The 144,179-nt window shown below is 49.9% G+C and overlaps 1 protein-coding gene across 1 annotated transcript; it reads left to right on the top strand.

Moving 5' to 3' along the window:
• The first annotated feature begins 36,557 nt into the window (after positions 1-36,557).
• LOC133359846 (deleted in malignant brain tumors 1 protein-like) lies at positions 36,558-109,344 on the top strand. Its single transcript, XM_061578400.1, has 8 exons — positions 36,558-36,636; positions 75,307-75,340; positions 90,637-90,882; positions 91,373-91,687; positions 92,493-92,753; positions 93,831-94,097; positions 103,608-103,871; positions 109,147-109,344. The coding sequence occupies exons 1-8, from the start codon at positions 36,598-36,600 to the stop codon at positions 109,203-109,205; spliced, it is 1,485 nt and encodes a 494-aa protein (XP_061434384.1). The 5' UTR covers positions 36,558-36,597; the 3' UTR covers positions 109,206-109,344.
• The last annotated feature ends 34,835 nt before the right edge of the window (positions 109,345-144,179 follow it).

Below are 144,179 nucleotides of genomic sequence, written 5' to 3'. Positions count from 1 at the left end.
CACGGCTGTAGTGATAGCAGGTAACACCACAGTCGTTATACACTGATGTCATCATAGCAGGTACCACCACAGTCGGTATGCACTGCTGTGATCATAGCAGGTACCACCACCACAGTATGCACTGATGTGATCATAGCAGGTACCACCACCACAGTATGCACTGCTGTCATCATAGCAGGTACCACCACACTCGGTATGTTCTGCTGTCATCATAGCAGGTACCACCACAGTTAGTATGTACTGCTGTCATCATAGCAGGTACCACCACACTCGGTGTGTCCTGCTGCCATCATAGCAGGTACCACCACAGTCAGTATGTCCTGCTGTCATCATAGTAGGTACCACCACAGACAGTATCTACTGCGATCATCATAGCAGGTACCACCACACTCGGTATGTACTGCTGTCATCATAGCACGTACCACCACACTCAGTATGTCCTGCTGTCATCATAGCAGGTACCACCACAGTCATTATTTACTGCTGTCATCATAGCACGTACCACCACACTCGGTATGTACTGCTGTCATCATAGCAGGTACCACCACACTCGGTATGTACTGCTGTCATCATAGCAGGTACCACCACAGTATGTACTGCTGTCATTAGAGCAGGTACCACCACAGTCAGTATACACGGCTGTAGTGATAGCAGGTAACACCACAGTCGTTATACACTGATGTCATCATAGCAGGTACCACCACAGTCAGTATACACTGCTGTGATCATAGCAGTTACCACCACCACAGTATGCATTGATGTGATCATAGCAGGTACCACCACCACAGTATGCACTGCTGTCATCATATCAGGTACCACCACCACAGTATGCACTGCTGTCATCATAGCAGGTACCACCACACTCGGTATGTCCTGCTGTCATCATAGCAGGTACCACCATAGTCAGTATGTACTGCTGTCATCATAGCAGGTACCACCACACTCGGTATGTCCTGCTGTCATCATAGCAGGTACCACCACAGTCAGTATGTCCTGCTGTCATCATAGCAGGTACCACCACAGTCATTATGTATTGCTGTCATCATAGCACGTACCACCACACTCGGTATGTACTGCTGTCATCATACCAGGTTCCACCACACTCGGTATGTACTGCTGTCATCATAGCAGGTACCACCACACTCGGTATGTACTGCTGTCATCATAGCAGGTACCACCACACTCGGTATTTACTGCTGTCATCATAGCAGGTACCACCACAGTATGTACTGCTGTCATCAGAGCAGGTACCACCACAGTCAGTATGCACTGCTGTAGTTATAGCAGGTAACACCACAGTGGTTAAGGGCTTTTGCCGTTTATTAACCGTTGCACAACCCACGGGGGGAGGGGGGGGTGAACCACTTCTCAGGGGTTAGGGGTCCCGGGCTAAGTCCCACTCAGTCCCGACACAGCCGGCTGCCCCGTGCTGTCTCCTCTGCGCCGGCTGTGGGATCAGCCAACACGGCCGACCGGGGAGCACAGCCACGTCCAGCCCTGGCGCTGTGCTATATCCCGTATCCCTACCATCTTGCCCCTGGCTCCCAGTTTCACCCTCTCTCGACCCTTGACTCCAGCTACGACCCCGCTTATGTCACGGGGTCCCCCCTTTATCCTCGAGAAGCTGTGTCATCATGTGCACTGTCCAGCATGCATGACCCCACGTCCCGTGACATCATTGCACCGGACAGCGCACATGACGCCACTACTTTCTTCTACTCCTCTACATCACCCCCCCCGTGAAAAAAAAACAGTCTACCCGGCTGCAATCACCCCGCAAGTGGGGCCCCACACCGGACCGAAGACTGAACAACCAAAAGTGCGTGTGCCTAAAGGTAAAACCTCAACCTTAGGGCAGCACGGCCCCTCAGGCACAACAGCAACAACAACCACAACAAAACAAAACAAATAGAGCCCGAAGGCCTCATCCGCCATATAGCGCCGAACGGGCGCCAGGGGCTGGGCCCACTGAACGGCCACCAGGGCCGTCACCGGAGCCGCATCCCCCTCGAGCGGGTATGCGCTGCTGGCCCGCTCCCTCGTGCGGCGTCCGCCGCCCGTGCAGGTGGCCCGTCAGCGGGCAACAGGCCCACCGCTGTGGCCTCCGGTGACAGGGGGGTCTCTGTCGGCCTCACTCGGGAGGGGCCTGGGGGCACACACACAGGCCGGACGTCACCTCCGTCAATGAGACCCGGCTGGTCAGGCATGCCGGACGCATCATCAGCCGGCCGCTCCGTAGTTGGGGGTGGATCCCCCAGGGTAGATGGAACATAACGTTTGAGCCGGGACGGGTGCACTATCCACCGCCGGCGACCGAACCGAATCCGGACGCATTGTGGCCGGCGGACCTCCACAACCTCCATGGGGCCCTGCCAAGGGCGATGCAATTTGGCCGATGTGCCAACGGGGACCTGGGGACAATGCAGCCACGCTTTATGGCCCGCTACCCACGGGAGACCAGCTGCCTGGTGTTTGGGCAGCCGCTCATTAGCCGCCTGCCGGCTGGCAGATTTCTCGGCAGCGGCCTCGCGCAGCCGGTCAAGCGCGACCTTCAAAGGGGCCGGCACCGCCGACCCCTTCCTGGAGGAGCCAACGTCCATCTGGACGTGCACCGGTGACTCCGGTTCCCTACCGTACATCAAATAAAAGGGCGAAAATCCCGTGGAGGCATGAGGGGTCAACTGATACGCCACCAAGACCCCCGGGACGAACAGGTCCCAGTCTGACTGGGACGTGTTCACCTGGTGGCACAGCATGGACGTAAGGGTGCGGTTCAAGCGCTCTACCATCCCGTCTGACTGGGGGTGGTAGGGCGAGGTGCGGATTTTTTTTGGTGCCAAGGAGGTCACACACCTCCTTGAGCAACCTAGACAAGACATTCCGCCCCTGGTCAGTCAACAATTGTTCCGGCGCGCCCTTGTCAAACACGTACCCCTGGACGAAGGCCTCGGTGATAGAAGAGGCCGACTGATCGACCAAAGGCCATGCCATGGGCCAACGTGTGAGGTACTCAACGCCCACCAAGAGGTATTTGTGGCACCGTTGGGATGCAGGGAATGGCCCCAAAATGTCGAGCGCCACGAGCTCATTAATGCGAGAAACCCGGATGGACTGCAGCGGGGCCCGGTCCCGGACAACTGGGGCCTTCCTTCGCACGGTAGTCGTGGCAACCCTTCAAAATCAGTGCCACGTCACCCTCAACACCCGGCCAGTAATAGTCCCGCTTAAGGGTCAATAAGGTCTTGTGGTAGCCAAGGTGTATAACCTTCTCGTGAATGGCTCGGGTTAATTTACCACGCAGGCTAGTGGGTACAACCACACAATAGCATTCCAATTGGGCATCCCAACGCATGAGGAGACCATCATGCACGGTGATCGCTGGAGCAGCCAGCGAAGCTGCGCTCCGGGCCTTACGCCCGACGCGGCGCCGTAGTTTCAGCAGAGAGGAATCCTCCATCTGCAAGCTGGACCATACCTCCCGGGGGAGTCCAAGGCCGAAATCCGCGGGCGCCGCCACACCTGGAGGGGTGGCCGCTTTGGCCGACGTGACCAACTGGGCCGCGACGTCCCCTGGGGCCTTGCAATTGCTAGAGCCCAGGGCGCAAGCACACCCGCCGCCTGCCGGCAATCGGGATAAACCGTCCACATTTCCATGCTGTGCCCCCTCCCTGTGGATTACGTCAAAGGGGTAATCCTGGAGCACCTCGAGCCAGCGGGACAGCTGACCCGAGGGCTGACTAATCCTCAGCGAATATTGCAGGGCCACGTGGTCGGTTCGGACCGTAAACCGCCTACCGTACAAATAGGGCCTATACAACTGAACAAAAAAAACTATGGCCAAACGCTCCCTCCGGGTCACACAATATCGCTGTTCCGTCGGGGACAGAACGCGACTGCCATAGGCTACCACCCTCTCAACCCCATTGACTACCTGGGCCAGGACTGCCCCACTGCCCGTGTTGCTGGCATCGGTGTCGAGCAGGAAGGGTTCCGAAAAATCCGGGTACCCCAAGGGCGGCGCATCCGCCAAGACCGTGCGAAGCGCCGCAAAAGCCGCCTCCTCCTCCGCGCCCCAGTGAAACCTTTGGCCTTTAGTGGAAATGGCGTGCAGTGGCTTCGCAATTGTCGCAAAATTGCGGACAAACCGGCGATAGTACGATGCGAAGCCGACGAAGCTACGCACCTCCGCGACAGATGTGGGAGTCGGCCACGTCCGGACACAAGCCGTTTTATCCGGGTCCGTGGCGACACCTGATATGCTAACAATGTGTCCCAAATACTTTACCGATGGTTGTAGCAAGTGGCATTTCTGGGGTTTAAGTTTCAAGCCAGCAGCACGCACTTTGACGAACACTGCCTCAAGGCATTGCAAGTGCTCGCCAAACGTACGGCCAAAAACAATATCGTCATCCAAGTAGATTAGACAAGACTCCCACTGCAGCCGGGGCCGAATGGAGACCCATAGGAAGCCGATTGAACTCAAACAACCCCTGGGGCGTGCGGAACGCTGTCTTGGGTCTAGAGGCCTCATCCAGTGGCAATTGCCAGAAGCCGGTGAAAAGAACCGCGAGCTCGAGAGGGCGTCCAGGGATTCATCAATGCGAGGCAATGGATATGCATCAGCCACCGAGATCTTGTTCAATCTACGGAAATCGACGCAGAACCGGAGACTCCCATCCCGTTTCTTGACTAGCACAATGGGGGCACCCCAAGGGCTTGGAAAGGGGGAGATGATGTCCGCCGCCAACATTTCGTCGACAGCCGAGCAGATATGATCTTTTTCCGCTGGGCTAAATCGGTGGGAATTAAGTCGAATATGGGCCGCGTCACCCATGTCTATGTGGTGGTCCAAAATAGTAGTGCGACCCAGATCAAACTTACTTTGGCTGAACACATCAGTGAACCACTCAATGAGGTCGCGGAGTTGCCAACGTTTCCCGGAGGACAACGAGGCATTCTCGTCGCACAACGTGGTGATCTACGATGCATCGGGTTCCCCCGTGCGCATCACGCCCGCCACGACCCCTCCATCTGGGGAAGCGCTCTCGGGTGGAGGAGCCGGGGTTGCCTGCGCCAGGACGGCGCCGGCCGGGACTACAACCGGCGCGGGCCCCGAATTGAGGACCTGCAAAAAAAGTTCCTGGCCCCCCAACACGACTGTCAAGGCGCCCACCAACCCCTTCGTCCTTAAAAAGTAGCTCGACGGAGACAGGATGATACACGTCTCCGTGGAGCCCATTTCGAGTGGTCTGCACAACCTAAGGGGTAGCAGGATTTGTGACGCCGGAGGTACGGTCACTGCCGCTTTATTCAAGGACCGTACACTGGCGACCAAGGGAGACAGGACGGTAGGCAATTGTAGGAATTGCAGCCGCCTCCCTGATGGCATTTCCACACAGCCCTGGTCAACGAGAATTCGGATGGGCATCCTAGACAAAAAGTCGGTCCCCAAGAGGCATGGCACTGCCAAGGTCCTGGAGACCAAAATAGGCCCGGCCAACTCAATCTCGTCAACCCGAACCGACGCCACAACGTGGCGCAAGATACCCAAACTGCCGCCGTTCGCGGCGACACAAGCCCCACGAACCGGCCTTAACGGAGCAATGTTGCGGAGTAGCAGCCCGAAAGTGGCCTCAGAAATAATGGTGGCCGACGCCCCTGTATCTACCAGGAGGCGAACGTGCACCCCTTGCATGTATCCCGCCACCGCTGAGGAGCCGGCAGCTGCCGCCACCATCCAATGCGCAAGCGCATCCCAGTGGCGGGTCTGTCTGGGCCATTGAGCGGGTGATGACGATGGTGCACCCGACCCTTCGAGGACGACCCCATGACGATGGGCCCTAGCCCTGCTAGATGCATGAGGTGATGCGTCGCGACTCGCCTGGGGCCCTGGACCTGATGCCGACGAGGGTCCGGGAGGAGGTGGAGCCCCTTTTCCGAAGGCCCCCGGGGCATTCCGGCAGCCCCGCTCAATGTGGCCCCACTGAACACAGCGAAAGCAGGCCACCGTGGCCGCCTCCTGCGGACGGGAAGGTCCCGGCCACCCCCCCGCTGCTCCTCGACGATCGGGCATCGCCAGGGCCGCGAGGGTGTCCACCCCCTGAGAGGCGGCCCCCCCGTCCGGCGCCGGGACCCCCGCGCATGCCGCCATCTGAGGCTGTTGGCGGAGGGAGAGGTGCGCCTGAATGTTTTTGGCGACTGCCAAGGATGTGATCTGCCAATCATTGTTGATCGACAGAGCAATTCCTAGCTCCCTTGCCAGGTCAAGCAGCTTCCCCAAGGCCATAGAATCAAGCGCCCTGCCGTACAGGTCAGGGAATGCAGCCTGCGCCAGGGCCAGGAGCGAGCCGCGGAAGGCTATTGGCAGTTCACCCTCCTCCCGCCGACGCGGCGAGGTGTGGAGCAGTGGCCGCAGCCGCGGCAACCTCCCGCGGACGCGGCGAGGTGCGGGGATGCAACACCCGCTACCCACCTTGTAGATGCGTCGGCGTGGCCACGGCGGCCCCCGCGGGCCATGCCCCGGGCGCGGCAAAGTGCGGTAGAGTTGCGGCCCCAATGGGCCACGCCGTAGACGCAGCAAGGTGTGGAGGCGCCACCGCTTTCACGACCTACCTGTCAGCGGCGGCGTATGAAGCCGCGGCGTCGTCCGCGGCCCACCCCGCAGGCACGGTGAGGTACGTGGCCACGGCAACCTCCCGCGACGTGGCGAGGGACCACGGTATTGCGGCTTCCACGGGCCACGCCGAAGATGCGGCGGTATAATGAGGGTCTGCGGCGATCCCCGCGGCCCACCCCGCCGGCGCGGCGAGGTGTGGAGCAGTGGCCGCAGCCGCGGCAACCTCCCGCGACGCGGCGAGGGATGGCGGCATTGCGGCCTCCACAGCAGGGTTGCGATTTCCGCACCAATTTCCGCAAACATGCTGTTTTCGACCGCATTTTGCGGTAGTTTCTGTGACCCTCTTCCGCACAAATTTACGCAATTTGCGATGATTCCTGTGAAGACTTCCGCAAATCGTGACTTCGATTCCCGCCTTTCTCGGTGCCGTACTCGCGCGGTTGGCGCACATATCTTGCGTATGCCCATTTGGCTCTGCTGACTTCTGGAAAAAACGATATGTATATATGAACTATGGATTCCTGCATTCAGACAGCGTTGTTGGTGCGCACGAACTGTGAAAAAATTAATGAGAGCCGCGAGCTCTTGTGCGTCGAAGTACTTGTCGATGCCGTCGATGAAGCACACTTGCCACAAGTACACGACGCCACCGTTGACATGTTTGTCGCCGATAGGAATCCCTATGGTTGCATTATTCCGGATCGACGCAACCCCCAGCGCTGTGCTCAGGCCCTTTTGCCCAGCCCCATGATGTCTCCTAGCGTCTGCCATTCGGAGCCCTCGCAGTACTCGTAGCGACAAAGGAAAAACAAAAAACTGTAGCATTTTCTTTATTCATATTCTGTCGATATGCAAAACTATTCATCGTCGCTCAGATTGCAGCGCGTTGGGAAATCCACTGGTAATTTTGGCCAAGCGCTCAGATACCCACGCTGTTTTCGATACGCTCAGATACACACGCGTTTCCGCTCAGGTAATATCCTCGTCCAGCGTACGCTCATTTGCCTCTGTCGTAGCTACTTTATACCTCCTGCGAATATATACACTTTACTGCTAACGATTAAAACTTTGGCGCACAGGTCGGTCGGCTGTGAGAGGGCTTTCTCTCTGCAAAACAACATCAAGCCCGAGGAGTGGTTGCTCCTCTCGTGCAAGCAGTTGAACGCGCTTATAGTTTGCGCCCGCGACAAGCCAAAACTCAGCATCTTTCACGCCGAAGACGACATGAAGCGCTGGAAGAATGCGAAGAAGTGAAAGTACATGTGCTCGTAATCACGGCTCCGCATTTGAATAAAGTATGTGGTTCTTGTGCGGAAATGCGGAAATCATATATTCATTCCAATCAGTAACTCAAAGCCCTACGTGATGCTGGGCCTTGCATGTATCCTTTCCAATAGAACGCATTAACGTGTTGTTAAAAGCGCGCGGTCATAGGAGTAGTCTTTCCACCGTTTGCGGTTGACTTTAGCAAAAATGCGGGAAAATTTGAACCCTCCTTCCGCATTTTCCATGCGGAAATCGCAACCCTGCTCCACAGGCCACACCGAAGTTGCGGCCGTGGGATCAGCCAACACGGTTGAACGAGGAGCACAGCCACGTCCAGCCCTGGTGCTGTGCTATATCCCCTATCCTTACCGTCTTGCCCCTGGCTCCCTGTTTCACCCTCTCTCGACCCTTGACTCCAGCTACAACCCCGCTTACGTCACGGGGTCCAGCACGCATGATCCCATGTCCCGTGACGCCATCGCACCGGACAGCGCACATGACGCCACTACTCTCTTCTACTCCTCTACACAGGTACCACCACCACAGTATGCACTGCTGTCATCATAGCAGGTACCACCACCACAGTATCCACTGCTGTAATCATAGTAGGTACCACCAAAAAATGCACTGCTGTAGTGAAAGCAGGTACCACCAAAGTCGGTATGCACTGCTGTAGTCATAGCATGTGCCACCACTGTCAGTATGCACTGCTGTAGTGATAGTAGATACTGCTATCGAGTTGGTAGTTACTACTATAGTCAGTGTCATCATAGCAGGTACCACCACCACAGTATCCACTGCTGTAATCATAGTAGGTACCACCAAAAAATGCACTGCTGTAGTGAAAGCAGGTACCACCAAAGTCGGTATGCACTGCTGTAGTGATAGTAGATACTGCTATCGAGTTGGTAGTTACTACTATAGTCAGTGGATACTCTTATAGAGTCGGTAGATACTACTGTAGGCCCAGTAGATACTACTATGGTCAGTAGTTACTACAGTCACTAAATACTACTACACAGTCAGTAGCTACTACTGGCTCAGTAGATACTACTGTACAGTCAGTAGATACAACTACAGAGTCAATAGATACTCCTTCCTCGGTCTCTCTGTCTCACTCTCGCCGCTACACTATACTTCTTCCTGTACTCTACTGCTACTCTATACTTCTTCCGTTACTCCACTGCAACTCTATACTTGTTCCGTTACTCCACTGCTACTCTATACTTCTTCCATTACTCCACTGCTACTCTATACTTCTTCCCTTACTCCGTGTCTTCAGCTCCGACCGTCTGCATCCGCTCCCAGGCCCGACTCCACTCCAACTCCCCGCAACTCCAAAACCCCCTTCTATTTATCCCGGCCCTTTTTAATTCCCAATTAATTAGTTGGCTTCCCCCCGACGTCTCTCGCCTCCAGCCCCCGCTGCCACCTGTCTTCTTTCCCAGACTTTTAGGTGCCACTCAAACCCAACAACAACAACCAGCCAATCACAGCCCTGCATCCCTAATTGCTCGACGCGCCGTCTCCGACTCACCCTTCAGCCCCTGGTAACAGCCGCATGTCCCGATATGCTCCCACTGTACCCCACACGTACGTGTGTGCAATTTCCCCCCTTGGTGCGTGTTAAACCTCTATATATGTAAGGTTTTTAAGATAACTTTTAAAATAGATTTTTCACTTGGGCAACGCCGGGTACTTACCGCTAGTGGCTTATAAACCTTGACGAAATCAGCGAGCAATCACTTTGTGTGTGTTGGGTCGGTATGCAGTCAATATTGCCTCATCACACATCGTCACAAATGTCTGACCGCCCCCCCTCCCAGGTGCGTGACGTCCTTTATGGACGGCCCCTTGGCATGAACCGGTCGTCCTAAAAACCCCAAAAATGTCACTAGACGAGTTAGACTCAAGTTTAGACAAATCCTTCCGCCGTTTTGTCATGTGGACTAATTTGCTTATATTGTGTATGTACGTATGTGTGTGTGCGGTGACGATTATCTGAACCGGTCCTGGACCTCACCTCGGTCGATTTAGCCTCAAATAAGGACCTGGTGTGTTGTTTAAACATCGTTACTGGGGAGACAAAGGCGGCCGGGCATTGTGCTAGCCACCCACCCCCTCGTGTACCGTGCCGACCTTCATAGGTGTTATTCGCTAACAGCACTTGCCCCCTATAGTATGTTAAGACTATACAGGGGATCTTTGTCTTGTGTATGGGGTGTGGGGAGGGGTAGTGTAGCGGTTAGTGCGCTGTCCTACAAACCCAACCACAAGAGTTCGATTCTCACTCACGGCCAACACCAGTGACGATTATCTTAACCGATCCTGAGCCTCTTCTAGGTCGACTCAGCCATAAATGAGTGCCTGGTGTGATCTTCGGGAAAGTTCCAGAGGCTTCCCGGGTGGCTCCGCCCTTTCACATTTGCTATAGATGTAAACCCTACTCCAAATAAACCATAACTGCATAGCAAACAATGCCCCACATAATACAGGAGATGGTGCTCTCATTACACATTGATGTAGAGACGGAAATTACATTTTCAGATGTTGAAATATTTTGGTATTATATTTTATTAGTCTCGAGTCCATGTTCCTTTTATCATTTTCTAGTTTAATCTAGAGTAGACTCACATTGCTGGAACAACGAAGCGAAACCAGACCAGGTCCGATAATATCTCAGAAGGAAACAAAATAACTCACCACCCTCATCATTGCTCACATTTTCTCGCGCAACTCTCAAGGTTAATAAATGGCGCTTGTAAATATATATATTTTTAAAAGTGATATTTGTATGCATAAATATGTTTTTTAGAGAATGAATCTGAGTTTTTTGGAAAGGGAGCTGAGAGAAAATAACTGAATCCATTCCACCAACATTGTTACCATCCACTATCCAGGTCCACTGAATGGAAGAACGATTGACCTTTGTGGCTGAGTCGCGATATGAACACCATAGCCACATTTTAGATAACAGGGATTTCGTTTTTTTTACACCCAAAAACAGCAGGATGTGGCATGCATGGTGTGCATGCACATTCTATGTGCATCGCAAATGTGCGTTCTGCATGCACATTATGTATGGTGATTACACTATGAATAACCCAACCGGTAATGGATAGCCACCGTCACTTATATGAATACACTAGCGGAAAGTACCCGGCGTTGCCCGGGTGAAAAATATATTTTAAAACTTATCTTAAAAACCTTACAAATACATACACAAATACTAAGGTATTGTGAAAGCCCGGTGGGCTGTTTGTACATTTCTCCACCAACAAAATTATAAGAAGCTTGCAAAAGTTCAAAAAGTTATATAAAGTGTGGGGTAAATAGTTGATGTAAAAGGTTTCCGAAAATTGTGGACCCCCCCCTCAAAAAATATATTTACCCCTGCGTAGGTATATATACCTACACACCCTACAGACAACAGAGGAAGGAGTATCTATTGACTTTGTAGTTGTATCTACTGACTGTACAGTAGTATCTACTGAGCCAGTAGTAGCTACTGACTGTGTAGTAGTATTTAGTGACTGTAGTAACTACTGACCATAGTAGTATCTACTGGGCCTCCAGTAGTATCTACCGACTCTATAGTAGTGTAATGCGAGCATAAATGGGGTTGTTGCTGGGCTCGGGTCCAATCACACGGCCCGGGGTATTGGGGGGCAGAGCCTGCTCTGCGGGGCGTGTGGGAGGGGCCACCGTTCACCTCGGCTCCAATGGGAGGTGAGGTGAATGGGGGCGGAGCCAGCGGGGTAATAGGGGAAGGCCGGATCTGAGGATCCTGAAGGGGAGGAGTCAGGGTCACGTGGGAGGAATGTATATAAGTGGGAGCCCGGAAGAGATCGGGGCAGTCGGGGAAGTTAAGAGGCTGAGCCACGTTGGGTGGTGAGGAGGAGCCGTGCCATCGGCCACGTGGCCGAAGGACCTCTGCACGCCATCGGCCAGCGGTGTGCGGAGTGCGGGAGTAAAGGGAGCTAAGAGAGAGAGTGTGCGGTGCACGAGAGAGAGAGAGCGTGCGCGGAGCGCACGCGAGACAGCACTGGTTCGGGAGAGAGGCCAGTGGGGGGTGCGGAGAAGAACCAAAATAAAAGACGAACGGAGACCAGCATCGCCTGACAGAGTCCTTTATTACATTGGAGTCAGAAGTGGAACGAGATGTCAAAACACCTCAAGAAAAAGAATATACCTGCACCATCTTCAGAAGACGAAGAGGATCTTCCTCCAGTGGTGGCGGTCCCGACGTCGGCGAAGTGGCGACGGGCGACGCGCCAGGAGTGCAAGATGTCGTCGGGGCGGCCGAGCCGTCTGCGTCGACGGGTGCCGAGAACGGCTGGCGACACGTGGCAGCCCAACTTGATTCGCTGCGGGCCGTTCTGCTGCAGTTAGTCACCTTGGTGGCGCCAGCGACGATGCCGGATCGGCCACGCGGCGAGCCTGCAAGCGGGGAGCCTTCGAGTGGGGCCGAGCCGTCTGTCATTGGGGCCTGTGCGACACTTCCCGCCCTCTCCGACATGCGGCAGGACGCCGCATCTTGGGTGTGGTCGCGGACGAACGGCGGGAAGCCGCCATCTTGTCGCCGCCGCGGCGGGAAGCCGCCATCTTGTCGCCGCCACGGCGGGAAGACGCCATCTTGTCGCCGCTGGAGGGAACGCCTGCATCGGAAGACAGCAGCTCGGGGACTCGCAGCCATCGCCTGACGACAATTAAAGAATTCTCAATTGGAGGAGATTGGAGCGCATTTGCGTGGCGTTTTGAGTCGGCCGTCCGATCCGCCAAGTGGACGGATGCGGAGGCCTTGGAAGTTCTGCTGACGCTCCTGGACGACAAGTCTTTGAAATTCTTCCGCTCAATCAAGGCCGCGAAGAAAGCGACGCTGAAAGGGGTGTTCGAAGAGATGGCGGAAGCGTACGAGCCTCCGGACGACGCACACCGCAGATTCGTCCAGAGGAAACGGTCACCCGAGGAGTCGCCTGTGGCTTTCCGGGGCGCGGTGCTTGAGCTGGCCATGGCCGCGTATCCAGAGACGGAGCCCGACTTGCTGGAGCCCTTGATACTGGGTAAGATGTTGGAGCTGTCCAAGGACTTGGGCATTCCGATTCCGATTTGCGGCCATGAGCAGCTGACCTCCCGGATGGCAGCCAAGTGCCTCGATGCGCAGTTCAACTTGCGCCGTTGGGCACAGGTGACCGACTGGACGGAGAGCCCGACCGTGGAGGGAGGTGCCACCGGGTGGTCTCCGTCAAAGGCCCTCTTCGTGCCGGACGAGAAGGGGCCTGGCGATCTCTCTACAGCAGCGGCCCAGTGGGTTCCTCGAGGGGGAGCGGAGTCGCGCTCCGGCCCACCACTGAGGGATTGTTGGGACTTGTCGTGTTACTGCTGCGGGCATCTTGGACACTTCGCGCGGGACTGTCGGAGTCGCCCTCGCCCGCCTCTTCAGCCAGAGTCCCTGGCCAGGGACGCCACGTCAACGCCGGAGAGTCAACCGTGTCAGGCAAGTCGGTACGCATCAGACACCCGGCAAGGCCTGTCATCTTATGCATCACCGTCGGTATGCGTTCCGGGGGCCTGTTCTAACGGGGGGACTCTAAGGGATCCGCATCGCTCGCTGACACAATGGCGGAAATTGGCACGGAGAGTGGTCGCAGCCGCTACTGGGTCGTCGACCGTGCCGGGTTCGATACAGGGGGTCGACGTGCGGATTTTGGTAGATTCGGGCACGTCCGCAACTATCATTTCGGACGTGATATTCCATCTCCTGTCCATTCTGCCGTCGCGGGTACGACCGGTTTACGATTCATGTATTGCGGCAAACAGAGGGAGTATGGGCATCGTTGGTCAAGTGGAGGCACGTATTTCGGTTGGGGGTGTGTCGGCTGCGGGGACGGTGTTAATCTCCAGGTCCCTCGCTGTGCCGTGTTGTTGGGGACCGATTTCCTGGCAAAGATGCCCATTCAGATAAGGGTTGATAAGAATTGTATCGAGTTACCGGCGGGCCAGAAGATTTTCTTTTTGCCGTCGCCGTGGGGACAGTCCGCTCCGGACCGTCAGGTGCAGGCGCTATCCGATGTTTCGATCAATATTCCACCTGGCTCGCAGATGCTTATCCCACTGCCTTATCAGAAGCCCGTGCCTGGGGTCTAGGGAGCGGCGGGGGTGTTGTTGTTGCCGTCCAACGCGGTTGTGGATGGCCTGGCACTGGTCGCGGCATGAACGATTGTTCGGCCGTTTTTGCAAGTGTTGAATGGAGACGCGGACAATGTCGTCGTGCCGGCCGGGACGGTTTTGGCACATGGTACGACCGCCTTCACGGCCCATGATGATCCGGGCCACAGGGCCTCGTAGGGGGGTTTGGGCCTCGACGGCGCAGGACGATCGATGGATCGCCAGGTTGTGCCAAGAAAATGCGTCCTTGACTACGGACCAGCGGTCCGCGCTTCGTGCGCTGTTGGAGAAATGTTCTGATGTCTTTAGTAAAGATGATTTCGATCTGGGACGCACCTCGTTGCTCTCCCACCATATTAATACCGGGGATGCTGCTCCCATTCGGATGAATCCACATCGGTTGAGCCCGGCGGAGAGGGATCATGTACGCGGCGCGGTGGACGATATGTTAGCCGCTGACATTATCTCTCCGTCTAACAGCCCGTGGGGCGCTCCGGTGGTCCTGGTAAAGAAAAAGGATGGTAATTTATGGTTTTGTGTCGATTTTCGGAGGTTTAACAAGGTGTCGGTTGCGGACGCTTACCCCCTGCCGCGTATGGATGATTCCCTTGATGCCTTGTCTGGGGCATAATTTTTTTCCACTCTTGACCTCTCTTCGGGGTTCTGGCAGCTCCCCCTGGACGAGTCCTTGCCTTGCTGGTGTCTGTCGCGTCCGATGCGCCACTGACTTTGCCTGTTCAACCTGCAAGCACGCCTGTCGTGCCTCCTGTAGACGGGCCGGCTGTGATCCTGCCGGACACAGGGATTCCTGCACCGGGTGGGCCTACCACGGCGACGGGAACATTTGGCCCCGCTGCCCCTCCAACCCCGCCGCGGTTGCAGATGCAGGGGGCCCCGACTACGGACCTCTCTGGGGAACGGGGTGCTGGGACGGACAGGCCTCCACCAGCGGCGGATGGTTCCAGTTCCGCCGCTCCTAAAACCCTGTCGAGACTGCGACCTTTGAGGGCGCCGCCTCTCGTGAAGGACGGGCCGGCGACCCGCACTCGTTCCAAATCCTTTCCCTTTCGTTAATTATGTTGTTATACTCTCCGTTGTGTCTGGTGATTCCTGATTGTAATGCTGTCGCTCGCATTATTTGGTCCTATTGCAGCCGGGACGGCTGGCTTTTTCATCAGGGGGGGGTCATGTAATGCGAGCATAAATGGGGTTGTTGCTGGGCTCGGGTCCAATCACACGGCCCGGGGTATTGGGGAGCAGAGCCTGGTCTGCGGGGCATGTGGGAGGGGCCACCGTTCACCTCGGCTCCAATGGGAGGTGAGGTGAATGGGGGCGGAGCCAGCGGGGTAATAGGGGAAGGCCGGATCTAAGGATCCAGAAGGGGAGGAGTCAAGGTCACGTGGGGGGAATGTATATAAGTGGGAGCCCGGAAGAGATCGGGGCAGTTGGGGAAGTTAAGAGGCTGAGCCACGTTGGGTGGTGAGGAGGAGCCGCGCCATCGGCCACGTGGCCGAAGGACCTCTGCACGCCATCGGCCAGCGGTGTGCGGAGTGCGGGAGTAAAGGAAGCTAAGAGAGAAAGTGTGCGGGGCACGAGAGAGAGAGAGAGAGCGTGCGCGGGGCGCACGCGAGACAGCACTGGTCCGGGAGGAGAGCGTGCGCGGGGCGCATGCGAGACAGCACTGGTCCGGGAGAGAGGCCAGTAGGGGGTGCGGAGAAGAACCAAAATAAAAGACGAACGGAAACCAGCATCGCCTGACAGTTTCCTTTCACTACAGCAGTGCATATTGTGGTGTTACCAGCTATGATTACAGCAGTGGATACTGCGGTAGTGGTGGTACCTGCTATGATCTCAGCAGTGCATACTGTGGTGGTACCTGCAATGACAACAGCAGTGCATACTGACTGATGGTACCTGCTATGATGACAGAAGTGCATACCGACTGTGGTGGTACCTGCTATCACTACAGCAGTGCATACCGACTGTGGTGGTACCTGCTCTGATGACAGCAGTACATACTGTGGTGGTACCTGCTATGATGACAGCAGTACATACCGAGTGTGGTGGTACCTGGTATGATGACAGCAGTACATACTAACTGTGGCGGAACCTGCTATGATGACAGCAGTACATACTAACTGTGGCGGAACCTGCTATGATGACAGCAGTACATACTTAGTGTAGTGGTACCTGCTATGGTGACAGCAGTACATACCGAGTATGGTGATACCTGGTATGATGACAGCAGTACATACTGTGGTGGTGGTACCTGCTATGATCACAGCAGTGCATACTGTGGTGGTGGTTCCTGCTATGATCACAGCAGTGCATACTGTGGTGGTGGTACCTGCTATGATCACAGCAGTGCATACTGTGGTGGAACCTGCTATGATCACAGCAGTGCATACTGTGGTGGTTCCTGCAATGATAACAGCAGTGCATACTGACTGATGGTACCTGCTATGATGACATAAGTGCATACCAAAGGTGGTGGTACCTGCTATCACTACAGCAGTGCATACCGACTGTGGTGGTACCTGCTATGATGAGAGCATTACATACCGAGTGTGGTGGTACCTAGTATGATGACAGTAATACATACTGTGGTGGTACCTGCTATGATGACAGCAGTACATACTGTGGTGGTGGTACCTGCTATGATCACAGCAGTACATACCGAGCGTGGTGGTACGTGCTATGATGACAGCAGTACATACTGACTGTGGCGGGACCTGCTATGATGACAGCAGTACATACCGAGTGTGGTGTTACCTACTATGATGACAGCAGTACATACCGAGCGAGGTGGTACCTGCTATGATGACAGCAGTACATACTGAGTGTGGTGGTACCTGCTATGATGACAGCAGTACATACTGACTGTGGTGGTACCTGCTATGATGACAGCAGTACATACCGAGTGTGGTGGTACCTGGTACAATGACAGCAGTACATACTGTGGTGGTGGTAGCTGCTATGATGACAGCAGTACATACCGAGTGTGGTGGTACCTACTTTGATGACTGCAGTACATACCGAGCATGGTGGTAACTGCTATGATGACAGCAGTACATACTGAGTGTGGTGGTACCTGCTATGATGACAGCAGTACATACTGACTGTGTTGGTACCTGCTATGATAACAGCAGTACATACCGAGTGTGGTGGTACCTGCTATGATGACAGCAGTACATACTGTGGTGGTAGTGGTACCTGCTATGATGACAGCAGTACGTACTGACTGTGGTTGTACTTGCTATGATAATAGCAGTGCATATTGTGGTGGTACCTGCTATGATCACAGCAGTGCATACCGACTGTGGTGCTACCTGCTATGATGACATCAGTGCATATTGTGATGGTACCTGCTATGATTACAGCAGTGCATACTGTGGTGGAACCTGCTATGATCACAGCAGTGCATACTGTGGTGGTACCTGCAATGATAACAGCAGTGCGTACTGACTGATGGTACCTGCTATGACATAAGTGCATACCGAAGGTGGTGGTACCTGCTATCACTACAGAAGTGCATACCGACTGTGGTGATACCTGCTATGATGACAGCATTACATACCGAGTGTGGTGGTACCTGGTATGATGACAGTAATACATACTGTGGTGGTACCTGCTATGATGACAGCAGTACACACTGTGGTGGTGGTACCTGCTATGATTACAGCAGTACATACCGAGTGTGGTGGTACGTGCTATGATGACAGCAGTACATACTGACTGTGGCGGTACCTGCTATGATGACAGCAGTACATACTGAGTGTGGTGGTACCTACTATGATGACAGCAGGACATACTGAGTGTGGTGGTACCTGCTATGATGACAGCAGTACATACTTACTGTGGTGGTACCTGCTATGATAACAGCAGTACATACCGAGTGTGGTGGTACCTGCTATGATGACAGCAGTACATACCGAGTGTGGTGGTACCTGGTACGATGACAGCAGTACATACTGTGGTGGTGGTGATACCTGCTATGATGACAGCAGTACATACCGAGTGTGGTGGTACGTGCTATGATGACAGCAGTACATACTGACTGTGACGGTACCTGCTTGATGACAGCAGTATATACCGACTGTGGTGGTACCTACTTTGATGACAGCAGTACATGAGGACCTGGTGTGTTGTGTAAACATCGTTACTTGGGAGACAATGGCGGCCGGGCATTGTGCTAGCCACCCACCTCCTCGTGTACAGTGCCAACCTTCATAAGTGTTATTCGCTAACAGTACTTGCCCCCTATAGTATGTTAAGGCTATACAGGGGATCTTTGTCTTGTGTATGGTGTGTGGGGAGCAGTGGTGTAGCGGTTAGCGTGCTGTCCTACAAACCCAACTACCAGAGTTCGATTCACACTCGCAGCCAACACCAGTGACGATTATCTTAACCGATCCTGAGCCTCTTCTAGGTCGACTCAGCCATACATGAGTGCCTGGTGTGATCTTCTGGAACGTTCCAGAGGCTTCCCAGGTGGCTCCGCCCTTTCACCTTTGCTCTAGATGTAAACCCTACACCAAATAAACCATAACTGCATAGCAAACAACACCACATATAATACAGGAGATGGTGCTCTCATTACACATTGATCTAGAGACAGAAATTAAATTTTCAGATGTTGACATTTTTCGTATTATATTATATTAGTCTCGATTCCATGTTCCTTTTATCATTTTCTAGTTTAAACTAGAGTAGACACATTGCTGGAACAACGGAGCTAAACCAGACCAGGTCCGATAATATCTCAGGAAACAAAATAACTCACCACCCTCATCATTGCTCACATTTTCTCACGCAACTCTCAAGGTTAATAAATGGCGCTTGTAAATATATATTTTCATAAGTGATATTTGTATGCATAAATGTTTTTTTAGAGAATGAATCTCTGTTTTTTGGAAAGGGAGCTGAGGGAAAATAATTGAATCCATTCCACCAACATTGTTACCGTCCACTATCCAGGTCCACTGGATGGAAGAACGATTGACCTTCGTGGCTGAGTCGCGATATGAACACCATAGCCACATTTTAGATAACAGGGATTTCGTCTTTTTTACACCCAGAAACAGCAGGATGTGGCATGCATGGTGTGCATGTGTGTAATAAAGGACTCTTTCAGGCGATGTTGGTCTCCGCTTGTCCTTTATTGGGTTCTTGTCTCGCACCCTGCGGGTCCTTGGCCGGACGCGCGCCCCTTCTGCCGTGCACCCCGCGCACGCTCCCTGTGCCCCGCACACTCTGCAGCCACACCGCTGCTCCGTGTGCCACGCACACTCTACCAGCCACTCACTAGCTACGTATGCCCCGCACACTCTACCAGCCACTCACTCCGCTAGCTCCTCAAACTCCGCTAGCTTCTCACACTCCGCTAGCTCCTAACACTCCGCTAGCTCCGGCTGCCCCACGCACACCGCTGGCCGACGGTGCCGTGGCCTCCGACCATGTGGCAAATGGCGCCACTCCTCCGCCACTGCCCAGCGTGGCTTCCCCCTATTTCCACTCTCTTCCAACTCCCAGATCTCTTCCGGCTCTCTCCCTATATCCTCCCCATCACGTGACCCTGACTCCTCCTTCCCATACTGCCCCCGTCTCTGCCCCCCGTACACCCCGTCTCCCATTGGAGCCGAGGTGAGCAGTGGCTCCTCCCACACGCCCCGCTGACCAGGCTCCGCCCCCCAATACTCCGGGCCGTGTGAGTGGCGCGGAGGCCAGCAACTAACCTGTTCTTGCTCGCATTACATGTGCATCGCAAATGCGCGTTCTACATGCACATTATGTATGGTGATTACACTATGAATAACCCAACCGGTAATGGATAGCAGTACATACTTAGTGTGGTGGTGTCTGTTATGATGACGGCAGTACATACCGAGTCTGGTGGTACCTGGTATGATAACAGCAGTACATACTGAGTGTGGTGGTACGTGCTATGATGACACCAGTACATACTGACTGTGGTGGTACCTGCTATGATCACAGCAGTGCATACTGTGGTGGTGATACCTGCTATGATCACAGCAGTGCATACTGTGGTGGAACCTGCTATGATTACAGCAGTGCATACGTTGGTGGTGGTACCTGCTATGATCACAGCAGTGCATACTGTGGTGGTACCTGCAATGATAACAGCAGTGCATACTGACTGATGGTACCTGCATTGATGAAAGAAGTGCATACCGACTGTGGTGGTACCCGCTATCAATACAGCAGTGCATACCGACTGTGGTGGTACCTTGTATGATGACAGCAGTACATACTATGGTGGTACCTGCTATGATGACAGCAGGACATACAGAGTGTGGTGGTACCTGCTATTGACAGCAGTACATACCGAGTGTGGTGGTACCTGCCATCACTACAGCAGTGCATACCGAATGTGGTGGTACCTGCTATGACATCAGTATATACCGAGTGTGGTGAGTACCTGCTATGATGACAGCAGTAGATACTGAGTGTGGTGGGACCCGCTATAATGACAGCAGTACATACTGACTATGATGGTACCTGCTATGATGACAGCAGTAAATATTGTGGTGGTATCTGCTATGATGATAGCAGTATATACTGTGGTGGTGGTACCTGCTATGATGACAGCTATACATACTGCGGTGGTACCTGCTATGATGATTGCAGTACATACTGTTGTGGTGGTACCTGCTATGATGACAGCAGTACATAATGTGGTGGTGCTACCTGCTATGATGACAGAAGTACATACTGTGGTGGTACTTGCTATGATTGCAGCAGTACATACTGTGGTGGTACCTGCTATGATGACAGCAATACATACTGTGGTGGTGGTACCTGCTATGATGACAGCAGTACATACTGTGGTGGTACCTGCTATGATGACAGCAGTACATATTGTGGTGGTGCTTCCTGCTATGATGACAGCAGTAAATACTGTGGTGGTACCTGCTATGATAACAGCATTACATACTGTGGATGTGCTTCCTGCTATGATGACAGCAGTACATACTGTGGTGGTGCTACCTGCTATGATGACAGCAGTACATATGTAGGGGTGTTATGGGAGGAAAACAGACGTTTACACAGGTGTGGCCACATCCACGTCCGCAAACGGTTACCACGCTGGGGAGGCTGTGGGGGGATGCTGTGATCCCACACAGCCCCGCCCCTCGGTGCGGTGGCAAGTTGGTAAAAAAGGCGGAGAGCCAGAGAGCTCGAGGCAGACGTTGGAACGAGTCAAGATGAAGAACCAGTTTAGATCGAAGGCCAGCTAGCTAGTCGCTGGAACTCCTCTGGTCACTGTCCTTCTAAAGGTCGGCCAGAGCAAGCCAGGGATGCGACTCCAAAGCCACGAGAGTCGACGTCCTTCTAAGGGCCGACTTCGTGTGGCTGGTTGTCGGGATCTGTGCCTAGCCAGGGCCAGATCAGGTCGTCTCCTTGAGAAGATGTGTGTGAGAATAAGTGGGAGCTAGCTTGGGATTACTTACCCTTAATAAACGGGTGAAGGGGCCGCTACCTCTTCTGTTATACGCTGTACCTGCGTAAGAGTTAATAAACGGGTTTTGCCTCAAGCTCGACCGTCCCTGTTGTCACTACACATACTGTGGTGGTACCTGCTATGATGACAGTAGTACATGCTGACGTTATGTATTTAAAATGTAAAAGGTTAATTTGTGAATATGTGTGTCTGTTCGAAATGTTAAGCATACTTGGCGACATGCAACCAAGTTTTTAAAACTTGAATAAGCCGATTCTAAAGGAATCTACAACCTTCGATTCAATTTCGATTTAAAGCTTTCGTGACTGCAGGGATTCATCTTCTTGGTTCTTTCGGTAAAGTCACGTAGAAGGGAAATAATAAAATAATAAAAATAAAACATAATAAATAATTCTCACGACGTTTCGGCCACAATGCAAGCAGCCGTCCTCAGGTGAAGAACAGGTCTGTCGGAAAGACAGCGTCTGAATGAAACACCACCAGGCTTGGAGCGTATATTTAAGCTGGGTTGGAGGGGGAAGAGCGCCTTGACAATAATTTGCATATCAAGAGGAATTTAGCATATTTATAGGAAATGCAGATATGGGATTAGTCATTACTTGTGGAATGCGTAAGAGGTGGGCGGGGGGTTTCAAAGTCATAATATGCCCGTGCATTATGCAGGATTAGCAGCATCAAAGGGAGGGAGTAAGGTTAGCATTAATAAAGGGAAGGAATGTAAATAGAGTGAGGGACGGTGACTTTCAGACCGCAGTCCACTCACTGGCATTGACTAAATTTATTTTATTCTCCACAGGGAATGGATTCTTTGCTCCGCTGCAAGTCTCCTACCACCACTATCCCATTGACATATTTCGTTGCTTCCTCTTAGTACCTTTCACGCGACGGTCAAAGGTATAGTGTATAGCAGATTGTATAAGAATAAATAGTATAAAAGTGTAATGTTTAATACAATGTATAAGGTAATATATAGTATCGTAATTGATTTGTGAATATACAGCAGTGTGGTATACAATAGGGTGGGTAGAATAATACATAGTGTAATATTACAATGTATAGTCTATAAGCATATTAGTTGCTGCAGCTCCATACTATTAACATTCCTTCCCTTTATTAATGCTAACTTTACTCCCTCCCTTTGATGCTGCTAATCCTGCATAATGCACGGGCATATTATGACTTTGAAACCCCCCGCCCACCTCCTACGCATTCCACAAGTAATGACTAATCCCATATCTGCATTTCCCATAAATATGCTAAATTCCTCTTGATATGCAAATTATTTTGTCAAGGCGCTCTTCCCCCTCCAACCCAGCTTAAATATACGCTCCAAGCCTGGTGGTGTTTCATTCAGACGCTGTCTTTCCGACAGACCTGTTCTTCACCTGAGGACGGCTGCTTGCGTTGTGGCCGAAACGTCGTGAGAATTATTTTATTATATTTTATTTTTTATTATTTTATTATTTCCCTTCTACGTGACTTTACCGAAAGAACCAAGAAGATGAACTTTCGATTCTTTTGCGCTATTTAAAGAATCGATTCTTGGCGCGCTCAGGTTTCATTTTTATTACTGAGTTTTATATTCATTGGTATGTTATGTTTTTAAGTTTTCAGAAGTTTTAAAATATATTTTTCTCCCGGGAAACGCTGGGTATATCGACTCTAAAGCACAAAGTCCTCGCCTGACAAGAGTGGCCTGTTGAGGCCTAGTCCCGTGCTGAGCCCCCGGCCTCGCCTAGATTGCCCAGCCAGCTGAGGCTGGGGGCTGGGCCGCTACCACCCCCCCCCCCCCCCGCCGCGCTAGAATAATCCTGTATCGGCACTATAATATTAGTATCTACCGACCCTATAATAGTAATTGCACACATTGGGTTGGGGGGGGAGGGAAGAGGACGTGACACTTTGATGAATTTACCTCAGCGTCGCGTGTACATTTTTTTGCATTTGGGTTAGATGGGTCAATGAGGATGGGCCAATGAGCGTCACGCAGCAAAATCAAGCTAATGCCGTACGTCACATTGCACCATCTTTCTCCTGGTACTACGCAGTTTGTCGCACAACCCATTAAAATATATATATAATAAATAATTGCCGGTACGTTTACAAATGCCTGGGCTTTTCTTTGTCCCAGTCCGTCACCGGAGACAAACAACCCTTCGCTACTCGCCGTTGCGCAATATCCTTCCCTCGCTAGCCGCATTGACTATACATCTGCCACCACTGTGACCAGACCCACGAGACGGATTCTTCCTCCAGTACAGTATGAATAAATATTATGATTCTCACGGACAGGGCCAGTGAAGTGTTCCGCCTCGATTGTCAAGCAGCAAATTCCAATAGCCCATTATCTCACTTCCCTATTGGCCAAATTCCATAATGCGTGATGGGTCCTGGGCCAAACAAAAATACTAAACAATTTTTTTTAACCACACTATTTTTTTTCCAAAAAAAGGTCCCCACTGAGCTATGCAACTCTTTTTCAGAAGCAACGTGGCTGTCACAAATGATAGCTCAACGAAGTGGATTACCATCATGTGGACATTTATAGCAGCCAAATAATCTAAACGCGTGATGTTGATTATAAATGTGTAGGAAAAAAACCGGAGGACCCGGAGAAAAATCCACGCAACCACCACGGGGAGAGACAGAGACACGTATGTAAACTACAAATATACAGCAGCATGTGTCAGGGTCGGGGGTCGAACAATGTATAATTGTGCACTCCTTACAGCCAATTAGTAAAGTTTGTCACTTAAAAAACGTGCCAATTAGTTTTTACTTCAGCACTAACCGGTTGTGTGTTGGTGAGTAAACTCACTACAACATTTACAATTCGAGTACCGTGAGGTTTCGCCGGTATTCATTAACGGTTGGGTTATTCATAGTGTGTTAAACATATATAATGTGCATGCTGTCAAATGGCATAAATAAGTGGCAAGGGAAACTACAATGGAGGGTGGTATCCACCTGTAATAGAGAAAGCGGGTGATTTAAAATTAGAAACACCTGCAGCAAACAAGGTGTCAATCAATCTTAATTTGGAGCTTTCGTGACTGCAGGAATTACTTTTTGGTTTTATCGGTAAAGTCACGTATAAAGTAAAAATAATTAATTAAATAATAGCATACGACGTTTCGATTGCAACACAAGCAATCATCATCAGGTATAAATGAAATAGCAACAAAAATCTAACCAGAAAACTATAGGCAGACATATAAGCAGACAGATATCACCAAGATACATAGAGAGAGAACAACACATAGGCACATAGAGAGAGAATGTCTCTGTGACGAGGCCTTAAATAGAGAGAGGAGGCGGGGGCGGAGAGAGGGAGGGGTTAGATAAAAAATTAGCATGTCAATGAGTAGGACGACAGGTGGTAAAGTATGCAAGCTTGAAAATTAGGAGAACGGGAGAGAGACACACTAAATTAAATAACCTAGCAAAATATCGAAATGTAATGTAATGCAACACAGAGAGTCGGTCAACACACATTAACGCATAGCCTGGTTGATTACGTATTTCAAAGATTGCTAAGTTAGAATGTGTGAAAATTCCAAAAAGAGACAAAACACAAAACACGAGAAACGGAGACACACAGACAGAGTAGAACATAAGAACGACAAAAACCGAGTGGAGACAGAAAAAAGTACACTAAATACACGGGCAGAGAGAGGAAACAAAAAACCCAGAGTGAGAGAAAAAGATAAACTTAAAACTTCCCCGTAGAAGTGGACCAATCTTAATTTGGAGCTTTCGTGACTGCAGGAATTACTCTTTGGTTCTTTCGGTAAAGTCACGTATAAAGATAAAATAATAAATTAAATAATAGCATACGACGTTTCGATTGCAACACAAGCAATCATCATCAGGTATAAATGAAATAGCAACAAAAATCTAACCAGAAAACTATAGACAGACATATAAATAACTTAGAAAAATATCGGAATAAAAAACCTAGCAAAATATCGAAATGTAATGTAATGCAACACAGAGAGACCGACTCTCTGTGTTGCATTATATTTCGATATTTTTCTAGGTTATTTAATTTAGTGTGTCTCTCTCCCGTTCTCCTAATTTTCAAGCTTGCGTACTTTACCACCCGTCGTCCTACTCATTGACATGCTAATTTTTTATCTAACCACTCCCTCTCTCCGCCCCCGCCTCCTCTCTCTATTTAAGGCCTCGTCACAGAGACGTTCTCTCTCTGTGTGCCTATGTGTTGTTCTCTCTCTATGTATCTTGGTGATATCTGTCTGCTTATATGTCTGTCTATAGTTTTCTGGTTAGATTTTTGTTGCTATTTCATTTATACCTGATGATGATTGCTTGTGTTGCAATCGAAACGTCGTATGCAATTATTTAATTTATTATTTTATCTTTATACGTGACTTTACCGAAAGAACCAAAGAGTAAGGTTCAATCACCATTAGTGTGGGGGGTAGGGAGTCAGACATTTGTGACGAGGGGGGTTGAGAAATGTGACGTCACATCAAAATGCGCAACTTTAAATAAATACAGACAACACGTTCTATTTAATTAAATAGACTTTTTAATACATGTTTTCTCCTACAAAATCAGAGTGCAAAGCCACATTAAATACGCACTACAATGACAATAGTTTAAAGCGATTTGAAGCATGTTTTATTTATTTTTTGGGGGGGGGAGGGCAGAGCTTTGTGACGTCATATTTGAGGGGGGGGTCTGACTTTTTGTGACGCCGTGTAACGAAGAGGGGGGGGGGGGTCAAAATCGTCCAAAATCGCGTGACGTCATTTATTGACTGCTCCTTATGACACCACTCTCTGGTGGAAAGGGGCCAGCAGGCGCCAGCTCGCTTTCTCTCGAACGACGGTGGCAGGGCGGTGGTGGCCCACAATGTGCTGGCTCGAGCTTCACCTTGAAGTCTGGTTTCTTATGAAATAAAGCTCAAAAGTTGGTGGTAAACGCCATCTAAGGCTAAACTTGCCATAAGGGGTGTGCGTTTTCGGGAATGCGTAGGCTCAGGTGTGAGTGTCGGGATGAAGGGGTCATCCTGTGGCCTATTGTGAGCAGAGTGTTGTCCCAGATATATGTTACAGTGGGAAAGCTGGCAGGGGGAGCTTATCTACAAATTAAAGACAAACCAACTCTCTTGAATCACCTCATTTTCGTATAGATTGCTGTCTCACTCGACACGAAGCACTCTAGACACGGGCGTGACTTGGCTGACCAAAAATATAAGTGGCTGCGATAAAGGTGAGACAGGAGAAGTAGACAATAACTAAAAGTGCTATACATGCATAACGCGCATGTGAGATGCACATACAATGTTCATGCACACCATGCATACCACATCCTGTCGGTTTTAGGCACAAAATATTATAAATACAGTAACACCTTGGTTGCGAGTAACTTGGTCTGCGAGTGTTTTGAAAGACGAGCAAATTTTTTAAATAAATATTAATTTGATAAACGAGCGAGGTCTTGCAATACGAGTACTGTAGTACGTACATTATACGCTTTGTCTGCCGAGCGTCACGTGATCACAACTGAGCCGATGGTTCTCTCTCTCGCTGCGGGATTGTGGGTAATCGTCTCCCATGCTCGGTCTCAGTCGGCGTGCCTCACTCGTATAGTCAACATTCGTGCGAGCGTATACTGTTTACTATAGTGTTGTGACCACGAGTGTGTGCATAAAGCATTTTTTAAATTTTGTGTCCAAGTGTAGTGCCTGTTCTTTAGTAACTGTACTGCAACAATGGGCCCCCTCCTCTCCTCTCTCTCGTCTCCCTCACACCAGCCACGATTAAATGTAATTAATAAATTTGATTACTTTATATTAAATTAAAATAATAAAAGGTATTTTGTATTCATAATTTTTACATGACTATTTTTGGGTTGTGGAACGAATCATCTGAGTTTCCATTTATGCGGAAATTCTCTTTGAAATACGAGTGCTTTGGATTACAAGCACGTTTCTGGAACGAATTATGCTCGAAATCCAAGGTTTTACTGTACCTGTTATCTGAAATGTGACGGTGTTTGTGTCGCGACTTGGCCACGAAGGTCAATCGCCCTTGGTGAGTTTTTTTTTTTTAAATTTCGTCTGAGATATTATCGGACCTGGTCTGATTTAGCTCCGTTGTTCCGGCAGCGTGAGTTTACTCGAGTTTAAACGAGAAAACGAGAAGAGGAGCATGGACTCGAGATTAATTAAATATATTACCAAGAAACGTCAACATCTCATTGCAGTTTCTGCCTCTACAGGTCCATGTTTTTATTGGATACAAATGGTTGCATGGTGGTGCTATTTGCCTCACGGTTCACGTTCAAGTTCATGTGACGTTAATGAAAAAAAATAGGAGTGCTCGGTTTCAAGTTCCAAATTTAAAAAAATTCCAACAAAATTGCTCGCAATTACTAATCTTAATTTATCTTCTTGGTTCTTTCGGTAAAGTCACGTAGAAGGGAAATAATAAAATAAAATAAATTTAATATAATAAAATACAATTCTCACCACGTTTTGGCCACAACGCAAGCAGCCGTCCTCAGGTGAAGAACAGGTCTGTCGGAGAGACAGCGTTTGAAGGAACACCACCAAACTTGGCAGCATATATTTAAGCTGGGTTAGGGGAGGAAGGGCGCCTTGACAAAGAATTGGCATATCTACAGAGGAATTTAGCATATTTATGCAGATATGGGATTAGTCACTACTTGTGGAATGCGTAGGAGGTGGGGGGTCTCAAAGTAATATTATGCCCGTGCATTATGTAGGATTAGCAGCAACATAGGGAGGAGGTAGGGTTAGCAGTAATAAAGGGAAGGAATTTTAATAGTAAGGAGCTGCAGCAGCCAAACCACCACGTAAAAAACTAAAATATAAACTACATCAATATGTAATAAAAGACTCGGACGCTTCTCTCTGACTCCGTGTCCTTTATTTGGGTTCTTGTCTTTTCTCTCACGGCACTCTCTTAGAGACCCTCTGCTTGCAGCCCCTGGCTGCTGTCACTATTGTAGCCTCCTTCTTCTCCTTGCAGACTCGCTGCTAACTCCGTGCGCAGACCCCCGCTGCCAACTCCGTGTGCAGACCCCCCGCTGCCAACTCCGTGTGCAGACCCCCGCTGCCAACTCCGTGTGCAGACCCCCGCTGCCACCTGCAGCCTCCTCGCTGCTCCTGCTGCTCCGGGGTCGGTCACCGTTGGTCGACGGTGCCGAACCTCGTTCCCCGTGTACGTGGCGATCTCGCCACTCTCCCACTCTCGCCCTACGTGGCCTCACTCGTTCCTAGTCTCCAATCACTCCCCCTCCTCTTCCGGTTTCTCTCCCTATAGACCTGACCCCTCTCCCCCACGTGACTTAACTACTCCCCTCATGACGTCACATCCGGAAGGTCGTTTACGCCCGCATTACACCACCCTCCCCCGTAGAGAAAATCCAGCCGACCTCGGCTGAACAACAACTTAACAAGTAATGCGAGTGTAAAAGACCAATACGTTAAAGGACACGAAGCATACAACAACAATAAAAACAAGAACACAACACAAAGTTAACGAAATGTGAGGGATTTCGAGCGAGTGCGGGTAGCCGGGCCGTCCCGGACGGTCGGCGGCCCACCCGCCGAGCGGGAACGTGGCAGGGTTTTAAGGGCGACAGGATCAAGTTCGTCCGTCGCCATTGGAGGCCTGCCACCGTCCTGGTCCCGTTCAGAGGCGTCCCGTAATCGCGTCCGTGGCGGGGTAGGAAGGGCTGCAGGTCCCGGAGATTCCGCAGCCCTGGTCGGCACCCCGCGAGCGGAGCGTCCTCCCTCCTGCGGCGTCACGGCCGGCTTGTCTGTGCTGTAGAATCTTTCTTGGGAGCGTCCGCTGTCGAGGCCTCCTGCTGGGGCGGACCCGGAACGCGGGCCCAGCAGTCCCTGGCATAATGGCCCCGACGCCCGCAGCGGAAGCACTCGATGTCGTTGCGGCGCGTAGCGGGCACCCCGTCCCGACGCGGCCGTATCGGCGGCGCAGCCCGCGGCCCCGGCCCACCCCGGGCCGGCCACGGAGCGGAGGCAGCTGACAGCTCCTGCTGGCTGCTCCCATCCGGCACGTACACGGCCTTTTTAGGGTCCCACCCTACGGCACTCCCCTCGACGACAGGACCACCTGTCCACGCCGTAACTTGTTTCCAGCGGCGAAGGTTAAACTGGGTGTCCAGACCCTTCGCCGCGGCCCGGGACGTGAGCTTTTCATGACCGCACACCGGCATAGGAATGCCGAGATCCCGGGACAACTCCAACATTTTCCCCAGGATGAGAGGTTCCAGCAGGTCAGGCTCCGTCTCCGGGTAAGCGGCCATAGCTAGCTCCAACACCGCGCCCCTATACGCCACCGGTGACTCCTCGGGTGCGCGTTGTCGTTGCACAAACCGGCGATGGGCATCATCCGGCGGCTCGTACGCGTCCGCCATTTCGTCGAACACACCTCGCAGAGTCTTCTTCTTTGCGGCTTTTATAGAGCGAAAAAATCGAACGGACTCATCATCGAGAAGAGTCGGAAGAACCTCTAGAGCCTCGGCGTCCGTCCACCTCGCTGAGCGTACCGCTGCCAGAAATCTACAGGCGAACGCACTCCAATCGCCCCCGATGGAGAATTCCTTGACAGTTGTTAGGTGACGACTGCGACTCCTTGGCCTGCTCTCTCCAGCCGCTGGCTCCTCTGGTGGCAAATTCAACATGGCGTCGCAACGCGGTGTCGACAAGATGGCGGCTGACCGTCGCGGAGGTCCCAAAATGGCGGCTTCCCGCTTTTTGTCGTGCGCCACGCCCAAGATGGCGTCTTCGTGCCGCGTGGCCGATGGCGGCGACAGCGAAGACAACCTGGACTTCTGCGGACCACCAACATCTCCTTCCGACGCCGCCCTCGGCGTGACAAGCTCACACAACTGTGTAATGACGTTCTTGAGAGTTACAAGTTGCTCCGCCATCTGGCTCCATCTTGAATCCGCGTCCTTTGGAGCAGACGGGTCCGCCGACACGGCGACCTCTTGGACCCCCGGACCCGCACTCGTCCCAGCACGGATCTCTTCCTCTGCCAGAGTCAGGCCGACTTCAGGAGGAAGATCATTGTCGTCGGAAGATGAAGCCGATGCCGGAGACGGAATATTATTTTTTCTCAGTTGTTTCGCCATGCCGTTACACTTCTGACTCCAGTGTAATAAAAGACTCGGACGCTTCTCTCTGACTCCGTGTCCTTTATTTGGGTTCTTGTCTTTTCCCTCACGGCACTCTCTTAGAGACCCTCTGCTTGCAGCCCCTGGCTGCTGTCACTATTGTAGCCTCCTTCCTCTCCTTGCAGACTCGCTGCTAACTCCGTGCGCAGACCCCCGCTGCCAACTCCGTGTGCAGACCCCCCGCTGCCAACTCCGTGTGCAGACCCCCGCTGCTAACTCCGTGTGCAGACCCCCGCTGCCACCTGCAGCCTCCTCGCTGCTCCTGCTGCTCCGGGGTCGGTCACCGTTGGCCGACGGTGCCGAACCTCGTTCCCCGTGTACGTGGCGATCTCGCCACTCTCCCACTCTCGCCCTACGTGGCCTCACTCGTTCCTAGTCTCCAATCACTCCCCCTCCTCTTCCGGTTTTTCTCCCTATAGACCTGACCCCTCTCCCCCACGTGACTTAACTCCTCCCCTCATGACGTCACATCCGGAAGGTCGTTTACGCCCGCATTACAAATATACTAAATATACTCTCCAATAAGCTGAGCTACTAACAGTAAGTCATACTTAAGTCATGCTTACTGTTAGTCATACTTACTGTTACTAGAAAAAACTAAAATATTAACTACAGTAAGTATGACAAACTAAAATATAAACTAACAGTAAGTATGACTTACTGTTAGTTTAGCTTATTGGAGAGTATATTTAGTATATTGATGATATTGATGAAGTTTATATTTATTTTTTTACGTGGTGGTTTGGCTGCTGCAGCTCCTTACTATTAAAATTCCTTCCCTTTATTACTGCTAACCCTACCTCCTCCCTTTGTTGCTGCTAATCCTACATAATGCACCGGCATAATATTACTTTGAGACCTCCCCACCTCCTTAGCATTCCACAAGTAGTGACTAATCCCATATCTGCATTTTCCATAAATATGCTAAATTCCTTTGTTCATATGCAAATTTCTTTGGCAAGGCGCCCTTCCTCCTCTAACCCAGCTTAAATATACGCTGCCAAGCTTGGTGGTGTTCATTCAGACACTGTCTTTCCGATAGACCTGTTCTTCACCTGAGGACGGCTGCTTGCGTTGTGGCTGAAACGTCGTGAGAATTGTATTTTATTGTTTTATTTTTATTATTTTATTTATTTCCTTTTATGTGACTTTACTGAAAGAACCAAGAAGATGAATCCCTGCAGTCACGAAAGCTTTAAATCGAAATTTAATCTTAATTTAATATTATATGTGAGCACAGTTAGCCATATTACGGTGCAGAAGCAGTTCCAGATAATTGTACTGCATTTAAACTCTGCAGGATGCCTTAAGCCTCAGCTTTAAGCATTTGTTTAAGGCACTGCACCAAAGTCGAGTGATAATGATGGCAATCGGCAGTATGCAAGAGCCGATCAATGGGTCATCGTAACAGGATGGCACACGGGGTCACGAAAGGGCGACAGTGGTGGGAAGAAGTGGAGCGGCGAGGGGAGGGTAGAGGAAGGGAATGATGGGCAAGTGGGTAAATCCACTCGCTGTCGCAACGGCACCCTTATTGAAGACTACATTCGTCTGTGAAATGTAAAACGTAACGCCTTTGCGAGAGTAATTAGCTATGATAATTAAACAATAATTTAGTTATAACTTCTTTTGGTTCGCCAAAAGGAGCACAACACAAGCAATTCAAGTATAAAAATATTTCTCAGCTTTGGCGTTCTCTGGTCTGACACTGGTGAGACTAGGACATAAAAAAACTGTCTGGTGTAGGCCAATCAGTTTCAAAGACAATGCACATTATCCGAGTTTGTCTGCATGTGTAGAGGAGAGAAATACGCGGTGCGCATAGTTAAACGGGTGCAACGAAGGGCAAACAGGTGTGAATTTTGCAACATTAGGTTTGCACCGACAAACTGACGGTAGTTAAGGGGAGAAGCGGGTGCACCTGAGGTCAGACAGGTGGGTTCGCTGTGACCGGAGGTTGCTGTCAAAGGGACGGAAGATGGGGGTGATTTAATGGGCCAAAAGGCGCCGGCCTGGTGGCAGCTTGAGGGAAAGCACGTGAGGAATTGGAATGAGGGGGGATATATAAGGAGAGCATGCATAAGCGGGGCGGGGGGGGGAGTTGTTCATGGGGAATGAAGAGTGAAGAGACATCAACGCTGCTGCTCCAGCCGTCAACCCGACCGAAAAAGCCTAAGAGTATAGGGATCTCAACCCTCACGTCATCGCCGGGCGGGTGTTTGCTGAACCCCCCGCCCGGGACAGATGGGTGAGCAGGTCTGAGGGAGCGTAGGTGAGGGCAGCGGTGGAGGTGCGGAGTCGTTGAGTGCGAAGTTGCTGTGTGCAGAATCGCTGAGAGCAGAGCTGCTGAGTGCAGGATTATTGAAGGGCAGAATAGATAGGAGCGGGGAGAAGTCAAGTATATGTGACCATACAGATAGTTATAGGAGTGCCTATAACTGGCACAAGAACAGTTAAATAAAGTGTAAGCATGTGACTTGTTACAACGTGTCGGTGAGTAATTATTGAAGACACTACACATGTTCAACACAATTACGTGTGGTTAATGCAGACATTATTCTTTGCTAAAGGTATCTATTTGGTGTTTGAACATCTTAACACCTTGTTTTATTGTTAGAAATAGTAAAGCCGAGTCTAATTTTTCATACTTTTGTAGGGTACTGTACATGGCAAGGGTTATAGTGGGGTCTGTGGAGATGGGTAGAAACAGGTGCAGCGAACTGTACGAGGGAAGGTTCGAGAAGGGAGTAGAAGACAGTAGAGTCTGCCAGAAGAATCTACTGAGGGGAAAGTGCTGGAAGTTACCAGGGCGTAGCTGAGCAGGTATATAAGTTGTAGTGAGGCCCGTGATCGGGGCGTTGGCTTGCGGACTGAAGGACGACTGTAGGTGGACAACCTTTGGGCTAATTGGTGGAGATCGACATCGTGGAAACCATCAAGAAAGACTGTTCGAGATGAATCTAGTAGAAACCACCGGGACTGCAGATAGATAGTCATAGCCTTGTGAAACGTGAGTCATACTCTTGCCTTGTAAATGCGATACTGTAAAATAAATCGTCTAGAAAATCGAACCTGCGAAGGAGCTTTTTTACACTTTGATACTGCAAAAAAAAAAACATAGCCAACCGTGGTAATCGGAAGTGCAGGGGAAAAACAACAAACTAAACACTCAAAAACTGTTTTTTTTAATACAGATGTAGTGGCATAGCACTGATTGTTGGACAGCAGCAGCAACTGCAGGTGGGCACTTAGTGCACACCCCGCTGAGCATATACGCAGATGTACTGGCAGGGCGGAGGAACAGGGGCAAGGGTCATGATATACCTCGTGTGGAAGCCCCTGGAACCTTCTCGAGGTTCAAAGGGAGGCGCTGCTAGGGCGGAGCCAAGCCACACCAAAGGGAATATAAGCAGCAGACAGCAAGAGTTCTGGGGCTGCGGGTTCTGGGATTGGACTCGTCTCGTCATCTCTGTTGTCGTCGTCACCCTCGTCGCTGCCGCCTTCGCCCGATCATTGCGCAGCCGGACAATAGTTGGCTGTCCCGGTCGACGCCGTCAGTGCAACGCGAACAGGGTCGTGTTTGGAATGGGGCGCGCGGCAGAGCGGTCGTGTGTTAAAGAGAGAGGGGGCCCAAGTGGTGGCATGAGCTTGGCAATAACAGCAAAAAAAGAGGGCAGAGCAGTGCCTCCTGCGACGACCTCGTCTCCGGCTGACTGTCGGTCGCACGCCACCTGCACACACAGATGACACTACACAATGAAGGCAATCACAAGGTTGTCATTTCATTTAGAGGAACAATAACATTAATATTACCTAGTTGGAAATCAGCACTTTTTCTTCTATGACAAAAATCATCAACTTATCTCTCAGTCTTGAGTTCTAACAATCCATTTAACATCTGCACATGAGCTCATTCAATTGCTCAGCCTCTAAGGTGGATGTTAGTTTGGAGAACTGGCCACAGTGCATTATAACCATGATGTACCCTGCCCATGTGAATGTTAAAACTTCCTCAATGCTCTCCATTTCAGTGCAAGTCTCAACCCCTACGTCAATACTTCAACAACTGTAATGACTCTGACGACAATAATATAAGAAGAGCCACTTTTATTAGTTTACACCAAAAGGAACCCTACTATAAAATTACATAAGGGACCCTAGGCTTCTTGATTGTCTTCCAGCTTGTGTCTTCGAACGTCCCCACTCCTTGTGCTCTCCGCTTATATATCCCTCAGTCCCCTTTCTCGAATGTTCCCTCGCCTTATTTCCCTTGGCCAATCCCTGTCCTTTCCCTCTAACGGATCTAAACTGTCGCCTCTGGGTTCCACTCTGTTTTCTGCATATTCTCCTTGAAAACTTTCCCTCCAATCACTTGAAAAGCCTGCCTCCTGACAAATCCCTGTGGAGGCCTCTTTCCTCCAATCGGAGACCTTGGTTTATTTTTGAATAGCTGATAGGCTGCACATTGGCTTGGTCATTTTCGATCATTACACAACAATTCCATAGAGGTGCTTTGACAGCTGTGGTAACTGACCGAATACTGGTTTACCCCAGTTGTGTCTTTTTGTCTGAAGGCACTCTTTTACACATTCTTCTTTCTTTAAAGAGGACAAAGCTACCTCGTGATCAACTTCAGACCCGCTTATAGCCAAGTTCTCAATTTGGTCTCCAACACAAGTGATGAGGCCGGAGAGGTGAGCATGCACTGCTGCAGTATTACAATTGAATGTTTAGTTCAAAATGCAGTGTGCTAACGTAGATATTCGTAGTTATGCAGTTTATGTACAGTTATTCATAGTTATAAATAGCGCTGTGTAGCTTTAACTAAACATTTTGTGCCGTGTCTACCACTTCTAACTCATCTATAAGAGCACCATCATGGAACTGATCAAGAATCGCTGCCATATACAGCTCGGTGTAATTCTGTTTCGTGGAGTGTCAAGTATATTTTTTATTTAGCTTGTTAAAGATTAGATATACTCCCAAAGTCATTAACAGGACACCCACACAACAACAATCAACATTTACACCAACAGGTTAAGCCAGAACCTGACACATTTTGCAAAATATCTTAACATTACAAATAGGTTTAAACACGCTTTTTTAAAGTTGTACGTTTTAATAAATATTTTATAAGTATATAACATAAATATTATAAGTTAATCACTTTTATTAAAAAAAATACCAAATCAGTCTTTTGATCTAAGTTCCATATATCAACCATACCAATCCACGTGTATCATTGTTTTCCTAAGTTAATTGTGTCCCCACTTTATATGGTTGCTGGTGACGGCTTAAATTCAGGACTTTTCTTGGATTGTAGACTATCAAAACACCACGAAGGCAATATCAAGTATTTTCGTTCATTTAAAAAAACTAGTAGTTAAACAAATTTTTAGCAAGCTCATAAGTGCACTCGCGCTGTTTAGTTGAAACATGTTCATGTGTTTCCTCGCCTTATTGAAGTCTTGTGTTGAACTGACCTAACCTGGATCGAGCTATAAAGGTCTGAGCACTCCACAGCCAATCGTCATTGTGTTCTCCAATTATCACGGCTACTTACGGTATACACTTTACTACTATACACTACACATTACTAAACACTACACTACTATACTCTACACTATTATGCACTACTCTACTATACATTACAGCACTATACTACAATGATAGCTAATTTATTTAGAACTGCTGGTTGTTGTGTTTAGTTTGTCCTCCCCCCGCACCTCCGATTAGCACGGTTGGTTATTGTACGGTGCGAAAGAACATGCATACTTACGTATCTTTTCTCACTTCCAGCAAAAGTTTTATCCAAAAGCGTTTGGACATGGGCCGCGTGGTGCCAACTTCCCGGCTTCTGTCCGGATCAATGCAGCTGCTACTGACAGTGCTGATGATGCTGGCCACGGTAAGCTGAACAAGGGTCACAGCGTCCCAAGGCAGGAATAATCGGAGTCTAAATTGTTTGGGGTTTGGTCTAGTGAGTGATGGGGATGCTACCGCTATGTAAATGGTTAGCCTACTGGGCTTGCAATACACGGCTCGACGGTTTGAGCTCCTGGCGCCGGCAATTTTAACACTTAACGTTGCTTGCACGATGGTGGCCCACATGAGCACTCATTCAGGCTCAATTCTGCTTAGCTGCTGAGATACACTACTCTGTCCCATCCGGTCATCTATGCTCCCAGTCTCTACCGTCCCTCCGTGTATCGCCCTCTTCTTCTTCCTTCTCTCTTCCCTCCACTGAAACCAACTCCTACTGCAGTACACAGAGCATCGTCTTCACAACCGGCTCGTATTCCTCTCTTAAAACAACCCTTATCTATTCTCTTCTATTCCATCCTGCTACTGCTACTCTATGCCCCAACTACAACCAAGCCTATCCCAACCATTATCACTACCCCTACCCCAACCCATACCACTACCACGACCCCTATGACTACTACTACCCCTAATCACTACCCCTTCCCCTATCACTACCCCTTCCCCTATCACTACCCCTTACCTTATCGCTACCCCTATACGATCCCTTCTGTTGTATGTGGAGGGTCTTACAATATTAATTATTTTATTTTATTGATTCTCGCAAGCTCGTGTCTAGGGGTTTTCTTACATCAATTATAAGACATTCTCCGCAATGGTTAGCAGGTTCATAGATCTGTCCATCAGTACAGGCTTTTTCAAGTAATATGACTCGTGAAATAGAAACAAGCCACTCGGACACTCAGTACACTACAAATCTGAGTATTTAATAGATCAAAGCATCAACTAGTCTCATAATCACGTCAACTCTGCATCATTCTTCTTCTACAATATACATGAAAAACACGTGACCAACCGATGCAACCTTATGCACCAATACATGACGAAGAAAAATACTAATGTCTAGGTATATAATTGGCCAAAGTGCGAACCTTCAACTCATGTACGAGGTTTGGGTCGGGTTTTGCGTCCCTCTGGCGATCTGGTTTTACCCCCTGCTGTTTGTACTCATCCACTGTCAGGTCACTCATCAATGAAGGAGCTTGTTGGTGCTCCTCAAAATTATGAATTTTTTAGCACTGGCAATGTTTTTAGACTCGTCATTTAAATGGTTGGTCAATTCTGACAGAGTTATGGTGTCAGTACCCCCCTTAATCACTTCATCTTTGGGAGGCAGTACACCATTGTTTTAAATAATTTTCTCTGAGTGAATATCTTTTTGGAGACATGCATTCTGTTCTAAGGCGCTAGTGTCAACACCCCCACAAACTCCCTCACTACGGATCGCAAATTCCGCATGCAGCTCGCAATTCATAAGTACAAGCTCGCTCCCTGCCACTCCAGCTTCCAAGCATCTCAATAGATTTGCCTCTTTTCTCATTCTGCATTTCTTTATAGGTTTCTGGCTCTGATTGGGCCCAGATTTGATTGGTACCGTAATGCACACTGTTTAAGATGATTCTGCAGTTCTATCCCAATTATTATCTCTCGGCATGTTGCACAATGTACAATGGGTGAGTCTGTTTAAGGCAAATAATTGCCAATTCCACTAATACCTTACCCAGGGGTCATATGCAGGTGTTCTCACATCCAGAAAACGTAATATTAATTGGGAACAACGGGAAATGTTTTACCTCGAACTATCAGAGCACTCTGAAAATCGTCACAATCCCTCCGAGATCACTGAATTTTCAGCTCCTGTATCACAGAGAGCATTGCCGGTCATGGTTCCTTGAAATGTCACTGATAATTATGACCCGCTGGTCCGAGAGGAATCGGCTCCCCAAGCTGTAACATTTACTTAACACCTCTAGAGTAATATCATTCTCATCTGTCACATCGATCTTCCATTGACTTATTTTCATGTCATCAACGTCTGCTATCTGGGTTAGTTGCTCGGGTATCTCAAAGTCACCCCTTGTCATGGTGACTATCTCTTGATCAGGAAGAGTGTCCTCTCGGTTAATCCTCAGAACACGCCTTGTCTCATGATTGGGTGGTGGTTATCCACCTTTTCTTGCTGGTGGTGGCATTAATAGTGCAGGGCCAGGTTGAGCTGGACCCTGAATAGACTGGAATCAGGGATCATTGTATGGTTGAGCTGCATTTCCCCGAAATCTGGGATTGTCATATGGAACCGTAACATTTTCCCGAGACCTGGGGTTATTCTCAAACCTGACCCCCTTTTTCATTGACCTTGTAGTCCCATAGAATTTTACCCCCCCCCCCTATCCTTTGAGTAATTTCGCAGATCATTTTCCACCACTTGGTTACTTGTATTTTTAAACCTGACCATTGGTATCCAATTTAGTTGTCTCCCAACACTGCCATAGCCTTCAGGAACTATTTCCCCTTCTAGATACAACTGAGCCAGATGGTGGACTGCGGCATTATATTAAGCCAGATGCCCTTTTCTCCGATTGCCTATGTGCACTTTCCTTTTTCAATTTAGTGTAGGCAAGCTGTTTCTGGTTTTAACATCATCCTGACAACCCGAATAATTTCCGGTCTCAAGGAATTAAAGAACATCACCTTGAATACCTGGTCATCCACTGGGGTGCTGCTAACTCGGTTTGCATAGTAAACATGCTTGAAATGTATTATATACTCCCGTGTGTCCTCATCGACTCGTTAAGACATAGCTTTAGCTGCATTGATACCATCTGAAATATCTATATCTTCGCCATATATCTGAATGAACGTCTGCCCAAGACAATCAAAGTTAGCCCTGGTCTTATGTGATAATGACTACCTATTTACCGGCACCTTCATGCAAACTCCAGCAGAACAGAAGTGCTTTCTCCTTTGACTTGTTTAAGTTTCATCTCCCTGTTACGACTTTAACATGATACAAATGGTTCTGTATACTTCTAAACTTATCTTCTGGATCGAAACGTATGACCCCTCTTGATAGCCTCATTCAACCATGAAATTTGTACCACTTAGAGCCCACTTTCTAGATAGCTGGTCCTCATCGAACGTCTCAGTATAAAAACTTTCACATGATGTAGACAGACCATCATCCTCACTGGTAGTTTCCCTATCACTTGACTTCCCCCTACCCCGGAATCTGTGTTTGTCTCTATTTACTTTTATCACATGACTTCTGACTTTTGCATGAGTCTTGCCCATATCGTGATAACATTCTGTTGTGCAATTTACCCTGATCTTGTGATTTGTGTTTATCATGTGATTTACCTTTGTCATGTGGTTTTAGTTTGTTACCTTGGAATGATGATTTTGTTTGTTCAGCCGCCTGACAGACAACCTTTGTCATCCTCTGTCATTTTATGCATATTTGAGAGAACTTCCATCATTTGTTGCATATTTTAGAACTTCCTTCATCTCTGTCTTAAGGTCATCTAGCTCTGATCTACGTATCTGAGTGTATTATGTATGATCGCTTGCTGAGTCACTCTGTTTGGGTGCATCTACAGTATCCCCTGCCAGATCTCGTTGGTCTAAAGTTCTAATAGCATGCAATCATTATCGCTTGTATCATAGCCTGCCTTGCATTCATCATAGCCTTCCTTTCCTCCATCAGGACCTCTTTTTCCATCCTCGTGGCCTCTTCTTGCAGCCTGAGGTTACGATCCTCAGCCATTATTTTTACGTATAATTTCGCTCATATACCATGTAATTCACTTTGGTAATCTGACCTAGAGCTCTGTACTAACAACCACACATAGTTGAACCTAACGCTAATCCAAGGTTTTATCACGGAGAAAGACAAGGTCCTGATATGCCATGGATTAATTTATATTTCATGGGCATCTGTCTGTGGACAGATTCCAGACCTTGAACCACCATTTATTGTATGTATAGGGTCTTACAATATATATGATTTAATTTAATAGATTTTCGCAAGCTAGTGTCTAGAGGTTTTCTTACATTAATAACTATTACAGTAAGACATCAGAACAATTACCAGTGGGCCCTCTTCGTAGGTTAGCACCTGGGAGCCATGCCTTTCACATAGACTGGCAAAAAAATAGGTGTTAAAATGTTCAAACACCAAATATAAACTTTTTGCAAGGATTCAAGTCTGCATTAACCACACGTACTTGTGGTGAACATGCAAACAAACACGCTCTGATAAAATAACATGTAAATTATCTTTGAAAATTAATGGCCCACACCAGAGACGGCCTTCTTTAGGGCCTTGTCACACCAGTGTCAGACAATAGAATGCCAAAAGGCGAATGGTGCACAGACAATGCACTATCAGCACATTTATAGCTCGGTGAGCAGCTACAAAATGGGAACTTTTTGCCAGTAGTATAAAAAGATTATAGGTTTTACCCTTTCTGGCAATAAAATAGGTGGTATTTTGTTTGTTTCCATGTTCACTACAAGTACATGTAGTTAATGCAGTCTTGAATCCTTGCAAAAATGTAAATATATACAGGGTGTTAAAAAAAGATGGACCCAATTTCAAAGCAGTATATTTCACAATGGCAACATGTTACAATTACACGAAAAGTTACAAACGGTTTAATGAGTTATCAAGTTTTACTAACCATTTTATAAATGCTCTTTGTGCCCTCCACCTGCTGTACGGACAACATCGAGATTATAGTTTAATATGTACCAAACGCCTCTTAAAACGTCTTCTTCCACTGAAGTCACCGCTGCCGTGATTATGTTTTTGAGGTCATCCAGATAGTCACTAAGGGTAGCAGAAAAACACGGTCTTTGTGCCACCATGCACTTTGACATTGGCAGATCAATGCCAAAACGCCGTTTAAACGCACGCTGCATCGCAATTAAGGATTCGGTCTTGCTGAACTGCAGAACGCAAACGCCTTGTGTTGTGGGGTCGCCATCTTGCGAATGACTGAGGCTAGGGGCTGTTTGTGCGCTGGCAGAGGCATCTAGCGGTAATCCTTTGAAACTGTATGCCCCGCCCTTTCAAGTGGTAAGAGTTTCATTCATGGGCGTGGTTGCAGAGATATAGCAATTTCAAATCGGGTTCATTTGTTTGAAACACCCTGTATATTTGGTGTTTGAACATCTTAACATCTGTTTTATTGCCAGAAAGGGTAACGCTATTCTTATTATGTCATACTTTGAGAACTTTGAGTTCAAAATGTACATTTCCACGATTGAAATCATGCCCGTTCTCATAAATATTAATTACCGTTAATGCAACCAGACCATGGGACGAGTCTTTCGACTGGGAGGCTGGATATTATATATTTGTATGGTGTTTTCTACCTCCTACAACATTCCAACCAATAATCTCGGAAAAAGGGACCCTGACCCGTGAGGGTCACAGGTGCGATATCACATTTATATATTTCTAGGCATGAGAGTGAAAGCCTCCCTGTTCAGACCATAACTCTGCTACTAGGAATGAAGGCCCTGTTATAATGGGCTCAACATATATGTGGTATAAAAGAGAGCAACTTAAAGAAACCTTGTGATGAACAATTATAAATCTAATATAAATTATGTATTAATAATCATAAAGGAGGACACACCCAAAACTACCCCTAGCACTATCCCAACTAACTCATATTACAACCCCAACCCCATATTACTACCTCTACATAACTAACCCAACCCCTATTACTACCCCTATCCCTATCACTCCCATATCTGTTACCCCAACCCCTATCACTACCCCTACCTGTATCACGACCCCAATCACTTACCCCTACACCTATCACTACCCAAACCCCTAAAACTACCCCATCACTACCCCAACCCCTATTAGTCCTCATTCTCACTACCCATATTACTACCTCAACCCCTGTCACTACCCCTGTTACTATCCTTACCCCTATTACTACCTCTACCCCTATCACTACCTCTACCTGTATCATTACCCCAACCCCTATTAGTCCTCATTATCACTACCTCAACCCCTATCACTACCCCAACCATAACCTCTGCCGCCTATGCTCCCAACTATCACCATAACTACACCACCACTTTTAATGACCACTCTTTATCTCAAACACTTCCATCATGTGTACCAATTTTAGATTCATGTAACATGCTTTGGATTAAGGCGCTGTATACATCTACATAAAATAAGATCCTGGGTGATTTTATCACAAATTGCATCCATTGTGACTGCCACTGTGGCTCCATTGCACCATTTTCTCCTGGTTTCCAACCTTCCCTCTTTATGACGAGTCATATTCCCCAAGGCTCAAACCAACCGTGTCCATCCAGTGCTTTGCCGAGCAGCATTGGCATCTAGTTACCAAACGGATATGTTATAAGATCGCACTCATGACACACTGAGTGGTTTCCACAATTGAACCACAATACTTACTGATCTTGGCAAGGAGCATAAACCATCACGTGAACTCCGGTCGTTCTCGCCCCGGCTTTTGGACAACCATCGAACAGAGACGGTCACTGCATCATGTGCTTTCAGACGCGCTTCTGTGGCAGTCTGGAATGCTCTTCCTTCCGATATCAGGAAGCCACTGGAGCCATGCATTTTAAAATATAGATTGAAAAATCAATTCTTTAAAACTGTGTTGCTGAGTTTGTTGTCCTTCCCCCTCAACCTACGATCAATGCAAATTGGCTATGTACAGTGCAAAAGAAGTCCAACGTATATACAACATCACACATCGAACCATCTTGTGGGTCTGGTGGGCTTGGCAGTGGGGAGGCCAGGCTAGAAGCGGCTTTCAAGAAAGGCCATCATATTGTAATAAAGGACTCTCAGGCGATGTTGTTCTCCGTCTGTCCTTTATTTGGGTTCTTGCTTGCACCCCGCGATGTCTCTGGTCGGACCCGCACCTTCTCCATCTCGTGCCTCCGCACGTCGTTCGAGTCCTCCGCTCTTTCTCTCTGCAGCCACACCGCTGCCCGTGTGCTCCGCACACTCTGCAGCCACCCTGCTGCTCCGTGTAACTCCGCACACTCAGCAGCCACTCTGCTGCTCCACGTACACCGCTGGCCGACGGTGCCGTGACTCAACCTCGTGGCAATCGTGCCACTCCTCGCCAGCACTCCGCGTGGCCTCTCCCTTCTCTATTCTCTCTCGACTCCCGATCCCCTTCCGGTTCTCCCCCATATCCTCCCCCTCACGTGACCCTGACTCCTCCTGCTCACGTGACCCTGACTCCGCCCCCACTCACGTGACCCTGTCCTTGCTCGCATTACATGACCCCCCCCCCCCCCTGTAGAAAAACCCAGCCGTCCCCGGCTGCAACAGAACAAAATAATGCGAGCAACAGTCCAGCAATCAGGCATCACAAGACAAACGGAGATTATAACAACAACAACAACAATAAATAGAATAATTGACGAAAGGAAAGGGACTTGGAACGCGTGCGGGTCGCCGGCCCGTCCCGAACGGGGGGCGGCCCCCGCACAGACCGTGACCGCGACAGGGTTTTAGGAGTAGTGGGATCGGAACCGCCCCCCGCTGTTGGAGTCCTGTCAATTTCAGAGTCCCGTTCCCCAGAGAGACCCGTCGCCGGGGTAGGCCCACCCGGAGTAGAAATCACTGTCTCCATCCGTGTCACGGCCGGTCCGTCTGTAGAAGGCATGACAGGCGCGCTTGCAGGTTGAACAGGCAAAGTCAGTGGCACGTCGGATACAACAGACACCGGCAAGGCAACATTAGGAGATGACGCATCCGAACGTGGCTGCCACGTAGGGTTTCAATCGAGACGTATGCATGTACCAGCGCCGCGATCCAAAACGAACACGCGCGGACTGCGGACTAGGCACCTCAATAAGCACAACCGGCCCCTGCCATGGTTGGTGCAACTTAGGGGAGGTCCCCACCCGCACCTGCGGGCATTGCAGCCAGGCCATGTCCCCCACTCGCCAGGGGGATTCCCCATCCGAGCGCCGAGCGCAACGTTCATTCCGGGCCTGGGTCTTGGCCGTAGCCAATCTGGCCCCCTCCCGTGCCTCCGCCACGCGACAATCGGCGTCCTGAATGTACTCCGGAAGAGGCTTAACAGGACCCTTCGCCTCCGTACCCAGCTGCACGTCCATCGGCGGCACATTCTCGTGGCCGTACATTAAAAAAAAGGTGAGTACCCCGTCGATGCATGAGGCGTCATCCTGTATGCAGAGAGCACCCCAGGGATATGCAAATCCCAATCAGCCTGCTTTTTGCTAACCGTGTGACAGAGCATGGCCGACAGGGTCCGATTAAGCCATTCCACCATGCCATCCGTTTGCGGGTGGTAGGGAAACGTTTGAACTTTCTTGGTCCCCAGTGCAGCACACACCTCGGCCAATAATTTAGAAGAAAAATTTCGCCCTTGGTCTGTGAGCAACCTTTCCGGCGCCCCTTTGTCCATTACATATCCGAACAGGAACGCGTCTGTGGTAGACGCCGCCGACTGGTCGGGCAAGGGCCAAGCCATCGCCCAGCGGGAAAGATATTCCACCCCGACCAGCAAAAATGTATTCCCCCGAGCGGACGGCGGGAAAGGCCCCAAAATATCCAACGCCACCAACTCGTTAATCCGAGACACCTGTATGAACTGCACTGGTGGAACATATGGGTGTTTAGGCGGCTTCCGCCGGGCACAGTCGGGACACGCCCGAATGTGCCCGACGATATCGGTCGTCATGCCGTGCCAGAAGTAGTCCCGCTGCAACGTCAACAAGGTTTTCTGCACCCCGAGATGTAACAACGTCTCGGAGTGCAGAGTCCGAAGCAACTCGTACCGTAACGAGGACGGCACCACCAGACGCCAGCGATCATGCAACCCTTCCCTCCACATCAGCAACCCATCCCGGAGAGCGGCTCAAGGCGTCCCACCGGACAGCGGGCCCCCCATCCCCTTCGCAGCCCGACCCCGCATGGCTCCCAGCGGCTCATCGAGCAATTGCTCACGAACCCATACCGAATGCGGCAGGTTCAAAACGCCATCAGCCGGTCCCGGACACATGGGAGCCTCGGGCACCTCAGCCGGTCCCGGGCATATGGGAGCCTCGGGCACCTCGACAGGTCCCGGGCATACGGGAGCCTCGGGCACCTCGACAGCGGACACAACAGGCCGAGGGGATTGCGGAACCCGCGTACACCTATTCGTGCCCGAAGCGCAAGCGCAAGGGGACCCCGGTGGCAATCTGGAGAGTGCGTCCGCGTTCGCGTGACGCGACCCCTTCCGATACTGAATATCGAATGAAAATTCCTGCAGCGTTCCAACCATCGTGCCAATTGGCCAGACGGTTGGTCAACTCGCAGGCCATATTGCAAAGCCGCATGGTCCGTGCGCATAATAAACGTACGGCCGTACAAATACGGCCAATATTGTCGAAGAAAATGTACAATGGCCAAAAGTTTGAGGCGAGTAACGCAGTAACGGGTCTCCACAGCAGACAACACACGGCTACCGTAAGCCACCACACATTCAACGCCATTCCTAGATTGGGAGAGAACAGCCCCAATTCCGGTGTCACTAGCGTCAGTATCCAGAATAAAAGGTCGAGTGAAATCTGGATAGTCTAACGTCGGTGGCGACGCCAAACGATCGCGCAGGCCCTGAAACGCCGCCTCTTCCGTCGGTCCCCAGCTGAATCTCCGGCCTTTAGCCATAAGGAGGTGCGACGGCCTAGCGATCGTGGCAAAGTTTGGAATGAACCGGCGGTAGTATGAAGCGAACCCAACGAACCGACGCACCTCGCCCACTGAGGCCAGAGTCGGCCAGTTACGGACGCACGCCGTCTTCTCCGGGTCCGTGGCGACCCCGTCGGAACTGACAATGTGGCCCAAATAGCGCACGGATCGTTGTAAGAGGTGACACTTTTTGGGCTAAAATTTCAAATTGGCAGAAAGCATTCTGGCAAACACCATGTCCAACCTCCGCAAATGTTCCTCAAACGTGCGGCTGAAAACGATAACATCGTCTAAGTATATCAAGCACGTCTCCCACTGCAGACCCGTTAACACGAGCTCCATCAGCCGCTGGAATGTCGCGGGGGCGGCGTTCAAGCCCATGGGAAAACAATTAAACTGAAACAATCCCTGCGGCGTCCGGAAAACCGTCTTTTCCCTCGAGGACTTGTCCAGGGGAAGTTGCCAGAATCCCAATGAGAGATCAAGAGTAGAAAAAAAATTTGCCCCAGACAAGGCATCGAGGGAATCGTCCATACGCGGCAGGGGGTACGCAGCCGCAACCGACACCTTATTTAATTTGCGAAAATCAACACAAAACCGCAGCTTCCCATCCTTTTTCTTCACAAGGACCACCGGCACGCCCCACGGACTGTTGGATGGGGAAATAATGTCAGCGGCCAGCATCTCCTCCACTGCGCCGCGAATGTGATCCCGCTCCGGCGGACTCAACCGATGCGGGTTCATCCGAATCGGAGCGGCATCCCCCGTATCAATGTGGTGGGAAAGCAAGGAGGTGCGACCCAAATCGAAATCGTCCGCACTAAAGACGTCGGAATACCTCCCCAACAGCGCATGGAGCGCGGACCGCTGGTCCGCAGTCAAAGACATATTTTCCCGGCACAACTCGGCAATCCATCGATCGTCCTGTGACGTGGAGACCGATACCCCCCCTACAAGGCCTCGGCGGTCCTGATCGCCATGGCTCGTGAAAGCAGTCATAGCGTGAGCCAAAACCGTTCCGGTCGGTACAACAACATTATCCGCGCTCCCATTCAACACCTGTAAAAACGGAGGTTGACCCGGCCGGACAATCGTCTGTGCCCCCACCAGCGTCAAGCCACCTGTTATAACAGTAGACGGTGATAACAAAACACCCGCCGCACCCTCGATTCCAGGCACCGGTTTCCGATACCGCAGCGGAATAAGCATCTGCGAGCCAGGCGGAAAATCAACCGATACCTCGGACAGCGCCTGCACCTGACGGTCAGGAGCTGCCTGGGCCCAGGATGACGGCAAGAATGAAATACACCGACCCCCCGGTAATTTGATACAATTGTGATCCACCCTTATTTGAATGGGCATCTTGGCTAGGAAATCGGTCCCCAACAAATAGGGCACCGCGAGGGACCTGGAAATCAATACTGTCCCAGAAGCGGAAACCCCCCCAACCGATATACTGGCGTCCACCTGACCCACAATGCCCATACTACCCCCATTCGCCGCTATGCAAGAGTCGTAAACCGGCCTCACCCGCCCCGGCGGAATGGACAAGAGGTGAAATATCACATCGGAGATAATAGTCGCGGACGCTCCCGAGTCAACCAAAATGCGCACGTCGATCCCTTGGATCGACCCCGGCATGGTCGACGAGCCAGTAGCGGCCGCAACTACCCTTCGTGCCAATTTGCGCCACTGCGTAAGCGAGCGACACGGACCACTGAATGCCCCCCCGTCAGTAATGGCACCCGGCCCGCGTAGCGATGGTGATGCATGAGATGACAGGCCTTGCCAGGTGTCTGATGCGTACCGACTTGCCTGTCGTGGGTGGTCCTGCCCCGTCGCGTCCATGACCGAAGCCTCCTGCTGGGGCGGCTGTTGAACGCGAGCTCAACATTCTCTGGCGAAGTGGCCTCTACGGCCGGAGCGGAAACACGCCAGATCGGCTCGCCGTGCAGCACCCCCTCTGTCTTGTCGCTCCTGCGCCGGCGGCCCTGGTCGCAACCCCGCTCCTCCCCAAGCCGGCCACTGGGTCGATGCCGCCATCAGCTCCTCAGGACCCCTCTCATCCTGAACGTAGATGGGCTTCTTCGGGTCCCCCCCTGTTGCACCGCCGTCGATGGTGGGGCTCCTTGTCCACGCTGTCACCTGTTTCCACCGGCGAAGGTTGAATTGGGCATCCAGGCACTTAGCCGCCGTCCGGGACGTTAACTTTTCGTGGCCGCACACGGGCATGGGAATGCCCAAATCCCTGGATAACTCCAACATTTTGCCCAGCATCAAGGGTTCCAACAAATCGGGCTCCGTCTCCGGATACGCGGCCATAGCTAGCTCGATCACAGCGCTCCGGAATGCCACCGGCGATTCTTCAGGTGCCCGTTGCCGCTGCATGAACCTGCGATGTGCATCGTCCGGGGGCTCATACGCCTCCGCCATTTCCTCAAAGACCCCCTGTAGCGTCGTCTTCTTAGCGGCTTTGATGGAACGGAAGAACCGGACGGACTCGTCGTCAAGAAGCATTGGCAAGACCTCCAAGGCTTCCGCATCCGTCCATTTAGCGGATCGTACCGCCGCTTGAAAACGGCAATCTCTGCCAATGGAGAACTCTTTGACAGTCGTTAGACGATGGCTGCGGGTCCCCACGCCGCCGTCATTCGCCGATGGTGATCCATACGGCAGCGACAAGATGGCATCACTCTGCAATGTGTTCAAAATAGCGGCTCCCCGTCGGTCGTCTCCGACCCCGCCCAAGATGGCGGCTTCCCGCGTTGGAGGCGGCAAGATGGCGGCTTCCCGCCATTCCTCCCCGACCACGGCCAAGATGGCGGCCTCGTGCCGCGTGGTGGAGAGGGCTGGAAGCGACGGCAAGGCCCCACTCGGCTGCTCCCTGCTCGGGCTCCCCGGACTCGTCGTGGGCGTCACCAGGGTGCATAACTGCGTTAAAACAGCCTTCAGCGACTCAAGTTGGGCCGCCACATGTCGCCATCCCTCCTCGGCGCCCACCGTCGTAGACGGTCCTGCTGAGCTGGCAACATCCTGCACTCCCGGCGCGTTGCCCGTCCCTGCGTCGCCTCTGCCTTCCATCGTTGGTAGCGCCACCGCCGGAGAAAGGTCGTCGTCGTCTTCAAAAATGGTGCAGAAGATGGTGCAGGTGTGGTTTTTCTTCTGAGCTGTTTCGACATGTCTCACTTCTCACCCCAGTGTAATAAAGGACTCTCAGGCGATGTTGTTTATTTGGGTTCTTGCTCGCACCCCGCGATGTCTCCGGTCGGACCCGCACCTTCTCCGTCTCGTGCCTCCGCACGTCGTTCGAGTCCTCCGCTCTTTCTCTCTGCAGCCACACCGCTGCCCGTGTGCTCCGCACACTCTGCAGCCACCCTGCTGCTCCGTGTGACTCCGCACACTCAGCAGCCACTCTGCTGCTCCGTGTGCTCCCGCACACTCTGCAGACACCCCGCTGCTCCACGTACACCGCTGGCCGACGGTGCCGTGACTCCAAACTCGTGGCAATCGTGCCACTCCTCGCCAGCACTCCGCGTGGCCTCTCCCTTCTCTATTCTCTCTCGACTCCCGATCCCCTTCCGGTTCTCCCCCATATCCTTCCCCTCACGTGACCCTGACTCCTCCTCCTCACGTGACCCTGACTCCGCCCCCACTCACGTGACCCTGTCCTTGCTCGCATTACAATATTGTGCTAAGTAGGTGGATGAAGAGTCGTTTGTCCCATTCATTGCTCAGATAACCCGGGGCCAACCCCTCCCCTCCATCAGTGATTTTATTTCACTTCAACAGTTTTTTTTGCATGTTTAGTTTGTCCCCCCCCCACCTCCAATTAGCATGGTTATATACATACTGTGGGAAATAATTTCAACATGCAACTCCATTTCTTTACTTTTTTTATTACGACGCATGCTGTCTGCTATTATCTGCAAAGGAGTGGATCATATTGTGAGCAGAAGATGTTAGTCCATTAATAAACTGAATAAATATTGTTGGAGACAGAGATTTCCAGAACACCAGAGTTGATGGTGAAGGTATCCGATTGCCTACTAACAACTGAACATATTGACCTATATGGAAGAACGTTAGAATCCAAACTTGGAAATAGCAGTTGATCCCAAATGATGGTAGCTTGGAAATTAAGATTCCAGACACGGTCAAAACCTTTATAAATGAAAAGGGCTACGATCTTAGACTCTTCAAAATGTTCAATGGTAAGCCCCATGCATGAATTACTTAAACTAATACCTGTAGATCATGCTTGATGTAACACATCCTAGCAATCACCGAGGAAATTATAATCTTCATTCTAATGGCAGTTGATGTAGATACAGATCAATAATTACAATTTCACATTAGGAGCAGTGGAGTGTATCGCTGTGATGTCTCGTTCGTATTTGTGAATCGGACATTGCATCGCGTTATACGTTGTGCTGTCTGTTCTGGGTGACCACAGTCGTACACTATTACTGCAGAGTTTTTTTATTTTACATTTGTACATTAGGTATCCGCATCTGCCATGGTTTGTGCAGTGGATGTGGTTTAGGCTAGACTATGCGTTTCGTGGAAGATCAAACCCAGGGATTTTCTGCTTTGGATTTTTCACAAGGTGTTTGTTTGTGAGTTATTTTGAACCCCATTCAGCTCTCCAGGCTTAATCAGGGTTGAATTCGCATTGTTGAATGTTAAGCGCATGGGTCCAAAAGAGCTTGCGTGACTTAACGTGATGAAAAGGGATACTATTGAGGTCCTGATGAAGGGGAAGGCAACTGTATTCCTCAATTCGCAGGACTTCTCGGAGTGTTGCAGCATTGTGATAGACGGGTGGAGGAGAGATTTGTACAGCACGGGTAGCCAGGGTGTTGGGGTCCACTTGAGGGTTCCAGTGATGCACCGCATTGTAGTGTTCAGTTGGACATCAACAAGTCGAGTGTGACAACTTCTGGTCCATCCTGGTGCAAAATACACGGTTACAGAGTAGACAAGGGTACTCATTGATGTCTGTAGCACTGGTGGTGATGCTCACAAGCTTGTGCTTGTCAGTTTCTGGACCAGGTTGACCCTTGTAATGGTCTTTGTAGCTACCTTTTTAGGAGGTCATGAAAAGTTGGCGTACAGTCCACTCCGATATAGGTTGGAGTGGGGTCGTGTCACACTGTTTAGGCAGAAGGTCAGAGTGTGCATTGCGCTCCTATTATCAAGATGAAATGCAGTGACTTGTTTTCTGGGAAATTGGATTGAGCCTCCATTTCCGGAAATATTCCCCCATGGTGTTTCGGTCTTGGTTTAGAGTGGATTTGATGTCATAGAATGTGGCTGCCTGCGTTGCAAGGGCAAGGTTATCTGCATATACACATTTGCATGACCAGGTTGGTGGCATTTCACTGGTGTAGACATTGAAGAGTGTTGGCACGTACTGAAACTTGTGGCAATCAATTGTTGAGGAACCGGTTGAGCTGGATTTCTTTTGCCCATATACAGTGAGGGAAAAAAGTATTTGATCCCCTGCTGATTTTGTACGTTTGCCCACTGACAAAGAAATGATCAGTCTATAATTTTAATGGTAGGTTTATTTGAACAATGAGAGACAGAATAACAACAACAAAAATCCATAAAAACGCGTGTCAAAAATGTTATAAATTGATTTGCATTTTAATGAGGGAAATAAGTATTTGACCCCCTCTCAATCAGAAAGATTTCTAGCTCCCAGGTGTCTTTTATATAGGTAACGAGCTGAGATTAGGAGCACACTCTTAAAGGGAGTGCTCCTAATCTCAGCTTGTTACCTATATAAAAGACACCTGTTTACAGAAGAAATCAATCAATCATATTCCAAACTCTCCACCATGGCCAAGATCAAAGAGCTCTCCAAGGATGTCATGGACAAGATTGTAGACCTACACAAGGCTGGAATGGGCTACAAAACCATCGCCAAGCAGCTTGGTGAGAAAGTGACAGCAGTTGGTGCGATTATTCGCAAATGGAAGAAACACAAAAGAACTGTCAATCTCCCTCGGCCTGGGGCTCCATGCAAGATCTCACCTCGTGGAGTTGCAATGATCATGAGAACGGTGAGGAATCAGCCCACAACTACACGGGAGGATCTTGTCAATGATCTCAAGGCAGCTGGGACCATAGTCACCAAGAAAACAGTTGGTAACACACTATGCCGTGAAGGACTGAAATCCTGCAGCGTCCGCAAGGTCCCCCTGCTCAAGAAAGCACATATACATGACCGTCTGAAATTTGCCAATGAACATCTGAATGATTCAGAGGACAACTGAGTGAAAGTGTTGTGGTCAGATGAGACCAAAATGGAGCTCTTTGACATCAACTCAACTCGCCGTGTTTGGAGGAGGAGGAATGCTGCCTATGACCCCAAGATCACCATCCCCACCGTCAAACATGGAGGTGGAAACATTATGCTTTGGGGGTGTTTTTCTGCTAAGGGGACAGGACAACTTCACCGCATCAAAGGAACGATGGACGGGGCCATGTACCGTCAAATCTTGGGTGAGAACCTCCTTCCCTCAGCCAGGGCATTGAAAATGGGTCGTGGATGGGTATTCCAGCAGGAAAATGACCCAAAACACACGGCCAAGGCAACAAAGGAGTGGCTCAAGAAGAAGCACTTTAAGGCCCTGGAGTGGCCTAGCCAATCTCCAGACCTTAATCCCATAGAAAATCTGTGGAGGGAGCTGAAGGTTCGAGTTACCAAACGTCAGCCTCAAAATCTTAATGACTTGGAGAAGATCTGCAAAGAGGAGTGGGACAAAATCCCTCCTGACATGTGTGAAAACCTGGTGGCCAACTACAAGAAACGTCTGACCTCTGTGATTGTCAACAAGGGTTTTGCCACCAAGTACTAAGACATGTTTTGCAGAGGGGTCAAATGCTTATTTCCCTCATTAAAATGCAAATCAATTCATAATTTATTTTATATGCGTTTTTCTGGATTTTGTTGTTGTTATTCTGTCTCTCACTGTTCAAATAAACCTACCATTAAAATTATAGACTGATCATTTCTTTGTCAGTGGGCAAACGTACAAAATCAGCAGGGGATCAAATACTTTTTTCCCTCACTGTATCATCAGTGGAAACGCTGACTATGGAAGAAAACTACTGGATCAGTTACTGGCTTGCAATTCAACCAAATGTAAAAAAGGCAGAGCCATTTTAGAATACGTATGGCATGAGGCAGTAGTACTCTGGGCAGTGTGTTAAGACGCCAGTGTTTTAGATACACAATGTTTCACTCCTGACCTTGCTTTTCACATTTCTCCTGCCTGATTGCCATCCAATATTGCTTGGCTGCCCTAGCAATCTCTCCGTATCAATCCTTACAAACCAAAATTATTTTCTTTCCTGCTTCCCGTTTCCCACCTCCCTGCCCTCCTACTTCATTTCCTTTCCCCTGTTCTTTCTTATCCTTGTATTGTCTGCCCGTAATCTTGGTATCATCTTTGACTCCTCTCTCGTTCTCTATCCAACCACATTTCCGCCACTACCTGTTCCTGCCGCTTTCACCTGCAAGTAAAACATCTGACTTGTACTCTGCTTCGATCACAGATAGTGCTGTGGATGGGCGGGTGTGAAAGTGCTGCCTCCTACTATGTGAACGAGAGATCGTTTGAAGGGACCTCGGAAATAACTAATTGGACCTTTTTGCCAGAATCAAAGTAAGAAAAAATTAAATAGGTGTTACCCTTGCTGGCAATAAAACAGGTATTAAGATGTTAAAACACCAAATAGATACCTTTTTAAAGGAATAAAGTCTGCATTTAACACAGCAATTGTGGTGAACATGCAAACAAACATGCTCTGATAACACTGGTCTACAGCTAAAATGCGTACGAAGTAAATGTAGTTTAACTTTACTAATTCTGCGTCACTGAGAATGAAAATGCTTAAAATTGTTGATTGGCTCTAGTTTTCAAGATGTGCTACTGGGTCAGAATATACGACCCTTGACTTGGGAATGGCGGAGGAGAAGGGATCTCAATTTAAACCAGAAATGACTAAAATACATATTTGACTGTATCTATAAATAAATGTATGACTGGGTTTCGGCAGTACTTGCTTTTTGAGCAAAACAATGAATGATGCAATCTGAACCTGGTATTGCATGATACATGATATGAATTGCATGATGTTATCCCTAGAAGCCATGGAAGATGCAATCATAACTAGGCAGGCATCCTGCTGCTGAACAAATTGTGCTATATCAGCTCTAGAAATCCATAGTGCCGTGCTCTCTTATTTGTCAGTGTTTGATTTTGCAAAGGGACACATTTCTGTATAGCCAAAGTGAGCAGAGATGCCTCGTACTTGTGCGAACAAAGCAGATAACTTCTGCTATGTTTGTGGTGAAGTGACTTTTACATCACAAAAGCACAGTATAACCACTAAGGTTAAGAAATCCTATCTCCTTTATTTTGGCTGCAAAATTGGAGATCATGACAATATGTGGGCCCCACACACGCTGAGACACTAGTGCAACAAATGTTTGCCAGTGGTTGAACAGGAAATGGAAATATATGCCTTTTTGCAGTGCAAATGATTTGGAGAGAGCCAACAGATCATATCAGCAATTTAACACGTAGGCTTTCGCGACCAATGTTATTCATAATCAACGATTTTTGGGTTTAGATCGCGTTTATTTATAAATGTGTCGTAACCCTCCACCACCCGACACGGCCAATCAGTAAAAAATGTGTCACGTTGACAAAGACAAATAGTTCACTGCTTTAGCCCACCGGTGTGTTGAAGCAACAACATTCACAATTTGAGTACGACGTTTCGCTGGTAATTACAACCAGCATCATCGGGCAATTCGCCAGAATGGTGAGGCTCTCCTGTGTCTCCCGTTCTTATATAGAGCAGCAGCAGGATGACGTCATCATTAACTCATTAACTCATCAGGTGCAAAGATTCAAGGGGGGAGTGATTGTAATTATATACTAGATTAGTAATCAGGCTATTGTTACGATGCGAGTTGTAGATTAGTAATCATTTGGAATGTGTTTTATTGTGATTATGCTACATTAGTAATCAGTTAGTGGTTGTTTCCCTTATAAGTAATTGTAATGTATCTTATTTAATAATACGCTTCCAGGCCGCACTAAGCCTGTAGCTGTCTGAGCGATTAAAGTTATTTCTGTTTCTCTCAATTTCAATCGATTCTCTAATTAGTCTTTGCCAGTAGTAACTAGTTTTACACAACACTTCCACGTTGTCAAAATCAATTGAGTGTCCCTGTTGGTATGCATGTTCTGCTACTGCCGACAGTTGTGTTTGTGATAGTTTAATATTTCTCTGGTGTTCTTTTAGTCTTACACTAACGTTACGCCCTGTCTGTCCAATATAGCATCTGCCACATACACAATTAATCCGATATACACCTTCTGTTGATAATTTAGGTAATTCGTCTTTAGTGCACGTTACTAGTTGTTGAATTTTGTGTACTGTACCAAATCTTACTGTAATGTTTTGCTTTTGCAAAACACGGGCTAATTTATCAGTTACTCCTGAGATAAATGGTATTTTTATTGTTTTAATAATCTGATCGCTTTCAGCAGTGTTGCTTTGCGATCGTGATTTGGCTTTTAGTGCTCTGTTGATTTGAGCATTATTGTAGCCATTCTGTCTTAGTGCTTCTTTAACATGTTTAATCTCTCTCACTAGACTTTCACCATCTGACACTACATTTCTGAATCGCTAAAGCATTTACATTTAAATATAAGCAATAGTGTGTCCATGCATGATTGGAATATAATCGATACTATAACACAACAATCGGCTGATAATGCGTTTAATCTAACAAATGCTAACCAAATTAACAAATTTTCTAGACTTTACAATAAACAAATCCCTATTAAAAACGAACAATTTGAAAACAAAACCGTAATGAACTTGACTAACATTGATTTAACCACTGACATGATTTCTGTCCTTTCTAAAGGCCTTAACTTTGCCGTTACCCCACGCACAATTCCAGTGGATGAGATAATTGCTGAGGTAGAATCCGCAGTAAGACTCCTTCCACATAATGAGGCAGAGATGACTAGACACGAGGTTGCCAAAATTATTCAGAATAGTAAAGTACCTAAAGTAAATATTAGCTCGAACGAGGCAAAAGCCTTAAGAGAGCTTCGTCTAAACAAAGATATTCAAATCCTAGCAGCTGACAAGGGCCGCACTACAGTAGTGATGTCACGAGCCGATTATGATAATAAAATTAAAGATTTATTAGAGGAAAGTACCTACATTAAAATTAAACGAGATCCAACTAATACTTTGGAACGTAAGACTACTGCAATCATTGCAAATTCATTAATCCCAAAAAATGAGCAATTCCTAATGAAGCCAAGGGCTTCAAAACCACCTAGACTGTATGGGCTACCAAAGATCCATAAAGTCGGCATCCCTTTACGACCTATAGTCAGTACAATTGGCTCTGCCACCTATAAATTAGCAAAATATGTAACTAAACAAATTCAGCCTTACATCGGTAGGACATCATCATTCATAAGAAATTCAGAACATCTTGTGAATATGATCAAAGATATTAAACTTAACCCTAATGATATTTTGGTGAGTTCTGATGTGATTTCGCTATTCACTAAGGTTCCAGTGAGCGAGTCGCTTAAATTACTTGATACACTGGTAAAGAATACAGGTTTACCAAAAGATATTCCGAAACTCGCAGACCATTGTTTAAATAACACTTACTTCTTATGGAGAGGCGAATTCTTTAAACAAAGGGAGGGAGCAGCAATGGGCTCTCCTTTATCTCCTGCTATAGCAAATTTGTACATGGAAAACTTTGAAACCAGAGCACTTGCCTCGAGCACATTAAAACCATCCTTTTGGTTTAGATATGTGGATGACACTTTGGTTGTCTGGCCACATGGTAAAGATACACTTAACGATTTTCTAAATCATCTCAATGCACAAAACCCGGCCATTCAGTTCACCATGGAAATGGAGGTGAATAACACACTCCCGTTCCTGGATATTTTACTTGGGCATGGCCCAAACGGTAAAATAACACACAGCATTTACAGAAAGCCAACGCACACTGATGCCTATCTGAATGCAGATTCGCATCATCACCCAGCTCAGAAATCCTCTCTTATCAAGACGCTCATACATCGGGCTAAAACAGTGTCAGATGGTGAAAGTCTAGTGAGAGAGATTAAACATGTTAAAGAAGCACTAAGACAGAATGGCTACAATAATGCTCAAATCAACAGAGCACTAAAAGCCAAATCACGATCGCAAAGCAACACTGCTGAAAGCGATCAGATTATTAAAACAATAAAAATACCATTTATCTCAGGAGTAACTGATAAATTAGCCCGTGTTTTGCAAAAGCAAAACATTACAGTAAGATTTGGTACAGTACACAAAATTCAACAACTAGTAACGTGCACTAAAGACGAATTACCTAAATTATCAACAGAAGGTGTATATCGGATTAATTGTGTATGTGGCAGATGCTATATTGGACAGACAGGGCGTAACGTTAGTGTAAGACTAAAAGAACACCAGAGAAATATTAAACTATCACAAACACAACTGTCGGCAGTAGCAGAACATGCATGCCAACAGGGACACTCAATTGATTTTGACAACGTGGAAGTGTTGTGTAAAACTAGTTACTACTGGCAAAGACTAATTAGAGAATCGATTGAAATTGAGAGAAACAGAAATAACTTTAATCGCTCAGACAGCTACAGGCTTAGTGCGGCCTGGAAGCGTATTATTAAATAAGATACATTACAATTACTTATAAGGGAAACAACCACTAACTGATTACTAATGTAGCATAATCACAATAAAACACATTCCAAATGATTACTAATCTACAACTCGCATCGTAACAATAGCCTTATTACTAATCTAGTATATAATTACAATCACTCCCCCCTTGAATCTTTGCACCTGATGAGTTAATGAGTTAATGATGACGTCATCCTGCTGCTGCTCTATATAAGAACGGGAGACACAGGAGAGCCTCACCATTCTGGCGAATTGCCCGATGATGCTGGTTGTAATTACCAGCGAAACGTCGTACTCAAATTGTGAATGTTGTTGCTTCAACACACCGGTGGGCTAAAGCAGTGAACTATTTGTCTTTGTCAACGTGACACATTTTTTACTGATTGGCCGTGTCGGGTGGTGGAGGGTTACGACACATTTATAAATAAACGCGATCTAAACCCAAAAATCGTTGATTATGAATATCAGCAATTGTTACTGCTGCATGGCGCCTCCAGTTGGGAAAGGTGTGTCAAAGAAGAAAGTGGGCTGTGCACCAGAATCATTGTCACTTGAGTCAGACGAGGAAGTGGATGAAACTTCTGGTCCTGAACCATCAAGGTCACATCAACCAGATTTTCTACCATCCTTCTCCTCTGAACCACACCTCATAACACAAAGTGAACTGAAAGACCTTGTCAGGGATTTGGAACTACCCATGAGTAAGGCAAAGCTGTTGGGCTCCAGACTGCAGCAGTGGAATCTCTTGCCAGGTGATGTTTGGGTTTTCCATGTTCCATGACCATCAAAAGGATCGTGTCCCATTCTTCTTCATGTAAGGTGATCTTGTAGCCTGTAACAAATCGATGGTGTGATGGCAGCCCTCAACATCGTTCATGATCCAGATGAGTGGAGACTGTTCATTGATTCATCAAAGTTGAGTCTTAAAGCTGTTTTGCTGCATAATGGCAATGTTTAGCCATCAACTCCAGTTGGTCATGCAGTCCATATGAAGGAAACCTATGACAACATGAAACAACTTTTGAGGTGCATAAACCATGACCAACATCAGTGGCAGCTTTGTGGCGATTTGAAGGTTGTTGCTCTCTTGCTTGGTCTGCAGACTGGATACACAAAATGCTGCTATTTTCACTGCGAAATGGGATAGTCGTGCGAGCGTTTCCCACTACATCAAGATCGATTGGCCACTCCGACAGTCATTGGAGCCTGAGAGGAAAAGTGTTCAGCATCCACCAATTGTTGAATCAAGGAAGATGTTGTTACCACCCTCACACATCAAGCTGGGTATGATAGAGAACTTTGTCAAAACCATGGACAGAACACAAGTAGCTTTCAAGTACCTCCGTGGAAAATTGCCAAGGTTAAGTGACGCTAAGATAAAGGAAAGGTGTCTTTGTTGGTCATCATATTCGTGAACTTCTTCGAGATGATGCATTGACAGTGCACTGCGTGGCAAGGAAAACACGGCATGGAAAGCCTTCCAGTTAGTGGCAACACGTTTTCTCGGAAACAACAAGGCAGACAACTACAGGGAGTTAGTGGAAAACCTCCTCGAGGCATACAAAAGCCTTGGTTGCAACATGTCACTAAAGATACATTTTTTTGCACTCTCATCGCGATTTTTTTCCACTAAACTGCAGAGCAGTGAGCGACGAGCATGGCGAGCGATTTCCCCAGGACATTGCAACAATGGAGAAACGCTATCATGGCAAATGGAGCCCATCAATGCTTGCAGACTATTGATGGACAGTGACAAGAAATGCTCCATGTTATTAATACAAGAGACAAGCCAAGAATTGCCAAGTAGGCACTGAATACGGACTAAACTCCATACTCATGAAACAAAAGGCAAAAAATGATGTATATGTAATGCGAGCGTAAACGGGCTCGCGGGATGTGACGTAACAGGTGGGAGGAGTTAGGGTCACGTGGAGAGAGAGAGAGAGCTTTTAAGGACAGGAACCGGAAGGGCTGGGGAGAGAGTGTGAGAATAGAGACAGAAGAAGGCCACGCAGGGCAGGAGAAGGAAAGTGGCGTGATCGCCACAGGGTTGGGACTCGGCACCGTCGGCCAGCGGTGTCCGGGCACGGAGGCGACAGAGCGCCAGCAGCGGGGCTGCATAGTGAGCAGCCGTGGGGTTGCAGGTCGGGAAGCGGAGAGGCTGTGTAACGAGCCAGCAGCGGGGCTGCATAGTGAGTCAGCAACAGGGCTGCAAGAGCGACGGCAGCAGTGGGGCTGCCGAGCGGGAGACGGAGGAGACTCTGAGCGAGACGCCGTGCGGGCAAGTTGTACGAACCAATAAAGGACAACGGAGACAGAGCCAGTGCAAGAGTCCTTTATTACACTGGTGTCAGAAGTGAAACGGCATGTCAAAAGAATATCCCCGCATCATCGTCTGCTACATCTTCCGACGACGACGACCTTCCTCAGGCAGTGGCGCTGCCAACGATGGAGGGAGAAATCAACACGGGAACGAGTGACGGCCCGGGGGTGCAGGAGGTCGCCGCTTCGGTGGATCCGCTCGCGCTGGGGGATGCTGACCAGCGATGGCGACAGATGGCGGCCCAGCTGGAGACTTTAAAGACTGTCTTGACACAACTGTGCAACCTCGTCACGCCGGCGACGGGTTCGGGGAGGCCCGGGGGTGAACAACAGACCAGGGCCTTGCCTGCGCCGCCAGCGCCCTCTACCACGCGGCATGTGGACGCCATTTTGGGTGTGGCGGGAGAAGAACCGCGGGAACACGCTATCTTGAGTCTTCCGCGACGGGAAGCCGCCATCTTTGACACGTTGCGGTGCGACGCCATCTTGAACATGCCACGCGACGCGCCGTCTGCGGAGGACAGCGGAGCGAGGACCCGCAGCCGTCACTTGACGACAGTTAAAGAATTCTCAATTGGCGGCGACTGGAGTGCGTTCGGCTGCCGATTTTTGGCGGCGGTACGCTCCACCAGATGGACTGACGCAGAGGCCCTGGAAGTCCTGCCAACTCTTCTCGACGATGAGTCGGTCAGATTTTTCCGTTCCATCAAGGCCGAGAAGAAGAAGACACAGAGAGGGGTTTTTGATGAGATGGCGGATGCGTACGAGCCTCCGGATTACTCTCACCGACGATTCGTTCAGCGCCAGCGGGCACCCGAAGAGTCGCCGGTGGCATACAGGGGTGCTGTCCTGGAATTGGCCATGGCCGCATACCCTGAGATGGAGCCTGACCTATTGGAACCCCTTATTTTGGGCAAAATCATAGAGCTGTCGAGAGATTTGGGGATCCCTATGCCGGTGTGCGGCCATGAGAAGTTGACGTCACAGGCTGCTGCGAAGTGTTTGGATGCCCAGTTTAATCTGCGCCGTTGGAAGCAGGTGACAGCGTGGACGGGGGGACCCATCGTGGAAGGGGGTGCCGTGGGTTGGGATCCCAAGAAGGCAGTCTACGTTCCTGACGGGGGGGGGGCCCGCATGAATTGACGGCCGCCTCTGCGCAGTGGCCTGCCCGCGGAGGGCCGGGGCCGCGGTCTGCACCGCCGACGCGGGAGCGTCGGGACGGAGGGAGTGCTGTGCGTCGCAACGACGTCGAGTGTTTTCGCTGCGGTCGCAAGGGCCACTTCGCCAGGGATTGTTGGGCCCAAATCCCGGGGCCGCCCCAGCAGGAGGCCTCGACCACAGACGTGCCACGGAAGGACCCTCCAGGACAGGCAAGTCGGTGCGCACCAGACACCCGGCAAGGCTTGGCACCTCATTCATCACCATTGCCGCGCGATCCGGGTGTCGTTAACAACGGGAGGCCGCCGACTGGCCTATGTCGCTCGGTAACGTAGTGGCACAAATTGGCACGGAGGGTTGTTGCGGCCGCTACTGGTTCGTCCACTGTGCCGGGTTCTATACAAGGGGTCGACGTGCGCATTTTAGTAGACTCCGGTGCGTCCGCGACGATTATCTCGGATGTCATTTTCCATCTGTTGGGCATCCCGCCGGACGCAGTGCACCCGGTTTATGATTCCTGTGTAGCAGCGAACGGGGGAAGTATGGGCATTGTGGGCCAGGTGGACGCCAAGATATCTGTAGTAAGTATCAGGAGGCTTGACGACAGGATCGGAGGCACACTTATTTATTGACACCAACTTGTAATGGGTACACACAATACTTAAGGGGGTATCGTCCCCTTCACTCGGCTACAGGGATACACGACTTCTAACCCCTCTAACCTACGCCCAAGTCCCCCACTACGGAGCTAGGGGAGGCTAACTATCCCAGCCCTGGTCAAGCTGGGATCCCGGCACCCTGAGTCTCCAGACTGGCTTGTCAGTCCGGGCTCTCGGGGCCACGCCACCGGCTTGCCCTGGTCGGCCCTGATAAGGACAGCGAGCCAGGGGAGCTCCGGGGCCTATGCTAGCTGGTCTTCCGTCTTCGCTGGTTAAAGCTGATACCTCCACACCGAGCCCTCCGGCTCACCACCTTTTATAGGACTCGGCCCCCGGGAGGGGCCCGTGGGGGATGCAGGTGCGGACGTCGGTGCGAGCACCTCCCCTGTGTACGGCCCTAACCCCGCCCCTTGTGTTTGCTAGCCATCCGTGGCCATGCACAATTACACCTCTACCTCCGTGGCCATGCACAGTTACACCTCTACATCACCCCCCCCCCTGTACAGCTCGCAGCTGTCCCCGGCTGCAAAAAAAAATCTGAATAAAGGTGCATCCCTCCCGAAAAGCGTGTGTGTGCCTCGCGTAATTTTAACATGAACAATGAGAACCATAACAAGAACAACAACAACAACAGGAAACAGGTAGAAGAAGAAAGAGAAAAAAAATAACCCGGCGCACCCTCCCGAATAAATACCCCATTCCGCAACCCCAACATATATACACGCACTCCGGACGCCTCCCCCCACTGTCCGCAAGGGCCCCCCAACGGCCGACCTCACAATAGTCTGCGCATTTTGGCGCGCGTTCTCGCGGCGGGCCCGTCACAAGGGCCCGTCCCGGCACGCTCAGTGGCGGTTGTTGACGGTCCGGGTGCAAGAGAGTCTGGCGTCGCTGCCGAGTGACCCCCGACCCCTCCGGGAGGGGTTGGCGGGCGTGGACTCGTCACTCCTGTTGCACCTGGAGATGGAACAGTTGATGTCAGGTTAGGCGAGAGCAGCAACGTCGGGGAGTCGGCGGACCCCTCACACGTTTGGCCATGCGTGTGTGTGTGTGAACCACGGGCCGGCGCAATGAACGGTTTCAACTTTGAGGGGTGCACGTACCACCGACGCCTCCCCCATTTGACGCGAACACATTGCGGCCGCAAGACCTGTACGACCTCCACTGGCCCCCGTCACGGCCGTACCAACTTTGACGAGGTTGCCAGCGGCACCTGTGGACAGTGCAACCATGCCCTGTCCCCTGGTTTCCATTTGAACACATGTACCCGCCCCAGCCGAAGCCTCTCGTTCGCCTTCTGGCGGAGTTCAGAATTTTGCACGGCCGCTTCTCGCGCCTCAGATAATTTGCTGATGTTAAATTTAACGTGTTCGGACAAGGTAGACTTTGCCTGAGGCGCCGAGAGCTTCAGCTGGGTCGTCACAGGGGGGTTAGCCTCGCGGCCATACATTAAAAAGAAAGGGGAAAATCCGGTGGCCGCATGGGGAGCCATCCTGTAGGCCTGCAACACACCGGCAATGCGAAGGTCCCAATCTGTCTGGGATTCCGATACCTGCTGGGACAGCATAGCCGTGATGGTCCGATGCAGCCGTTCCACCATCCCGTCAGTTTGTGGGTGATACGGGGAGGTCCGAATTTTCTCCGTACCCAAGAGGTCGCACACCTCGCGGAGGAGTTTTCCCGAAAAATTCTTACCCTGGTCAGTAAGCAGCCGTTCCGGAGCACCCTTGTCGAGGACATAGCCCTGGACAAAGGCCTCCGCGATGGCTGCTGCCGACTGGTTGGCCAGGGGCCAGGCCATAGGCCATCTCGTGAAGTATTCGACCCCTGTCAATAAATACCTATTCCCCCTGGGTGTAGCGGGAAATGGCCCGAGTATGTCTAGAGCAACGAGCTCGTTAACCCGGGAAACCTTTATGGACTGCAGCGGAGGGTTGGACGCCCTAGCTGGTGGCTTCCGCTGCGCACATTGCGTGCACGACCCCAGGAGATCCCCCACGTCCTTTGCCATGCCCGGCCAGAAGAAATCGAGCTGGAGCGTGGCAAAGGTCTTGTGAACCCCCAAGTGCAGAAGTCGCTCATGAACAGCCCATACCACCTTACCCCTTAATGCTGCAGGCACCACGAGCCGCTGGCGGCGGGATTTTCCATCCCAGTGCATTAAAAGACCCTGGAACAACCCCCACGAGTCAACGTTCGCCACCCCCTGACCAACCCCCCCAGCGCGACGGCGCAGAGCGAGGAGGGAGGTGTCCTCCATTTGGAGGCGTCCCCATTCCGCGACCGACAACCCCAGCAACGAATCCCTCCCTTCTTGCTCGATAGGACCCGAAGCCGAAGGCGCATCGGCGGCGGCCACAAGGACCGAATCGATGCCCGTGTTACTTGCATCTGTATCGAGCAAGAAGGGTTGTGAGAAATCGGGGTAATTCAACGGCGGAGCCCCCACCAGGGCATTCCGGAGGGCGCGAAAAGCAGCCTCCTCCTCCGGCCCCCAATGAAACCTGACTCCCTTGGACGTCAAGGCATGCAATGGTTTCGCGATCGTAGCGAAGTCAGCCACAAACCGTCGATAGTACGACGCGAACCCAATGAAACTCCTGACCTCTCCCACCGAGGTGGGAGTCGGCCAGGAGCTGACGCATTCCGTTTTGGCGGGATCAGTGGATATCCCCGAGCGCCCAACAATGTGACCCAAATACCGCACCGATTCGCGGAGCAAATGGCACTTCTGCGGTTTAAATTTTAAATTGGCAGCCCGCATTTTGAGAAAAACAGCACGCAACCTCTGGAGGTGTTCCTCGAAGGATTTGCTAAAGACGATGACATCGTCCAAGTAAATTAAACACGAATCCCATTGCAAGCCTGCCAAGACCAGTTCCATTAACCGCTGGAAAGTAGCCGGCGCAGAATGTAAGCCCATCGGCAAGCGGTTAAATTGGAAGAGACCTTGCGGTGTCCGAAAAGCAGTCTTAGGTTTTGATTCGTCATCCAGAGGAAGCTGCCAGAATCCAGATAGTAAATCGAGGGTGGAAAAGAATCGCTCCCCCGCCAAGGCATCGAGCGACTCATCCATTCGAGGAAGCGGGTACGCATCTGCCACAGAAATTTAGTTCAATCGCCGAAAGTCGACACAAAACCGCAGTGAGCCGTCGTGTTTTTTCACCTAAACGATCGGCGCGCCCCACGGGCTGTTGAAAGGGGAAATGATATCGGCGGCTAGCATGTCATCAACAGCTGATTTGACATGATCCTTTTCGGCGGGACTCAACCGAAAGGGATTTTGGCGGATTGGCGCGCTGTCACCCGTGTCAATATGGTGTCGCAGCAATTTAGTACAACCAATATCAAATTTGTGTTGACTAAAAACGTCGGCAAATTCGTTCAGGAGAACTCGCAGCTGCGCACGCTGCGAGTCGGACAGGTCCACTGATCCCGTGCAAAGCGCATCCAGCCATCCGTCATCACAGTCCAAATGCGGTCGCGACGGAGGATCGGTGGTTACCTGACCCACAAGTGGTTCCTCATAGGGTACCGGCGTTGCGTGTGCAAGCACGGTCCCTTGAGGAACCACGGCCGTTCGCGATCCTACATTAAGGACTGCAATGAAGGGGTCCCCATCCCCTTTCACCATGGTCTGAGCCGCTAGCAAATCGGGTCCATTGACCCCGGCTCGAGATGGTCCCAACAAGACCCCCCGATCCGCAACCCCTTCAGCAAACGGCCGACGCAACCTAAGAGGGACGAGCATCTGAGCCCCCGGGGGTACGCGCACAGTTTTTGTCACAAGCGCCTGCACGGTGGCAAACGCCCGACGCTCCGTGGTGGGGGAAGACAAAAATGTAACACGTCGGCCCGATGGGAGCTCGATGCACCCCTGGTCAATCAAGATACGAATGGGCATTTTGGCCAAGAAATCCGTCCCCAACAGGCACGGAACCGCGAGTGAGGAGGAAACCAAAACAGGCCCGGATAATTTAATGTCTCCAATGCAAATTTTGGCGCGGATTTGCCCAATAATGCCCAGCGAGCCCCCGTTAGCAGCATAGCATGGCACGTCAACGGGGAGCAAGGGACGACTTTGAACGGGAAGGATGTTATAAATCAAATCAGATATAATGGTCGCCGATGCCCCTGTGTCAATTAAAATCCGCACCTCTACCCCATCAATATGACCGACCACAACCGACGATCCCGCCGACGCTGCAACGACACGATGGGCGAGCTCCGACCACTGACCCGGTTGGAGCGCTCGCCGCATTTCAGAACAATCGTGCGCAACGGCCGGCAATTTTCGAGCCCTGTTCAGTTGAGCGTGTGAGTGTGTGTTGGATGTGTGCATGGGCCAAACGTGTGAGGTGCCACGACTCGCCGTATTTCTCTGCTGGAGCTTGGGTGGAGACGGCGTGGCGTCCTGACGAGGTGTCGCCCCGCGCTGACGGGGAGCCCGGCATCCTGACGCAACGTGGCCTTGCAGGCCACAGTTGTAGCAGCGTGTGAGCGCCCCAGATGGCCTGGGCTGCTCCTGGTGGCTCGGTCCATTCCGAGCCTGTGGTGCCGCTGATCTCCATTCCCCCCGCCGCTCCACCCCGCAGACCTCCTCCGATGGGAGGGCAGTGGCCGCCATGGCATGGCCGGCCACCCCCTTGGCAGCCTTGCGACGCAGGGACCGCAAGCCCCCGTGGATGTGGCGCGCGACCAGCAGGGACGACATCTCTGCGTCGTCTTGAGCCAAGACGGCGACGTCCAGCTCATCAGCGAGTAGCAGCAGCTTTTCAGCCACCATGGCGTCCACTCCCTCCTCGTCCATCCGCGGAAAAGCTGCCTTTGCCAGGGCCAGGAGAGCCGTCCGGAAGGCCAGGGGCGATTCGTTGGCGCCCCGATGCCGATTGTGGAACAGCTGCCTGCAGTCCGAAGGCGGCCCATAGACGGCTGACAGCAGCTGCAGCGCCAGGTGCAGCGTGGCGCGCTTTTCCTTAGGTGCCGAGGTGAGGGTAGCCAGGGCGTCGTTGTCCAGCATCGCCGGCAGCGCGCTTAGTGCTTCGGCGTCCGTCCAGTTCGCCATCTCTTGATGAGCGATGAACCGCCTTTTGAAGCCGCCCCAGTCTCCGTCCGCACCCACGAATTCTTTGAGAGGCGGCAGTCGCTGCTGTAACGCGACGTCCGTGGCTGCAGATCGCTCTCCGTCGCTCCCAGCAGATGTTACAGTGTGGGCGGGCTGCGAGCATGGCATCGCCGGTCGCTCTGATGTTGACGCGCTGGCCGGTGCTGATGACGTCACGGCTTGTGCTTGGCCCTCAGCAGTCACCTGACGCGGGCCGGCCCCGCCCTCTCCTCGCACTGTAGTGATGGCGGGACATTTAACCGCGAGCCGCGTCGGGGTGGCGGGAAATGTTGCCACGCGTCGGCTGCTGTCGTTGTCCCGCGCAGCCCCTCCAGCCCCCAGCCGCGTGATGTCTTCCAACGCGGCGGCCGCAGCGTAGAGCAGCTCCGCCAGGCGGGAGTGAGCCAGCCGAAGTCTCTCGGCCGACGCATCCCCCCCTTCCTGTCGTAGCAGCGCCGGTGTATTCGGCCCCGGCTGCTCCGATCCGCCCCCGGCCATCTCTGGTGGCGATTCGGCCGCGGTGTCCTCCATCTCCGACTCCCTGGTACGTGTCGTCCCTCGTGTGTCCATCGTTGAACGTTTTACTTCTGACCCCAGATTTAGTAAGTATCAGGAGGCTTGACGACAGGATCGGAGGCACACTTATTTATTGACACCAACTTGTAATGGGTACACACAATACTTAAGGGGGTATCGTCCCCTTCACTCGGCTACAGGGATACACGACTTCTAACCCCTCTAACCTACGCCCAAGTCCTCCACTACGGAGCTAGGGGAGGCTAACTATCCCAGCCCTGGTCAAGCTGGGATCCGGGCACCCTGAGTCTCCAGACTGGCTTGTCAGTCCGGGCTCTCGGGGCCACGCCACCGGCTTGCCCTGGTCGGCCCTGATAAGGACAGCGAGCCAGGGGAGCTCCGGGGCCTATGCTAGCTGGTCTTCCGTCTTCGCTGGTTAAAGCTGATACCTCCACACCGAGCCCTCCGGCTCACCACCTTTTATAGGACTCGGCCCCCGGGAGGGGCCCGTGGGGGATGCAGGTGCGGACGTCGGTGCGAGCACCTCCCCTGTGTACGGCCCTAACCCCGCCCCTTGTGTTTGTTAGCCATCCGTGACCATGCACAATTACACCTCTACCTCCGTGGCCATGCACAGTTACACCTCTACATATCCATCGGGGGGGTGTCGGCCTCAGGAACTGTATGGATTTCGAGGTCCCTTGCAGTTCCGTGTTTGTTGGGGACTGATTTTCTGGCCAAAATGCCCATTCTAATAAAAGTTAATCAAAATTGCATTGAACTACCGGGGGGTCGGAAAATTACATTTTGCCGTCGCCCTGGGGGTGACCCGCTCTGGTCTGCCAGGTGCAGGTGCTGTCCGAGGTATCTGTTGACATTCCACCTGGTTCACAGATGCTTATCCCTTTGCGATATCGGAAACCGGTGCCTGGTCGGGAAGGAGCGCCTGGGGTTTTGTTATCACCGTCCGCAACCATAACGGGCGGGTCGGCGCTGGTCGGGGTGCAAACTATTATCCGGCCGGACCAGCAGCCGTTTTTGCAGGTGCTCAATGGGAGTACGGAGAATGTTTGCGTGCCGGCCGGAACAGTCGTGGCCCATGCCACGACAGCGTTCACGGCCCATGACGATCTGGGCTGCCGGGACGTGGTTGGTGGAGTTTCGGGCCCTACGGGCCAAGATGATCGCTGGGTTGCCGAATTGTGCGGGGAGAATTCATCCCTGACCGGGGAACAGCGATCCGCACTTCGCGCGCTATTGTTTAGTTATTCCGATGTGTTTAGCTCGGATGATTTTGACTTGGGACGCACCTCCCTGCTTTCCCATCATATTGACATGGGGGACGCTGCTCCGATTCGGTTGAACTCGCATCGGATGAGCCCGGCGGAGCGAGACCATGTTCGTGGAGCAGTGGATGACATGCTGGCTGCGGACATAATATCTCCGTCTAACAGCCCATGGGGCGTGCCTGTAGTCTTGGTCAAAAAGAAAGACGGCAAATTGCAATTTTGCGTCGATTTTCGCAAATTAAACAAAGTGTCCGTGGCGGATGCGTACCCCCTGCCGCATATGGATGATTCCCTCGATGCCTTGTCGGGGGCGAAGTTCTTTTTGACGCTAGATCTCTCTTCGGGATTCTGGCAGCTTCCCCTCGATGAGCCCTCGAGGGAAAAGACTGCTTTCCGTACGCCGCAGGGCCTATTCCAATTTAATTGTCTTCCGATGGGGTTGAATGCTGCCCCCGCCACATTTCAGAGGTTGATGGAGCTGGTATTAACGGGGTTGCAGTGGGAGACATGTCTCATATATTTAGACGACATCATCGTCTTTAGCCGCACATGTGATGAACATCTACAGAGACTGGAGGCGGTGTTCGCCAGGATGCGCTCCACCAATCTAAAATTTAAACCTAAGAAATGTCACCTATTGCAACGATCCGTGCGCTATTTGGGACACATAGTCAGTGCCGACGGTGTTGCCACGGATCCGGAGAAGACGGCGTGCGTCCGCAACTGGCCAACCCCGGCCAACGGTGAGGGGATGTGCGTCGCTTCTTGGGGTTTGCCTCATTACCGTAGGTTCGTTCCCAATTTTGCAACGATCGCTAGGCCTCTGCACCTCCTTACGAGTAAAGGACGGAAATTCAGTTGGGGACCGCCAGAGGAAGCGGCGTTTAAGGGCCTGCGCGATCGTTTGGCGACGGCGCCAACATTGGACTATCCCGATTTCAATCACCCTTTTATTCTGGACATGGACACGAGTGACACGGGCATTGGGGCCGTTCTGTCACAGTCCAAAGGCGGTGTGGAACGCGTGGTAGCATACGGTAGCCGCGTCTTGTCCCCCGCAGAAACCCGCTACTGCGTCACTCGCCGCAAACTTTTGGCCATTGTCTATTTTCTCCGCCAATTTCGGCCGTATCTCTACGGCCGTTCGTTTATTGTGCGCACGGATCATGCGGCCTTACAATATGCTCTGAGGGTAGACCAACCATCTGGCCAGCTGGCACGATGGTTGGACACTCTGCAGGAGTTTTCCTTCCAAATTCAGCATCGGAAGGGGTCGCGTCACGCGAATGCGGACGCGCTCTCCAGGTTACCGCAAGGATCCCCTTGCGCTTGCGCGTCAGGTACGCATAGGTGTACGCCGACTCAACAGCCCCCTCAGCCTATTTCGTTAGCGGTCGAGGTGCCTGAGGCTCCAGTGTGCCTGGGACCGGCCGATGGGGTTCTGAACCTTCCACGAGCAGTGTGGATTCGTGAACAAATGCTTGACGACTCGTTGGGGACTCTGCGGAGTCGGGCTGCAAAGGGAGGGGGGGGACTGGTTTCCGGAGGGACACCGGGGGCCGCGACAGACTGCTGATGTGGAGGGAGGGGTTACATGATCGATGGCGTCTTGTTGTACCGTCGTCGTTACGGTACGAATTGATTAGGACTCTGCATTGCGACACGCTATTACACCTGGGGGTGCAGAAAACCTTGTTGACGTTGCAGCGAGACTACTTCTGGCACGGCTTGACGACGGATGTCGTCGGGCACGTTCGCGCGTGTCCCGAGTGTGCCCAGCGGAAGCCGCCTAAACACCCATATGTGCCGCCGGTACATTCTATACAGGTGTCTCGAGTTAACGAGTTGGTGGCGTTGGATATTTTGGGACCCTTCCCGCCATCCGCTAGGGGTAATAAATACTTGCTAGTTGGGGTGGGTTATCTCTCCCGCTGGCCGATGGCCTGGCCCCTGCCCGACCTGTCGGCGGCGTCCATTACGGACGCCTTTCTATTTGGATATGTCACGGACAAAGGGGCGCCGGAGAGGCTGCTCACGGATCAGGGTCGGAATTTTTCTTCTAAATTGTTGGGTGAGGTGTGCGCTGCTCTGGGGACCAAAAAGATCCGGACATCTCCCTACCACCCGCAGACGGATGGCATGGTGAAACGGCTAAATCGGACGCTGTCAGCCATGCTATGTCACACGGTTAATGAGAAGCAAGCTGACTGAGATTTGCACATCGCTGGGGTACTCTCGGCATACCGGATGACGCCTCACGCGTCCACAGGATATTCTCCGTTTTTTCTCATGTACGGTCGCGAAAACGTGCCGCTAATGGATGTGCAGTTGGGAACGGGAGTGAGAGGCCCTACTAAGCCTCTCCCCGACTACATTCAGGACGCCGTTCGCCGCGTCGCTGAGGCGCGGGAGGGGGCCCGATTGGCTACTGCCAAAACCCAGGCCCGAAACGAACGTTGCGCTCGACGCTCGAAGGGGAAGTGCCCCTGGAAGGTGGGGGACATGGCTTGGCTGCATTGCCCGCAGGTGCGAGCAGGAACCTCCCCTAAATTGCATAAACCATGGCAGGGGCCTGTTAGGCTCATTGAGGTTCCTAACCCGCAGTCCACGCACGTTCGGTTCGGATCTCGGCGCTGGTATGTCCATACATCTCGGTTGAAACCATACGTGGCCCCACGGACGGATGCGTCATCTCCTGATGTTGCCTTGCCGGTGTCTGTTGCTGCCGACGCACCTTTGCCTGTGCCTGTTGACCCTGCAAGAGCGCCTGTCGTGCCTTCTACAGACGAACCGGCCGTGACACTGCCGGAGGCAGTGGACTCTGCTCTGGGTGCGCCTACCACAGCTGCGGGGACACCTGACCCCGCCGCCCCTCCAAACCCACCACAGACACGGTTGCGGGACACCCCGGACTTGGGTCCTTTGGGGGAACGGGACCTTGGCGTTGGCGGGCCTCCAATAGCGACAGGCGGTTTTGATCCTGTCGCTCTTAAAACCCCGTCGCGTTCTCAGTCTGCAGGGGGGCCACCGCTCGTCCGGGACGGGCCGGCAACCCGCACACGTTCCAAATCTCTTTATTTTCGTTGATTGTTGTTCTTGTTCTTGTTGTTATTGTTATTATCGTTGTATTCTCTGTTGTCCGGTCATGGCTGATGGTTGGTGGTCGCTCGCATTACTTGTTATGTTTCAGCCGAGGACAGCTGGAATTTTCTCTACGGGGGAGGGTGGTGTAATGCGAGCGTAAACGGGCTCGCGGGATGTGACGTAACAGGTGGGAGGAGTTAGGGTCACGTGGAGAGAGAGAGAGCTTTTAAGGACAGGAACCGGAAGGGTTGGGGAGAGAGTGTGAGAATAGAGACAGAAGGAGGCCACGCGGGGCAGGAGAAGGAAAGTGGCGTGATCGCCACAGGGTTGGGACTCGGCACCGTCGGCCAGCGGTGTCCGGGCACGGAGGCGACAGAGCGCCAGCAGCGGGGCTGCATAGTGAGCAGCCGTGGGGTTGCAGGTCGGGAAGCGGAGAGGCTGTGTAACGAGCCAGCAGCGGGGCTGCATAGTGAGCCAGCAACAGGGCTGCAAGAGCGACGGCAGCAGTGGGGCTGCCGAGCGGGAGACGGAGGAGACTCTGAGCGAGACGCCGTGCGGGCAAGTTGTACGAACCAATAAAGGACAACGGAGACAGACCCAGTGCAAGAGTCCTTTATTACATATATATAATACATTTTATTTATATAACCATATTGCTGATTTTTTAAGTGTTGCATGAACACGACAGGTGACATTTTATCACGTAAAACAACCATAAACACATGAAAAGAACTAGGTTTACAATTTATGAGCAAAACTCGACACACTATACATACACATACAATGTAAAAACTTAAATATCTTCAGAACAGTAGCCAATCGGTGGTTTTAATTTACATATTTGAAATCCATAATAAACAGCACATTTCATCTCTGAAGCAGACGTTTAGAAATTGAAGACCAGTGTAACATATGCATTGTCTTTGAAACTGATTGATCTATACCAGACAGCCTTCTTCATACTTTATTTGGAGCTTTCGTGACTGCAGGAATTACTCTTTGGTTCTTTCGGTAAAGTCACGTATAAAGAGAAAATAATAAATTAAATACTAGCATACGACGTTTCGATTGCAACACAAGCAATCATCATCAGGTATAAATGAAATAGAAACACAAATCTAGTATACTTAGAAATGTAATGTAATACAACAGAGAGTCGGATAACACAACAGTTAACACCCTACCTGGTTGATTACGTTCTTCCTGAGAATGCCAAATTTGAGAGAGAGATAAAACACAGAACCAGAGACATATAGACAGACATATAAGTAGAGACAGATATCACAGAGATACATAGAGAGAGACGTACATCGGCACATGCTGTGATATCTGTCTCTACTTATATGTCTGTCTATATGTCTCTGGTTCTGTGTTTTATCTCTATCTCAAATTTAGTATTTTCAGGAAGAACGTAATCAACCAGGTAGGGTGTTAACTGTTATGTTATCCGACTCTCTGTTGTATTACATTACATTTCTAAGTATACTAGATTTGTGTTTCTATTTCATTTATACCTGATGATGATTGCTTGTGTTGCAATCGAAACGTCGTATGCTAGTATTTAATTTATTATTTTCTCTTTATACGTGACTTTACCGAAAGAACCAAAGAGTAATTCCTGCAGTCACGAAAGCTCAAAATTAAGTATGAACCACTTCTACGGGGAAGTTTTAAGTTTGTTTTTTCTCTCTCTATCTGGATTTTTGTTGTCTCTCTCTGCTTGTGTATCGGTCTTCGTGTCTGTGTCTTACACATTTCACACTTAACTTCTAATTTAGTAATCTTTGGAAGAACGTAATCAACCAGGCTATGCGTTAATTGTGTGTTGTCCGACTCTCTGTGTTGCATTGCATTACATTTCGAAATTTTGCTTGGTTTATTTGATTAAGTGTACTTTCTCTGTTTCCACTCGTTTTGTCGTTCTTATGTTCTGTTCTCTCTGTGTGTCTCGGCTGTTGTTCCTCTCTCTCTCTGCTTGGGTCTGTTCTTCGTGTTTGCATCTTGTCTCTCTTAAAAATTTCACACTTAACTTCTAACTTAGCCATCTTTGAAAAACGTAATCAACCAGTCTATGCGTTAAGTGTGTGTTGTCCGACTCTCTGTGTTGCATTACGTTACATTTCGAAATTTTGCTAGGTTATTTAATTCAGTGTGTCTCTCTCCCTGTCCCCTCATTTTTCCAAGCTTCTGCAGCGTGCCACTCATTGACATGCTAATTTCTCTAACCCCTCCCTCTCTCTCCGCCCCCACCCCCTCTCTCTATTTAAGGCATCGACACAGAGGCGTGGTTTCTCTGTGTGCCGATGTACGTCTCTCTATGTATCTCTGTGATATCTGTCTCTACTTATATGTCTGTCTATATGTCTCTGGTTCTGTGTTTTATCTCTCTCTCAAATTTAGCATTCTCAGGAAGAACGTAATCAACCAGGTAGGGTGTTGACTGTTGTATTACATTACATTTCTAAGTATACTAGATTTGTGTTTCTATTTCATTCATACCTGATGATGATTGCTTGTGTTGCAATCGAAACGTCGTATGCTAGTATTTAATTTATTATTTCCTCTTTATACGTGACTTTACCGATAGAACCAAAGAGCCTTCTTCATGACCTATTATCACCAGTGTCAGACTAGAGAACGCCAAAAGGCGAAAAGTACAAAAACAATGCACATATCAGAGCAGCTATATCATGGGGTACCTTTTTGCCAGTAAGAAAGTGTATAAACTGAGAATAGATTTTACCTTTTCTGGCAATAAAACAAGTCTTAAGATGTTGAACATGTTTGTTTTGGATGTTCACCACAAGTACGCGTGGTTAATGCAGACTTGATTCCTCGAAAAAGTTATCTATTTGGTGTTTGAATATCTTAACACCTCCTGTTTTATTACCAGAAAGGCGAAAACCTATTCTGTGGTATCTGCTTCTGTGAGCTGTTCTTTGAAACGAAGGGTTAAGCTGCTCTCTTAAAGTTCTGAAAGGATACATTGGCTCCAGAGACGATACCGTTAACACAATCGGGATTCACTTGCGAAAAATATGGAGAGATAATATTCGTGAATTCAACGAGGTACAATGTTGCTGTGATGTAAGATACATTTCATTTTGTGATTCTTTTTTTTTCCTAGGTCACAAGAGTTGCGAATGGCTGTTCAATATCAGGTATGCTCTAAAATAGTTGCACTAAAAATCTTGATTCAAACGTTTCCTCTGCACTATTTTTGTGCAGAGGAAACGGCAACAAGAAGAGAGAGACATAGAGTTATAGAGACAAACATAAAGAGACCCATACATAGATGTATGTACAGTAAGAGCTCAGAGTACGCTGCAGGGGTTGGGTTCCATGTGCCCCCACGTAAGTGCGAATTCACATAAGTGGAGGTTCGCCTATACGAGTATAGATATGAAATCTAAGAGGGTATATACAATGCATATAAATGTAAATACATGTGTAGTGACATATAATCGGTCACTTAGCAGCATAGTGCTGGTTGCGGGCAGGGAAGGGAATCTGCAGCTTACAGCAGCCCTGGCTGACAGCAGGCCAAGTGATAGATGAGAGGGATCTAGGGGAAGGGTCACGGAAGGGGCACATCGAGAACCCGCTAGTAGGTTCCAGGGGGGGCGTGGCCAGGGGCAGAGCAAGGCCATGCTGACAGTATCATAGGGTCCCCGGGAGGAGACCTCGTGGCTGTCGTTTGGAGTGGGATCCCGTCGTGCTGCTGGAGTCTTCGACGTCGTCTCCATCTTCACCATCTTGGCGTCGTCAGTCGGGCAGTCTACAAGCTGTCCTGACTGGGAAACGTAGTTACTAAGTGTTAACTGTCAGGCCGTGTTAATAAACAAAGTGCCTTCTACTCTTAGTGTCTCTGGGTCGGTCACTAAATTTGGTGTCAGAAATGTTAAAGATAATCAAGAAAATAAATATTTTCATTATGTTATAGTAGGCCAAGAGGAAGATTTTGCCGATAGTGTCCTCGTGACGAGGACGATGGGGATGTGATCCCCCTGACAACCCCAGAATCGGGGACTCCAGTGACAGGTCCTGAGGCGGAGTTCCCGGCAGAGCAACAATGGAGAGATGTTGAACCCTTGCTGCCAGTGGTAAGAGGGGTGGGGCAAGCTCACCGCGCGGCTCACAGGCTTGCTCTCCAATGCAGTGGAGCTGGTTGTCCAGCTTGGACTTGCAACGCCTGCCGGGGATGCTGCAATACGGGGGCAGCAGGCAGGCAGCTCGAGCCTCGCCACCATTCCAGCGTAGGAAATGGCGGAGCTCCCACCCGCGTGGGCGGATGCCATTTTGCCCACCGTGAGAGGGGTGCTGCAATCACCTGCCATTTTGCCACCCGGGTGGGAAATGCATTCCACCAAATTTTAGTGGCCATCGGCAGCCTTGGGCAGTGGTGCCTTCTCGACAAAAGCGGCTGCCTTTTGTTAAGGAGTCTGTGGCTGCAGGGGGCAACTGGACGGCTTTCTAGCGCCGTTTCAGCACAGCTTGCAACCTGGCTGGGTGGTCCAATGAAGAGGCGCTGCGAGCTCTGCCCACGGTGCTGGACGATGACTCCTTGGCTGCATTCGAGGCCATCTCCACAGCGGACCGAGCGATGCTGCTTCAGGCATGCGCCCATATGGCAGCTATTTTCGACCCGCCATCCAACGTGTGTGGAAGATTCATGCTGCGAGGGGGGAGACCAAGACGCCTCTTGCCTTCTACAGTGCGCTACTGTCCTTGGTCCATGCAGCATATCCGTGGATGGAGCACACAGTGCTGGACTCTCTGATGCTGGAGAGACTGCTGTCGCTGGGCCAGGAGCTGGGTGTCTCTCTTCCTGCCATGGAAGAGGACGACTTATCATCTCTGAAGGTGGCCCGCTGCATCCAGGCCCACATTAGTTTGCAGCGGTGGCCCGTGGTGGCCGCCTGTGTAGGATTTCCGGAGGACCAGGACGAGCTGGAGCGGCAGGAGCCAGAGCGAGATTGCACATTGTTCATCCGGAGCCCATGTGGGAGGAAAAGTGAGGGACAACAACGGGAGTGGGGACGGTGAGGTGGGACCCCCTTCCAGCGTGGAGGTCTCCAATCACTTGTTTTAAGTGCGGCCAGCTGAGCCACATTGCCAAGGGGATGCCATGCCAGCCCTGGATCGTTTTCCTCACCTTAGTCTTCCTCTGCCCCGCTGATCTCCACTTCCCTGGGCCTGCAGGCAAGTCGCGATGCATCAGACACCCGACCACCAGTCACTTCAGATGTTGGTGCTCTTGCGGTTGCTGAATCCACTTGATCACGCGGACATCATTGGAGGGGTCCTTTTAACCTCTTTGAACAGGGCTATTCAGGGTCTCGCGTTGGTGGGGGCCCAAACAATAGTAAGGGGGGATCAGGTGCCTTTTTGCAATTTTTGAACGTCAAGCTGGGAGCCGCGGTTGTCCAAGCGGGTACAGTTTTGGCCCACACGATGGCTGCGTGTTGTGAGGAGGCTGGCAAGAAGGCCGCAGAGGTCGTTGCCATGGTGGAGCGGGGAGGCAAGTCGGATGAGGCTTAGATGGATGCAAAGTTGTCCGGAGAGCAGTGAGGCGAATTGCATGCCTTGCTCCAAGAATTTGCTGATATTTTTAGTCAAGGGAAATATAATATTGGTCGCATGTCACTGTTGCAGCACCGTATCGTTACGGGTAATGCCACTTCAATATGTCAAAATTTGTCAGTCCCAAGCAAGAAACTATGTTTGCCAGGCAGTCGACTAAATGTTGGCTGCCGACATTATCTCCCCTTCCACCGGTCCGTGGGGGTAGTTAAAAAGTGGGATGGGAGTTTGCTTTTTTGTGTCGATTTTCATAAATTAAATAAAGTCTCCATGGCAGATGCATACCTGCTCCCACGGATTGATGACTCCTTGCACACCTTGCTGGGTGCGCGATTTTTCTCTACCCTCGACTTGTTGTCAGGATTTTGAAAATTGCCCTTGGATGAAGGATTCAAACCTAAAACCGCGTTCCGAACACCTCAGGGGTTGTTCCAATTTAACTGTCTCCCAATGGGTCTTCACTCCACTCCAGCCACATTTCAGCGGCTTATGAAACTAGTCTTGGCAGGTCTTCAATGGGACTCATGCCTCATTTATTTGAATGATGTGATTGTGTTCGGGCACACATTCCAGGAGCACCTGCACCTTTGCAGTCAGTGTTTGTCAGGGTGCAGGCGGCCAATCTTAAATTTAAGCCGCAAAAGTGTCATCTTTTGAAGATGTCGGTTTGCTATTTGGCCCATATTGTTAGCGAGTCTGGGATAGCGACTAATCCCAACAAAACTGCATACGTGCGCACGTGGCCGACCCCCACATCGGTGGGTGATGTGCGCAATTTTGTCGAGTTCACGTCATACTATCGCCGGTTCGTACCCAAGTTTGTGATGATTGCTAAACCACTCCACGTGCTCACTGCTAAGGGCCAGAGATTTCAATGAGGAGAGGAGGAAGAGGCCGCATTTGTCTCGCTGCGTGACGGCATTGCCAATGCGCCTCCTCTTGAGTACCCTGATTTCTCTCTACCCTTTTGTATTAGATACGGACGTCAGCGACACCAGAATCGGTGCTGTACTGTCCCAGGTCATGAACAGTGTTGAGAAGGTTGTGGCTTACAGAGCCGTGCGCTGTCCCCCACAAGAGCAGCGTTATTGTGTGACACGCCGAGAGTAGTTGGCCATAGTGCACTTTGTACAGCAGTACAGGCCATATCTTTACAAAGGTAATTTGTTGTGCGCATGGACCACGCGGCCCTTCAATATGCTTTGCGAGTTCACCAGCCTTCCGGCCAACTTTCCCATTGGTTAGAAATTTTGCAGGACTACTCCTTCGCGGTCACCTACAGGAAGGGTATACGTCACTGCAACGCGGACGGGTTATCGCGGTTACCACCGAGGGACCGCTGCGCATGCTTGATGGGTGCCAGCCGATGTAAACCATCGGCTGCGGAATTGCCGTGCACTGTTGTGGCATCGGTCGATATTTCACCACCCGCGGCAACTGCTCCCTGTGACAACACAATTGGTCTCACACACGCTGAATGGGGATGCCTCCAAGTAGAGGATGCCTCCTTGTTAAAATTGCAGCATCGCATTGAAACGAGGGGTAGCAAAAAGGTACCGGTGGGAATGTCTCTCAAAGCCCTTCCTGATGGGCTGCTGATCAGGTGGGATGAGGAATTGCATTGTTATTGCATCATTGTGCCGTCCGCTCTGCGGGGTAAAGTTACACGGGCTGTCCACGTAAAGTTAATGTACCTTGGGGTGCGGAAAACTTTGACTTTGAAGCGTGACTTCTTTTGACCCAGGATGTCAGAGGATGTGTACCACATGGTCAAGGGTTGTGTTGAGTGTCCTCGTCGCAGGCCTCTGCCGAGGCAGGCCCAGCATCCATTACAATCCGTTGTGGTGTCTCGTAATAATTAGCTCGTTGGCTTCAACATCCTCGGCCCGTTTCCTGCAACTCAGAGGGGAAACAAATTCGTTCTTGTCGGGGTGGTTGGTAGCATGGCCACGCCAGATCAGTCGGCCGCATCCATCATAGATGCATTTCTACATGGGTACGTTTTGGACAAGGGGGCCCTGGGACATCTCATTACGGACCAGGGTCCAGATTATTCATTGAAATTGATGAAGGAGGTCTGCGACTCCCTGGGCACAAAAACCATCCGGATGTCGCCCTACCATCCCCAGACAGATGGGATGGTAGAGTGTTTGCACAGGACTCTTACGTCCATGCTGTGCCAACAGGTCAACGAGGCACAGTCCAACTGGGATTTGCACATTCCAGGTGTTCTGGCCGCGTATAGGATGGCCCCTCACGCCTCAACAGGATTCTCCCCCTTTTTCCTCATGTATGGGAGGGAATGTGACCCCCCCCCCCCATGGAGGCTCAGTTAGGCATGGACCTGGGCAAGAGGAAGGTCGTTGTGCCCATGCCAATGCAGCTTACGATCAGGCTGCTGACAGAAGCACGAGAGGCGTCTCAGAAATTCTGCTAAACGGCAGGCCACCAATCAGAAGCTTGTGAGGCAAAGTTAATCCGCAACCTCATGGACCACTGTGGACAAGGCGTGGTTACATTGTCCCCAGGTGCCCCTGGGCATGTCCTCAAATTGCACCGGCCACGGGAGGGCCCTGTTGAGGTGATTGAGGTCAGGAGGCCGCAGTGCGGGCATATCCAAGTGGGTCACAGGGGCAGGTTTGTGCACCTGTCACAGTTGAAACCCTATTTTCCACCTTGTGGTGACAGTTCATCTCCACTGCCTGAGTGCCCGGTGTCTGATGTATCTAGCGAGCCAGGGCGAGCAGACACGGAGGTTGCGGCTCAGCAGGATTGTTGTTTCGCCTGCAGGATCCCAGCGACTGACACCCACAGACACACCGGCAGCACGTCCATTAGGCCATTTACACATCGTCCTGGGGGTCACCAGGAAGTCAATCCTCGTCCCACCTGGGGGCCAAACGAGGAGAACCTGCTCCAAAAGTGTTAGGTTTCGATAACCTGCTTTTTTAAATCCCTGAGGTATGGGTTCATTATTGTGGGTTCTCCCCGAAAATTGTTCATTCTCCCTGTCAGTTTAATAATATTCTTAAAGCTCCTTGCTACGAGGGTGAGTGATGTCAGCTAGGAAGCTGATTTTTTCTTACGGGGGGTGGGGGGGTGATGCAGTGGCATCGAATCAGTCACGTAGCAGCATAGCACTTGCTGCTGGCAGGGAAGTGGGATCTATAGCTTACAGCAGCCCTGACTGACAGTAGGTCAGGTGATAGATGAGAGAGGGATCTAGGGGAACGGTCATGGAAGAGGCACATCGAGAACCCACTAATAGGTTCCAAAAAGGGACGTGTCCGGGGGTGGAGCCAGGCCATGCTGACAGTATAAGAAGGGCCTCTGGAGGGGACCTCGTGGCTGTCGTTTGGAGTGGGATCCCGTCGTGCTGCTGGACTCTTCACTATTGTCTCCATCTTCACCATCTCTGTGTCGCCAGTCAGGCAGTCTACCAGCTGTCCTAACTGAGAACCATAGTTACTAGGTGTTAACTATCAGGCCGTGTTAATAAATAAAGTGCCTCCTACTCTTAGTGTATCCGAGTCGGTCACTAAACATGTTTGATAAAGTACAGTACTGTACAGTAATATATTAGCTAATCATCGGTAGCATCCAGGTTAGATAGAACATAATTTTTTTGGACTCGTTTTTTGAGTGGGTGATACAGTTACAGGCCCTCAAATACATGTTCGCGTGATGGAGGGGTGATTTGACTCCCACCCCATGCTTGTCGGGGAAAGTATGAGTCACAAGCGTCAGTATGAATAGGAGTCGGTTGTGTATGAAGGGGTCTGCATACTCTAAGCCTGCGTAGTCTGCGACCTTTATGTTGAACTCATTTCGCACCGTACATAGCCAACCGTGCTAATCAGAAGTGCAGGTGAAGGAGTGAGTCAACATAGAGACAGAGAAGAATATAGTGGGGCAGGCGAGAGAGACTTAACATTTAGGCACAGAGACAAATAAATAACCACAGAGAGAAACAGACAAGAAGATACAGAGACACACGCGAAAGAGACAAAGCAAGACAAAGACGAACGACGACAGAGGCAAACGTACACCTAGAAATACAACAAGAGAGGCACAGACAGATGCCTTCAGAGACAAGAAAAAATGTTAAACTATGACAGGTAAAGAGAGAAATTTACACAGTGGGACAGGCATCACCACAGCATATGTACCAGGCTAGATACACATTGATGTCACAAGAAGTGTTGAGGTTTCACTGGCAGAAGGCCAGGGGACAGACCCAGCAATTATGGGGGGTTTTATCTTGATTGGAAGCTTTCGTGACTGCAGGAATCAACACTCTTTGGTTCTTTCAGTAAAGTCATGTAGGTAGAAAAATAAAATAAAATATATCATGACGTACCGATCACAACACAAGCGATCGTCATCAGGCGAAACAGAACCCAGCAGTAGAACTGCTGAACTAGGAAGAGCACAGCGAGAGAGCTGCTACAACAAGGGGTTATATATTTTTGAGGGTGGTGTAGCCCAAGGGCAAGCAAGCGGGCTCTGAGCTGGATCGGAGACCCATCCCCGCACGCAAGCACATCAGTTGTGTTAATGGGGGAGATTAGGGAGAGAAATAAGCATGTCAAAGTAAATGAGCTTCCTTCGCTGCATGAGAGCACTGTCGCCGCACATGCGCACAGCAGTAGTATTAATGGGAAATTAGCACTATGTTAACGGGAGAGATTAGGGAGAGAGATTGGGGAGATTAGCAAGTTAATGTCAAGTTTATGTGTGGCACAAACTGTGGCCAGGCCTGCACTGTGAGAGGCAAGCGCGTCAACGCAAGAGAACCACGGCAATAGTGGCCATGCCATTGAGACACACAGCCCATAGAACAGTAAGAACCATCGATACATCGAGGCTATGGGAGCCATGTTAGTGAGACCCCAGCCTGTTAATGCAAAGGCATCCCATAGGGCAATGCAACTCGGCGAGTCGGAGAGTGCAGCCAAACGGCAGGAAAAATGGAAGCATCACAGCGAGTTATGACTTTACCTGGTTAATGTCATCCTCATAATGATTGCTCAGCGTATACCCATCTTTTCGAAATTGTTTTTGTGTTTATATATCTGGATGGCTTCATGGACAAACCTTTAATGGGAGCCCAAGGTTTGCAGAGTACCTTGGTCTCGGAAAAACAATATCGTGCGAGCCCACTGCGTTATAAGAGTGATCAGACACGGCAGAAGTATTGTTTCAGCCTTGTTTCAAATCTGCCTTGTGTTCGAGAACACGGTCCGAGACATGTCGTTTCGTTTCCCTAATGTAACTGCTGCCGAAGACACAACTTAGTTTATAGCAGTGGCGGCTCCTGCAAAATCTCTCAAGGGGGGCAAATGTCTGGATGATTGATAAGGATAAGGTCCACCCATGCAATGGATAAATTAACAGCTTAAGCATGTAAAGGCAACTTCACTTCTTTAATATTAATGAAAAATAAAGTGACTCTTACAATACATCTTGTTTGTTTATATACTCACTATTAAAACAAACCACTCAAGTTTATTTTATTAAAGATTCCACTAGGTGGCAATAAATTATATTGTTGGATGGAACGTGCTTACGTATGATGACGTTAGCACGTATGATGACGTAAGCACGTTAGTGCATGCCCTCCCGGAAGCCATAGAGAATGCATTGGAGCGCCCGCCGTTCGAAAAAAAACATCTTTGAATGTAAGTCTATGGGGCCACTCGGGGCGATTCTCAGCCGGAGTGAAATCGCCCAAAAAGAGGCGGTACTCCACAGAACGTGACATGACACTGATTGGACTATATCCAGAGGCACAGTGACGGCTAGCGTGACTCTGTGGTTGAATGACATTGGTGGTGCGTCGCCCAATCGCCCTAATGAAGATACCGCCCCTGGTTTATAGACACCAGCGTATTGCATGTCAGGAATATCATCCTTCACAGATGGGATCAAATCACATATTTTGTGTACTGTATTGAATCGGACTTGGATCTTGTGTTTGTTTAAGATTTTGGAAATATTTTTGGTAATACCTGCTATGTATGGCAAGGTGATGGTTTTGCTTGGGTCCTCAGATGGCTGTCTCCCAATGGTTGGGGATACAGCTTTGCGGATTGTGCGGTCTGAATATACATTCATCTTGAGGGCTTGGTGTACGTGCTGTAGTTCACTGGTTAGGTGGCGATGGTCAGAAAAGCAGCGGGCCCTATGGTGTAGTGCTTTTGTAGCGGCATTTTTGCGCGCAACATGTGTACTTACCTGCGTAGCAGTATTGTATGGGTCACGTACACTCACCTCTAGTGGCGCCCTCAGTGTTTAGGGGGCGCAGAACAGCCAAGGGGGCTGTTGAGTGACAGGTGTACGACCCACGACTACAATAACTATTGACCAGGGGTGAGGGGGCCAGAGCCCACTGAGGGAGGGGGCTGGGGAGGCCAACGGTCAGACCCAGACCTTCTCGAGAGAAGGCGGTTGGGAGAAAGGAGTATAAAAAGGGCAGCAGCTCTCCCAGCGTGAGTCAGTCCGCACTCATCTCAGCACCTGAAGACGTCGAGATAGCGCCCTGTGACTTCCGGCCCTTGTCAGGGCCAGGTCCGAGCGGCCCAGTGGCGGCACCCGTTACCATGGCAAGGTCCGGTGAGCATAGCCTCCCCTAGGTCCCTTTAGCGGAAGAATTCCCGATAGCAGAGTATAGTGTGATTAGAGAAACCATGTGAGCTGAGTTAAGTACTGCTGAGGTGGTCTTGCCCGTGAATGGAAGCAGGTCTCAGACAGAAATCGGGCTAGTTTGTAGGTAAGTGAGTTGGTGGATACGAAATGAAGGAGTGGAGTACCTTCTTTACGGATTTTTTAAAGGCCATAAATTCAGGGTGATCTAGCAGCCGAAGGTTTTAGGGAGAGCTGCTTGGTCGGTTCGATTAGAGAAGTCGAATTAGTGATGATATTGTTGTTTTTGTGGCCAGGCAGTTTGTAGGATCTTTGTTGATTTTTCAATAACTGCCATCATTAAGGTCCTGGATTTAGTTGTTGTAAGTGGTTTCATCCATGATGACAGTGGCATTGCCCTTGTCGGCTGAGAGGATGACATTGTCATCTCTCTTTTTCAATTGAGCAAGTTCAGAGCGCTCGTCCTGCTGATGTTACTAATGGGTTTCTTAGCGTTTTTGAGGATGGCGGCGATTTTGGATATTGCCACGTCTGGTGGGATGAGTCCCAAATCTTTGAGGGCTACGTCAACTTGGGCAATGATATCATCTACTGGGATGTGTATGGGGGTGAAAGCAAATTTCAGCCCTCTACCTAGTATCGATTTTAGGCTATCAGAGGTTGGGCTGTTACTCTGATAACAATCTTGTTCACATCTAACTTTTTTAATGTGTGGATCTAGTATCTTTTTTTGACAGGATGTTGAATTTAGCAATCAGATTAACTTTACATGTGGTTGACACTGTCGCGGCAGTCATGTTATCTACAATATCCCAATCAGATGCGGACATTTTATCTGTTAATGCTAAGTGTGATTGTAAGAGACATTTGTCTAAATTATCAAGTTCAAAACGTAGAAGTCTTATCCTCTCTGAGATTAGCTATAGGCTAGCTCTGAACCAGATCCGTTTAGCGTTAGGAGAAGTGACAGCAGCAGATGTGAGTGCAAATGCGATCGGTATTACCTTGTTGTCGCGGCATCTCTTGAGAAAGGTGAGCGACTCGATCAGGTGAGCCTTCTTGTCTCGCAGTCTGTTGAATGATCTAACAGATAAGTGGAAACCCTCCCCGTAGAGGTGGTTCGTGACTACAGGAATCTATACTCTTTGGTTATTTAGGTGAAGTCAGGCAGGTAGAAAAATTTAATAATAAAACATCCGATTTAAAGCTTTCGTGACTGCAGGGATTCATCTTCTTGGTTCTTTCGGTAAAGTCACGTAGAAAGGAAGTAATAAAATAATAAAAATAAAACATAATAAAATAAAATATTTTAATAATAAAAATAAAACATAATAAAATAAAATATTATTTTATTATGTTTTATTTTTATTATTTAAAATAAAACAATAAAATAAAATATTATTTTATTATGTTTTATTTTTATTATTTTATTACTTCCCTTCTACGTGACTTTACCGAAAGAACCAAGAAGATAAAAATAAAAAATCCATAAAGAAAGTACTCCACTCTGTCCTATCGTATCCCCCATCAACTCATCTACCTACACACTGGCCCAATTTTCTGTCTAAGACCCTGCTTCCATTCACGGGCAAGACCACCTCAGCAGTACTTAACTCAGCTCACTTGGTTTCTCTAATCAAGGACATTTCACTGTCCCCAGATGAGTTACTTGTCAGTCTCGATGTAGCCTCTCTGTTCACCAAGGTACCTGTACCTGACACCATAGCAATCATTGAAGACTTGGTCCAACATGGACTGAATCCTGATGTACCGACTTTGGTGAGTCAGTGCCTTACCGACACTTACTTCACCTGGAATGGTACATTCTACAAACTAAATGAAGGTACCCCTATGGGTTCTCCCTTATCACCAGTGGTAGCGAATATTTTCATAGAGAAATTTGAAACAGATGTCATCCTGACCTCCACCATACGTCCTTCCCTGTGGAAGAGATACGGAGATGACACGTTCGTCATCTGTCCATAGGGCCAGTCGGCACTGAATAAATGTTTTAACCACATTAATTCCATCCATCCATCCATCAAATTCACTATGGAAGTGGAAAATCATGGCAAGCTACCATTTTTGGATGTTTTGATCGAGAAGAGGCCTGATGGCTCGTTGGGACATTCTGGCTACAGGAAAGCCACTCACACGGATTCCTATCTAAAGCCTGATTCCCACCATCATCCGGCCCAGAAGAATCCCCTCCTCAAAACACTACACCATCTCCGACCAGCGCCACCTAGTCAGTTAACTGGAGCACGTACACCAAGCCCTCAAGATGAATGGATACTCAGACCGCACAATCCGCAAAGCTGTATCCCCAACCATGGGGAGACAACCATCATAAGACCCAATCAAAACCATCACCTTGCCATACATAGCAGGTGTTTCCAAATAGATTTCCAAATCTTAAAGAAACACAACATCCACGTCCAATTCAATACAGTACACAACATCCGTGATTTGATCCCATCTGTAAAGGATGTAATTCCTTACATGCAATATCCTGGTCTCTACAAACTAAGTTGCGTCTGCGCCAGCAGTTACATTGGGGTAATGAAACGACATGTCTCGGACCGTGTTCGCGAATACAAAGCAAATTTGAAACACAGCAAAACCAATACCTCTGCCGTGGCTGATCACTGTTATAACGTGGTGGGCTCGCACAATATTGTTTTTTTCCGAGACCAAGGTACTCTGCAAAACCTTCGGGCTACCATCAAAGATTTGTCCATAAAGCCATCCAGATTTACAGGGTGTTTTAAAATGATGGACCCAATTTCAAAGCATTATATTTCACGATGGCAACATGTTACAATTACAAAGTTACCAACGTTTTAATGAGTCATCAAGTTTTACGAACCATTTTATAAATGCTCTTTGTGCCCTCCACCTGCTGTACGGACAACATCGAGACAATAGTTGAATTCGTCTCAAACGCCTCTCAAAGTGTCTTCTTCCATTGAAGTCACGTCTGCCGTGATTCTGTTTTTGAGGTCATTCAGATTGGTCGCTAATGGTGGCACGAAAACAAGTTTTTTGTGCCACCATGCTCTTTGATAGTGGTGGATCAATGACAAAACGCCGTTGAAACGCACCCTGCACCACAATTACGGATTCAGTCTTGCTGAACTGCAGAACGCAAAACGCCTTGTGTTGCGGAGTCGCCATCGTGCAAATGACTGAGGCTAGGGGCTGTTTGTGCACTGGTACAGGCATTCTAGCGGTAATCATTTGAAACTCTATGCCCTGCCCTTTCGTGGGCGGGTTGTGGTTGCAGAGATATAGCGATTTCAAATTAGATCCATTCTTTTGAAACACCACGTATAAACACAGAAACAATTTCAACCGAGAATATTGGTATAAGCTGAGCAATCATTGGAATGACGACATTTACCAGGTAAAGTCATAACTCGATGTGATGCTTCCATCCTTCCCGCCTTTTGGCTGTTATCTCCGACTCTCTGAGTTGCATTGCCCTGTGGGATGCCTTTGCATTAAAGGGCTGGCGTCTCACTAACATGACCACCTCTGCTCCCTTAGCCTCGAAGTATCGATGGTTCTTACTGTTCTATGGGCTATGTGTCTCACTAGCATGGCCACTATTGCTGTGGTTCTCTTGCGTTGACACGCTTGCCTCTCACAGCGCAGTTCTGACCACAGCAAGTGCCACACAAAGACTTGACATTAACTTGCTAATCTCTCCAATCTCTCTCCCTAATCTCTCCCATTAACATAGTGCTAATTTCCAATTAATACTACTGCTGTGCGCATGTGCGGCAACAGTGCTCTCATGCAGTGATGGAAGCTCATTTACTTTAATATGCTAATCTCTCGCCCTAATCTCCCGCATTAACCCAACTGATGTGCTGGCGTGCGGGGATGGGGCTCTCTTCCAGCTCGGACCCCGCTTGCTTGCCTTTGGGCTACACCCCTCTCAAACATATATAACCCCTTATTGTAGCAGCTCTCTTGCTGTGTTCTTCCAAGTTCAGCAGTTCTACTGCTGGGTTCTGTTCGACTGATGACGATCGCTTGTGTTGCAATCGAAACGTCGTGATATATTATTTTTATTAAACATTTATACCTACGTGACATTACCGAAAGAACCAAAGAGTATGGGAGGTTTTGCTTGAGGATGTATGCATGTTGAACTTCTTTGCAGATGCACAACCTGTGACCCCCCCCCCCCCCCCACTGCCAACTTGCTGTTATTTAACCATCTGGTGCTTCACTCATTGTGAGTATTGCTCCTCTGCCTTCCGTTGTTTTTGGAGAGCGACTGTCTACAATTCCCCAGGAGTATTCTTTATGAGATTCTTCCACAGAGGCCGATTTTGACAACCCTCCACTCCCTGCACAACTGCCCCTTCACTCATGGAGAGAGTTCAGGGGTAGAGTACAGTCTGTTCTCCTATAACGTGTGCTGTTTTCATAACGCGAATTGTAAATAACTTGGATATAAATTGGATATGCAGTGAGGGAAAAAACTATTTGATCCCCTGCTGATTTTGTACGTTTGCCCACTGACAAAGAAATGATCAGTCTATAATTTTAATGGTAGGTTTATTTGAACAGTGAGAGACAGAATAACAACAAAAAAGTAAAAAAAACGCATGTCAAAATGTTATGAATTGATTTGCATTTTAATGAGGGAAATAAGTATTTGACCCCCTCTCAATCAGAAAGATTTCTGGCTCCCAGGTGTCTTTTATACAGGTAACGAGCTGAGATTAGGAGCACACTCTTAAAGGGAGTGCTCCTAATCTCAGCTTGTTACCTGTATAAAAGACACCTGTAAATAAAAACAATCAATCAATTAGATTCCAAACTCTCCACCATGGCCAAGACGAAAGAGCTCTCCAAGGATGTCAGGGACAAGATTGTAGACCTACACAAGGCTGGAATGGGCTACAAGACCATCGCCAAGCAGCTTGGTGAGAAGGTGACAACAGTTAGTGCGAAATGGAAGAAACACAAAAGAACTGTCAATCTCCCTCGGCCTGGGGCTCCATGCAAGATCTCACCTCGTGGAGTTGCAATGATCATGAGAACGGTGAGGAATCAGCCCAGAACTACACGGGAGGATCTTGTCAATGATCTCAAGGCAGCTGGGACCATAGTCACCAAGAAAACAGTTGGTACCACACTACGCCGTGAAAGATTGAAATCCTGCAGCGCCCGCAAGGTCCACATGCTCAAGAAAGCACATATACATGCCCGTCTGAAATTTGCCAATGAACATCTGAATGATTCAGAGGACAACTGAGTGAAAGTGTTTTTTTCTCAGATGAGACCAAAATGGAGCTCTTTGGCATCAACTCAACTCGCCGTATTTGGAGAAGGAGGAATGCTGCCTATGACCCCAAGAACACCATCCCCACCGTCAAACATGGAGGTGGAAACATTATGCTTTGGGGGTGTTTTTCTGCTAAGGGGACAGGACAACTTCACCGCATCAGAGGGACGATGGACGGGGCCATGTACCATCAAATGTTGGGTGAGAACCTCCTTCCCTCAGCCAGGGCATTGAAAATGGGTCGTGGATGGGTATTCCAGCATGACAATGACCCAAAACACACGGCCAAGGCAACAAAGGAGTGGCTCAAGAAGAAGCACATTAAGGTCCTGGAGTGGCCTAGCCAGTCTCCAGACCTTAATCCCATGGAAAATCTGTGGAGGGAGCTGAAAGTTCGAGTTGCCAAACGTCAGCCTCGAAACCTTAATGACTTGGAGAAGATCTGCAAAGAGGAGTGGGACAAAATCCCTCCTGAGATGTGTGCAAACCTGGTGGCCAACTACAAGAAACGTCTGACCTCTGTGATTGCCAACAAGGGTTTTGCCACCAAGTACTAAGTCATGGTTTGCAGAGGGGTCAAATACTTATTTCCCTCATTAAAATGCAAATAAATTCATAACATTTTTGACATGCGTTTTTCTGGATTTTTTTGTTGTTATTCTGTCTCTCACTATTCAAATAAACATACCATTGAAATTATAGACTGATCATTTCTTTGTCAGTGGGCAAACGTACAAAATCAGCAGGGGATCAAATACTTGTTTCCCTCACTGTAACTCGATCAAGTGGCGAGGTATAGTAAAACCCTCAAGTCCTGTACAGCGTGCAAAGGATTTCATGCAGCAGAGGGTTGACAAAGGGATGCACGTTATACGAACGTTGTACATTAAAGACACGTGTACATTGATTACATTTTACTTGAAGGATTGCAGGTCAGCGAGACGAGTGACTCAAGCATTACAATCACATGGACGAACATCAGCTACGTTGACAACTACACCTTCGAATTGTACGACAACTTTCAAAACGCATCCTCAAACTTCAGCACAGATGGGAGTGCCTACAACTTCACATTCACGGAGCTGGTTGCGGGCAGGTCGTACACAATCCACGTCACACTTGGGTGCGTCGGCTTCAGCAACTATTATGGCGAAGTGAACGCCTTTACAAGTGAGTGAACTGCGGCTTGATGGAAACACGATTCAGAGTTTGTAATTATTTTTGTTATTACCCCCATCCCGCCCCCCCCCAATTTTGAGTACGTTGCACTGATAATTACAACCAGAATGCAATTTGTACTCGAATTGTAAATGTTGTAGGTTTATTCTCCACCACACAACCGGTATGCTGAACAAAGTAAGTTATTGGCATATTTTATTTACGTCACAAACCCTTACTAATTTGCTGACGGATAGTGGTGGGTAAACGACACATTTATTTTTTGCGCGATCTAACCCAAAAAACGGTGTTATGAGTAACAATAGTCCCACAAAACTACTATTACTTCGTGTTAGAAGTGCTTTATTCACTACATTCACTAAAAACATTGTAAAAAAAAAACAATCAATTATTGAACAGAATTGTGACCATTTATAACATTGCATGGTAGGCGAATAGTTACATGTAGGTCTCCATTTGTGTGTGTGTGTGTTTAAATTAGATATGTCAATTCGGCTGGCTGGGAATGCCACCGCATGTCAGGGCCGGGTGGAGGTGTTCTACAATGGCGAGTGGGGCACGGTGTGTGACTACTACTGGAGCCCACAGAATGCCAAGGTCGTGTGTCGTCAGCTGGGTTGTGGGCTCACTGCCTTTGCCGTGTCATATGCTTACTTTGGATTGGGCAGTGGCCCTAACTGGCTTGACCCTTTTCAGTGCTCTGGTTACGAGACTCAGCTTTCCAACTGTTGGATTTTTTTCTGGGCGAGTGATTACTGCAGCCACGATGAAGATGCCTCAGTCATCTGCTTGCAAGGTTACTTAAACGAGTGTGTGTTGGTCAATATGTCTCTGTGCCCGGTTGTCTTGTTATTGCATACCCAATAAAATTTTGTTCATTGCTAGCAATAAATGTATTATTTATCCACTTAAGATCAATAACATGTGTTTCATGTATTATTTCAAAAGTTTATCCTCAAACTGATATTTGAAGGTTTTACATTGGATTCAACAACAAATTTCCATTTAATAATCAACTTCATTGAGCTTCTGAAAAAGATCTACAGTACATAGCTCAGTGGGTCTTACCTGCTAAAAATAATAAATGTTAAAATAATTAAGTATTAATAGAATAGATGAAACGAACTTCAATAGGCAGAAAATGTATGCAGGCCAGAATAAAATAATAACTTACAAGCGAAATGCGTCTAACAGCAACACGTAACTGGAATCTCAGCATCATATGCGTGTTCCGATGACATTCCCAATGATATTTGTGAAATGTTAATTCTTCTTCCTAAAAAATACAATATAAACATCAAATATTCCTTAAATACAATATTCTCAAGTTTTTTTTTTATTTACAGGTGAATAGTATATCCATTAAACAATTAATATTTAACTCCAGGTACTCATAAGAATTGTTAATTTAATATTACAAATGAAACAATTTAATGACACATTCCTTTCAAAATTATTAGATTGACATACTTTCATAAAGGGTGGTCACTACATCCACATTTAGAAATGTTTTCAATTCGTCTGTCTATTAATAATTTGAACATTTTCTCCCAAAGTAAGTGAAATACTATCTTGATAAATGTTACCCATGCTTGATGCAGTGCCAAGTTTCAACGTTTTAACCATCACCAACAAGACTACCACGACCATGACAGTCTCAGGGACGAATTATCTCCCGGACTCGTTCTCCTTCTGGGTCTACTTGCGAGAGACTGCGAGTGGAAAGTTTGTTACAACATTGCCGATTAACTCAACCACGGGAACATTTACTGGCCTGGTTCCTGGAAGGAACTACTCCGTGTCTGTGGAGGCTTCCAATACAACCTTTTCATATGAGTCAGATGTGGTCACGGACAGAACTTGTAAGTACCAATATGGTCAATTGTTCGTACTATATTAAAATAGACAGAAATGTGTGTATGCTACTATATTTCACTATATATAAAAACGCATTTGTATCTTACATATTGTATTATTTAATTTGGTATTGGAACGTTTTACCAGCATGTGATGCTGCCATTGTCCTGCATGTAAAATAGACACATGCACGATTCACATGTTTATCATGGTTGGCTACGTACTGTGCCAACGAAGTTCTACATACATACACACATGCAATAGTGATGGGCTCGAGACTCGTCACCCGACCTCCGTTACTCGGATACAACAAACCTCCTTATCAATGTCTGCGGTATAAAGCCCAGCCCATCAATTGAAACAGCGCTGTGGGGCCTGAAACTATACGGCGATTTTAAGTTTTAGTCCGTATTACTGTAAATCCTTGACATTATGGCTGGGTAGGCCACTGGCAAACTGCAGGGCTCATGGGCCTTCTTCATGAAAACTCTGGCACAGTTATCTTTTAGCCCTCGTGTGATCAGAACACAAGCACGAGGATAAGGAGTGAGTTCGGAGTCGGGCGGATCCCACTCACGTGAAGCTTGTTGTGGGGTGTGCATGCAGGGAGGTTGGTATTGCCCTCCTACCCCCCTCTGGGGATTCAGTCACCGCCCTGCGGGACTTTTGTTATGACAACTCCACTTGGTATGTGGAGGCTCCCCCAACTTTTATCCCGGATCCTTGTTCTCCCCTTAACCATATAATAATAACCGACGCTACCTCTCGTAGTCCGCATGTGTGTGGGCTAGTGAAACCTATCTACTCCCCATCTATTGACCCAGGGGTATTGAGGGTCTCAGTCCACGTAATTTTTGTACCTCCCCCCCCTTGTTATGGTCCGTGCCTTATACTGGACTCTTGTTTTGTTGCAAATAAAACATTTTTCTCATCAATACATAGTTAGACTAAAAAAAGAGGGCATATACAAAATATGTGGTGATTGTGGTAACTTATGTGTTATATGCCACTTTAGTGGCTTAAGTTAATGACATAATTATCCCCTTCACTTCGACTTTTTATCATTTTATTTAACATTGCAGTGCCTCCACGAGTCAATGTCTACGTCATCGTCAACAACTCTACAGCCATGACGGTCTCATGGGTGGCTCCTATTTCAGATGTTGACTACTACATAGTCTACTTAAATGAAACTAACAACGCATCAGTAGCATATGACTTAAATGTTTCCTCCAATGTTACAATGCAGCGCTTTATTGGTTTGGTTCCTGGTAGAAGTTACCAGACATCTGTAACAGCGTACAGTGGCATCAACTCCCAATCATCAGCCATCGTTACTAAAAGGAGCTGTGAGTATTTCCATGATTATACATTTATTGTTATTTGCGTTATAAAAATGTGTGCAGCCATGTTGAGAGAATTGTAATTTCGATTGTAGGTTTAAATTTCATAAGAATTTTGTCCAAATATTTACTTATTTAATCACTTGTTCACGAACAACATAGGATATATTTACTCAGTGTTTATACAGAAATGAATACCTCAATCATTGAATGATCCATTTGTTGAGGCTTCCAATGCGTCCTTCCAAACTTGGTCAGATATGGTTATGGACAGTTCTTCTAAGTAGCGATGTATTCAACTGTTCAAACTATATTAATATATTCTAGATTTGAAGCTTTCGTGACTGCAAGTATTCATATTCTTAGGTTTTTTCGGTAAAGTTACGTAGGTAAAACATTAAAATTAATAAAAGTAAAATAAAATAAAAATCACGACGTTTCGGAGGCAACACAAGCTTCCGTCTTCAGGTGGAACCGTCACAACCACGACAGCTGTATCAAGTAAATGAGAGATTAAAAGAGCTACCACTCCGTATATATAATGGTTGGAGAGGGGAAGGGCCAATTAAGGCACACTTTTTATTAATATGGTAAGGTGAGGCTTAAGACTAAGAATAGACTGTATAACAAAGGCTGAGCCTTTACATAACAAAGGCTGAGCCTTTGTTATGGAGAGGTACGGTTTGTGACTAAGCCTGGCCTACATGTTTAGTTGTTTTATTTTTTCACACTATTGTTATGTAGGCCAGGCTTAGTCACAAACCGTACCTCTCCATAACAAAGGCTCAGCCTTTGTTATGCAGTCTATTCTTAGTCTTAAGCCTCACCTTACCATATTAATAAAAAGTGTGCCTTGGCCCTTCCCCTCTCCAACCATTATATATACGGAGTGGTAGCTCTTGTAATCTCTCATTTACTTGATACAGCTGTCGTGGCTGTGACGGTTCCACCTGAAGACGGAAGCTTGTGTTGCCTCCGAAACGTCGTGATTTTTATTTTTATTTTATTTTACTTTTATTAATTTTAATGTTTTACCTACGTGACTTTACCGAAAAAACCCAAGAATATATTAATATAGACATTAATCTGTGTATGCTACTATATATAACTGCATTGTGTATCTTACATATTATATTACTTAATTTGGTATTGAAAGCGTTTCACCATGCAATGCTACCATTTTTCCTGTATTTAAAATAGACAAATGCACGATTCACACGTTGGTTACGTTCACGTGGGCTCTTGTTTTGTTGCAAATAAAACACGGATTTTTCTCATCAATATATATTTGGACAAAAAAAAGGGCATATAGAAACTATATGGTGATCGTTCGATCTAATGTGTTACATGCCAATTTTGTGGCTTAATTTGATGACATAACAATTTATTTTGGGTTAGATTGTGTAAAAATAATTGTCCCGTTAAACCCGCCACCACCCGACACAGCCAGTTAGTAAGGTTTGGCACGTAAACAGAAAATGCCAATTCGTTACTAGTGTAGTGGGTTCCACGGAGGCACAGACTTTAACTTGGAGGCAACACGTTTATTGTAACACCCCAACAGGGTACCTGCATAAACATACAGGATAACGATGTAGGTGGTGACAACCACGAAAAACGTAGACCACAACGGGGTAACTAGACTACAACGGGGTAACTACATAACTGGGTCAGTCAGTACAACACTGCCTGACCCACGAAGATGAGCGTGAAGAGAGAAGACTGAAGAGACATAGCACGGCAGGTTGATTCCAGAAGACAGCCCCCATCGACTCTTGGGACCTACCTTTTATGGGTCTAAGCATGGCCTGGCTCCGCCCACGGCCATGCCACCTTCTGGATCCTACCAGAAGGTTCTAGGCCATATATCACGTGTCCCGCTCGCCCCCCTCGGGCCCCCCTCGCTACCCTGTCTTGGTCACGTGCCCTCTCTGTTTCACCCAGACTGTCCTGTCCTGATGTGCCCTCTCTCTGCCCGTTACCAGAACTATGCCCCCTACTGTCTCCTTCCATGCCATATACACTCTAGTGCCAGAGAGAGGCTCTAACATGCACAGTTCCCCTCTTCTCAGTAGCTGGCGCTAAATGCCGTAGTGACTCAATATACATCACTACATCACCCACCCCCCCCTTCTTAATGCAATGCTGTCCTGGCTGATAACTATCCCAGATTGAACAAAATATGCCTCCACAAAAATGTTTTTTTACATTTAACAACAAAACCGACAAAACCTGTCAACCGAACAATATATTTAATTACGGAGAAAGGGGAAAAAAAACGCAATGTACAAGGACCGACCCAACCTCCAGGCAGAAAGTACAAACCCACCCCTGCATGTGTCACCAGCCACGAGCACAAGAAGGGCCAGGATCAGCTAATGACCCATCTGGCTCACGTGTGTGACAACCAACTGACTGTGCAGAAATAAATAGCGCACTGGAGAATAGTCATTTGAAATGGACGGTCCTTGAATAGATCCTCATCGCCGGACCCCCGGTGGGGTGAGTGTGGGTTCCCTGGGGGTTCCAGGGACAGGTAGAAGATGGCCTAATGGGCACGGCTCCTCCCGAGAAGAACACGGAAGTCCATCAAGAGGAGAAGTGTATGATGTCCACTCCACTCTCATCAATCCCCCTCCGATTGGAAAAACCAGCGGCTCCAACGGCGCTATGTGCTGGGATCCTGTCGGCGCAAAACCAAAAATCCCATGAGGCACAACCTCCGTGGACGCAGGCCCCAGCTCGCCGGATATACCAGACACATGGCCCTTAGGTAGTGGATATGAAGGGATCCCGCCGGGCGGAAAAAAAGGTTTCGGTCATGACGGATGCACAAACCACCGCCGGCAACCGAATTGAATCCGCACACATTGTGGCCGTTTCACCTCAGTCACTTCGACTGGGCCTGTCCATGGTTTGAACAATTTGGGTGAGATACCCACTGGAACCTGGGGGCAGTGTAACCAATCCTTGTCCCCCAGTTCCCATTTAGTCACCGAATCTTGTAGCCCCATTAGCCATTCATTTGATGACTGGCACAAGGCCGAATTCCCCCTGGAAGCCTCCCGTGCCTCCGACAATTTCTTAACGGTAAGGGGCATAATGCTAGGTATGTCAACCTTCGCCTTCTTAGGCTCCACATCCTGCAAGTTCCAGAACACCTGGAACTTGCAGGTCCCAATCGGACTGGGCTACATTTACCTGCTGACACAACATAGTATTCAGGGTCCTGTGTAATCGTTCCACCATTCTATCAGTTTGGAGGTGATAGGGCGAAGTTCGTACATTTTTGGTGCCCAACAAATCGCAAACTTCCTTCAATAATTTAGATGGTACATTTTTGCCTTGGTCAGTAAGGAGGCGCTCCCTTATCTAGGACATAAACATGAAGGAATTATTTAGTGATCGTTGCAGCCAATGGGTGTGGCAACGGCGAGGCCATTGGCCAGCACGAGAGGTACTCCACCCCACCAACACATATTTATTACCTTGCAGGAACGTGGGAAATGGCCCGAGAACGTCGAGAGCAACGAGTTCATTGACACGGGATTCCCGAATCGATTGCAAAGGTGGACGGCCCATCCTCGGAGGGGGTTTTCGGCAATTACATTCTGTGCACCTATTCAAAACATTGTAAACATCTCCTGCCATTCCGGCCAAGAGAAATCAAGTCAGAGAGTTGACAATGTTTTTTGTACTCCAAGGTGCATCAACCGTTCGTGTGCAGCCCATTTAACCTTGCCCCGCAGAATGGTGGGCACGACAATGTTATAGCAATGCACTTCACCATCCCATAGCATCAACAAACTACCCTAAAGGATGACAGGAGACAACTCCTGTCGGCTCTTCCCACACTCTACATTCCTAACGCTGCACCTCATTTTCAATAATGAGGCATCCTCCACTTGGAGTCGCCCCCATTCAGCATGGGTGAGACCGATCGTGTTATCACATGCGTCGGTAGTATCGGGAATTGTAACATCTACTGATGCCATGACAGTGGGAAATGGTCCTGTGGCAATGGGCTTACAACGCCCTGAACCCGTGAGACAAGCACACGGATCACTTGGTGACAGTCGCGACAGTGCATCAGCATTCACATGGCAAACACCTTTTCTTTATGTAACTTTAAATGAATAGTCCTGAAGGACTACCAGCCATCGGGAGAGCTGGTCCGGATGGCTGTTTGGCCCGCAACGCATACTATAGAGCTGCATGATCCGTTCGTACCTCAAACCTTCTGCCATAGAGGTACGGACGGTATTGTTGGGTGAAATAAACAATAGCCAACAGCTCTCGGCGCATCACACAGTAGTGCTGCTCAGCCGGGGAAAGCACTCTGCTCCCATACGCTACCACGCTTTCCACTCCATCTACAACCTGGGATACGTCAATTCTGGTGTTACTGGCATCAGTATCCAGGACGAAAGGCAAAGCCAAATCATGGTATCGAATGGGAGGTGCGTTGACCAGGCCATCGCGTAGTGCAACAAACGCAGCCTCCTCCTTCCCCCATCGACATTTATGGCCCTTGGCAGTGAGGACGTGGAGAGGTTTTGCGATCATGGTTAACACAAAACCGCAATAATAGGAAGCGAACCCGACAAAGCTACGCACCTCACCTGCCGACTTGGGAGTTAGCATGTGCGCACGCACGCAGTCTGATTCGGGTTCGTCGCATGCCCGACTCGCTGACAATGTGCCCCAAGTACCGAACAGACCTTTTTAAGAAAAATAGCATGCAACCAATGCAGATGTTCTTCAAGCGTATGCCTGAAAACGATCACGTCATCGAGGTAGATCAAACAAAGCGTCCCATTGGAGACTTGCCAACACCAGTTCCATGAGCCTCTGGAACGTGGCAGGAGATGAATGGAGTCCCATCGTGAGCCGGTAAAATTAAAATAACCCTTGGGGTATACGGAATGCAGTCTTAGGTTTTGAACTGTCGTCCAAAGGCAACTGCCAGAACCCAGATAACAAATCAAGAATGGAGAAAAACCTCGCCCCCGACAAAGCGTCCAAGGAGTTAAAACCTTAAAGTCCCATCCTGCTTTTTCACCAGAACAATGGTAGCCCCCCACGGACTGTTAGACAAATAAATTACGTCAGCGGCTAACTTCTCATCGACTGCCTGACACACGTGGTCCTTCATTTTGGGGCTCAGTCTATAGGTGTTTTGGTGAATGGGGGCGGCACTCCCTGTATCAATGTGGTGATGCAACAGAAACGTGCGGACTATCATATTTACCTATGCTGAAAACATCAGAAAATTATTCCAAAAGTGCAAGCAACTCGGCCCTCTGTGCATCAGACAACTCTGAGCTCTCGGAGCAGAGTGCATCCAGCCATGACTCGTCACACCTCTCTCCCTGCTCCAACTCGCACATCCCCGCCATTTTTAAATCCTTTATATTAAGTTCGCTTGCTTGCTTGCTTGCGTGCTTGCGTGCTTGCTTGCTTACGACCGTGCAAACATTTCGGTCGTTTTTAACCCACTTCCCGTGATCCAATCAAGCTGACATTTTGCACATAGACTCGTTGTGCGAGACAATTAATGTTCATGAATTTTTTTTTCAAAAATTTTACACTGTTTAGGGAAAACAAATTAAATATTTAATTACCAATTGTTTAATACTGCAGACAATCATCTGACCCATAGGTGGCAGCCATCTCAAGCCAGAGGACGAGAGGACTCTAGCCACCACGCATATAAAGGATTTAGAGTGACAAACTTTGTTTTTATGGGTTATACTTATTTCCCTTCGCAAGACGCGGCCGACGCATGAGCTAGAACAGTACCCGATTGTATAACGGACGTTTCCAGACCAGCGTTCAAAACTTGAATAAAAGGTTACTGATCACTCGCCACCAAGGTCTGAGCTTCCACTAATGTTAGTTCCCGACCAGTATTTTGTTCGAGGAAGCCTAGAGAATCCCTCCCGCAGTCGCTTCTCGGTCGAGCTGCTTCCGCAGTCACAAAGGCACGAGCATCTGTGCACCGGGGGGATTTTAACAGTTTCTTTCGCCAGTGTCTGGAGTGTGGCGTTAGCCATGCACAACCGAGTCGAGGAGGACAAAACGCCATTCGGTGGCCCGATGGTAACTCGATTCACCCCTGATCAACAAGGATCTTTAGGGGCATTTTCCCTAGGAAATCGGTTCCTAATAGATAGGGTACAGCTAGGAATTTCGAAACAAGCACTGGCCATGTCAATTGAATGTCACCAATGCACACTGTCGCCGATCGAATGGTGCACAATTTTGGTGGCAAAATATTCAAAACCCATTTCAGAGATAATAGTAGTGGATGCTCCGGTGTCAATGAGCACCCGCATCTCTACACCCTGTACAGTTCCCATGACACCTGATGATCCCGCCGCCGCAGCAACAATATGGTGGCCCAATTCCGACCATTGAACAGGACGCCATGGCCAGTCATCCCTCGCCAAAACTCGACTATCACGCTCTGCAACAAGGCGGGAAGCAACGACACGCGAATCAGGACACGAACATGATGGTCTGAGGTCACAGCAAAGGCCGTGTGTGTGGTGTGCTGCGACTCGCCTGAGCAACCATGTGGAGTAGAGGACAGCCTGGTGCATGATGACGGCACCTTGAACAGGCTCCCTTGTTCGGCAAGGCATCCCCTTGAGACGTGTCCCGGCAGGCCGCACCTGAAGCAGACAAAGGGGTCAGTCCTTGGGTGAGAGAAGGTCCTCTTTGGCAGGTTTCGACCTCCTTGTCGCCCTGCCTCGTCCTGTCTCCACCTGACGTCATCGAGCGAAGCGCAGTCTTGTCAAGGCTCCGCGCCTTCAGGTGCTCCTGTCACTTCAGAGGGTCCAGCACACGCAGCCATGCTTGCATGCCGCTTAAAATTAAAATGTGCCTGGAGGCACCGTAGAATTTTGAGCAACGACAAGTCGTCCTCTTCCGTGGCTGGCAGAATCAAGTTGAGCTCCTGGGCCAGCGACAACAGCGCTTGAGGACCAAGGAGTCGAGCCCCTCATGGTCCATCTTGGGGTACGTGGCCTGTGCCAACGACATGAGTGCGCTGCGGAAGGCGAGGGGCATCTCGGCCTCCCCCCACCTTCGTGCGGCAAACTTGTGTTGCATGTCAGATGACTTATTGAAAATCACCGACATCTGGGCGAGAGCTTGAGGCAGCATAACCATCCCACCAGGTCGCAGGTGGCGGTGAAGCACCGTCAGAATGCCGCCCAGTCACCACTCATAAGAAAGGGAAGCCTCTTTTTAAGAACAGGGACTTCTTGCCTCGATTTTGGCGGGATGTCCAATTTGGCGGGAACACCGTCGCTCCATCCGAAAAAATGGTTTCCCGCGAATGGGAAACAGCAACAACGAAGTCGTCTCCTGTTGGTCCCAACCCACATCACCCTTACACAACCGTCGCTCCAGCTCCATCACGGCGACCAACACTGCCACAGCGGTCAGTAAGTCCGCGAGACGAGTGTTGCGTGACTGGCGCACTCTCCCCGACGATGGCAGCGCGGCAAGATCACGTTCTTCTCACTGCTCCGCCAGTAGAGCCGCCTCGCATTTTTTCTCTGGGTCTGTTTGTGGAATCACCCCCTCATCGTCTACTTCGTATGATGATGCCTGGGTAAGCTGCTTTCTTCACTAAACATCGCACCACACTAAGGCTATCCCCTATCTATTATTTTTCACTTCTGACACCAGATGTAGTGGGTTCCACGTAGACAAACACTTGAACTTGGAAGCAACACGTTGATTCTAACACCCCAACAGGCTAACTGCATAAACGTACGGGATAACGAATAGGTGGTGACTACCATGAGAAACTTAGACCACAATGGGGTAACTAGACTACAATGGGGTAACTACAACCTGGGTCAGACAATAACACACTGGCTGACCCACAAAGCTGAGCGTAACGACCGAAGACCAAAGAGACGTAGAACGGGGGGTTGATTCCAGAAGATAGCCCCGATCGGCTCTTGGGTTACTCCCTTTTATGCGCCTAAGCATGGCCTGGTTCCGCCCACAGCCACGCCCCCTTATGGATCCTACTAGAAAGTTCTGGGCCACATATCACGTGTCCCGTTCGCCCCCCTCGGGCCCCCCTTTGGTCACGTGCACTCTCGGGTTCACCCAGACAGTCATGTCCTGAGGTGCCCTCTCTCTGCCCATTACCAGAACCATGCCCCCTAGCGTCACCTTACATGCCATTCACACTCTGGTGCCAGAGAGAGGCTCTAACACGCACAGCACCCCTCTTCTCTCAGTAGCTGGCGCTAAACTCCGTAGTGACTCAATATACGTCACTGCACTAGTTCAGCACACCTGGTGTGTTGGAAAGTAAATCCACAACATTTACAAAATTCGAGTAAGACGTTTCACCAGTAATTATAACTAGCATCATCAGGCGACAGCCAGAGTTGTGGAGAAATCCTTCTTAAATAGAGGGGAAAATATGATGTCGTCACTTGAGCCCTGTTAAGGGAAATTTAAATTTGAATTATGTATTCTTTTCACATGAAATTTGTAAAAAAAAGTAATTATTTAATTTCCCATTTACGAAGAACCTAGGACATTCACTAAATGTTCACACCGAAATTAATACCTCAATCGTACAATTATGCCTCTGTAACTGTTGCATTAATACTGTTATAAAAGGAGTTGAAGAATCACAAACCTATTAGTCTCTTATTGAAAACATATTCACCATTCATGAAGCTCATGTGGAACAAAACAAATCAATTGTAAAAACCTTGTTTTAAAACAGGTAATTTCACAGGAATTGCTCGTACATAATTTGAGGCATTGTGTCATATGAGTAAATCTAATGTATACATCGTATCCACTCTAGTTGCCGTTTCAATTACACTGAAAGTTAGTGACCATCACCGAAAAGACACACATTCATGATAGTCTCACGGGCGGCCCTTGGTTTGACATAGACTTCTAGACAACCCAATAATTAGAAACAGCAACTTTTAACAAGGTCAGATACAAACTATATACTTTCATATACCACGATACTTTGTGGTTGGAACCCATGGTGAACAAAATTTTGTATAAAAATACTTACATCTTGTATATCGTACATAATGCATAGTATGTACTCATGTAAATCAAGATAATTGCTAACACCATTTGTGAGTTAAGTCTGAATCAATCCTGCGCCACACACCTCCCCCATTCACCGTTTAACACTGACCATGGTAATTAAGTGTCAACAAATGTCCCTGCAAATATTGACATTTAAAGGACACTACAAGCTAAGCCAGCCTTTCATTTCATAGTACTCTATGGCAAGTTCTGTTTGCTTCAATTGACACTTTTAAATATCCGTTTTAAATGACATACTTTTCTCATCAACACAGTTGGACAAACAAGAGGGCATACTGTATATACAAAATATATGGTGATCGTTTTATCTAATGGGTTATATGCCACTTCAGTGGTTTAAGTTAATGACGTATTTATACCTTGCAATCAGTCTGTCCCAATCATGTTTATTTGACATTGCAGTTCCTCCACAAGTCACTGTCACCGTCATCGTCAACAGCCTTACAGCCATTACGGTCTCATGGGTGGCTCCTATTTCAGATGTGGACTACTACGTGGTATACTTAAGTGAAACCGACAACCCAACAGCAGTGATGAGCTTCATTTTGTACTCCGGTACAACACAAGCATTTACTGATCTGGTCCCTGGTAGAAGTTATGACGCGTCTGTAACCACGCACAGTGGTATCAACTCCCAATCGTCAACCATTGTCACGGGCATAACCTGTAAGTATATGCATTGTTAATATTCAGACCATTATTTCGGTGAGCACCACAAACGAAACACATTTTCATAAGCAAGACCAATCACCATAAATAGAATCCAGATGTTTTATTACAATGGCTTTGTAAACAACCACAATGTAATTTTTCTAAATGTATTGTTGTTTTTGATCTACGTTAAGAATAATTGAATACAAATTCGAAGATAAATAGTGATCAAATTATAATACATTGCATGAATCTACAAAGAATAGCATGCTCTATTGAAAAATATCTAATACATTTCGACCCCTTATTGCTAAACACACATTTATTTACCAAATCCGACTGTTTTTATGTCCGCAAACCTCCTATATACAGTATAACTAATAATAGTTAAATAAAATACCATCATGTGGCAATTGGTAAACAATTTTAAATATATTTTGGAGAAATACAACCCGAATTATACATAAGGGAACTTTTGAAGGCAGATCTAGATTATGATAAAATAATGAATGCACAAAAGATTAAAAGTGCTCAATGACTCGAATGAGTGCATTCTGGTATTACACCAAGAGATAGGACATGTCATTAGAAGGGATGACGGCCAGTGGTCGAGTGGCATCAATAGGAGGGAATGTGCCTAAGAGTGTATGCACCCAGGAGATGGAGCAATGATATCAGTTCGTTGCAGGCGCTAGATGGACTGTTACATTACAGAATCATCAGGGATGCTGATTTCCTGAGGAAGCCTTCATCCAAAAGTAGACTGATCATGGCTGATGTTGATGACAAAGCTTTATATGATTTAGTATTACACTGCATAGCACCATCGTTTCCAAGAATCAAAGTGGGAGCATACTTCCCTGTTCATGCAAAATACTTCCAAGCTTCCCCAAAAGTCACTATAGGTCCATAATTGCCAAGATTGGCATCTAAATCTTCATGATTGTGTCAAAACGATTACCAAGGTGGAACCTGGTCAAAGCTGACTGGGGTCAATATTAGGAGGCTGTATAGAGAGTGGAGAGTCGAATGCCCACAACACCAGAATGCTATCACCATTTTATTAGCCTCCTTACTGCAGCCGCCAAGAAAAGGCATTCGCGAGGCTTCCGGAAAGAATCTACTCCCTGCTGGACAAAAGAAACCCAGGACCTGCTCCAACAGTACACCCAGGTGGGCAGCCAGAGGTTGGATAGGCCTTGCTAGAGTCTTTAGACTCGGCCAGACGCCAGCGGTGGATTGAGTGCATTGAAAGCCTGCACTTCACTCACTCCAGCCGCAATGTCTGGGCGCTACGATGACACCTAGGTTCTGCTAATCCAACAAAATCCAGCCCAACGCTATCGCCTCACTTAGGTCTTATGTGACCTGGCATAAACTGTACACCAAAACAATGAAACTCTGATGAATCCCAAAAGCATGGTGGGAGGCAATTTTCATTGCAATACCCAAACTTGGCAAGCCAACTTATAACCTGGGAAGTTATTGGCCAACATCACTTAGGTGCACCACCTATAAACTGCTGGAACACATCATGCTCTAGAGAATCACCTCCCTTGTCGGGTCTGATCCCTGCAGAACAAGCGGAATTCCAGCTTGGATGCATCTGCTGTGATCCTATTTTAGCCCATGCGATCCACATTGAGGTCATATTCCAGAAGAAATCCAAGACCAGCGCAAACTATGAAAGTAACCTTTTGCAGCAACAATATGCGACATAACACCACTCTGACCTATCTCAATGAAGCTGGACCCTACGCTAATATTCTATGACCACCTGACAAACATAGCCACCAAGTTCAAAACAAGGCTCAACCTGGTCTTTAAACTTACAAGCACAAGCTGGGGAGTATCAGCACCAGTGCTACAGACATCAATGGTGGTCCTTGTGTACTCTGTATCCGAGTGTAATGCGGGCGTAAATGGGCGGGGCGGATATGACGATCCGAGAGGGAGGAGTCAGGGTGACGTGGGGGAGAAGTTATAGCGGGGAGACAGGAAGCTATCTGGGTCAGTCGGGGGAGTGAAGGGTGGTGAACACGTTGGGTGGTCGCCGTGCCTCAGCCTGGTGGCTGAGGGGCTCATGACGGCGCCAGCCAGCGGGGTGGAAGAGAGAGTGGAGGATTGAGGTAGGAAATGGCGAGATAGCCATAGAGGCCACGAAGGGCTGACATTGGGAGGTGGCGAGATCGCCACGCACGGAGGAACAGGGAGCAGAGATGGAGCTGCTGGGGGAGCAGCCAGAGGGCTGTACCAAGAGCCTGCAGCGGAGCTGCAGGAGCGTGGAAGGCTACGGGAGCGAAGGCAGATGTGGGGCTGCCAGGGAGAGAGTCTCAGGAGGAGTGCCGTGTGGGAAGGAGAACGCGAACCCCAAATAAAGGACACGGAGTCAGCAAGAAGTGTCTGAGTCCTTTTATTACACTGGAGTCAGAAGTGAAACGGCATCTTAAAACAACTGAGAGAAAGAAGAAAAAAAAATATTCCTGCTACATCATCCGACGACGACGACCTTCCTCAGACAGTGGACCTGCCTGCAATGGAAGAGGAGATCCGTTCTGGAACGAGTACGGGTCCGGGTGAGCAAGGTGTCGCCGCGTCGGTGGACCTGTCTGTGCCGAAGGATGCCAACTTACGATGGAGACAGATGGTGATGCAGATGGGGACCTTGAAAATCGTGCTGGCGCGACTGTGTGAGTTCACCACGCCGAGGACGACGTCGGGGAGGCCCGGTGGTGATCCGCAGGCCTCTGCCTTTCCTGCGCTGCCAGCGCCATTGCCACGTGGCACGAAGACGCCATCTTGGGCGTGGCAGGGGAGAAACGGCGGGAAGCCGCCATCTTGTCTTCACCGCGGCGGGAGGACGCCGCCATCTTCAATATCGCGGCGGAGAGGCAGCCTTGCGCTGCCATCTGGAGGTGCCGCGGGGTGAGAGCCTGCTGTGAGCTGCTGTTTTTCGAGGGGGTGCTGCGAGGAGAAGACGCCGATGCTGCAGCTGCTGGGGCGGGAGCTTCCCGTCCTGGCTCGGGTGCGTGACAACGGAGCCGTCAAGTCGCCGAACGAGTTCTGCGAGGCGTCTCAAGTTGCCACCCTGCCGTCCTCTTCTTGCTGCAGCCCCGGGCGAGTCATAACGATACGCACCCGGCCTTAACACACACCTCACTCATCTTTCGAGGGCCGGGGGGCTATTTTGGGTTTCTCTTATGACTCGATTGTGCGGAGCGCGGTTCGGACTGTGTGTATGTGTGTGTAATAACGATGAACGCGCTATCTGCTTGTTGCTTGGTGTCAATATAAGTGTGTGCGTGTGTTGAGAATGGACGGAGAGTCTGCTGTAGTTGCTGAGTGTCAAATTGTGTGTGTGGGCTGCTGCGTGGAGTTGTTATCTTGATGGTGAAGTTAATTATTAACTTGGGAGCGTCGGGTATCTTGCGCTGTATATTGTGGGTTACCTTGTGCGATGGGCTTAATTGGAAAAAAAAAATATTTTTTTTTGGTGTATTGTGCTGCGAGGTGCTGTGTGCGATGCGATTGTTGCAAGAGAGAGAATAATTGTGTTGTTGCTGCAAAGTTACGACAGGATTAATGGTGTGTTGGTTGCCTGCAGATCTGCTTGCTATTGTGTTTAAATGTACGCGTGTGATCGCAATATGCTGATTGTATGTGCTGTTATACTGTTCTGTATGGTTATGGGGTGCGATGCAGTGGTTGATTATTGGAATTGGGATTGTTATTATATTGTGCGTACCTGTTGGAAATTGGTAACAAATTCGAGGGGGACCCAAAAATTTGGTTGTATGGTTGTTGTGCACACGAGATTGCGTGTATATTATAGAGGGGGACCATAAAATTTGGTTGTATGGGTGTTGTGCACACGAGATTGCGTGTATATTATAGAGGGGGACCCAAAAATTTGGTTGTATGGGTGTTGTGCACACGAGATTGCGTGTATATTATAGGGGTAATTGAGCTTTTTGAGAATGAGGGTGCGCGATGACGCCGTTGTGGGTGGTTTAGATGTTAATGCTAATGGGATCGTAAATTGGCGCCAAGTGGCGTCGCGTATTCGGTTGATCGCATGCAGCCACGAGTTGCTTTGCGAGTTGGGTTGTGTAACCAATGTGGTTGGTAAAATATTGGTTAAAAATTCCACGATATGACAGCTGTGCGCAGCAAGCTGGGGCTGTGCGTCTATCGTTGGTGGGGTTGTTATAACGTGACGGGGGATGCGTCTTGTGACCCCCAGCTAAGGGAAGCTGGGGTGCACCAATGGAGAAAACTGGCCACGTGTTCGCACGTTGGGCCGCCATTTTGCGCGCACGCGGGGTATGGCGACGATGCGCTTTGCGGAAAGGGCCGCCATTTTGAGTGCGCGCGAGAGATTGCGCGAACGCGCTGGGCGAAGGGGGACGCCATTTTGAGCGCGCGGGAAAAACCGGGGTGGGGCAAATATTCCATCTGTTATGCCTGCCATTGTTGATTGGGTGATGCACGAGTTGTGGTCACATCGGGCTATGGCTGATGGCTGACCTGACAGCCCGGAGGCGAAACCTCCGTGGTATGTCTTAAACTAATGGGCCATGTGCTCATATGGCTCGGGGAGTCATGGTTCAGTTGTGCGGTGGCAGACTGAACCTGGTGTGCCGGGGGCTCACGGGATCTGGGTTAGGGTGTTATTGTCTCTATAAGAGAACATTGCCCCGTGGGGGGAGTACAGGGGGTCTGGCATTGCTGGGGGATGAACCTTCCCTGGGCTATAAAGCATCGGACTATACGAGGCTGGTGTGTGTCCATCTCTGATGGGATAGTAAGGGAGGAGCGTGGCCGAGTTGCTGCTCATCCCCGAAATTGCACTAGCTGAGAGTATGGTCAGTGGATGTTGCTGTGGGTTGACGACCACGGTGGGGGTTAGGGCGAGTTAAACATTACCGCTGGGGAGCGTGGCTCTCTCCACGCGAGGGTGTGCGATTAGGCGTTTTGTTGGGTTGCTGAGAGTGACCATGGGTACATGCTGTGTACGTGCGATGTCTGTGCTGGTCCTCAAGGGAGGACTGCTGGTGGGTAAGAGCAGAAAATTTTGTTGTTGTTGTTGACGTGTAAATAATATTGTTGTTAAAATGTAAATAATGGGGCATCCATTGCGTTATTTTGGGTATTTATGGGGAGTTTTTTTTAAGCGGGCTGGATTTACATCATCTCCACTACCCTGAGGCCGGGTGGCTGTCGTGTACGACATGCGGATGTGCGTTGTTGTGCTGTGCCTCAGGGGATTGGATTCTCCTTCTCGTCACAGATTCTTCAGCTCCCGTCGCACTGGGTGTTACCTGGTGTGCTAGCTGGATGAGGACTTGAAGGAGCAATTGAGCGCCGTTCGTCATTCTGCTCTACCACTTGCTCTTTGACGTTGGACTTGAGCCGAGCGGATGGAACTGCAACATGGACACGCACTAAAACATCACATTTCTGGATTGTGCGCGTTGGCCGTTCTTGCGTGTCAGTTGCCGTTTTGTTCATTGTGCCATTTTTATTCTTGTTGATGTTGCGCGGAGGACAGGCCGGTGTTCTGTTCCAGTTCCTGATACCTCCCCTTTCGTTGCTTGTGTTGTTGTTGTTATAATCTCCGTTGTGTCTGGGGGACTCCTGATTGTGATGCCTTCGCCCGCATTATTTTGTTCTGTTTCAGCCGAGGACGGCTGGGATTTTCTCTACGGGGGAGGGTAGTGTAATGCGGGCGTAAATGGGCGGGGCGGATATGACGATCCGAGAGGGAGGAGTCAGGGTGACGTGGGGGAGAAGTTATAGCGGGGAGACAGGAAGCTATCTGGGTCAGTCGGGGGAGTGAAGGGTGGTGAACACGTTGGGTGGTCGCCGTGCCTCAGCCTGGTGGCTGAGGGGCTCATGACGGCGCCAGCCAGCGGGGTGGAAGAGAGAGTGGAGGATTGAGGTAGGAAATGGCGAGATAGCCATAGAGGCCACGAAGGGCTGACATTGGGAGGTGGCGAGATCGCCACGCACGGAGGAACAGGGAGCAGAGATGGAGCTGCTGGGGGAGCAGCCAGAGGGCTGTACCAAGAGCCTGCAGCGGAGCTGCAGGAGCGTGGAAGGCTACGGGAGCGAAGGCAGATGTGGGGCTGCCAGGGAGAGAGTCTCAGGAGGAGTGCCGTGTGGGAAGGAGAACGCGAACCCCAAATAAAGGACACGGAGTCAGCAAGAAGTGTCTGAGTCCTTTTATTACACGAGTACTATGCATTAGTATGGACAAGAAGTTGACACACTAGACTTTTTGATGTCCAATTGAACACGATCATGCATTGTATCAAGTTGACCAAAACACCCTGGCTGTCCGTGATGCCACCTATCTCTTCCCCACCCACCCGCCGCTAAGCTGCAACCACCCGGGAAGTCCTGCGAATAGAAGATACAAAGTCGCCTTGCCATTCATCAGGACCTCACTAACGTTCCTTTTCATCCCTTAAAGTCACACAAGCCCTTTTGGATCAATATGCTATACCTTAAGCAATGCAAGTTCAATCCCGATAAATCCTGGAGCGTTGAATGTAGTTATTTTGAACTCACGAACACCTTGTGAAAACCCCATTGCAGATGATGTCTTGGTTTGATCTTCTACGAAGCTCATAGTCCACCCTAAGCTGCATCCGCACAAGCCATGACAATACCTCATCCACAAATGGAAAATGTAAAACTGTCCAGTGTGCGACTGTGGTCATCCAGAACAGACACAGTACAACATATAACGATGCAATGTCCGATTGAGAAATACAAAGACATCACGGCGATACAATCCGCTGCTCCTGACACAGTTATCTGGCTTGACCTCCTGAATGTGAAATTGTAGTTGTTGCTCTGCATATAAATTATCCATTCGAAAAAATTCCAATCTTCCGTTTGTATGTATGTTGAACTTCTTTCGCACCATATTAGCAAATTTTGCTATTCAGATTCGCGAGGGAAGGACAACGAACTAACATACATAACAGTTCCAAAGAAATAGGGTTTCAAACTAAATGTAAAAGTGCATAAGTACCAGTGGCTTCCTAATATTGGAAGAGTGTTCCAGACGTCTGCAGAAACGCATCTGAAAGCCCACCATCTACACATTAAATTAATGAAGCAACTCTTCTCAGTCATATGGGTAAACATATGTCAATGCATACACACCTCATCATGACTGGCAATAGATCATCGTGTAAAGCTATCTCTGGATATCGCCTAGTGAGCAAGATGCAGTGCATTTACCTCGAGTATTCAGCCACTTATTCTGACATAACAATAGGCACATGATGATGTATCGATTATTGCATTGCACTGCATGCATTGCATAGTGAGTTTGAGAAACGATTATTTGATATTAGTATACATGGTGTGTAATCATTCCACGTGATCTCTGAAATCAATAGAAGTTTATTCAGTACATTTACCATACACAATATAAAAAATACCCCATACATCATTGTACAGAATAATGACCCTGAATTGTAATTATTTATAATGTCGCATGGTAGGCGAATCGTTACACGTCATCATCAATTTGCGTGTGTTTTTTATTATTAGATATGCCAATTCGGCTGGCTGGGAATGCCATCGCATGTCAGGGCCGGGTGGAGGTGTTCTACAATGGCGAGTGGGGCACGGTGTGTGACGACTTCTGGAGCCCACAGAATGCCAAGGTCGTGTGTCGTCAGCTGGGTTGTGGGCTCACTGCATTTGCCGTGTCATATGCATACTTTGGATTGGGCAGTGGCCGTATCTGGCTCGACGATGTTCAATGCTCTGGTTACGAGACTCAGCTTTCCGACTGTAGGCATCTTCCCTGGGGGAATAACGACTGCAGCCACTATGAAGATGCCTCGGTCATCTGCTTGCAAGGTTACTTAAATGAATGTGTGTTGGTCAATATGTGTGTGTGCTCTGTTGTCTTGTTATTGCATACCCAATAAAATTACGTTGATTGCTATCAATAAATGTATTCTTTATCCACTTAAGATAAATTTCACATGTGTTTCATGCATTACTTCGAAAGTTTATCCTAAAACTGATTTTTGAAGGTTTTACATTGGATTCAACAAAATAATTCCATTTGATAATCGACTTCATTGCGCTTCTGAAAAAGATCTACAGTACATAGCTCAGTGGGTCTTACCTGGTAAAGTAATGAATGTAAATTTTATTTAAGTATTATTTGAAGATATAAAACTAACTTCAATAGGTAAAAAATATGTGCAGGACAGAATAAAATTATAACTTACACTCAAAAATGTGTCTAACAGCAACACTTAACTGGAATCTCAGCATCTTATGCATGTCCAGATGACATTTCCATTATTTTGTGAAACGTTCATTGTTAAAAAATACAATCTAAACATAAAAAAATCAGTCAATACAATATTATCACATTTAGAAGTTTATAGGTCAATAGTAAATCAATTCAACAATTAAATAATAGGAAATGGTAATTTAAAATTCACAAATGAAACAATTTAATGACACATTCATTTCAAAATTATTAAATTATGAAAGTGTGTTAAAAGGTGGTCACGACGTTCACAAATTTAGTAATGTTTTTAATTCGTCTGTCTATTAATGATCTGGAAAAAAAATCGCTAAATAAGTGAAATACTATCTTGATAAAATGTCACCCATGCCTGTTGCAGTTTTAACCATCATTAACAAGACTACCACGACCATGACAGTCTCAGGGACGAATGATCTTCCAGACTCGTTCTCCTTCTGGGCCTACTTGCGAGAGACTGCGAGTAGAAACTTGGTTACAACATTCCCGATTAACTCAACCACGACAACATTTACTGGCCTGGTTCCTGGAAGAAACTACTCCTTGTTTGTGGAGGCTTCCAATGCGACCGTTTCATACGAGTCAGATGTGGTCATGGAAAGAACTTGTAAGTACCAATGTGGTCAACTGTGCAGACTATATTAATATAGACAGAAATGTGTGTATGCTACTATATATCACTTATTATAAGCCCATTTTGTATCTTACACATTGTAAGTCTTAATTTGGTATTGAAAACATTTCACCACCATGTAATGCTTCTGTAGTGGGTTCGAATTAGGTGCACACACACGCAGCTTGGAGGCAACACTATTTATTAAATGGTAAGTAATATAACACTGTACATGAGGTGGTGACCACCTTCCTCAACTCACTAACACTCTGGAACACAACACAGACTGGACCAGGCAGGCAACGGCCTGCCTGGCCCAGGACGACGACTCGGGACTTGACGACCGATGATGTCTTCACTTTGGAGTACAGTACAACAGCCTTGCTCTGCGTTCACACCACGCTTATATTTGCTTTGGCGTGGCCGGCTCCGCCCAGGCGTGGCTGGCTCTCTCCAGGCCACGCCTCCCTTCCCAGGACACGCCTCACTTCCCCCACCTCTGGGAAGGTCCGGATCCCTCCAGCACGTGACCCCCCAGGCACCCCCTTGGGGCCCCCAGCCTCGTACGGGCCGACACAGTAGTGACCGTTCTATGTCACTACATCACCCCCCCCTGTATAAACACACAGCCGTCCCCGGCTGTAACACAACTGTGAAACATCGAAAAGGTTTGCCTCCGAACCAGCAACATCAATAAATGACCGGCGACCGATAAGAAATACAATCACGTAATATATACAGAATCGACGAGGGTAAAAGGAAGGGAACCGCATAGAAAACGGGGAATTAACAACAAATATACATGAAAACTGGCTAACCGACTTACGCTCCAGCACAGCCCCCCCCCCCCCCCCCCCGTGAGAATCACACATGCACCGACATGTGAGTGTGGCCATTGAAACGACGGCGTAGGCAATGAGCAAGGAGTCTGAGAGGCATGTAGAGCAGCCAGTCTTCAACGAGTCCATGTGGCCGGGCCTGGGGAACCAGAAACGGCCCAAAGGGCATGGCCTCTCCCCCCAGGAGTCAAGAACAGGAGGAGCAGGAGTAGCTGACGCATGCTCCACTCCCCCCCCCAGTCCATAGCCGGTCGGCATAACCGGCGACTCCAAGGTGCCAGGTAGATACTGCCTCCTGTGACGAGAACCAAACCCTCCTGAGGCATCACTCAACGAACACTCGCCTCCGCTCTTCGGACATGACAGTCACCCGTTAGCACCCCCCCGCCTTTCCGACGTGGCGTCACAACCAGTAGCACGCGTCGGCCATATCGGGGGGGGGGGGGGAATTTCCATGTTACCACCCCACCGCCTTTCCAACGCGGCGTCACAACCAGTAGCACGCGTCGGCCATATCGGGGGGGGAATTTCCATGTTACCACCCCACCGCCTTTCCGACGCGGTGTCACAACCAGTAGCACGCGTCGGCCATATCGGGGGGATTTTAACCCAGTCTCTCTCCAAGACTCGCATCGCAGCATATAGCTGTACCGACCGAGCTGAGACCCAGTCTCTCTCCAAGACTCGCATCGCAGCATATAGCTGTACCGACCGAGCTGAGACGACCCAGTCTCTCTCCAAGACTCGCATCCAAGCATATAGCTGTACCGACCGAGCTGAAACGACCCATCGTTCACTCACTGCACAACATGCACCCTAACAACTGAGGGATACAGTCCCAACGTAACAGGACAACTCCACCTGAACCTTACGAATCTCCAGCCCACTGTTTCAACGCGCCTCGGAGGGTCTCAACCTCCGAGCCGTCAGGTCAAGCTGTAAGCCATAGCATGACGGGACCACACTCCCTGAGCCATGTGAGCGCACAGCCCACTAGGCTAGACAAGCCACAGAGTGTCTCGATCTCCGGGCTGTCAGGTCAAGCCGTCAGACACAGCATGACGGGACCACACTCTCTGAGCCATGTGAGCGCACAGCCCACTAGGCTAGACATGCCACGGAGTGTTTCAATCTCCAGACTGTCAGGTCAAGCCGTCAGCCATTGCATGACGGGACCACACTCTCCGAGCCATGTGAGCGCACAGCCCACTAGGCTAGACAAGCCACAGAGTGTCTCGATCTCCGGGCTGTCAGGTCAAGCCATCAGACACAGCATGACGGGACCACACTCTCCGAGCCATGTGAGCGCACAGCTCACTAGGCTAGACATGCCACGGAGTGTTTCAATCTCCGGGCTGTCAGGTCAAGCCGTCAGCCATTGCATGACGGGACCACACTCTCCGAGCCATGTGAGCGCACAGCTCACTAGGCTAGACATGCCACGGAGTGATTTCAATCTCTGCGCTGTCAGGTCAAGCCGTCAGTCATAGCATGACGGGACCACAATGTTCGTGTTAGACACGCAACACTCACTGGGCCATCCTGGTCAGGATCTGCACCCCAAGATAGGTGACAGCCAGCACCACAATTCCAAATCCCTGGCAGCATGTCACCATCGCAATTTAACACCATCACAACACATACAATTTGAATTATGATCCCCCACAGAACTGATCCAATGCCGAACAGGTACGCACAATTTGTGACGATCCCGAATATTTAATGGTCACAACAATACACCTCACATCCCGTATCCGTACACATCATCTCCGAGACTCGCATTGCAGCATGCAGCTGTACCAACCGAGTGGAGAGAGCAACGCAATTTGACGGCAATTAACGGAAACGCACCCCTGATTCACGGAGAACACAAGGGGCATTCCCGCACAAAAGACATCATCCGTGCAACAACGGACAGGAACCAACCAGTGAGTTTGAAACAAACCGAACCTGTCATTTCAAAATCCCCTTCAACATTAACCATGGGACTCAGGGCATTCGAATTTTGAGAGCAAAAAAACTAGACAACCCCCAAGAATCGCCGAATTGATTAATACAGTATATGCAGTATACGAAGTTCGTACAGTCAATCATATGGAGCAATGCTCCATCCAGTCCCCAAATGGCAACACACACAATCAATACCCCAGACAATCCGTATATAGTAAATAATTACAAGCAAGTACCCAACAGTCCATACACTGTTAACAATTTCAAGCAAAGCTCCATATGGTCTGTACCTTGGCAACAATGACGATCAAAGTTTCTGACAGTTACACGTGACAATCACGAGCGAAACTCCATACAGTATACACAATAACAATGGCGATTTCGCAACAAAACGATGTAACAGCACGAGTCATTAACACGGCAACCTACAGGATATCAACGGAGCTAGGGACACCCAACAACGAATTAATCATTAACTACACCCTGAAGATACCGATCTCAACGCCGTAATTAACAACAACACTGTTACAAGCAGACACCCGCATGAACGCCGCGTCGATTTATCACGCACACAACCGGACGAACACGCTCCGCAAACCAGCGAGTAAAAAAAAACACCCGCGATCGCAACCCAGCGCACGTAAGATGGGTGAAGATATTATTATTTTTCTTGAGGCCGGGTGCTGTGAATAGCGGAGGGCGGCAAGGTGGAGCACTGGGACGCCCCAAAGAATCTTGCATGGTGAACACGGCCTGCTCTTGCGAACCCCCATCCACAAGACGGGGGCGCCACCTGCACATGTGGAACTCCCCCTCCGCAGGCGTTGATGTCGGCGGAAGCGGCATTTCGGCAGCAGGAGCGGCGTTTTGGCGGGAACAGCGCACCGACCCGCCGCCGAAATGGCGGGAGCGGCGTTTTGGCGGGAACAGCGCCCCGACCCGCCGCGAAATGGCAGGAGCGGCGCTTTGGCGGGAACAGCGCCCCGACCCGCCGCCGAAATGGCGGGAGCGGCGCTTTGGCGGGAACAGCGCCCCGACCCGCCGCCGAAATGGCGGGCCCACCGCGTGGCCCGCATGCCCGGGCCTCCCCCGCCAGCCCCCGCAGTGACGATGGTGTCCTCTCCCCGCGGCTCCGTCGCTCCATTCCCGATGGCGGCGAAGCAGCGGTGCGATGCCAGTCCCACCGCTCCGCGTGCAGCGCCATCTCTCTCTCTCTGTCACCGGGGCTGCCATCCCCGGGGCTGTCCGAAGGATGGTCGTCACACCGTCCTCGTCATACGAAGACGTCCAGATGAGTTTGGTATTTGTTTTTCGTGTGCCCATTTTACTTCCCTAGGATAACACCTAGCAATATTTATATTTCCACAACTTCTGACGCCAAATATAGTGGGTTCGAATTAGGTGCACACACACGCAGCTTGGAGGCAACACTATTTATTAAACGGTAAGTAATATAACACTGTACATGAGGTGGTGACCACCTTCCTCAACTCACTAACACTCTGGAACACGACACAGACTGGACCAGGCAGGCAACGGCCTGCCTGGCCCAGGACGACGACTCGGGACTTGACGACCGATGATGTCTTCACTTTGGAGTACAGTACAACAGCCTTGCTCTGCGTTCACACCACGCTTATATCTGCTTTGGCGTGGCCGGCTCCGCCCAGGCGTGGCTGGCTCTCTCCAGGCCACGCCTCCCTTCCCAGGGCATGCCTCACTTCCCCCACCTCTGGGAAGGTCCGGATCCCTCCAGCACGTGACCCCCCAGGCACCCCCTTGGGGCCCCCAGCCCTCGTACGGGCCGACACAGTAGTGACCGTTCTATGTCACTACACTTCCATTGTCCCTACATGTGTAGTGACATAGAATCGGTCACGTAACAGCATAGCGCTAGTTGATGGCAGGGAAGGGGATCTGCAGCTTGCAGCAGTCCTGGCTAACAGCAGGCCAGGTGATAGACCAGAAAGAGATCTAGGGGAAGGGTCACGGAAGGGGCACATCAAGAACCCGCTAGTACATTTCCAGAGGGGGTGTGGTCGGGGGTGGAACCAGACCACGCTGACAGTATAAGAGGGGCCCCGGGAGGGGACCTCGAGGCTGCCGTTTGGAGTGGTATCCCATCGTGCTGCTGAAGTCTTCACTGTCGTGTTCCTGTTCACCATCTCGGCCTCAACCAGAAAGGCAGTCTACCAGCTGTCCTGACTGGGAACTGTAGTTACTAAGTGTTATTGTCAGGCCTTATTAATAAACAGAGTGCCTCCTACTCTTAGTGCCTCTGAGTCAGTCACTACACATGTAAAATAGACACATGCTCAATTAACGTGTTTATGATGGTTGGCTACGTACTGTGCCAACGAAGTTTTGTGTAGTGAAGGAGGGGCTGCTGGGGGCTCTGGGACCCTGGGCAGGCCAGGCGCTTAAGCCTCTTGGCGCCAGGCGCTGGGTTCCCAGGCGGGTCAGACACTTAAGCCTCTTGGCTCCAGGCGTTGGGTTCCCGGGTGGCCCAGGCGCTTAAGCCACTTGGCGCCACCAACGGGGGGGGGGGGCTGTGTGTGCTTTGTGGGATATCTGGGGGCGCACACGGCCCCACCCCTCGTTGGGGACTAGGCATAAAAGGGGAGCTCCCTGGACGATCAGAGCCAGTCGTAGCTCAAGACCCAAGATCCAAGACCAGCCATCTGAGGACCCTGGGACGCTGTGAGAGCCAGTGGTGGGACTCTGGAACTCCTGACTCTACGACCTTGTGAGGGCGAGTTCCAGAGCGTAGGCAGAGTAGTGTATCTAGGCTGTGTACCTAGGCTGTGTACCTGGGAGTTGTTACAGAGTATCAGGACTGTTGGACTGTTGGAGTGTTGGAGTGTTGGATCGTAATAAAAAAGTTACCTCTACAAGTGTCTCCGGAACCCGTTACATCTGCATACATACACACACAAACATGCCATAGTGATGGGCTCGAGACTCCTCACCCGACCTCCGTTACTCAGATACAACGAAGAAACCTCCTTAACTATGTCTGCGGTATAAAGCCCAGCCCCTCAATTGATACAGCCCTGTGGGGCCTGAAACTAAACGGCGTTTTAAAATGTTCGTCCGTATTACTGTAATCCCTTAACATTATGCCTGGGTAGGCCACTGGTAAACTGCAGGGATCATAGGCGTTCTTCATGTAAACTCTGACACGGTAATCGTTCAGCCCTCATGTGATCAGAAGATTTAGACACAAGAACGAGGGTAAGGAGTGACAGTTCATAGTCAGGTGGTCCCCACCCCCCGTGTCTTGTTGTGGGTTGTGCATGCAGGGAGGTTGGGGGGAGGAGGCGGGCGCTTAGGGTATTCCTCTCTATACCCCCTCTGTGGATAGATGGGGATTCAGTGTTGCACATATGGGCCTTTTTCCAAAATTAATATTAAGAATAATTCGGCCAATAATTTTTTTAACAATCAACCGCGGTGTAGCACGAAGCACAAACTAAAATTGTAACAACCACCATCACGAGCAGTTGCCTTTCACACTCGAGACCAGAGAGCAGGAGGTGAGCCATACAAGGGTAATAAAAAAAACAACAAAGAGAAGAGGTCGGGGGTCTTGCTGGGAGGACTCGCCACAACTTCAAAGACCTATCACCAAACAGGGCGGCGAAAAGCGAACAGACAAGTTTTGTAGGCTAAATTTCGATTTAAAGGTTTCGTGACTGCAGGGATTCATCTTCTTGGTTCTTTCGGTAAAGTCACGTAGAATGGAAATAATAAAATAATAAAAATCAAACATAATTAAATAATTATCACGACGTTTCAGCCACAACGCAAGCAGCCGTCCTCAGGTGAAGAACAGGTCTGTCAAGAAGACAGTCTGAATTCTAGATTTGAAGCTTTCGTGACTGCAAGGATTCATATTCTTAGGTTTTTTCGGTAAAGTCACGTAGGTAAAACATCAAAATTAATAAAAATTAAAATAAAAATCACGACGTTTCGGAGGCAACACAAGTCTCCGTCATCAGGTGGGACCGTCACAGCCAGATTAGCTGCATCAAGTGAGGCAATGATTCAAGATGTGATTCAAGATGTAATCCCTTAAAAGCAGGGATTACATCTTGAATCATTGCCTCACTTGATGCAGCTAATCTGGCTGTGACGGAGACTTGTGTTGCCTCCGAAACGTCGTGATCTTTATTTTAATTTTTATTAATTTTGATGTTTTACCTACGTGACAGTCTGAATGACAACCCCAGGCTTGGAGCGTCTATTTAAGCTGGGTTGGAGGGGGGAGAGCGCCTTGACAAAATAATAAGCATATCAAGAGGAATTTAGCATATTTATGGGAAATGCAGATATGCGATTAGTACTACTTGTGAAATGCGTAGGAGGTGGGCAGGGGGTTTAAAGTTATATTATGCCCGTGCATTATGCAGGATTAGCAGCATCAAAGGGAGGGGGTAGGGGTAGCATTAATAAAGGGAAGGAATGTTAATAGTATGTAGCTGCAGTAACTAAACCACCACGTAAACAACTAAAGTATAAACTACATAGTATCATCAGGATACTAAATATACTCTTCAATAAGCTGAGCTACTCAATATAAGTAATACATTACAATTCTACGTCACAAAAAATATAATATGCTTCCAGCTAAACTTTATTCTCTTACATCACACGGGTATACCCCGTACTATATACTGCCATAGACAAACCCAACATTAAATTACATACTGTTTTATTATACACCACCCTATACTTTATACATTGTAATATTACACTATGTATTATTCTACCTACCCTACTATATATCACACTGCTGTATATTCACTATACAATTACGATACTATATATTACTTTATACATTGTATAAAACATTACAATTTTATACTATGTATTATTATACAATCCGCTATACACTATACCATTGATCGTCGCGTGAAAGATACTAAGAGGAAGCAACGAAATATGTCAATGGGAGAGTGGTGGTAGGAAACTTGCAGCAGAGCAAAGAATCCATTCCCTGTGGAGACTACAAGATATATAGTCAATGCCAGTGAGTGGACTGCGGTCTGAAAGTCACCGTAAACGTGAACACAATCAGTTAAGATCCGAAATGGTTTATTACGTCCTTCCAATGATTGCTGAGCCAGAATCCATCTTCTCGGTTGAAATTGTCTCTGGGTTTGTATATGTGGATCGCCTCATGAACCAATCTCTCATGGTAGCCAGATAGCTTGCAGAGAACCTCTGTCTTGGAGAAGTCAATATTATGTGAGCCCACTGAATTGTAACAGTGATCTGCCACGGCTGAGGTGTTTGTCCTACCGTGTTTCAAGTCTGCTTTATGTTCACGGATGCTGTCCGAGACACGTCGTTTGGTTTCTCCAATGTAACTGCTACCACAGAAGAAACTTAGTTTGTAGACGCCAGGGTACTGTATGTCTGGAACCACATCTTTTACAGACGGGACCAGATCACGGATTTTATGTACTGTGTTGAATCGGACCTGGATCTTGTGTTTCATCAGGATTTTGATATTTTTTGTGACCCCAGCAATGTAGGGTAAGGTGATGGTTTTGAAAGGCTCCTCAACAGGATCCTTCTAAATGCTTGGTGTATAATAATACAGTATTTAATTTAATGTTGGGGTTGTCTATGGCAGTATATAGTACGGGGTATACCCGTGTGATGATAAGAAAATACAGTTTAGCTGGAAGCATTTTATATTTTTTGCGACGTAGAATTGTAATGTATTACTTACTCTGAGTAGCTCAGCATATTGAAGAGTATATTTAGTATACTGATGATACTATGTAGTTTATACTTTAGTTGTTTACGTGGTGGTTTAGTTACTGCAGCTACATACTATTAACATTCCTTCCCTTTATTAATGCTACCCCTACCCCCTCCCTTTGATGCTGCTAATCCTGCATAATGCACGGGCATAATATAACTTTAAACCCCCTGCCCACCTCCTACGCATTTCACAAGTAGTACTAATCGCATATCTGCATTTCCCATAAATATGCAAAATTCCTCTTGATATGCAAATTATTTTGTCAAGGCGCTCTCCCCCCCTCCAACCCAGCTTAAATAGACGCTCCAAGCCTGGCGTTGTCATTCAGACTCCGTCTTCTCGACAGACTTGTTCTTCACCTGAGGACGGCTGCTTGCGTTGTGGCCGAAACGTCGTGAGAATTATTTTATGTTTTATTTTTATTATTTTATTATTTCCATTCTACGTGACTTTACCGAAAGAACCAAGAAGATTTTGTAGGCTATTTTAGTTAACCAAAAATCCGAAAATTATAGACCAGAATAAGTGAACATCATAGACCCACACACTCCAATTAAGAACCAGGCTAAATAGCACGGAGCAGGAGATAGAGCGCACCACCAGCGCCACCAAACAAGAGTGTCGGCACCTGCAACCAACGGACGAGCGACGAGAGCCATCGTGCATCGCCAGAGAAGAACGGAGCAGTGGAAAGAGCCTGAGCCAGCGCAGCCCTGAAGTAAGGGCGGGTGTCCGTGTGAAGCTGGCAGCTGCACGATCAAAGAGAGAGCACGGAGCAGTGGAAAGAGCCCGACCAGCCGCCCGTGAGCAAGAGTTTCAGCGCCAGCGAGAGCACCGTGTGTTCGACCACACACACCGACCTGCACCAGTTGGGAACCAAGACATCCGGCAGCGGACAAGCAACATTGCTGCTGCTGTCTCAAAGAGAATGAGCAGGAGTGAGGAATGGCGGCCCAGCGGACGAGCTGTGCGCGCTATCTAATGACGGAATCATCGCGCACCGCCGACGGCTAGCGTCGTGCCGACTCGTCATCCAGCAGCGGAGAAAGACGGCAGCTAACAGCAAACCAGCCCGGGCGAGAGAGCGAGAGAGAGCAAGCAGCTGTTTGTATGCCCCTCCCCCACCCTCACAAGCTCACAACGCAGCGCCCAGCGTCTGCTTAATACAATAATTTATCAAGGAGACAATACACACATACACGTGAACCATTAGCTGATCATGAAGACATTGGTGCTCATTGAGTGATTAGAATACAGTCATTATAAGTACATTAGTCTTAAAAAAAAAAAATTATCAATATATTCATCGATGCAAACTAAACTTTTGAAACCTTCGTTACGAATCTACACGCTCACAGAGAGAATATTGTGTTAAACGTTTCTTTTGATCACCGAATCTTGCCCACGAATTATTCGTCCCAAGACATTTCGTTAATTATATAATCTTGCCGATGAATTTATTGACGTATACATTTGCCTTCGGGATTAAATAATTTGCTTGTATTGCCTTTCGTATGAATATCGTCGAATGTATGTTTTAAGGACTTTCCCTATCGCCGTATATGCTCGCGTTACTCGGTGGAATGCATCAATTGTTCGGTTTCCCAGTTTAACAACGCAATCATTGATGGTTAAATGTACGGATCAGTGAGGGGTGCTTCCCCGGTGGTACTGTGGATAATCCCAAGCATGAGAGTTCGCTTATTAGAGTGTCATGTTTTTGTTTATAATTAAAATTGCTTAAAGAGTCTGAGTGGTTTCTTCCTGAGTTCATGCACAATAATCTTAATTATCATAACTGTATCCTGCGGTGAGATTTTAATTTGGAGACCTGACGTAAACACTAAGACATAATCAGTATTTGTCAAAGCGAGGATAATTGTATTGTCCCGATTGATAATACGACCCTAGACAACGAAGCTGAGCTTAATCTAGCATAATTACATCACACTTGCATAACTTTATACAACTAATTTTATTGTTGCGATTGATAATACGACCCTAGATAACGAAGCTAAGCCTAATTTTCATAACTACCAACATTAGCATGATCGCATACATTCGCATAAATCAATAAGATAATCGCCATAATTAGCATAAGTTACGTGCAAAATTACATAAATTACCATAATTTTCGATAATTACATTTTTATTATTTTTAGTAATTTTTAAAGACCAGAAATATACAACATCAGTCACCGCCATGCAGGACTTTTGAGCAAGACAACTCCACTTGGCATGTGGAGGCTCCCCCAACTTTTGTCCGGGATCCTTTATTCTCCTCTCACCATATAATAATAACCAATGCGACTTCTCGTAGTCCGCATGAGTGTGGGCGAGAGAGCCCAATCTCCTCCTCATCTATTGACCCAGGTGTATTGAGGGTCTCAGTCCACATAATTTTTGTACCCTGCTCCGTCGTTGCGGTTCGTGCCTTTATACTGCAGTCTTGTTTTGTTGAAAATATAACACGTACTTTTCTCCTCAATACATAGTTGGACCAAAAAAGTGGGCATATATATACGATTTGATGATCGTGGTATATTATGTGTTATATGCCACTGTTGTGGCTTAAGTTAATGACCTAATTAGCCCTTTCACTTCGTATCTCAATCATTTTATTTGACATTGCAGTGCCTCCACAAGTCAATGTCACTGTCATCGTCAACAACTCTACAGCCATGACGGTCTCATGGGTGGCTCCTATTTCAGATGTTGACTACTACATAGTCTACTTAAATGAAACTAACAACGCATCAGTAGCATATCACTTCCATTTTTCCTCCAATGTTACAATGCAGCGCTTCATTGGTTTTGTTCCTGGTAGAAGTTACCAGATATCTGTAATAGCATACAGTGGCATCAACTCCCAATCATCAGCCATCGTTACTAAAAGGAGCTGTGAGTATTTCACTGATTATACATTTATTGTCATTTGTGTTATAAAACATGTGTGCAACTATGTTGAGAGAATTATAATTTTGATTGTAGGTTTTATTTTCGTTGGAATTTTGTCCAAAAATGTACTTATTTAATCACTTTTTCACGAACAACATAGGATATATTTACTCAGTGTTTATACAGAAATGAATACCTTAATCATAGAATGAGCCATTTGTGGAGGCTTCTAATGGGTCCTTCTCAACTTTGTCAGATATGGTCATAGACAGATCTTGCAAGTACCAATGCAGTTAACTGTTCAGACTATATTAATATAGACATTAATCTGTGTATGCTACTATATATAACTGCATTGTGTATCTTACACATTGTATTACTTATTTTGGTATTGAAAGCGTTTCACCATGCAATGCATCCATTGTTCCTGTATTTAAAATAGAAAAATGCACGATTCACACGTTGGTTACTGTCACGTGGGCTTTTGGTTTTGTTGCAAATAAAACACCTACGTTTCTCATCAAATATATGTGGACGACAAAAAAGAGGGCATATATAATCTATATGGTGATAGTTGGATCTAATGTGTTATATGCCACTTTTTGGCTTAAATTGATTACATAACAGTTTATTTTGGGTTAGATTGTGTGAAAATAAATGTCTCGTTAAACCCACGACCACCCGACACAGCCAATTAGCATGATTTGTCACGTAAACAGAACAAGCCAATTTGTTACTAGTACAGCACACCGGCGTGTTGGAAAGTAAAACCACAACATATACAAATCGAGTACGACATTTCACCAGTAATTACAGTATAACTAGCATTATCAGGCGACAGCCATAGTTTTGGAGAAATCCTCCTGTTTCGTTCTTACATAGAGGGATAAAGGTGATGTCACTTGAGCCATGTTAAGGGATATTCAAATTTTAAACATGTATTATTTTCACATGAAATTTGTCCCATGTTTTACTTATTTAATTCCCTATTTACTAATAACATAGGATATTCACTAAATTGTCACACAGAAATGAATACCTCAATCATAGAATGATGCCTCTGTCAATGTTGCATTAACACTGTTATAAAACGAGTTGAAGAATCACGAACATATTAGCCTCTTCTTTGAAAACATTCACCATTAATTAAGCTGTGGAACAAAACAGATCAATTGTAAGAACCTTTTTATTTTACTAAGTAATTTCGCAGGAATTTTTCGTTCATACCTTGAGGCATTGTGTCATATCAGTCAATTTATTGTATATATCGTATCCACTTCATTTGCCATTTCATAGTTCCACTGAAAGTTAAAGTGAGCATCACCGAAAAGACACAGACATTCATGATAGTTTCATTGGCGGCCCTTGGTTCTGACATAGACTTCTAGACAGCCCAATAGTTAGAAATATCAACTTTTAATAAAGTCAGATATACGAACTCTATACTTTCAAATACTGCGATATTTCGTCGTTGGAGCCCATGGTGAACAAAGTTTGGCATTATATAATACTTACCTAATGTAAACCTTACATAATGCATAGTATGTACTCATGTAAATTAAGATAATTGCTAGCATCAGTCGTGAGTTAAGTCTGAACCAATCTTGAGTGACCCGCTTTCCCCCATTCACCGTCTCACACTGACCACAGTAATAACGTCTCAGCAAATGTTCCTGCAAATACTGACTTTTAAACTGCACTACAAGCGAAGCCAGTCTTTCATTTCATAGTACTCTATGGTAAATTATTTTTTCCTCAATTGTCACTTTTAAATATCTGTTTTTAAATGACGTACTTTTCTAATCAATACAGTTGGACAAACAAGAGGGCATATATACAAAATATATGGTGATCGTTATATATAATGTGTTATGTGCCACTTTAGTGGTTTAAGTTAATTACGTAATTAGACCTTGCAATCAGTCTGTGCCAATCATGTTTATTTGACATTGCAGTTCCTCCACAAGTCACTGTCACTGTCATCGTCAACAGCCCTACAGCCATGACGGTCTCATGGCGGGCTCCTATTTCAGATGTGGACTACTACGTGGTATACTTAAGTGAAACGTACAACGCAACATCAGTAATGAGCTTCATTTTGGACTCCATTACAACACAAGCATTTACTGATCTGGTCCCTGGTAGAAGTTATGACGCGTCTGTAACCACGCACAGTGGTATCAACTCTCAATCGTCATCCATTGTCACGACCATAACCTGTAAGTATATGCATTGTTTATATTCAGATAATTATTTCGGTGAGCACCACAGACGAAACACATTTTCACAAGCAAGAGCAATCACCATAAATATAATCCAGGTGTTTTAGTACAATAGCTTTGTAAACAACCACAATGTAATTTTTCTAAATGTATAGTTTTTTTTATCCACGTTAGGAATAATTGAATTATACATTCGAACATAAATAGTCATTAAATTATAATACATTGCATGAATCTACAAAGTCTAGCATGCTTTATTGAAAAATATAAAATACATTTCAACTCCTTATTGGTTAATACAAATTTATTTACCAATTCCAACTGTGTATATGTACATATACCTCCTATATATAACTAATAATAGGTAAATAAAATACCATCATGTGGAAATTGCTAAACAATTTGAAATATATTTTGGAGAAATACAACCGGAACACGTTGGAAAATTATATGTATTGGTGCTTTTCTAGGCAAATTCATATTATAATAAAATAATGAATGCACAAAACATTAAACGTGCTCAAAGACTCGAAGAAGTGCATACTGGGATTACACCAAGAGACAGGACATGTTGTGGGGGCCGTTGGCCCCCGGGGTCCCCCCCGCCTGCATCCCCTATTCGGTTTACGTTACCCCACCTCCCTATTACTCGCTACGGTTTCGCCGGCATTCGAATGCGACGCCCCTACTGTTACAGCCTCGCGCCGCGCTCCCACGCTGCGAGCATACGTGCGCACATCATCGTCAATCAAACGCCGTGCTCGCAGTATAGCCCTGTGCGGCACGTTACCAATGCGCATCCGTATCCGACATGTAACGAACGTATGCACACACACACACGCCGCTCCGTACACTCCAACTCCACACCAACTACGCAAGTTATGATCGCGCACCTGTATCACACACGGAGTGAACACACGCGACACCCACTCTTGCGCCGCTCTGCGCAGCGCTCGCCGTCTGCTGGCCGCTTACGTTATGATCGCGCACCTGGGGTACGCCTATTACGCACGCCGCGAGCTTACGCACACACAGTACCACACGCGTTCCCACACGCTCACACTGCACGACAAGATTACGCGAGACCACGCTTCGCTATTAATGATTTATTACCTGGTAACTAATGTTCAATCAGTGAGTCGACGAGGCTGGCCTATTCCACTAAACCGGCACCTATTCCCTATTTATCGGCTATGATTCTAATTCACCTTCTTACTCACTGTTAAGTGTCCACGGCGGTCCGCTGATCCTGGTGCTAACCGCGTGCCTCGGTGCGTCGCACGGACGTCCGGGTCGCTGGCTCGAGCTGCGTCTGGTCGCCTGGCGCTGGAGTAAGAGAGCGATTTCCCCTCTGCGCTCCTCTATTTATCCTCCCTACCTCAAAGGGGATGCTGCGCTGAACAATGGGCTCGTGCACCCCAAGCCCGCGCACGGCGGTTCCCGGGCGCTGTTGATATGCTAATCAGTGAGCGACGTTGGCGGCGTACATCCTAAGTACTCCCTTACCCTTCCTAACAAGGGGGCCTGCGCGCTCAAGCGCAATTATCCCAACCCTCCATGACTATGCGCAACAGCCCCTGTGACCCCGCTATTCATGCTGTCCCGTGCCTCCCCTGCTTGCCCCGTCGACCCGTGGGAGTGTGTGTGGGGGGAAATGCGCCTCAACCGCGGTGGCCGAATGCCCCACGTCGCGACCACACCACATTAAGGCCGGCCGCAGCGCCGCGGTGCCACGTAGCACGGGGGAGGTCATCCAATTCCCTGATCGCCGGAAACCGTAAGAATTAATCCTGATAAGGGTCTCTCGGATAAAAACCGGTCGATCAGGTAACCTTCCCTTCCAGCTCTATGGGGGGGGGGGGGGGGAATGCGTGCGGGTGTGTGCTTATGTGGGGCGGGTGATGGGGGGCAGTGCGGTGGGGGAAGCCGGGCGGCTCCCTGGCTCGGCAGAGCGGCCCCGTCGTTGTAGCACCACATAGCCCCCCGGGGTGCCAGTCCCCGTCCCGGGTTGACTGGAGCACCTCGCCTGGGTTGCCCCCACGAGGTATCGCCGCGGGGTCCGCGGGATTCGCCCGGCCCTTGTGGCTGGCCTCGGGGGTGGCGGCTCCGTCTCCTGGGGCTCCGGCGGTGGTCTCCTCCTCCATTCCAACGGCTCCCCTCGGCCTCTGGCACCTGCGGGCTGGGGAACAAACTCAGAGGCGGTGGGGTTTAAGGGTCGCCGTCCTCGTCGCCCCCGGCCCCGCCCGGGTTCCCTCGGAGCCCGGGGCTCCGTGGGGCCCATGTACTGCGCGAGGCCCCCGGGCACGGGGGGTGGGGGGACCCCGGGGTTTCGGGGTACTTGGACGGCGGGGCTCCCCCCCTCGGGGGCTGCTCGCCACGGCTTCAGTCGCCGGATGTTGACCACCATCTCCCGGCCCCTCTCTCCTCCCTGAATCAGCACCGTCCATGGTGAGATCTGTCGTCTCACAATCCAGGGTCCTCGCCAGTAGGTGGTCAGCTTCCCCACCTGTCCGGCACCGACGCGGGGAGTGTACAGCCACACCTCGGAGCCCGCAGTGTAGAAGGGGGGCTCCATACGGGGTCGGGCGCCCTGCTCTTGCCGCTGGTGCGCGGCCTCTCCGTGCGGGTAGGCTCGGCCCCTGGCCCCTCGCAGGGTCTCCAGCAAGTGCTCCACGGGGTGGCTCCCTTCCTCCCGTTGCGGCGGAGGAACACCGAACAGCAGATCTGCGGGCAGGCGAGACTCGCGACCAAACATCATTAGGAACGGGGTCTGTCCTGTAGAGGTGTGAACGGCGGTGGTGTAGGCGAACAGGGCATAGGGAAGGTGTTCGTCCCAGTCCTGTTGATTCGCGGCCGCCATGCGTTTAAGCTTCCCGGCCAGAGTCTGGTTCATCCTCTCTACCATCCCGTTCGCCTGGGGGTGATACGCCGTGGTTCGGTCCTTCTGGATCCCGATCTCTCGGCACAGCGCCTGAAATAGTTCGGCCTCGAATTCACTACCCTGGTCAGTAATGACTCGTTCGGGGATCCCGCACTTAAGTACGTAGTTTTCCACGAAGGCCCGGGCCACTACGAGGGCTGTTTTATCCGGGATAGCCACCGCCACGGGGTAGCGGGTGAAGTATTCCACCGCTACGAGAATATATCGGTTGCCCCGGTGGGATCGTGGAAAGGGCCCCTGCAGGTCGATTCCGACCAACTGATTCGTCCGACTGACTCGGAACGGCCTCAGGGGTACCTGGTACCTCGCCGGCTTTTGCCCACACTGCTGACAGGCCCGGCAGCCCTGCACCCAGGCGGCCACATCTTGTGCCAATTTGGGCCAGAGATACTGGCGACGCAGGGTCTCTCGAGTGCGTCGTTCCCCATCGTGGCCCCCGAGTGGGTGGTCATGCACCAGCCGTAGCAGCTGGGGTCGCACCTGGGCAGGAACACAGATGCACCCCGGCTGGCCGGCCTCGGGTAACTCCCGTACCACTCCGTTCTGCACACACAACCGGGCATACAAACCGCTCCAGGGTCCTGGTAGGGCGCTCTTTTCCTCCCGCAGTGCCGCCTCCACTGCCGCCAGATCCGGATCTCGCTGCTGGGTCTGTCTCAGCTGCTCGTCGTTTAGGCCCGGGAAGGCGCAGCCGACGTCCTCCTGGATCCGTCCGATCGGGTCCCGAGCTGCGGGTCCCGCGCTTGCCGGGCGGTCGACGGGATCCTCAGTGCCACCTGTGAGGGTCTCTGTGGCGCACACTGCACTCTCTCTCGCTGGGGGGGGGTCAGTGGCCGCGGCCTCTCGGGGGTCCGTTGCCTGCCGGCAGCGTCCCCCCGTGAAACACGGGCAGGCCTCCTCCGCCCTCGTCTCGGCGTACACCGTGGGTCGCCTCGACAAGGCGTCCGCGTTTGCATGCGTCCGGCCAGCCCGATACTCGATTTGCAGGTTGTACTCCTGCAACTGCGCCAACCACCGGGCCATCTGCCCCCGTGGCTCCTTGAATGTAAGAAGAAACTGCAGAGCATAATGGTCAGTGCGTACGCGACATCTCCTGCCGTACAAATACGGCCGGAACTGTTTGCATGCGAAAATCACGGCGTACAACTCTTGGCGGGTCACGCAATAATTCAGCTCGGCCCCACTCAAGGTCCGGCTGGCGTACGCGATGACTCGTTCCGTCCCATCCTGTACCTGTGACAACACCGCGCCCAGCCCGCTGCTGCAGGCGTCGGTGTCCAAAATAAAATCGGTGGTAAAATCGGGGAAAGCGAGGGTGGGGGCGTGGGTGAGGTGGTCTTTGAGAGTGGTGAAGGCCGTCTGGCAGGCCCCCGTCCACTGATAGGGGTGCTTAGGGGAGGTGAGTTGGGTGAGGGGGCGCGCAATCTCGCTGAATCCCTTTACAAATCGACGATAATAGGTGGCGAGCCCCAAAAATGATCTGATCTCCGTCAGATTCCTTGGCCGTGGCCACTCCACTACGGCGCGTACCTTCTCCGGATCGGTGTGCACGCCTGCCTCGCTGACGCGATGCCCGAGGTACCCCACCTCGCGTTGTGCGATGTAACACTTACGTGGCTTGAGCTTGAGATGAGCCGCTCGCAGTCGCTGGAACACCTCTCGAAGCCTGGACCAATGCTCAGACAAAGATCTACTGAACACTATCACATCGTCCAAGTAAATCAGGCACTGTTCCCACTGCAAGCCCCGCATCACCAACTCCATCAACCGCTGGAACATCGCGGGCGCGTTAGTGAGTCCGAACGGCAACACTCGAAACTCAAACAGGCCCATCGGGGTGGTGAATGCTGTTTTTGGCCGATCCTCCTCCGTCATCTCCACCTGCCAGTAACCGGACGCCAGATCGAGGGTGGAAAAATACCGCGCTCCTGCGAGACTGTCGAAGGTGTCGTCGATGCGGGGTATGGGGAAGGCATCGCCGAGCGTGACTGCGTTTAGTTTACGGTAATCGACGCAGAACCGGGTTGACCCATCCTTTTTCGTTACTAGTACCACCGGGGCTGACCAGGGGCTCGCCGAGGGCTGAATTATGTTATCGCGAAGCATGTCCCCAACTGCCTCTTTGATTTGGGCGCGTTCGGGTGCGCCCATTCGGTACGCAGGGAGTTTGATGGGTCGGGCTGCACCGGTGTCAATTTGGTGCTTAACAAGATCGGTCCGACCCACGTCCGAGTCGTGTTCACTGAATACGTCGGCATACTCCCGCAGTAACTCGCGCAGCCGATCGGCCTCTCCCTTAGGTAAATCCGCCCATGGTACATGTAACGCGTCGAGCAGGGGAACGACCTCGGCTCGGGGAGTCGGGCCGACTCGCCAGGCCAGGTCCTGGTCACCCTCAGGACGCCCGGGGTCCTCAGCCCAGAGTGCGAACACCGAGTCGTTAGAGTGGCGTGCGTGCAGGGGGTGTACTGTGGCTATCGGGGTGCGCCGTCGCAGTATCGCTGGGGTATTGTGGGGGTTAAACATCCGCATAAACAATCGGTCCCCATCTGCGTTTACCAACGTGGCGGATCCCACAACCCCATACCGTTTTGCCAACTCCGGGTGAGGAGTTAGCATTACCTCCCCTGATGGTCGGAGCGCGGGGTCGGTGGGGGATGTTGCCACCGGCACCAGCATCTCGGTGAGCGGGCCGATGGTGACTGCCGTCGCCAGGATAGCGGCCACAGGTGCAAAGCGGCGGCGCGTTGGTTCTCGTCCCAGGAACGGTATCCGCTCGCCGTTGCTCTCCATGGTGGCGCATCGCTGGCGGGGTTGCACGTTGAGTCCCAACCGTTCTCGGAGGTCGGTGCCTGCGATACACTCGTGACACAACGCACTCGACACGTAGAATTCCTGCGTGCACACCTGGCTGCCTATGCGGACCTCTAGGGTGGCTCTCCCCAGCAGCCCCATTCCGGCTCCGCTCGCGGTGTGCAGCGCGCGGTCCGGTGCCTGCAGGTGACGCACGTCGACCCCGATCGCGCTGCAGTGCGCTGCGCTCATGAGCGAGGCCACCGCCCCCGTGTCCAGCAGGATTCGTGTACGCACTCCGTTTACCTCCCCTTCCACCAGCGACGTGGCCCCCGTGATCCCCGCCACCAGCTCCCGCAGCCAGTCGCCAGGAGTCACCGTTTCTGTGGGCGTTGTTGCTGGAACCTGTGTGGAGATCACTCGCTCGCCATTATTCTCACAGCTTGTTTGTGTCGGGGCTACGTCGATTTCACCCCCCGGTGGTCCCCTCTCTAGGGGGGCCTTAGTGTTTGACCTTAGCTCTTGTCTAGCTCGGGCGACCTGAGGACAGTCCCTCACTAGATGCCCTCGGCGATCGCACATATAACATGCCCGGGGAGGGGTGGCGGCTCCGTAATGGGCTCTCTGCCCACTCCCTCCTCCCCCAGTGCGCTGCTGCTCATACTCTGCTTCTAGTCGCGCTATCCTTCCAGTTAGTCCTCCTACCGTGGAGTCTAGTTCCCCCATCTCGGATCGGATGGTCTCAACGGAGGATTGCAGTTTGGTCATATTTTTACCTACGTGGGTTATCTTACCATCCATATCTCCGATGCCGGTCTGTAACCCAGCTACCCACCCCGGAGTTGTTTCGCTGGGTCTCTGGGGCTCCCTTGCCCGTCCCCTTACTGCGATGGCGAGCTCCTCCTCCTCGTCCGAGAGTAGGCTCGCTACGGCGCACTCTCGTCCCCTCCCTCGAGGCTGCGCGCGCTCACCAGAGAGCTTCTCGCATTTACGCGCGCGCTCGACAAGTGTGTTAAAGGAGAGGCGTGCACCGTCTATATTTGGCTGCCACCACGGGGTGCGTGCCAAATATCGCTGGACCTTCCCGGCGGCGAGGCTCTCAATTACTTTCGCCTCGTGCTCCGGGTACGCAAGCTGGGTCAACATGCGTACGTCCTCGGCGTAATCTCGCAGATCCTCGCCGGGCTGGCGGCGGCGTGCCTCTAAGGCCGCCTGCGCCTCCTCCTCGTCATAGGCGCCGAAGCGCCGTTCGAGTTCGCACATTAATTTTTCCCACTGAGTTTGTGTGCTTGCGGGCAAAGCTTCCACAAAGTCAGCTGCCCGTCCATCTAAATGTATCTCTAACTGCTGCAACGCCTCCTCATCCGACCACCCATTAACCTTTTTAGCCCCCCTGATGCTGCGGGCAAACGATTTCCATGATGGAATTCCTTTGCCCGTAAATGTGCATTTGATTTTAACCTGGGTTGGGGGGCCTCTTTCCCTTGGGGGTGCGGGGGTTCGTCCCACTTCTGACACCAATTTGTGGGGGCCGTTGGCCCCCGGGGTCCCCCCCGCCTGCATCCCCTATTCGGTTTACGTTACCCCACCTCCCTATTACTCGCTACGGTTTCGCCGGCATTCGAATGCGACACCCCTACTGTTACAGCCTCGCGCCGCGCTCCCACGCTGCGAGCATACGTGCGCACATCATCGTCAATCAAACGCCGTGCTCGCAGTATAGCCCTGTGCGGCACGTTACCAATGCGCATCCGTATCCGACATGTAACGAACGTATGCACACACACACACGCCGCTCCGTACACTCCAACTCCACACCAACTACGCAAGTTATGATCGCGCACCTGTATCACACACGGAGTGAACACACGCGACACCCACTCTTGCGCCACTCTGCGCAGCGCTCGCCGTCTGCTGGCCGCTTACGTTATGATCGCGCACCTGGGGTACGCCTATTACGCACGCCGCGAGCTTACGCACACACAGTACCACACGCGTTCCCACACGCTCACACTGCACGACAAGATTACGCGAGACCACGCTTCGCTATTAATGATTTATTACCTGGTAACTAATGTTCAATCAGTGAGTCGACGAGGCTGGCCTATTCCACTAAACCGGCACCTATTCCCTATTTATCGGCTATGATTCTAATTCACCTTCTTACTCACTGTTAAGTGTCCACGGCGGTCCGCTGATCCTGGTGCTAACCGCGTGCCTCGGTGCGTCGCACGGACGTCCGGGTCGCTGGCTCGAGCTGCGTCTGGTCGCCTGGCGCTGGAGTAAGAGAGCGATTTCCCCTCTGCGCTCCTCTATTTATCCTCCCTACCTCAAAGGGGATGCTGCGCTGAACAATGGGCTCGTGCACCCCAAGCCCGCGCACGGCGGTTCCCGGGCGCTGTTGATATGCTAATCAGTGAGCGACGTTGGCGGCGTACATCCTAAGTACTCCCTTACCCTTCCTAACAAGGGGGCCTGCGCGCTCAAGCGCAATTATCCCAACCCTCCATGACTATGCGCAACAGCCCCTGTGACCCCGCTATTCATGCTGTCCCGTGCCTCCCCTGCTTGCCCCGTCGACCCGTGGGAGTGTGTGTGGGGGGAAATGCGCCTCAACCGCGGTGGCCGAATGCCCCACGTCGCGACCACACCACATTAAGGCCGGCCGCAGCGCCGCGGTGCCACGTAGCACTGGGGAGGTCATCCAATTCCCTGATCGCCGGAAACCGTAAGAATTAATCCCGATAAGGGTCTCTCGGATAAAAACCGGTCGATCAGGTAACCTTCCCTTCCAGCTCTATGGGGGGGGGGGGGGGGGAATGCGTGCGGGTGTGTGCTTATGTGGGGCGGGTGATGGGGGGCAGTGCGGTGGGGGAAGCCGGGCGGCTCCCTGGCTCGGCAGAGCGGCCCCGTCGTTGTAGCACCACATAGCCCCCCGGGGTGCCAGTCCCCGTCCCGGGTTGACTGGAGCACCTCGCCTGGGTTGCCCCCACGAGGTATCGCCGCGGGGTCCGCGGGATTCGCCCGGCCCTTGTGGCTGGCCTCGGGGGTGGCGGCTCCGTCTCCTGGGGCTCCGGCGGTGGTCTCCTCCTCCATTCCAACGGCTCCCCTCGGCCTCTGGCACCTGCGGGCTGGGGAACAAACTCAGAGGCGGTGGGGTTTAAGGGTCGCCGTCCTCGTCGCCCCCGGCCCCGCCCGGGTTCCCTCGGAGCCCGGGGCTCCGTGGGGCCCATGTACTGCGCGAGGCCCCCGGGCACGGGGGGTGGGGGGACCCCGGGGTTTCGGGGTACTTGGACGGCGGGGCTCCCCCCCTCGGGGGCTGCTCGCCACGGCTTCAGTCGCCGGATGTTGACCACCATCTCCCGGCCCCTCTCTCCTCCCTGAATCAGCACCGTCCATGGTGAGATCTGTCGTCTCACAATCCAGGGTCCTCGCCAGTAGGTGGTCAGCTTCCCCACCTGTCCGGCACCGACGCGGGGAGTGTACAGCCACACCTCGGAGCCCGCAGTGTAGAAGGGGGGCTCCATACGGGGTCGGGCGCCCTGCTCTTGCCGCTGGTGCGCGGCCTCTCCGTGCGGGTAGGCTCGGCCCCTGGCCCCTCGCAGGGTCTCCAGCAAGTGCTCCACGGGGTGGCTCCCTTCCTCCCGTTGCGGCGGAGGAACACCGAACAGCAGATCTGCGGGCAGGCGAGACTCGCGACCAAACATCATTAGGAACGGGGTCTGTCCTGTAGAGGTGTGAACGGCGGTGGTGTAGGCGAACAGGGCATAGGGAAGGTGTTCGTCCCAGTCCTGTTGATTCGCGGCCGCCATGCGTTTAAGCTTCCCGGCCAGAGTCTGGTTCATCCTCTCTACCATCCCGTTCGCCTGGGGGTGATACGCCGTGGTTCGGTCCTTCTGGATCCCGATCTCTCGGCACAGCGCCTGAAATAGTTCGGCCTCGAATTCACTACCCTGGTCAGTAATGACTCGTTTGGGGATCCCGCACTTAAGTACGTAGTTTTCCACGAAGGCCCGGGCCACTACGAGGGCTGTTTTATCCGGGATAGCCACCGCCACGGGGTAGCGGGTGAAGTATTCCACCGCTACGAGAATATATCGGTTGCCCCGGTGGGATCGTGGAAAGGGCCCCTGCAGGTCGATTCCGACCAACTGATTCGTCCGACTGACTCGGAACGGCCTCAGGGGTACCTGGTACCTCGCCGGCTTTTGCCCACACTGCTGACAGGCCCGGCAGCCCTGCACCCAGGCGGCCACATCTTGTGCCAATTTGGGCCAGAGATACTGGCGACGCAGGGTCTCTCGAGTGCGTCGTTCCCCATCGTGGCCCCCGAGTGGGTGGTCATGCACCAGCCGTAGCAGCTGGGGTCGCACCTGGGCAGGAACACAGATGCACCCCGGCTGGCCGGCCTCGGGTAACTCCCGTACCACTCCGTTCTGCACACACAACCGGGCATACAAACCGCTCCAGGGTCCTGGTAGGGCGCTCTTTTCCTCCCGCAGTGCCGCCTCCACTGCCGCCAGATCCGGATCTCGCTGCTGGGTCTGTCTCAGCTGCTCGTCGTTTAGGCCCGGGAAGGCGCAGCCGACGTCCTCCTGGATCCGTCCGATCGGGTCCCGAGCTGCGGGTCCCGCGCTTGCCGGGCGGTCGACGGGATCCTCAGTGCCACCTGTGAGGGTCTCTGTGGCGCACACTGCACTCTCTCTCGCTGGGGGGGGGTCAGTGGCCGCGGCCTCTCGGGGGTCCGTTGCCTGCCGGCAGCGTCCCCCCGTGAAACACGGGCAGGCCTCCTCCGCCCTCGTCTCGGCGTACACCGTGGGTCGCCTCGACAAGGCGTCCGCGTTTGCATGCGTCCGGCCAGCCCGATACTCGATTTGCAGGTTGTACTCCTGCAACTGCGCCAACCACCGGGCCATCTGCCCCCGTGGCTCCTTGAATGTAAGAAGAAACTGCAGAGCATAATGGTCAGTGCGTACGCGACATCTCCTGCCGTACAAATACGGCCGGAACTGTTTGCATGCGAAAATCACGGCGTACAACTCTTGGCGGGTCACGCAATAATTCAGCTCGGCCCCACTCAAGGTCCGGCTGGCGTACGCGATGACTCGTTCCGTCCCATCCTGTACCTGTGACAACACCGCGCCCAGCCCGCTGCTGCAGGCGTCGGTGTCCAAAATAAAATCGGTGGTAAAATCGGGGAAAGCGAGGGTGGGGGCGTGGGTGAGGTGGTCTTTGAGAGTGGTGAAGGCCGTCTGGCAGGCCCCCGTCCACTGATAGGGGTGCTTAGGGGAGGTGAGTTGGGTGAGGGGGCGCGCAATCTCGCTGAATCCCTTTACAAATCGACGATAATAGGTGGCGAGCCCCAAAAATGATCTGATCTCCGTCAGATTCCTTGGCCGTGGCCACTCCACTACGGCGCGTACCTTCTCCGGATCGGTGTGCACGCCTGCCTCGCTGACGCGATGCCCGAGGTACCCCACCTCGCGTTGTGCGATGTAACACTTACGTGGCTTGAGCTTGAGATGAGCCGCTCGCAGTCGCTGGAACACCTCTCGAAGCCTGGACCAATGCTCAGACAAAGATCTACTGAACACTATCACATCGTCCAAGTAAATCAGGCACTGTTCCCACTGCAAGCCCCGCATCACCAACTCCATCAACCGCTGGAACATCGCGGGCGCGTTAGTGAGTCCGAACGGCAACACTCGAAACTCAAACAGGCCCATCGGGGTGGTGAATGCTGTTTTTGGCCGATCCTCCTCCGTCATCTCCACCTGCCAGTAACCGGACGCCAGATCGAGGGTGGAAAAATACCGCGCTCCTGCGAGACTGTCGAAGGTGTCGTCGATGCGGGGTATGGGGAAGGCATCGCCGAGCGTGACTGCGTTTAGTTTACGGTAATCGACGCAGAACCGGGTTGACCCATCCTTTTTCGTTACTAGTACCACCGGGGCTGACCAGGGGCTCGCCGAGGGCTGAATTATGTTATCGCGAAGCATGTCCCCAACTGCCTCTTTGATTTGGGCGCGTTCGGGTGCGCCCATTCGGTACGCAGGGAGTTTGATGGGTCGGGCTGCACCGGTGTCAATTTGGTGCTTAACAAGATCGGTCCGACCCACGTCCGAGTCGTGTTCACTGAATACGTCGGCATACTCCCGCAGTAACTCGCGCAGCCGATCGGCCTCTCCCTTAGGTAAATCCGCCCATGGTACATGTAACGCGTCGAGCAGGGGAACGACCTCGGCTCGGGGAGTCGGGCCGACTCGCCAGGCCAGGTCCTGGTCACCCTCAGGACGCCCGGGGTCCTCAGCCCAGAGTGCGAACACCGAGTCGTTAGAGTGGCGTGCGTGCAGGGGGTGTACTGTGGCTATCGGGGTGCGCCGTCGCAGTATCGCTGGGGTATTGTGGGGGTTAAACATCCGCATAAACAATCGGTCCCCATCTGCGTTTACCAACGTGGCGGATCCCACAACCCCATACCGTTTTGCCAACTCCGGGTGAGGAGTTAGCATTACCTCCCCTGATGGTCGGAGCGCGGGGTCGGTGGGGGATGTTGCCACCGGCACCAGCATCTCGGTGAGCGGGCCGATGGTGACTGCCGTCGCCAGGATAGCGGCCACAGGTGCAAAGCGGCGGCGCGTTGGTTCTCGTCCCAGGAACGGTATCCGCTCGCCGTTGCTCTCCATGGTGGCGCATCGCTGGCGGGGTTGCACGTTGAGTCCCAACCGTTCTCGGAGGTCGGTGCCTGCGATACACTCGTGACACAACGCACTCGACACGTAGAATTCCTGCGTGCACACCTGGCTGCCTATGCGGACCTCTAGGGTGGCTCTCCCCAGCAGCCCCATTCCGGCTCCGCTCGCGGTGTGCAGCGCGCGGTCCGGTGCCTGCAGGTGACGCACGTCGACCCCGATCGCGCTGCAGTGCGCTGCGCTCATGAGCGAGGCCACCGCCCCCGTGTCCAGCAGGATTCGTGTACGCACTCCGTTTACCTCCCCTTCCACCAGCGACGTGGCCCCCGTGATCCCCGCCACCAGCTCCCGCAGCCAGTCGCCAGGAGTCACCGTTTCTGTGGGCGTTGTTGCTGGAACCTGTGTGGAGATCACTCGCTCGCCATTATTCTCACAGCTTGTTTGTGTCGGGGCTACGTCGATTTCACCCCCCGGTGGTCCCCTCTCTAGGGGGGCCTTAGTGTTTGACCTTAGCTCTTGTCTAGCTCGGGCGACCTGAGGACAGTCCCTCACTAGATGCCCTCGGCGATCGCACATATAACATGCCCGGGGAGGGGTGGCGGCTCCGTAATGGGCTCTCTGCCCACTCCCTCCTCCCCCAGTGCGCTGCTGCTCATACTCTGCTTCTAGTCGCGCTATCCTTCCAGTTAGTCCTCCTACCGTGGAGTCTAGTTCCCCCATCTCGGATCGGATGGTCTCAACGGAGGATTGCAGTTTGGTCATATTTTTACCTACGTGGGTTATCTTACCATCCATATCTCCGATGCCGGTCTGTAACCCAGCTACCCACCCCGGAGTTGTTTCGCTGGGTCTCTGGGGCTCCCTTGCCCGTCCCCTTACTGCGATGGCGAGCTCCTCCTCCTCGTCCGAGAGTAGGCTCGCTACGGCGCACTCTCGTCCCCTCCCTCGAGGCTGCGCGCGCTCACCAGAGAGCTTCTCGCATTTACGCGCGCGCTCGACAAGTGTGTTAAAGGAGAGGCGTGCACCGTCTATATTTGGCTGCCACCACGGGGTGCGTGCCAAATATCGCTGGACCTTCCCGGCGGCGAGGCTCTCAATTACTTTCGCCTCGTGCTCCGGGTACGCAAGCTGGGTCAACATGCGTACGTCCTCGGCGTAATCTCGCAGATCCTCGCCGGGCTGGCGGCGGCGTGCCTCTAAGGCCGCCTGCGCCTCCTCCTCGTCATAGGCGCCGAAGCGCCGTTCGAGTTCGCACATTAATTTTTCCCACTGAGTTTGTGTGCTTGCGGGCAAAGCTTCCACAAAGTCAGCTGCCCGTCCATCTAAATGTATCTCTAACTGCTGCAACGCCTCCTCATCCGACCACCCATTAACCTTTTTAGCCCCCCTGATGCTGCGGGCAAACGATTTCCATGATGGAATTCCTTTGCCCGTAAATGTGCATTTGATTTTAACCTGGGTTGGGGGGCCTCTTTCCCTTGGGGGTGCGGGGGATCGTCCCACTTCTGACACCAATTTGTGGGGGCCGTTGGCCCCCGGGGTCCCCCCCGCCTGCATCCCCTATTCGGTTTACGTTACCCCACCTCCCTATTACTCGCTACGGTTTCGCCGGCATTCGAATGCGACGCCCCTACTGTTACAGCCTCGCGCCGCGCTCCCACGCTGCGAGCATACGTGCGCACATCATCGTCAATCAAACGCCGTGCTCGCAGTATAGCCCTGTGCGGCACGTTACCAATGCGCATCCGTATCCGACATGTAACGAACGTATGCACACACACACACGCCGCTCCGTACACTCCAACTCCACACCAACTACGCAAGTTATGATCGCGCACCTGTATCACACACGGAGTGAACACACGCGACACCCACTCTTGCGCCACTCTGCGCAGCGCTCGCCGTCTGCTGGCCGCTTACGTTATGATCGCGCACCTGGGGTACGCCTATTACGCACGCCGCGAGCTTACGCACACACAGTACCACACGCGTTCCCACACGCTCACACTGCACGACAAGATTACGCGAGACCACGCTTCGCTATTAATGATTTATTACCTGGTAACTAATGTTCAATCAGTGAGTCGACGAGGCTGGCCTATTCCACTAAACCGGCACCTATTCCCTATTTATCAGCTATGATTCTAATTCACCTTCTTACTCACTGTTAAGTGTCCACGGCGGTCCGCTGATCCTGGTGCTAACCGCGTGCCTCGGTGCGTCGCACGGACGTCCGGGTCGCTGGCTCGAGCTGCGTCTGGTCGCCTGGCGCTGGAGTAAGAGAGCGATTTCCCCTCTGCGCTCCTCTATTTATCCTCCCTACCTCAAAGGGGATGCTGCGCTGAACAATGGGCTCGTGCACCCCAAGCCCGCGCACGGCGGTTCCCGGGCGCTGTTGATATGCTAATCAGTGAGCGACGTTGGCGGCGTACATCCTAATTACTCCCTTACCCTTCCTAACAAGGGGGCCTGCGCGCTCAAGCGCAATTATCCCAACCCTCCATGACTATGCGCAACAGCCCCTGTGACCCCGCTATTCATGCTGTCCCGTGCCTCCCCTGCTTGCCCCGTCGACCCGTGGGAGTGTGTGTGGGGGGAAATGCGCCTCAACCGCGGTGGCCGAATGCCCCACGCCGCGACCACACCACATTAAGGCCGGCCGCAGCGCCGCGGTGCCACGTAGCACGGGGGAGGTCATCCAATTCCCTGATCGCCGGAAACCGTGAGAATTAATCCCGATAAGGGTCTCTCGGATAAAAACCGGTCGATCAGGTAACCTTCCCTTCCAGCTCTATGGGGGGGGGGGGGGGAATGCGTGCGGGTGTGTGCTTATGTGGGGCGGGTGATGGGGGGCAGTGCGGTGGGGGAAGCCGGGCGGCTCCCTGGCTCGGCAGAGCGGCCCCGTCGTTGTGGCACCACAATGTCATTAGAAGGGATGACGACCAGTGGTTGAGTGGCAACAATAGGAGGGAACGTGCCTGAGAGTGTATGCACCCAGGAGATGGAGCGATGAAATCAGTTTGTTGTAGGAGCTAGATAGATTGTTACATTAATCATCAGGGACTCTGTCTTGGGGAAGCCTTCATCCAGAAGTAAACTGATCATGGCTGATGTTGATGACAAAGCTTTATATGATTTAGTATTACATTGCATAGCACCATCGTTTCCAAGAATCAAAGTGGGAGCAAACTTCACTGATCCTGCAAAATACTTCCAAGCTTCCCCGAAAGTCACTATAGGACCATAATTGCTCACATTGGCATCGAAATTCCCGTGATTGTGTCAAAATGATTACCAAGGAGGAACCTGATCAAAGCCGACTGGGGCCAATATTAGGAGGCTGTATTGAGAGTGGAGAGTCGAATGCCCACAACACCGGAATGCTATCACAATTTTATTAGCCTCCTTACTGCAGCCGCCAAGAAGCGCATCCCGCGAGGCTTACAGAAAGAATCCACTCCCTGCTGGACAAAAGAGACCCAGGACCTGCACAGACAGTACACCCAGTTTGGCAGCCAGAGGTTGGATGGGCCCTGCTAGAGTCCTTAGACTCGGCCACATGCCAGCGGTGAATTGAGTGCATTGAAAGTCTGGACTTCACTCACTCCAGCCGCAATGTCTGGGCACTATCATGCCACCGAGGTTCTGCTAATCCAACAGAATCCTGCCCAACTCTAGAGCCTCACTTAGGTCCTAGAGAACCTGGCATAAACTTTACACCAAAACAATGAAACTCGGATGAATACCAAAAACATGGTGGGAGGCAATAGTCATTGCAATACCCAAACTTAGCAAGCCAACTTATAACCTGGGAAGTTATAGGCTAATATCACTCATGTGCACGACCTATAAACTCCGGGAATACATCATCCTCCAGAGAATCACCCCCCCCCCCTTGTCGAGTCTGATCCCTGCAGAATGAGAGGAATTCCAGCCTGGATGCATCTGCTGTGATCCTATTTTGGCCCATGCAATGCACATTGAGGCCATATTCCAGAAGAAATCCAAGAGCAGCGCAAACTCTGAAAGTGACCTTCTGCAGCAACAATGTGCGACATAACACCACTCTGACCTATCTGAATGAAGCTGGACCCTACGCTAATATTCTATGACCACCTGAAATAGCCATCAAGATCAAAACGAGGGTCAATCTGGTCGATAAACTGGCAAGCACAAGCTGGGGAGTATCAGCACCACTGCTATGGACATCAATGGTGGTCCTTGTGTACTTTTTAGCCGAGTACTATGCATCAGTACGGACCAGACTTTTTGATGTCCAACCGAACACGACAATGCATTGTTTCAAGTTGATCAAAACACCCTCGCTGGCCGTGATGCCACATCTCTTCCCCACCCAGCTGCCGCTAAGCTGCAACCACCTGGGAAGTCCTGCGAATAGAGGAAAAAAAGTCGCCTTGCCATTCATCAGGACCTCACTAACATCCCTTGTCATCAGTTCAAGTCACACAAGCCCTTTTGGATCAATATTCTTTACCTTAAACAATGCAAGTTTAACCCCGATGAATTCTGGAGAGTTGAATGGAGTTAAAAATAATTCACAAACACCTTGTAAAATACCCATTGCAGAATATTCCTGGGTTTGATCTTCTGTGAAGCTCATAGTCGACCCTAAACCGCATCCGCACAAAACCATGACAGTACCTCATGCACAAATGAAAAATTTTAAACTGTCCAATGTACGACTGTGGTCATCCACAACATAGACAGTAAACATATAACGATGCAATGCCCGATTTACAAATATGTAGAAGAGATCACGGCGATGCACTCCGCTGCTCCTGGCAGAGTTTTCTGGCTTGGCTTCCTGAATGTTAAATTGTAGTTGTTGCTCTGCATATAAATTATCCACGCGAAAAAAATTCCACCCCTCCACTTGAATGTATGTTGAACTTATTTCGCACCATATTTAGCAAACTTTGCTAATCAGAGTTGCGAGGGAAGGACAACGAACAAAGAAACATAACGCAGTTCCAAAGAAATGGGGGTTTAACCTCGATGTAAAGTGCATAAGTACCAGTGGCTTCCTAATATTGGAACAGTGATTCAGATGTCCGCAGAAACGCATATGATAGCCCACAATCTACACATTAAATTAATGAATCAACTCTTTTTAGTCATGGGTAAAAATATGTCAATGCATACCTCATCATGACTGGCAATAGATCATCGTGTAAAGCTATCTCTGGATGTTGCCGAGTGATCATAATGCAGTGCCTTTACCTTGATTATTCAGCCACTTATTCTAACATGACAATAGGCACATGATGACG

The sequence above is a fragment of the Lethenteron reissneri genome, chromosome 66, assembly GCF_015708825.2.
Source record: "Lethenteron reissneri isolate LAM-NWPU_2019-01 chromosome 66, ASM1570882v1, whole genome shotgun sequence".
NCBI classification, from domain to species: Eukaryota; Metazoa; Chordata; class Hyperoartia; order Petromyzontiformes; family Petromyzontidae; genus Lethenteron; species Lethenteron reissneri.
This window is presented reverse-complemented; position numbering and strand designations above follow the sequence as displayed.

Excerpts from the sequence above, each read along its gene's own strand:
- LOC133359846 (XM_061578400.1), top strand. The coding sequence starts at position 36,598 with ATGCAGCTGCTACTGACAGTGCTGATGATGCTGGCCACG. Across the intron at positions 90,883-91,372 it reads CGAAGTGAACGCCTTTACAA|ATATGTCAATTCGGCTGGCT; the intron begins GTGAGTGAACTG and ends TGTTTAAATTAG. Across the intron at positions 94,098-103,607 it reads CATCGTTACTAAAAGGAGCT|TTCCTCCACAAGTCACTGTC; the intron begins GTGAGTATTTCC and ends TTGACATTGCAG.